Source organism: Leptodactylus fuscus, chromosome 7 (genome assembly GCF_031893055.1).
Source record: "Leptodactylus fuscus isolate aLepFus1 chromosome 7, aLepFus1.hap2, whole genome shotgun sequence".
NCBI classification, from domain to species: Eukaryota; Metazoa; Chordata; class Amphibia; order Anura; family Leptodactylidae; genus Leptodactylus; species Leptodactylus fuscus.
This window is the reverse complement of record NC_134271.1, coordinates 93,451,695-93,595,873: the sequence shown is the minus strand read 5'-3', so window position 1 is coordinate 93,595,873 and position 144,179 is coordinate 93,451,695. Positions and strand designations below refer to the sequence as shown.

The following is a 144,179-nucleotide window of genomic DNA, read 5'->3' as shown; positions in this document are numbered from 1 at the left end:
TACAATTGCACCACAAGATGACTGAATAGTTCAGAGAGAGAAGACATAGATACATATACATAAGATAAGCAGTGGCGTAATTAGCAATGGCGGGGCCCCGTGACGAACTTTTGACATGCCCCCGACCGACACCGAAGACCTCAACCGACCCCTCTTCTGCATTCTTGCGCGCTCTATTATGTGTCTTAGTGGCCCCTGCACACAGTATTATGTCCCTTAGTGGCCCCTGCACACAGTATTATGTGCCTTAGTGGTCCCTGCACACAGTATTATGTCCCATAGTGGCCCCTACACACAGTATTATGTCCCTTAGTGGCCCCTGCATACAGTATTATGTCCCTTAGTGGCCCCTGCATACAGTATTATGTCCCTTAGTGGCCCCTTCACAGAGTATTATGTCCCTTAGTGGCCCCTGCATACAGTATTATGTCCCTTAGTGGCCCCTGCACACAGTATTATGTGCCTTAGTGGCCCCTGCGCACACTATTATGTCCCTTAGTGGCTCCTGCATACAGTATTATGTCCCTTAGTGGCCCCTGCACACAGTATTATGTCCCTTAGTGGCCCCTGCACACAGTATTATGTCCCTTAGTGGCCCCTGCACACAGTATTATGTGCCTTAGTGGTCCCTGCACACAGTATTATGCCCCATAGTGGCCCCTGCACACAGTATTATGTCCCTTAGGGGTCCCTGCACACTGTATTATGTCCCTTAGTGGCCCCTGCACACAGTATTATGTCCCTCAGTGGCCCCTGCACACAGTATTATGTCCCTTAGTGGCCCCTGCATACAGTATTATGTCCCTTAGTGGCCCCTGCACACAGTATTATGTGCCTTAGTGGCCCCTGCACACACTATTATGTCCCTTAGTGGCCCCTGCACACAGTATTATGTCCCTTAGTGGCCCCTGCACACAGTATTATGTGCCTTAGTGGCCCCTGCACACAGTATTATGTGCCTTAGTGGTCCCTGCACACAGTATTATGTGCCTTAGTGGTCCCTGCACACAGTATTATGCCCCATAGTGGCCCCTGCACACAGTATTATGTCCCTTAGGGGTCCCTGCACACAGTATTATGTCCCTTAGTGGCCCCTGCATACAGTATTATGTGCCTTAGTGGTCCCTGCACACAGTATTATGCCCCATAGTGGCCCCTGCACACAGTATTATGTCCCTTAGGGGTCCCTGCACACAGTATTATGTCCCTTAGTGGCCCCTGCACACAGTATTATGTCCCTCAGTGGCCCCTGCACACAGTATTATGTCCCTCAGTGGTCCCTGCACACAGTATTGTGTCCCTTAGTGGCCCCTGCACACAGTATTATGTCCCTTAGTGGCCCCTGCACACAGTATTATGTCCTTCAGTGGCCCCTGCACACAGTATTATGTCCCTTAGTGGCCCCTGCACACAGTATTATGTCCTTCAGTGGCCCCTGCACACAGTATTATATCCCTTAGTGGTCCCTGCACACAGTATTGTACCCCATAGTGGCCCCTGCACACAGTATTATGCCCCACTCTAGACACCCCAGAGTATAATAATTGGAGACCCGGGGGAATAAAAACATAACAAACTACTGTTTTTTACCTGTCCCCTGGCTCCTATGCTGTCGGCCTTTTTCAATGGCGTCGGACCTCACATGACCCGGGACGTAGGCGGGGGTCATGCGACATCAGAGACGTCAGACAACTAGACCTGAGCTGAGGCCTGCCGGGATCTTGGAGAGGTAAGTAACAGTGTTTTTATGTTTCTTACCTCTCCCGGGCCTCCAATCATTATACTCGGGGGTCTGCAAAGACCCCCAAATATAATGATAGTCTTTGTGGGGCCCGCGGTGTCACTTACCGATCCCGGCCCAGCCAGGATGGGGAAAGTAAATAGGGCCCGTTATCAGCTCGAGTAACTCCAGCGGTAATGGCCTATAAAAAAAACAAAAAAAAACGCAGCGGTAGCGGCTGTCACCGGGCTCCCTAATGTTCCAGGCCCTGTGGCAGCTGCTACCCCGGTAGTTACGCCCCTGAAGAAAAGAATACGAGAATGATAGATAGATAGATAGATAGATAGATAGATGGATGTAGTATACGAGAAGGATAGATCAGTACATATGAGAAATGTATTATATGAATCAAATAAAAACTGACCTTATTGTGCAAATATTGGAAATTTAGATTATCGTGAGCACTGTTACAAAACTAATCTTCAAAGTGTTTTAATTTCACACAAGACAATTTTTTTTAATGACAACTTGCACAATGTGAATGCAACTTACCTCTACCTTATATATACTGATAAAGAAGAGCAGAGGCGTCCGTGTATTCTAGGGATATTATCTGCTGAACATTGCTCTTTCCGAGAACTCACCTCTGTTAACCTATTTTCAGTGAGATAATATTGATCAGTGAGGTATGTATGATGGAACTCTTCAATAGTTACACAATGTCTAGCAACTTTTATGCTGCTGAATTTTTACAGCAGGAAGCAATGTTCTTTCCAAAGCAATAAAAATGACATTGGTGCAGTACTGGCTATGACCAGCAGAGGGTTAAACTCCCATAAAATGTCATTTATACATTACAAAGGTCAGGATTGCACATACCCCATGATCAGACTGATGTAACCAATCAGGTGCTACATTTTGTTATCTACACTTACAAGATGGTGGCAGCAAATTTGTTGCTATGAGCAACTTCCGTGTTTCTGTTTGCGCTAGTTTAAGCCAATGCCCCCTCTCATGTAATTGAGTTTAATTGTTAGATGTCGGCCTAAACTCATCACCTCCTTTCATTCCAAGTACAATAAGGAGCAAACATGACCAAACAACATTCAAAGTGTCATTAACTTAATGAAAGGAGGAAAATGACGCACATTTGTGTTTCCACGGTTACCTGTATGAGGCGTACAGGACACAGGAAATTAAAGTGTCCTGTTATCACTGTCTGTTCTGTTCATAGATAGAAGCAAAGCAGCAGTAAGGAAATAACAAGCTGCTGAAATTGCCATAAAATATCAAAAGTCCATATTTTACTTCATTTTCTTAAAGGGCACCAGTCACAGTGGAGGGTGAAGTAAAGGATAAACTATGACAAAGAAGGAAGCGATAACAATATATTGCCCGTATAGAGTATTTAACAGTGTTATATCCTCTAGATGCAGAATCCAATTCAATGTGTAGGATCTGTTTCTTCATACATTTTATTCATCATGACAATGGCTAGCTCTGACGTCAACATTGAAACTTTTTTGTAAATTCCCCTATTCATTGTGCAGTGTCCATAAAACTGTTTGTTTTTCTTCAGATGTGTTGAACGACGCCATCTTTGACGAAGACCATGATGAGATGGTGATTGTGAAGGACATTGACATGTTTTCCATGTGTGAACATCATCTGGTTCCTTTCATTGGAAAGGTATAGCTGTAACCATTTCTTCATATAGTGTCCCTATAAAGTGCCCAGAGATTTACTTTTCTGAGTTCTATGATATAATTACTTTTTTTTTTTTCTTTTTTTTTTTTTTAAATGTAGATTGTGAGCCCATATAGGGATCACAATGTACATTTTTTTTTCCTATCAGTTTGTCTTTATAGAATGGGAGGAAATCCATGTAAACACGGGGAGAACATACAAACTCCTTGCAGATGTTGTTCCTTGCGGGATCCGAACCCAGGACTCCAGTGCTGCAAGGCTGCAGTGCTAACCACTGAGCCACCGTGTTGCCCCTGAATTATATCATATAATTCTGTCACTGCTAGGAGGAACTTATTGCACAGCACTTATTCTACGCTGAGCGGAATAATATAACCATATTGAGGAAGCTTACTGCTGGTAGCTAGCATGAAGCAGAAAGCAGACCTCTAAATACTATCAAATTATATACTAGAAAGCCACAGGCTTAAATCCAAAATGAAGGAATACACTGTGTGTTTTACCTAGTGTATGGCCTAAAGGTGTCGTATATGACACAGGGTATCTCTGTTTGATCCTCTGTGTACCTTCCTCCCTTGGGCCCTTTTTTTTTTTTTTGCCTGAAATGTTTTTTCTTACTAAACATTAATCTTATTCTGTTTAAGCATTTTCCAAGTGATTCCATTACTGTCCCAGCTCTCTATATGTGATCATGACTCTACAAGTCTACATTATCCCCCATCTCTGCTTCATTACAGGTGCACATAGGTTATCTACCAAACAAACAAGTACTGGGCCTCAGTAAACTGGCAAGGTGAGTTTGCGTCATGTGGTCATTGATTACTTTTTAGCCATTCAATCAACAAAAATGAACAAAAGTGACCAAGGGAGCAAAAAAAAAAAGAGAGAACACTGCACAGAAGGCTGCCAGGGCCACTGCTATAATGAACAATAATAATAATAATAATAATAATAATAAAAAAACTAATCTGAATTAGAAATAGTCGTAGCTATAATAAGAAAATAGAATAATAACAGCAGAAGAAGGGAGGGGAAAAAAGCAGCATAAAAAAATTTAAATAAAAAGTAGATATATTTACTGTATTGTATTAGTGAAGTGACTATTGATGCATACAGAAGCATTATTGTGTCCTCTGCGATTTGATTCTAAGGCTATTGCTGGACACCTCCTGCCTGGCCTGAAGAAGACACCCGCCTGGTGTCGAAACGCATAGCCGTTTTATGCCATTCTTCATGTCCTTGAAGCAACAAACAGAGCCAATTTATCTGAACCAACCACATTGTTTTATTTTTTTTATTTTCATGTTTATTACGGATTTTGCTGCCATTAGTGCTCTATTATTTCCCATTTTTTCTACTTTTCCTTTCTATTTTGCACCACCGCCCACTGTGTGGGACGGTGTCTGGGTAAGAGCTGCAATTGGCCTGGTGGGCTCCTGACGGGAGTCCATTATTTCCACCAGATGGGCCCCAGGTCACCATTTTTATATTTTTCTCAAAATAAAAAAGTATATATATTTACTGTATTGTATTAGTGAACAGACTATTGATGCATACAGAATCATTATTGTGTCCTCTGAACCATCTGAAGGCTTCCGTCCATACGAATTCTCTATTTCACAGGAATTATCGCAAAATTTTTACAATGGTTTCTAGAGGATTATTTGCTCTTTATCTCCTCCTCGCCTTCAACTCATGCAGTGTAGATTTTTTCCAATTAAATTTGACATTTAATGCCGCAGAGGCTTGCAGCAATAGGGCTAGGAGATACATTTAATAAGAAAAAGCAAAGACAAATCCCTTTTTACATGGAATGACTGACCTTAAAGGTGTACACTTTTGCAACTATTTTTTTAATCACTCCAGTACACCTAAAATAAATAAAGTGGCAATGCAAGCGTTCACGGAGAAAAAAATATAGTCCTACCATTTTGTGTATTACAGCTTCTATGCAAATCTATGTCTCTCTATGGTAACAGACTACAAACTATACCTGTAGTCTTATCCTGCAGCCATGTGTTACTCCTTTCCATTGTCATTTATTCCTTTTTTTTTACAGTAGTGATGTTCCAAAGGTTAACAACAACAAATTTGTATTTAAGTTACATAACTGTGGTTTGTATTCAGGATGCCATGTGGATGCAGGAAGGAAAATAATCTTAGAAGCCCCACTAGGGGTTTTACATTATTACAAATACATGGCTATCCAGAATCACTACCACACCTGTCCATGCGTTGTGTCTAATATTCATGCTATTGAGGCCCCACGTTGTGGAAACGCAGCTTTTTTTTGTTGCAGATTTTGTTGCGGTTTTTTGAGCCAAAGCCAAGAATGGCTACAAAAGGAATGGGGAATATATAGGAAACTCTTATATTTCTAACTCTAGTTCAATCCTCTCCTGGCTTTGGCTCAAAAAACTGCAACAAAAAACGCTGCGTTTCTGCAATGTGGGGCTGTAGCCTTAAAGTGAATAGGCTTCGCTGCAATACTGCAAATAACCTGTGGACAGGTGTTAACCCATACTTAGAAGAAAGCAGCCATGTTTCCTAATCTTGGACCATCTCTTACAGATGTCTCAGCAGCATAAAAATAATAATGTACGTAAATTGTCTTTGTTTTTCTTAAGGATTGTGGAGATTTACAGCAGAAGGCTACAAGGTAAGGAACCCACCACAGTGGATTCTGATTGTTTCTGACGTCTCTAATACTCTCCCAGCCTCTTACTCTTTGGTTCTAAAATTCAGAGGTCAGCAGACGGTACATACACAGTCAGATGGGCAGCGTCTTAGAAAGGTCATGATTACTTCCAGGTGCATTCTCTGTGCATTGTGCGGATGCAGCCATAAGAGTGCCCTTTATAGAGATAGTAATTGTTTTGACAACTGCACCCGACAACATGATCCGAGCAGTACCCAGGATGTAGCATATACTGAAGATAACAGATCAGACCTGACTTATAATATTAGAGTCCAGGTCAGATAAGCAGCTGCCGGGTGTTGGCTGGGAGACCTTGTGAGATCACTGACCCCTTGTTTTCCCGAGAACTGATTTTCTCTGTATAGACCCAGCAAAAGGTGGGGAGGCCTAAAGTAATTCTGTAACCTTTCTTAGCATGTTTTCTACTGTTTCATTTCTTCATATGTATAGCTGTGTTCCAAATTACCCCTATAGACAAAGAACTAAATGCTAAATTCTGTCTCCCTGCTACCACCACTAAGGGGTACATGGGAGTTCATAGAATGCTATCTTATGGAGTTCAATGAATAAAGATAGTTTTACAGGTTACACCTGCTTCATACAAAAAAAAAAGAAAACGTTTTTTCTTCTTACTAATACAAAGAGAACTAAAAATGCAGATGTGAATGTATCCTTAATTACATGCAAGTAGCCCCTAAAATCCCTGTACTGGTGGCTACAGGTAGTCAGCATGTTATCAGAGGACTTGAAGCCATGAAGCAGTAAAACAAAGATCCAAACAAAATATTTTAAGAAATCAATCAATATAGACTTTTGGATCTGTTTAGATAAAAAAGAAGAACTATGTACTTACTGATACTGTTGTTTGATATTTGCTGGTTATATACTCCTGTATATTTTTACTCTGCTGCGTCAGAGTCTCTGTTTGACTCCCCTTGTCCCTCCCCCCCTCGCCCTGCTCCCTCCCCCCCTCGCCCTGCTCCCTCCCTGCTGACTTGGACTGCTGGTCATGGACTCCCCCCGCCCACTTCCCCTCCCTCCTTTTTCCCCTCTCCCCCCTTGTGTTGTTTATAAAAATTTTGGAAAATCTTCACTAAACTTTAATGATAAAAAAAAAAAAAAAAAAAAGAAGAACTATAATCCAAAGGTTATCAATTGTATAGTCTTGGAAAACTTCTTTATTGATTGCTGTGTGAGAATTGGAGAAGGAAGGAAGTAACACAATTAGTTAGGCTAGCGCTGGGTTGGGAGAGCCGTACTGCTAAACCATTATAGACTATAACGGGGTCTGCCAAGTGTCCTTCGGGTTTCCACTGTATTTACGGTATATTGAAACAGACAGAGGATTTTTTTCTCTGGCGCAGATGTGAACCTAGCCTTAGTAAGAAACACAAGGAAGGAACACAACCTGTACTCCATCACCAGACTAGCGCTCTCTATGAGTTGGTGGGGGAAGTGAGACTCCATGGGCTTTGTATATGGGGGCTAGGAGCAGTTAAAAAGCTTCTTAAAGGAAAATATTCATAATAACATAGAAAACTGTATACCCAGAAATATCTCCTGCTTGTAGACAGAAACCTGACAGAGCCATTGTGAAGTTCTGATTGTTGAGTCACAGGATATACACCTAAGGCTGGGTTCACACCAGCGTCTGGACTCCGTTATCAGGTTTCCGACTTCTACATGCAGAAGACGGAAACCTGTCATGCCGAGTCCGGCCTGCTGAGCGTTTTGAGCTCTCGGCGGCAAAACCGTTTTTTTTTAACCGGACACAGAGTACTGCATGTCCGACTCTGTACGGTTTAAAAAAAATGGTTTTGCTATGGAGAGCATGACGGCCGGACACTTTTCAAACCCATTCAAATGAATGGGTTTGGAAAGATGCCAGCAGGTTTCCGTCTCCTGCCCTTGTTTTGTTTAGGAAACGGAAACCTGCAGAACGGAGTGCCGGGCGCAGATGTGAACGAGCCCTAAAGGAGACATTGGGATATATGTATAACAATAATAGTAAATGCAGAGACTCAATCACATTTTTTATGTTCTTTCCACAGTTCAAGAGCGCCTCACAAAACAAATTGCCATTGCAATAACAGAAGCCTTGCAGCCCGCCGGTGTGGGAGTTGTTGTTGAAGCCACGTACGTCAAATTTTCAGAGACATAAAAATATTATATTAAAAGGGAAAGGAGGGTCAAAATATAAGGTACAAGTTAGAGACAACCACAGGGTTTATAGAGGTAGCAGTCACACACACCAGCCCATGTGGAAGAGGGCATCGCCTTCCACATAAGTTGACAATTGGTATTATAAATGACATATGTGGCACCCATTACAGGCTTGTCTTTGGGGCCCAGGAGCAGTATGGTATACCTGCACATTGTATAGTATGAGTCAGACAAAGGGTAGAATAATATTTTCCAATAGCTACCAGCAGAACTGGGGTATAATATATAAGACACACCATGACCTTTACTGGCCACTTCTGACTACCTTTTATAAATGACATCCGGTCGTACAAGCAAGTGTTATCAGAACTTCTGTGAAATCTGCTTTATTGCCTAAATCTAAATTATAATATGTCTTCTTTTTTTTTAATCAGTCACATGTGCATGGTCATGAGGGGGGTTCAGAAGATGAACAGCAAGACAGTAACCAGCACCATGCTTGGCGTTTTTCGAGAGGACCCCAAAACCAGAGAAGAATTCTTGACCCTCATCAAAAGCTGATACTAGTGCCAAATAGAGAACTGCCCCTGCCTGAATCTGTTCATCAATGTCTATGTGTCTCCTTTTGTCGTCCAGTGTTCAACTGTGTGTAGGAAATCTGTGTTTTATGGTGACAGCTTGTGTGTCATATTTTATGGTACTCAGTGTTTACCTTTTTTTAGACATATCAAGAGTGGATTGGAAACATAGCAGCAAAGGGTGCAATTTTTTTTCCATTGACGTTTACATTTGGATTGGCGCCATTCAACAGCCCAAAACTACAACACAGGCCATCAAGGCGTGATAGGAATTGTAGTTTTACAACAGCTGGAGACCATGTTAAGAATTCTGATCACACCACCCATAATGAAGAACCTAAAGGCCATGTAAATGTCCTGCAGATCTGTTGCTAATCCTTGAATAAATAATTTAGCTAATAAACTACTGGAGGGTTACAGTGTAGCAATATTAATATAGTAGCAAGGATATAGTACTGTCAGTCTGCTTTTCCCTGTTGCTAGCACGGTGCCATTCCATCCTTGATCTCATAGAGACTGGTTGTTAGGGATTCATTGCCTAGCAATGACGTCTTTAGCTCAAGACAGAATTGTTACTAAGCTAAAAGCAGGTCTATGGTAGGAGGCTTGACAGGAGGACGTACTCCAGGCTTCTCTGCAGGAATATACATAGGTGTAGAAACACTTTAAACCTTGATTATGTTCCACAGATACTGCTAATATGAGGAACGGGTCGCCCATTTAAGAACCTCACCCAACAGTCTTGGGCCATAAGGAACTGCAAAGTATCTGAAGGACCGGGTTTAAAGTATTTTACATCATATTTGTTGACAATAGGATTTCTTGTCATTTTCTATATATTTCACCATAACACTATATTTTTATATCCATCTTTATCTCTTATGCACCTATTTTAATCATTTTAGTATTTATTTGCTTATCAGGCTATACATATATATTTATTTTGGAAAGACAGGAGCAGGAAATGAAATTTCTTCTTTGAGGCTACCTCCACTCTAGTGAAGGCCTATATAAGTAGGGTCACAGAGCCGACCCCTCCGTCTTGGCTTTGCATTTATGGGAGTATAGGAGGGAGCAAGACTATGTATTGAACTGCTAGGACTATCTACTTGTACTACTAGTATCTACTAAAACTACCAGTATTATAGGACCAGAGCAAAGAGTAAATTTAGCAATAACAAATTTGCTAATGGTCCTGTCTCAAAAGATAAACTTTCAGTCTAGATAGACTGACCATTAAATAGATTTTGTAATTTCAGAAAACACAGCATACATGAATAGTACAGACAATAATAAGAAAGATTGTATTATATCTCATCAGGCTATTTCTCTGCTCCCATCCCTGTGCTAAAATGACTCTGACTGTGAAAATCACTGCAATATCCATCTCAAGACAAACTGCAGGTTACTTGACCTAGATCTCACAGGACTATAGAAGTTTATGGAGCGATAAGGAGCGGGATTGAATAGTAACATCAATAAAGTTCAGTACTTCTCTATATATGTCTTGCAAGGCTGTTTCTGAGTGAGAGAGAAACAGTCATAGAGCAAAGTCTCATGTACTTACTGTACGCAGTGTATGGCAGCTATGCTCAACCCACCCGCTCAGAGAGAACTACAAACTCCAGATACAGCATTCAGAGGGTGAAACTGCTAAACACTGCAGACTATAAGTCATATAATAACCAGAAATCACATTACTCCTTGTGTACAAACACATTTTATCATATAAAGTCAAATGAAATGAGAGATAGGTTGTAAATTTTCCTGTCTATGACTAGTTTAATGGTCTACGTGACATCTATTAGATTTGTGCAGTTCATGTTTCCTTTACCACTTCTTTGGTGTCTTGCACTTTGATAACTAGAAGGAAGAACCTGTGACTTACTAATGGAAACTGGGAAAAAGCTAAAGATCTGTATGTGTGTATTTAGAAACGTCTGTACATTGTCTGCTATGTGCCTGTGGTCTACATAGATATCTGTGACTATATGTATCACATGTCTCTGTTGTCAATAACAACATTTTGGGACCAAATTATCTCACCCTGGGAGATATCTTGTATGTATCCAAAATACCCAGGCAGGAAATGACTGTGTATTACAATGTTAATGTCTATTTAAAGGGATAAAGAAGAAATGTCCATTTTTATAGTGGTATAATTTATATGAAATATGCCTATATTATGTGTTGCTGTAAGATATATAGCTATATTATAAGTGATCCTGTATGATGCAGATTCTGTTTATTTAGCTTTTCCTATTGTAATTTATATTTTATGTTTGGCACAATTAATAAAGCACAGATTCTATCAATGTTTTGTATTTTAACCCCATCTAGCTTCATTTCACGAAGCCATAACTTTTACGTCAACGTAGTTTGTTGTATTTCATACCCTAACAAAAATGATTTTTTTTTTTTACTGAAGATCTTTCTGTGTTTTTTTTAGACAAAACCAAGAATAGCTACAAAAGGAATGAGAAATATATACGAACATATACTTTTACCCTTTGCCCAATCCACTCCTGTCTTTGGCTCAAAAAGCTGCATTTCCACAATGTGGGGCCTCAACCTTATGAGACTTGGGATTCTTGTATATAATCATGGTCCACAGGAGTACACAGACATTATATAACCCCATATCAAAATTGAGCTGATGTAGTTGGGTGAATGGGTGGGTGATTTGGGTATAATAGTCCTTGGGGTTTCAGCTTCCCCCTCATTTGGTGGCAGGTGGTCACATATTGGGCAGCAATCTCGACAGTCGACGACTCTTCTTCCAGTAGGATGTAGAGTTTCCCCTTCTTATCAAATTAAATCAAATCAGGAGAGCTTTATTGGTAAGCCCGAATATACATTTGGCATTGCCAAAGCAGAGTGGTTGGTATGGTGGGAGTGGGGGTTGGGACGTATCAGGGTGGATGGGTGATTAGAGGGGCAGTAATGGGACATCCGCGGGTAGATGGGTGGTTAGAGGAGGTGGTAATGGGGTATAACAGTCCATGGGGTTTAATCTTCCCCTCAGTTGGTTGCAGGTGGACACGTATTGGGCAGCAATCTCTACAGTATACTCCTCTTCTCCCAGTAGGATATAGAGTTTCCTCTTCTCATCTGCAGATGCGAAATCTGGGATATGGGCAGAGTGTTTGGAAGTAGACGGCCCTCACAGCTGAGTATCTGGTGCAGTGTAGCAGGAAGTGGGCCTCGTCTTCTAGGGCCCCCTGATCACAGTGCTGGTACAGTCTGTCCTCCCTTGGCTTGTATGTCTGCCTGTGTCGCCCCGTCTTCATCTCCAGGTTGTGGGCGCTCAGTCTGTACCGACTCAGGGTCTGTCTGTGTTTGGGGTGACGTATTCTCTCCAGGTAGGTGGCCATAGTGTATTCCCTTTGCACTGACTGGTACACAGTGAGTTTTTTGGAGTTATTTATTGCGCTTCTCCATTACTTGATGTACCACTCTTTGTCGCTCTCAACTGCCCCTATTATTTGAGCATTGTCAGGGTATGTTGGGGGCTCTGGCTTGTCAGGTGGCTGATGCTTGGTTGGTGGGGTGCAGGGTTTGCTGAGGGCTCTGTGGCAAATATATATATATATATATATATATATATATATATACAGTCCTATGAAAAAGTTTGGGCACCCCTATTAATCTTAATCATTTTTAGTTCTAAATATTTTGGTATTTGCAACAGCCATTTCAGTTTGATATATCTAATAACTGATGGACACAGTAATATTTCAGGATTGAAATGAGGTTTATTGTACTAACAGAAAATGTGCAATATGCATTAAAGCAAAATTTGACCGGTGCAAAAGTATGGGCACCTCAACAGAAAAGTGACATTAATATTTAGTAGATCCTCCTTTTGCAAAGATAACAGCCTCTAGTCGCTTCCTGTAGCTTTTAATCAGTTCCTGGATCCTGGATAAAGGTATTTTGGACAAACAATTCAAGTTCAGTTAAGTTAGATGGTCGCCGAGCATGGACAGCCCGCTTCAAATCATCCCACAGATGTTCAATGATATTCAGGTCTGGGGACTGGGATGGCCATTCCAGAACATTGTAATTGTTCCTCTGCATGAATGCCTGAGGATTTGGAGCGGTGTTTTGGATCATTGTCTTGCTGAAATATCCATCCCCGGCGTAACTTCAACTTCGTCACTGATTCTTGAACATTATTCTCAAGAATCTGCTGATACTGAGTGGAATCCATGCGACTCTCAACTTTAACAAGATTCCCGATGCCGGCATTGGCCACACAGCCCCAAAGCATGATGGAACCTCCACCAAATTTTACAGTGGGTAGCATGTGTTTTTCTTGGAATGCTGTTTCTTTTTGGACGCCATGCATAACGCCTTTTTTTATAACCAAACAACTCAATTTTTGTTTCCAAAATGAAGCTGCCTTGTCCAAATGTGCTTTTTCATACCTCAGGCAACTCTATTTGTGGCGTACGTGCAGAAACGGCTTCTTTCTCATCACTCTCCCATACAGCTTCTATTTGTGCAAAGTGCGCTGTATAGTTGACTGATGCACAGTGACACCATCTGCAGCAAGATGATGCTGCAGCTCTTTGGAGGTGGTCTGTGGATTGTCCTTGACTGTTCTCACCATTCTTCTTCTCTGCCTTTCTGATATTTTTCTTGGCCTGCCACTTCTGGGCTTAACAAGAACTGTCCCTGTGGTCTTCCATTTCCTTACTATGTTCCTCACAGTGGAAACTGACAGGTTAAATCTCTGAGACAACTTTTTGTATCCTTCCCCTGAACAACTATGTTGAACAATCTTTGTTTTCAGATCATTTGAGAGCGGGCTGTCCATGCTCGGCGACCATCAAACTTAACTGAACTTGAATTATTTTGTAGAAAGAAATGGTCCAAAATACCTTCATCCAGGATCCAGGAACTGATTAAAAGCTACAGGAAGCGACTCGAGGCTGTTATCTTTGCAAAAGGAGGATGTACTAAATATTAATGTCACTTTTCTGTTGAGGTGCCCATATTTTTGCACCGGTCAAATTTTGGTTTAATGCATATTGCGCATTTTCTGTTAGTACAATAAACCTCATTTCAATCCTGAAATATTACTGTGTCCATCAGTTATTAGATATATCAAACTGAAATGGCTGTTGCAAACACCAAAATATTTAGAACTAAAAATGATTAAGATTAATAGGGGTGCCCAAACTTTTTCATAGGACTGTATATATACAGTATATATATGGTTTCTATAGCTCCATCCAAGTTAAATAAATATTTATATATATAGTGACAGGACCAGGGGCAAAGTGGTATTTGTTTCGTTTTTCCTGCACAACTTCTAATAAAACTGGTTGCAGACAGTTGCACCACATTTGGCTGGACTGGACTCTCATTTTTGTACCACAAAGTGCTCGTCTATCTGAGGAAACGACGATCCCTGAGCTAATCCTGCTACCAAATTTATATATATATATATATATATATATATATATATATATATATATATATATCTATCTATATCTCATGATGTTCACAGTGACAGGAAGGAGACAACGTCTCATCTCTGTCACCAGCTATGATCAGTTATCTGGACCTTTATGAGCTTCATCTTCAGCCATGCGTTACACCTGTCGCCATAGTTACTGCTTATGAATGAGCTGAATGTGAAAATAAGATTTGGAGGTTAGTAAATCAGATACATTGATATTGCCTTTTTTATGGCCCTTTAGATTGTGTGAAGGTAATGGGCGCCCTACTCTGTAAGGAAACTCTTAGCACCCAGGAGCATCCATTATATGTTTGCATTACATTCACAACCCAATGAAGGGAAGTTATTAAAGGGGTATTCCAATAACTCTTGTTCTGCAGCCTGAAGGCTCTGTACTCTCTTCACTTCCTGGATTTCTCGCACATTGGTGGGCGGGGTTTCACTTGCTCTGCTATCTGCTATGATCCACAGTATGACGCCGATGTGGAAACTGATGTAGCAGAGCTGGATTTGATTCAGCTTGCATTACATACAGAGGTAACGGACTCCTTATCTCAGCCCTTATCAGCCAAATTCAATTAAACAGGCTGATAAGTGGAAAAGCTGAAGATAGACAGCACAGTAATCCCGGACCTCTCACCTCCCCCTCCCCTATATAAGGAGCTCCATTGCTTGTCAGCCCCTCCCTCCCCCTTGAGAGCAGGCAGCTACCTCACTTGACAAATGAGCAGATAATCCCAAGGGCCAGTGTCAAAAATGAAGTGAATAAATTATGATAGCGGCCAAACAAAGCAGTTTTGATAAAGCAATGCATTTAGGAAAAGTCTTATAAACTAGCAGTAAACATAAACTAGAAGTATAGATAGGATCCTTGTTATGGGACAACCCCTTTAAGCCTTTTGTATCTTCTCCTTCAGGGTTCATGTTTATTTTGTGCTTAATTTCTTTACTTATACCCAAAGCGTGCCACTTTGCTTTTTCATCTATGTGAGGACCATAGGACCAAGCTGCAAAATACAGAGCAAGTCCTATTCCTTTCCTTTTTTGCAGAATGTATATTAGAATATATGTATATTCTAATGAAAAAGCACAGATGATACGTGGATATGATCTGTGTGTTGTCAGGTTTTTTTTATTATTTTTTTATGGACCCTATGGTCATGTACATGCAGTCTTATACTGTCACTCCCTTCATTATCAACACCTGGTTTTGGATTCAACGTTGCGCAGAAAAGCTGAATAGAACCTGATAGCGCTTAATAGAAGGAACAGAGTAACATCTAGGAGTCGCACTGCTGGAGAAGATGTGTGTTCTCCCGCTGTCTGACACACCAGAAATTTTACACAGTATTCCAGTTTGCTATTCCAGTTTGAACTTCAGTTTGGTATGCCAGTTTGGTATTCCAGTTTGGAATTCCAGTTTGGTGTTCCAGTTTGAACTTCAGTTTGGAATTCCAGTTTGAACTTCAGTTTGGTATTCCAGCTTGGTATTCTAGTTTGCGATTCCAGTTTAAACTACATTTTGCTATTCCAGTTTGGTATTCCAGTTTGAACTCCAGTTTGGTATTCCAGTCCAGTTTGAAATTCAGATTGGTATTCCAGTTTGGTGTTCCAGTTTGGTATTCCAGTTTGCAATTCCAGTTTGCTATTCCAGTTTGAACTCCAGCTTGGTATTTCAGCTTGCTATTCCAGTTTTTTATTCCAGTTTGGCATTACAGTTTGACCTTCAGTTTGGTATTCCAGTTTGTGATTCCAGTTTGAACTTCAGTTCTGTATTCCAGTTTGGGATTCCAGTTTGCACTTCAGTTTGCTATTCAAGTTTCAACTTCAGTTTGGTATTTCAGTTTGCTATTCCAGTTTGACCTTCAGCTTGTTATTCCAGTTTTCTATTCCAGTTTCAACTACAGTTTGGCATTCCTGTTTGGCAAACTGGACTTCAGTTTGGTATCCCAGTTTGCTATTCCAGTTTGACCTTCAGTTTGCTATTCCAGTTTGTGATTCCAATTTGCGATTCTAGTTTAAACTTCAGTTTGGTATTCACGTTTGGTGTTCCAGTTTGCTATTCCAGTTTGTTGTTCCAGTTTGAACTCCAGTTTGCTATTCCAGTTTGAACTCCAGTTTGGTATTCCAGTTTGCTATTCCAGTTTGAACTTCAGTTTGTTATTCCAGTTTGAACTTCAGTTTGGTATTCCAGTTTGGTATTCCAGTTTGCTATTCCAGTTTGAACTTCAGTTTGCTATTCCAGTTTGACCTTCAGTTTGGTATTCCAGTTTGCTATTTCAGTTTAAACTTCAGTTTGGTATTCACGTTTGGTGTTCCAGTTTGCTATTCCAGTTTGTTATTCCAGTTTGAACTCCAGTTTGGTATTCCAGTTTACCAAACTGAAATACCAAACTGAAGTTCAAACTGGAATAGCAAATTGGAATAGCAAACTGAAGTTCAAACTGGAATCGCAAACTGGAATACCAAACTGAAATACCAAACTGAAGGTCATAGTGGAATAGCAAACTTGAATTCAAAACTGGAATACCAAACTGGAATGCCAAACTGAAGTTCAAACTGGAATAGCAAACTGGAATAACAAACTGGAATACCAAACTGAAGTTCAAACTGGAATAACAAACAGGAATAGCAAACTGGAACACCAAACGTGAATACCAAACTGAAGTTTAAACTAGAATCGCAAACTGGAATAGCAAACTGAAGGTCAAACTGGAATAGCAAACTGGGATACCAAACTGAAGTCCAGTTTGCCAAACAGGAATGCCAAACTGAAGTTGAAACTGGAATAGAAAACTGGAATAACAAGCTGAAATACCAAACTGGAATTCCAAACTGAAGTTCAAACTGGAATCGCATACTGGAATCCCAAACTGAAGTTCAAACTGAAATAGCAAACTGGAATACAGAACTGAAGTTCAAACTGGAATCGCAAACTGGAATACCAAACTGAAGGTCAAAGTGGAATAGCAAACTTGAATTCCAAACTGGAATACCAAACTGAAATACCAAACTGAAGTTCAAACTGGAATAGTAAACTGGAATAGCAAACTGGAATACCAAACTGAAGTTCAAACTGAAATAGCAAACTGGAATCCCAAACTGAAGTTCAAACTGAAATAGCAAACTGGAATACAGAACTGAAGTTCAAACTGGAATCGCAAACTGGAATACCAAACTGGAATACCAAACTGAAGGTCAAAGTGGAATAGCAAACTTGAATTCCAAACTGGAATACCAAACTGAAGGTCAAAGTGGAATAGTAAACTTGAATTCCAAACTGGAATACCAAACTGAAATACCAAACTATGAATGAAGGGCCACATGTACTGCTATTATAATAAAGGGAAAATGGCCGACAACTGACTGTGTGCTGAACCCTGCTGCATGTCAGATGTAGCAGAGCTGACTGTTTGCTGAACCCTGCTACATCTCAGATGCAGCAGAGCTGACTGTGTGCTGAACACTGCTGCATATCAAATGCAGCAGAGCTGACTGTGTGCTGCACCCTGCTACACCTGAGATGCAGAAGAGCTGACTGTGTGCTGAACCCTGCTACATCTCAGATGCAGCAGAGCTGACTGTGTGCTGAGCCCTGCTGCATGTCAGATGTAGCAGAGCTGACTGTTTGCTGAACCCTGCTACATCTCAGATGCAGCAGAGCTGACTGTGTACTGAACCCTGCTGCATGTCAGATTCAGCAGAGCTGACTGTGCACTGAACCCTGCTGCATGTCAGATGCAGCAGAGCTGACTGTGTGCTGAACATTGCTACATCTCAGATGTAGCAGATTTGACTGTATGCTGAACCCTGCTACACCTGAGATGTAGAAGAGCTGACTGTGTGCTGAATACTGCTACATCTCAGATGTAGAAGAGCTTACTGTATGCTGAACCCTGCTACACCTGAGATGCAGCAGAGCTCGTCCTCACAGACGAGCCTCCCGAAGAACCAGCGTTGATTGGCCGAATGCTGTACATTGAATGGCATTCGGCCAATCAACGCTGGTCAATGCATTCCTATGGGAAAAAGTCAACTCTCGCATATCACAAGCTGACAGGGATCCCGACGAGATAGAGCCCCAAAGAGCTGTTTGCATAACATTCCCACCTAAATAAAGGTAATCTCTAGCTAACCCTGCCAGTACATCTATCCCTGTCTCACAGTCACATACTTCACACTCTCATATGACCCGAATCTGAAATCGACTATTTATATAAAGTGGAGGTCACCTGATTTAGCCAGCCAATTACTTTTTCTGATTTTTTTTCCGATACCTACGTTGTCGTAGTTCCTGTCCCACCTCCCCTGCACAGTTATTGGTGCAAAAAAAGCGCCCGGGAAGGTGGGAGGGGATACGAATTTTTAGTGCGTTTGCCTCGTGGTATTCGATTGTAATCGAATATCTCGAGCAGCCTGATATTCGATCGAATATCAATTCGATCAAACGCCGTTCGCTCATCTCTAGTAGCTTCCTGTCTTGTGCATACAACATGGTGTTCTGCAAATGTTCTCCAAAACTACAGTCCTATGAAAAAGTTTGGGCACCCCTATTAATCTTAATCATTTTTAGTTCTAAATATTTTGGTATTTGCAACAGCCATTTCAGTTTGATATATCTAATAACTGATGGACACAGTAATATTTCAGGATTGAAATGAGGTTTATTGTACTAACAGAAAATGTGCAATATGCATTAAACCAAAATTTGACCGATGCAAAAGTATGGGCACCTCAACAGAAAAGTGACATTAATATTTAGTAGATCCTCCTTTTGCAAAGATAACAGCCTCTAGTCGCTTCCTGTAGATTTTAATCAGTTCCTGGATCCTGGATAAAGGTATTTTGGACAAACAATTCAAGTTCAGTTAAGTTAGATGGTCGCCGAGCATGGACAGCCCGCTTCAAATCATCCCACAGATGTTCAATGATATTCAGGTCTGGGGACTGGGATGGCCATTCCAGAACATTGTAATTGTTCCTCTGCATGAATGCCTGAGGATTTGGAGCGGTGTTTTGGATCATTGTCTTGCTGAAATATCCATCTCCGGCGTAACTTCAACTTCGTCACTGATTCTTGAACATTATTCTCAAGAATCTGCTGATACTGAGTGGAATCCATGCGACCCTCAACTTTAACAAGATTCCCGATGCCGGCATTGGCCACACAGCCCCAAAGCATGATGGAACCTCCACCAAATTTTACAGTGGGTAGCATGTGTTTTTCTTGGAATGCTGTTTCTTTTTGGACGCCATGCATAACGCCTTTTTTTTTATAACCAAACAACTCAATTTTTGTTTCCAAAATGAAGCTGCCTTGTCCAAATGTGCTTTTGCATACCTCAGGCAACTCTATTTGTGGCGTACGTGCAGAAACGGCTTCTTTCTCATCACTCTCCCATACAGCTTCTCCTTGTGCAAAGTGCGCTGTATTGTTACCGATGCACAGTGACACCATCTGCAGTAAGATGATGCTGCAGCTCTTTGGAGGTGGTCTGTGGATTGTCCTTGACTGTTCTCACCATTCTTCTTCTCTGCCTTTCTGATATTTTTCTTGGCCTGCCACTTCTGGGCTTAACAAGAACTGTCCCTGTGGTCTTCCATTTCCTTACTATGTTCCTCACAGTGGAAACTGACAGGTTAAATCTCTGAGACAACGTTTTGTATCCTTCCCCTGAACAACTATGTTGAACAATCTTTGTTTTCAGATCATTTGAGAGCGGGCTGTCCATGTTCGGCGACCATCAAACTTAACTGAACTTGAATTGTTTTGTAGAAAGAAATGGTCCAAAATACCTTCATCCAGGATCCAGGAACTGATTAAAAGCTACAGGAAGCGACTAGAGGCTGTTATCTTTGCAAAAGGAGGATCTACTAAATATTAATGTCACTTTTCTGTTTAGGTGCCCATATTTTTGCACCGGTCAAATTTTGGTTTAATGCATATTGCGCATTTTCTGTTAGTACAATAAACCTCATTTCAATCCTGAAATATTACTGTGTCCATCAGTTATTAGATATATCAAACTGAAATGGCTGTTGCAAACACCAAAATATTTAGAACTAAAAATGATTAGGATTAATAGGGGTGCCCAAACTTTTTCATAGGACTGTAAGTACAACCAGCTGTGTGCTAAAAACTGAAGAACCCTGCTGCTACTCTGCCATCTAGTGACCATTGGTATAATAGCGGTCAAAATCTATAATGTCAAGATGATGTGGACAAAAATACTGGGACAAACCTCCTGGTCACTGAATTCAGAAGTTAGAGTGGCGTCACACAGTATACTGGATGTGGCTATAGTGTGTTGTCCCCGTTACTACGTTACCAGTAATGATATAAAGGTGAAATTAAATAGAGGTTTTAATTACAATGAAAGCATTGGCAGCCCTGCAACTGGACGCAGGTATTGCCTCTTCCAGTACATTGTATAGCACCACCTTTATATTCAGTCCCATAGCCACATCCATATAAAATCTATTACAGCTAATCTCCCATTTATTTTCATAAGAGCAAATCTCCAGTAATGCTGATCAGATATTGATGGCCTATGATACTAATAGGCTGTCAAAAGAACAACAAATCTTAGAAAATCCCTAAAATGCCCATGGATTTAAAACAGAATGCCATAAAAACTCCAATGCATGCAATTTGTCAGTGTCCCAATATTTCTGCCAAAAAGTGTATTAGGACGTGACTATAGTACTGTTCTATGTAGAAAAGAATCAATTGGGACTCTTCTGACACCAACAGGTGAAACTGCTATAGTGTAAACCAGGTGCTTGTTAAAGAATAATGTAGAGGTGGTCGTATATAGGGTTTAAGTTTATCCTATTAATATAGTTTGTGAGTTTGGATGTTTGTGGGTTTGTGTGTTTGGATGTTTGTTCCTCAATCACGCAAAACCCCGCTCCATCGATTTGGCTGAAATTTTCCACAAACATAGTTACTACACTGGATTGCGCAATAGGCTACTTTTCGTCACAATAGCGCACATACGTTTTTCCTAGGACCCCCACAAAACCCAAACTCACATCACTATCTCTGCAATCTCACACACTTTCAAGCATATCAAACCACAAAACTTCCTATTGCCCTCTACAGCCTAGCCCCTAACCCCACACAATCACATTTACACATACTTTAAGACTTTGCCCCTCACTTTAACGATACTGCAGGAGGCTGCTTCTTCCATGCTCCGGAGCAGCCATGTTTGCCGACCCTCCACCCCTTGCACGCTCCGCGACACCCTCCACCCAGCCACTCCACTGTGTTGCCAGGCGCATGTTACCCACCTACAGAACGTGTTCCTGCACGCCACCATTTTGCGCCTCCAACGTAGGCCACAGCACCCGACATACTGTCTCCAGCCAGCTACACTCCCCGACGGCACTGTGACCACCCTGCTGTTTCACCATCCATCCACGTTCCCAAGCTCGACACGCCACACTGGTAAACCTGGTAAACTTAAACCTGACTTCCGCCCTTGCCTACATACGCCATACTACTACTGCCCATGCTGGCTGGATTCTTATACCAAGCGCCCACCATACACGCCTCTGTCACTACTGGTGCTCAGTTAACTCTTTGCTGACATACGCCGTTGTACTACGGCGCATGCCGGCGGTTTCGCTATAGCGGCCGCCATAGCCCTCCCGTTGCCTAATATTCCATGCTCTTGGCAAGCCAGCATCATGTCCACGGTTGCTGGCCACAGCAATCGTGGACATGACCCTTTCAGCACCGTAATGTCCCCGATTTACCCTGTCCTACCACATACCTCTACGGCGCCTCCAGTCTATCCCCCACTGCGCATACCTCTCCTCCTCTTCATGTACAACACCTACACTCTGCTACCCTGCCGATGTCTGGTTGCTATAGCAGCTGGCAGGTCTCACATGCCTCCCTGTCAGCTCACTCCTGTCAGCCTTCTGCACGCTACGCCACCTAGCCTGCAATACCACTGCTGCTATTATGCAATGCATTGCAATGCATTACTATTGCAATGCATTGCATTACTCATCACACTCCCTGCTACCCCTCGGGGGTCTATTAAAATCTACAACTGAAAAAAAAAATCCAAATTCAACTCACCCCCCTTTCTCTAGAAGACATTAAAAAGGACTTACCATTTTTTTCGGACTATAACACGCCCTTTTTTACCCCCATATTTTGGGGGAAAAGAAGGGTGCGTGTTATAGTCCAAAAGTGGCCGCCAATACAGACCCCGCATCCGCTGTAATAGAAAGGCGGATGCTGAGGAGGGTTAGATGAAGGGCAGGAGCGTAGCCATGTCGCAGGCCCCGGTACATGTGCCTCCATCTAACCCTCCCCGCCATCCGCCTTTCTATTACAGCAGATGCCGGGTCTGTATTGGCGGCCCCTTGCCCCCAAAGTGTAAACTACCCCCGAACTTGAAAGGAGCCGAACTTGAAATACCTCTTTCCCAAAGACAGTATGTACAGTTTATAACAACACCGTAGAACAGCTGAAATACTAATTGGCTTCAACACAAAAGTCTCATGTATTCTCTGGATTACAGCAAAAACAAGATACACAGTTACATTTCATACGACATACAGTACCTTCTACACAGTACGAAAACCTTACCCGCGCCTGTATTTACCCACTTCTACAATCACTGCAGACGAAGTCGCGGGTACCTGCTAGTATGCCATATATGAGTCCTCTTACTTCCTTAGTGCAATTGCAGTCTATGTACATCCTTAAAGATGAGTTCTCACCTCTGCAGTTGCAGTTTTTGCAAAACTATAACTACGGCTGTCAAGGTATACTAGGACTTGCAGTTTCAGGTATAGAAGCGGGGGTTAGAGACCACTGCCATATAGTTATTCTCGTGCTTGGAAGTGGTTCAGCCATTACTGTTCCTGCTGCAGAAACACAGTCATAATACCACTGCCTTGCACTTACCTACACTTGCTTTTCGTACCTAAATCTTGTGAGTGATAACCAACATGAAGAGAATTCCGCTTTGATAATGCCATCTAGTGGTGAAACTGGCAAACAGCTGGGAAAAAGATTAAAAAAAACAACACAATGGTTATACAGAATACGATTATTATAAGAGTCAGGACAGTGGCCCAGTCCAAGATTTTTTGTTGCTGCATATATAGAAGCCAGTAACACATAATACCCATGCATAGCATGAATATCAATGAGTAGAGATTAAAAATTGCATAAAGTCCAAAAAATGGTGCCCAACTAAAATATTAAAAGGCGGTACCAATCCAGTGCCAGGTACCACCTCATAAAATGAAACACCAATGCAACATGTAAATGCAAGAAAAAAAAATACCAATACCTAGTATCCAAAATAAATAGCATCGAAGACAAACATATATTTGTCTCTCAAAGACTGCACCATGTAAGTGCTCTAGTGTGACATATTCTTGTTGACTCCCAGGTAAACTACAGTATATGGTGATGCGGATGGATCCTGGGTCCATAGCAGGTCACATGGCTAGATCCTGATTGATGTCAGTCCCTGAAATGGTGGGCCTGCATTAATGTTTCAAGGGTTAGGGTCCATTCACATGAAGGAAAATGGTGAGGAACTTGGTTTGGAATTTCAGCGCTGAAAAAAAAAGCCTCCCATTGACTTCAAAGGAACCCATTGAAGTCAATGGGAGGCTTTTTTTTTCAGCGCTGAAATTCCACACCAAATTCCTCACCATTTTCCTCCATGTGAATGGACCCTGCTGCGTTCACACAAAATTTTTTGGTCAGGAATTTGGACAGGAAAAATCCGCTTCAGGAAAATTCATGAGTTTTTTTTAAGTGTTTTTTTTGGCGTTTCTAACTGAAAAAAATCAATGCAAGACAATGGGAGGTGGAAAATCCGTCTGGCGTTTCTTAAGGCGCTAGCGTCTTTTCCACCTCCCATTGACTTGAATTGATTTCCTGAGGCAGAATTCGCCAGAAGAATGGACATGTTCATTCTTTTTTCCACTAGCGGAAAAACCGCTAGCGGATACGTGTCTGAATGAGCGGAGCGTAAACTCCGTGTGAAGGGGCCCTTAGGGAAGGGGCTGGAACTTGTCCTAAATATGCCTGAACATAGGTTCCCTAGAAATCCCTAATGGCATAACTCAGAGCCACACCTTTCCTAGGTGTTCTCTAAGGGAGCCTTCACACAGAGTTTACACTCCGCTCATTCAGACACGTAAACACTAGAGATGAGCGAGTACTGTTCGGATCAGCCGATCCGAACAGCACGCTTCATAGAAATGAATGGATGCATCTGGTACTTCCGCTTTGACGGCGGCCGGCCGCTTAACCCCCCGCCGGCTACGTCCATTCATTTCTATGCGAGCGTGCTGTTCGGAACGGCTGATCTGAACAGTACTCGCTCATCTCTAGTAAACACGTGTCAAAGTGACCGCTGTAAAACACAATCCCATAGACTTCAATCTGTGCCGCTATTATGTGCGCTACACATTGAAATCAAAGGGTTTAAAAGCCTCCTATTGATTTCAATGTGTAGCACGCGTAAAAGCAGCACACATTGAAGTCTATGGATTTGTGTTTTACAGCGGTCACTTTGACACGTGTTTAGGTGTCTGAATGAGCGGAGCGTAAACTCCATGTAAAGGCTCCCTAAGGCTGAGTTCACACAGGGTTTTTTGGGCCGGATTTTGATGCGGAATCCGCATCAGAATCCAGCTCAAAAAACCGCCTCCCATTGAAATCAATGGGTTCCTTTTTCCGCTAGCAGTTTGTTGCTGCTCCAGGAAAAAAAAGAAGCGACATGTTCTTTTTGCAACTGGATGCCGGTGCAGTGCAGTGCGGCACTCCGCTCTGGATTAGGCCCAAATGAATGGGCCTAGTTGGGAGGGAGTGTCTTCAGGTGGATGTCCGGCCGCCGAATCCGCCTGAAGACATTCGCTCCCAACTAGGCCCATTCATTTGGGCCTAATCCAGAGCGGAGTGCCACACTGCACCGGCATCCAGTTGCAGCTACCCATTTTTTTGGTCCGGAATCTGAGGCCGCCTCCTCGTCAAATTCCGGACCAAAAAACCCCATTCATAAGAGTGGCCTTCTGTATGCTAGTCTTAGGCTAAGTTCACACAGAGTTTTTTGTCAGGGTTTTGGCAGTAATCCGCCTCCAAACCCTGAACAAAAAAACGCCTCACCATTCAAAGTATACAAAACGCTTCTGAATCTTTACCGCTAGCGTTTTTTTCTGCTAGCAGCAAAAAAGAAGCAAGATGTCCATTCTTTTTGAAGCCGGGAGCGTTTTCCAGCTCAACGGCTTCAATGCAAGTTAATGTGAGCTGGTTTTTCCTGCTCGCGGATTTCTGAAGTGGAACCTGAAGCGTTTTTGGAACACCAAAGCGTATTTGATCAGGAAACGCCAGGCGTTTTTTTTTTTTAAACTAATTCATGACCACATCCCAAGAGAAAACGGATCAGGAAACTGCTCGAAAAATGCCTAAAAAAAAAAGCTTCAGGAAACGCTTCAAATGGCAAAAAACGCCTCAGGAAACGCTCACGCGTTTTACAGTCCGGTTTTGACAATGCCAAAACCCTAACCAAAAAACTCTGTGTGAACTTACCCTTATGTCTCTGGCTGGCACAAGGCGCCCCTGAAATTATTAGGAGGTTCCAGTCCTGTGCGCCAGAATTGAAATCAGGTATAATTCAATCCATCTTCGTGGTGTGCATTATAGCAAATCTGTCCAGCCAGGGTGTCCCTCACTTTTGTAAAAAATGAGTGACATGCAGAAGGAACAAGGAGGCGCATGAAAGGGCCATCATGTACCAAAGAAGTATCACAGCTACTGTACATAATAATAATAGCAGTTACACATGGAGGCCGATGACTTTAATGGGGTCTGTTGGATGTCTTTTTCTAGAGATTTTGCTGCTTTTTTTTGAGACATTGCCAGGAGTGGATTGAGCAGTAAGGTGAAGTATAGGATCTTCCTTTAAGAAATGGAAGGCCCATTTCTCTTTTTTTTTTTTTTTTTTTTTTTTTTAATGTAGATTGTGAGCCCCACATAGAGATCACAATGTACATTTTTTTTTCACTATCAGTATGTCTTTTGGAATATGGGATGGAAATCCATGCAAACACGGGGAGAACATACAAACTTCTTGCAGATGTTTTTTTTTTTCCCCCATGGTGGGATTTGAACACCAGGACTCCAGCGCTGCAAGGCTGCAGTGCTCACCACTGAGCCACCGTGTGGCCCCTCCCATCTCTCTTGTAGCCATTCCTGATCCAAAATCTGCAACAAAAAAAGCAGCTTTTCTGCAGTGTAGGGCCTGAGCCTTATTCTACTGTAGGTTCACACTGGTTTTCCGGTTTCCGTTCAAGGGGTCTGCTTGGGGACCCCCTGAACAGAAACCTAATCCATTTTAAAAAACAGTTACACGTGGAAACCCGCAGACCCCATAGATTATGATGGAGACCACTGGGGTTCCACCCAAAAAGGACGAAAAATGCAGAGAGAAAAGTGCTAGTGTGAATCCAGCCTTACATGGGTTAGTAAATTTCCTCCACTGTGTTTTAGAAGAAGCATGTGTCCACATCATTACATAGGTAACCGTAATATATATATATATATATATATATATATTTTAGAAGGACATTAAAAAAAAGATACTTCCAGTCAAGAAAACCACTCAGCGGGATGGAGAACAGACATCAGGTAATTTCGTTATCCTTAGAACAGACAAACGCAGACGCCATAATCTAATCTCCTTTCCGTGTCCTTTGTAAGACTGCTATGCCCAATGTCTGCCACATGCACTTTACAATATCATTGCCCAGATCACCTCACTTATTGGTTCAGAATTAGGCCTACACTAGTAAGAGATCTTAAAGAGCACTCCAGATTCTGCCGGATGACGTATGTGCTCCTTGGTACCCTGTCACCTGGACTATGGTACTGAAAGTGATACTACAGAGCAGGAGACATTGCCGGAAGGACTTTAAGAGGTTCTTTACAGGAAGAAGAGGTAAGTATGAAATTCCCTACACCTGAAGACAGTAGGGTGGTGATGAGGCCCCCTGGTTTAGGGGCCTAGTCCCAAGGGTGACCACTGTGACCCCTATAGATGTTTGTTCTGTCTTTGGCTGGAAGGCCCACAGTACAGTATATGACCCATTTTTGCCCCCACACAGTGTATGACCCAATTTGTTGCCCTCACGCAGTACATGGCCACCTTTTTTGGACCTCACAAGGTATATGGCCCCCTTTTTTGCCCTCACATAGTATATACAGTATATGTTACACACCTATCCACACTCCTGTCCAGTCCAGCCTCCATGTCCACTGCCACGGCACTGTAGCAGATGCTGAAGAACGCCGGGAAATTACGTCCTTCAGCGCCGTGACGTGGCAATGGAGGCTGGCCTGAGGAGCATGGATAGGTGAGTAAATTTGGCCGCTAACTTTTAGAATAATACAATAGATTGCAGAAGATTAAACAAGAATACTACCCCCAGTTCATGTCATGAAGAGCTGTCTGAGGTTTGGGTTTCTTCATTTTAGACAAGGCTCTTGATTTGGCCAATGGGCCTTGTATTTGACACCTGTGCTCTAGGTGATTTTTCAGTTAGAGGAGAAAAAAAGCCTACTGAAATCACTATGCAGAGGATGGGGCTGCTTCAGCGTTCCTAATACTTGAATAAGAGCAAAGATGTAAGCACTGCCTGTCCACTAGCGGCTTCCAGTACCTGGAGGCTGCTGCAATAGTTCATCTATGTTGGGTCTGGATGTCAGTCCTTGGTTCTAAGTCCTGAGAATAGGTCATCATTATGAAAACCCGGTTTGGGGACCTAAAAATGCCTTTAGGTCAGGGCTCCATGTCGTGATAACACAGCGTTTTACATTACCTGCAAAGCGCATGGGATTCTGGCTAATCCCATCCACACATTGCAGAAAAATTCTGCAGTGAAAATGCTGTGATCTCAAAAACACTAAAATTTTTGCAAATCACAGCATATCAATTATACCTAGGGAAAAGCTGGGGTTTTGCATATAGGTATAAAAGGCCATCTGTGGACTTTCTGTGAAAAACACTGCAAAATAAATGCCATGCATGTCTGCACGGTCTGTTGTTTGTTTGTTTTTTGTTTTGTTTTTGCAACGATTCACTGTGGGAAAAATGGTTTTGTTGTGGGAAAACCATTGTGGTTTTTGGAGTTAGTCAGGTGGGGATTGAAAAGAAAGATTTGAATAAGACCTTCCTGGGCTGGTGATGGTACTCCCTTTGATAGTCTATACATTACACCAGGACCCTAGCGCTGCAAGTCTGTAGTGCTAACCACTGAGCCACCCTGTGGCCCCTCCCATTTCTCTTGTAGCCATTCCTGGGTTTGGCTCTAAAAAGTACATCAAAATCTGCAACAATGTCATGATAAAAGTTTCTCCTGCCCGCTGTCACTATGCAAATGCCGGGAGGCAGCAGGGCCCGGACAGCAGGCAGCCCCTGCTTGGGTACAGTAGTAAAGGCAGCAATTGCTAGCTTTACTACTGTTAAAAGATGGACTGCTCGAGGGGGCAGCTCCTCTCCATCTTCAGGCAGCCCCTGCTTGGGTACAGTAGTAAAGGCAGCAATTGCTAGCTTTACTACTGTTAAAAGATGGACTGCTCGAGGGGGCAGCTCCTCTCCATCTTCAGGCAGCCCCCAGGACTGCAGTAAATAGGGCCCGTTACATGTTGGAGTTACACCAGCAGGTAACTGCCTATTTAAAAAAAATAAATAAATAAAAAAAAAAAAATCCGCAGCGGTAGCAGCTGTCGCCGGGCTCCCTAGAATCCTGGGCCCCGTGGCAGCTGCTACCACTGCTACCCCAGTAGTTACGCCCCTGGGGTGCTATAAAAATTCATAAGGCAATACAAAAGGTGGTCATTTGTATTGCATGTGGGCAAAAAAGGGTTTTGTTATTACTGGGGACAGAAAAGGGTATTATTAGATCACTATTTTAAAATGAGTTTTCTAGCCGTAAACTGATTTTTGATACTTGCAGCATCCCGGAGTGAGTTGCTATTTTTTTGTCTTTGTCCTTTGTACCTGCAGGTTGTCTTGGTATGTCCCATCTTATATGTTCTGTGTTACATGTAAATTGTTTTGCAACTTTCTCTGTAATTTCCCCCCTCTGCAGTTCAAATTTGTGCCTTGGTTCAGCCCTGGCCAATCACAGGGCATCGGGTGGGGTTGTGAAGAGACTCTAGTCTCCTGTGGCAGTTACAAAATCTCATTCTAGTGTCTGCAGTCTAGTGTGAGCAGCCAGTCTACACAAGTCATGCTGGTCTGTGCAGTGGGAGAACTCAGACAGGAGTCCATCAGACACCAGTTCAGCCCCTAGGAGGAATTCTTCTTGTCCCATGTTCATCTGGAGACAGCCCCTGAGACAGGGAGATAATTTGGTTCGTCTCTGAGAGATATCTGCCATCTGTGCCAGTAGGAGCAATAGAGGACCCTGACAGGAGTAATTTGTTTGAGTCTAGTTTCCAGGTACCCAGATCCCTATCAGGTTTCTTTGCCCCACTACAACCACTATCTACTGATGCTAGGAGTGGTATGAGAGGAGGAGTAGTGGAAGTGTATTTCTGCAGAGTCTGTGTTTTCCCTGGCCGTCCTATGACCAGGGCATTGGGAATTGAACTGTATCTGTAACCCATCTGCAAGCTGCTGGTCAAACTGTTGATGCTTTTAATAATGAGTTCATTTGTTTAACCTGCAACAATGGACTCCTGAGTTGTTGCCTGCATCACCATCAAGGGCCCTTCTGAACACCACCACACTGGCTCAGCTAGGAGAGGTCAGCGCCGCACCTTCCATGAGGCGACCTGAAGCGACTGCTTCAGGCGGTGCTATGTCAGGACCCCAGGGAGGGCAGCATTTTTGATTACCTAAGCTGGACTGGCTTATCACCGAGCGGTGGTTTGGGGAGGCCACTGGAGCAGCGCTGCTCCAGCAGCCTCCCCTCACGCTCAGGCAGAGAGCAGGTCCTCTCCGTGACTAAGCCCTGCCCGCTCCACCCCCTCCTGGGGGGGGGGGGGCTTTCTGTAGTTCGCCTCGGGCGGCAAAAGGGGAAGGTTCACCCCCCCACTTTTAGTTTCACCCAGGTACCCACTTTATCTAAAACCGGCCCTGGTTTTGTCACATACTGTCACTTTATCCTCACATCCTAATCCTACACACTTTCACTTCCACAAGTTGAGCAGGGATAAATCCCATCTCCTGACTACAGAACAACACATAACTATCTCTGAGCTGGTGGCTTACAGCCTAACTGATTGTACTAGCTCCGTCTCCTAGCTTCTCCTGACACTCTCTACTCCTACCTAGAATCTTCTAAACTCCAGCCTGAATCTGTTTCCATATATACTAAACCTGTGGGTGTAGATGTAGATGATGGTGTAATGATGGTAGCATTATTGGAAGTTCTAGCACTTCCTGAATAGGCGAGTCTTCAAGGTCATCTTGAAGCTTGTGATTGTGGGGGACAGTCTTATGTGTCATGGTAGTGAGTAGGTGGTTTTGGGAGGATTCGGAGATTATGCGTGGGTAGGTAGTGTGAGATTGGGTTAGAAATTGTGGATGATTTTATATGTCAGAGTTAACATTTTGAATTGATTTCTCCTTGGAGGTTCTTCCAAAGCAGTACTAGATGCAAAGGATGACAAATAGGAAGAAGAGTCATCCCCATTAGCAGACACAGCATCTGAGGCAAGTATAGAGTATGCTGCCTCGGCAAAAATACAAACACAGGAGACATCAAAGGAACACTAGTGACACACTGAGTACATCAGTTTTTAGTATCCCATAGGCTTCTATGAACGAGTCCGCTCAGCAAACACAGGACCTGCTCTATATTATGTGGCACAGACTCTTGGCCCACACACTGATCAGTGGAAGTCACAATTGTGTGCATGTGCCTATAGAAATTAATGGGTCAGTGTGCTATCTGGGGAAAAATACAGATGGCACACTGATCTTGCCCACAGTCATCTACAAGGGGCCTAAGAATGATGCCCAATGCGCCAGTCTTAATAAACTTCCCTTCATTGAGTGCCATCCAACAGAATATTGATGCAATTGAAGAGAACTGATTATAGTCCCTTCAATTATTGTTATGTTACTGTATTGAGGATTCTGGGTACACCATTGTGACTCAATAGGGGAGGGGGGATATGGTGGTTGATACCTGTATTTAACTGTAATACATTGTAACGATAGAAGCCATCCTCTTCATAGGAATCCCATGTGGGTGGAGACAGGGATTCCTCCTGTGTAATTATTTTTATATATGTAAGAGGAAATTACACCAATTTTTCTGCCACTACGACACTCCAGACCCTCCTCAGGAATGTATTTATTTTAGCAAAGACAATGCCTGTAAAGGAAGTTGAAAGTTTTTCATCAGCACAAGCCCAGAGGGTTGGCGATGAATCAAGTATGGGGTAATCGGGGAGAAAAGATTAGTAACTAGACAAATTCTTTCACTGTGATTCATCTTGCTGAATTTTTTGTAACCATTGGATAAAACTTACACTATGGAAAGTTTTATTAAGACAATAAAAAGCTGAACTTCCCCAGTGTCATGCTGGAAAACATTCCTCATTACAATCCAGTAACAGAGTGATGTGATGCCTGGGTGTAGTCAGTTCATATGGTTATTAATCATGTAACCCCTTTAAGGAAATTAATTTTATGACTTTAGTATTACTTATTTGTATAGTACAGTGTGCTCTATTATGGGACTTAGTTCCCAGGTCAGGAGCCTTATCGATTAGTAACAATTACAATGAGTCTTCAGTTCTAGAACACCCAGTTAGTCTGCTGGTAACATTATTTGAATATGCACGGTGTAACAACTTTCCCCTGTGGGGGCGCTGTAGGGAAAATAAACAGCATCCTACCAGGATCCCTCACAGATTACACCTGAAGTATGACTCATTGGGATCATGTTATTTATGGAGACAGTTCTAACTATAGGAAGTTATTGTACAAATGAACACCCCCTTTAAGATGTTTAGGTTTGTGAAATTGCTATAAATGTATTGAAGTTTCTTTGTCAGATCTAACTTATGGAAAAGTTGAAGCAGAGCCAATATGGCTGCCAATACAGCACCCATAGTGGTTATTAATTCATAACCAATGACCTCCAACCCATGACTTTCCATCTCAAAAAAACTTTCAGCATACCCATATAGCCTGTGCATATGCATTTTAGTATGCTATACATGTGGCAAACAAGAGATGTTATTGTAGAATCTCATCCTACTTTGCAAGATTTTGCAAAAGAGCAACTTTCGAATGGGTCTTGGGATCAAAAAGGGGCAGAGCAGATTTATTAAGACTTGCATGTCATAAAAGGGCATTTTCTGCAATCTTGCGAACATTTTCAGGGTGGAGTTTAAAAGGTCTCATAATTTGGGTGTTTTGCAGCAGTTTTCATTAGTTTTCTGTTCAGTCACTTAATGATAGCCAGAGGTTTTATATCCAGCTATTCTTCATGTGGAACAGAGGCCTCGATTTTCACAGGAAATTAAATATTGGGTAAGCTGGTCTGTGCCTGGGGCCCTATGAAATATTAACATGTGGATCTTAGAGGTAGCTTAATAAGTCAGACTCCACCCTAACAACCCCAGGTCAAAGAAGATTGAGAGGCAGCAAGGTATGAACCATGTTCTCCAACCAGTTCTGAAGAGTTCTACAAAATCTGGAGGATAAATACACAGAAATTTTAGGGTTCCAGCACTCACTGGTAAGCACATACATCCATACAATCTTCATTGGATTCAGCACACTAACTGTAGAAATCTGTATGCAATTAGTTCCCCCAAGTCTTGGATATGTGTGGCTAATATTCTATCATCTAAGGAGTTGTCTCACAAATGAACATTACCGTACTTTGTTAGATCAGTTTAAAAAAATTTATATATATATATATATATATATATATATATATATATATATATTTGTAACTGAAGAAATTGTTCCTGCGTCTAGGCACAGCTGTTAAATACTTTTTTTTATGGCGCCCCCTAGTGTTCTCTTGCTTCTGACACAGCATGTCCTTCTGAAGGCAGGTGGAGTGATACTACTTGTGCAAAAAAGCCAAATAAGAATCTTCAGCGCTGGGCACATTAGGTGGATGCTCAAAGCGGGGGCACCATAATAAGTATGTAACAAGACAATTTGGTCTGTCAGTTAGGCCACCACATGATTGTGTGATGTCAAAGACCGTGGTCAATCTAAATTGTCCATACGAACCCGACTTGGCATAGCTTCATATTTTTCTATTAAAAAGAAAATCTGTACTGTGTTTGTTTGATACTTTTAAAGAGGACCTTTCACCTCCTGGGGCACATGTGGTTTTATATACTGCTCGGCTTTCCCGTTCTGTGCCCCTGGTGAAGAGCTATCGGTGCCACTACCATAGCTCTTCATTGTCAGAAGGGCGTTTCTGACAGTCAGGAACGCCCTTCCTCACAGCAGCGTCTATTGCGCTGTACTGTGAGAGCGGTGAGGAACGTCTCCCTCCCCTCCTGGTAGTACTCGTTCATAGACTAGTACTGGGGAGGCGTTAATCACCGCTCAGAGTAAATCGCTGGGCGGTAAGCAACGCCCCCCTCTCCAAGTACAGCGCTATAGACACTACTGTAAGGAAGGACGTTCCTTACTGACAAACACCCTTCTGACAGTAAAGAGGTATGGTACTGGCACCAATAGCTCTTCACCCGGGGCACAGAACATGAAAGCCTTTTTAGCGGTGTATTACACCGCATGTGCCCCAGGTGGTGAAAGGTTCTCTTTAATCCATGTTTATAGATTTGTCCCTAAAAGTGCTTTGACATTACCATTTCCGCTGACCTCCCCCCTTGAAATAAAAGCACAAACACACCGCAGTGTTACAAAACCTTGTATTAATCATCTCCCTTCACTTCCAATAGAATGCTGATATGAAATATAGCAGTGATCTGTAATAACATGGGAGGAAACGAGTAATAAATACATTGTAGCAAGTTGAAATAACATGGGCATTTTCACCGTTCACAACATCTGAAAACTGTACACTAGCAAAGAACAGCATTTTTTTTTTCCAAACATCTCATTTTTTTTTCTTCTTATATCTTGTAAGATTAAATACATGTAACAAACGTGCTAATTTCATAAAAGACAAAACGTTTAAAAAATATGCATTGCATGGCAACATTTAACTAGCCAAAAATATTTTTGTGCACTAATTTTATACAGGCAGGAGGGGCGGGGGGTTTGAGACAAAAAACAAACAAAAAAAAGCTTGCATGCATTTACAACAGAGGTATGCCTGGATTTAGCATGCAAAAATATATATTTTATTTTTTTAATTTTTTTTTTTTTTTTATGAGGAGGCTTAGAATATACATAAATACACACAATTTATATTAATACGGGAGGAAGAATTCTGCTCAATACTATTAACAATCCTATTTTTCTCTTTATTCCTCCCAGAGGAATTTACACATACATCCGTTAACCTGCAGGCTGTCCGGAGAGGCCGCTAATGCAACGCCATGCGGGCCTTTCAGGCAACCAAAGGGTTACGTAAAGAAATACAAAAAAATAAAACTCACTTTGCAATCTGTAATGATTTATATAAAATTAACTTTAGTGTTACTACAGCTGTGTGCAAATTTATAATTTTTGCATGATTATACGTAGGCACATTCAAAGGAAAAGCCTTAGTTGGGTTCACCGCAGCATGATTATCACACTAGCGAACGCTGCCGCTGTCCTCCATGTTGGCAGAGCTTGTAGACGGATGCTCTTCTGTAGCACACAAGCAAATAAGGCTGCACTTGGTCAGTGCCACAAGGCCGCTGAAGGTCAGGAGGCCATAGCCTATTTTGATGCCAGCTCTGCTGGCTATATTGGCAATTTCATATTTTCCAGAGCGCTGGCTGCCATTATACATAAGTGTTGGCAGTCACTTTACGCCTTGTATTAGTGGCACTGAAGCCTATAATTTTGTTAGGCACCAGTGCCTCACAAATAAACATCAATAGGCCTGACCCACACAATGATCACCTCTTCTCTGTGCAGAAAAGGTTTGCTCTTGAACCTCACTCCAGATCCAGTCATGTTCTACAGACTTGCACCAAAGGTAGTCAAATTTTGAGTGTTTCCAGAGCACCCTCTAAGGGCATTTAGGATGTGCAAAAACCATTGGTCACTGAACTTGTACTTTCTGAATAACTGCAGGTCTACAGATTAAGGTACCTTGACAATCAAAGATTGCAATGACGGATTACAGGGGTAGGTGTTATATAGTGAGTGCACAATGCAGCCTTTACACCATTCAAGGCCCGACAAAGACACTTTTGAGAACACCAAGATTACTCACTCTCTATTCTGGAATGAAATGTTATGTATATATTTGTATATAGACAGCTCTAGACAGCTATTTGGTATGGATAATGGAACCAAAGCACTTTCTGAATTCCTTCCCAGGACTAAGGAAATAATAAAAATAAAATTAAGAGGCATTTTAAGGCACACTAACCCCATGGTTATAGCTTCCCCATCAAAAGTCTCCTAAATAGTTCTCTCTCAATATATTGATTATATATGTATAAAATAAAAAGTCAAAGATAAACTGTATTTACGCATAGGCTAAACTCACACAGGGCTATTGCCATTGACTTTACCATAACATAAAAATTGTGTATCTGATCACTCCCTGCTGGCATGTATGTGAATAGGTTGAAGACTGGTCTTTTCAGAAAGGTTACAATATATGATAACACTTTGAGGTTAGTGGCCCACATATATTATATATATATATATCCGTGTAGAGGAGGAGTACTGGAGGAGTAAATTTATATGGTAGGGGGTTCACCAAGGATTAAACACTGAAGACCTACCCACCAATGTCTAATCTGTGTGAACGCTGCATACATACACTTGGCAGTCGTGACTAGCCATGTAACCAGGTTTTTTCCCCATAATTCCCTCATCACTCAATTTTTTTTTACAAAGTTTTAATATTTGTGGTCATAGCCTATTGAATAGGATACTGGAGCCTTCCCAAGCAGCAGCTTCTAAGATAGCACTGAAATGAGTAGTAAAATTCCTTGGCATTCTGGTTTGGCTTAAATATATTGTTCTACAACATATTCAGAGACCTACATAAAGTAAACTAGTTGTGTAAAAAAAAATCTCACAATAATCACAACAATACACAGTGGAAGAACAGCAAAGTTTAACAAAAAATACCACCAATGCTGTGAAGGCCACTAGGGGGCAGTTATTTTAATTCCTGCAGGTAATTTATTCCCTAGCAGCCAAGGTATAATACTATTAGAACAATACTGTAGTGTATATATAGCACTTGTGTAGTCAGCTTTGCATTAAGAGAAAAAAAAAAACTAAACAAAAAAAACAGTGCATTTGCCTCGAGACCCTTTACAAAACACATGAAGTCAAAAATGCTGAGCCGGACAACAATAGAAGCAGCAACATCTAAAAAATTTTTTGGTACATCTGAGAACACTTTTCTTTGTTTTATAAACCACTATGGATAAAAAGCACCAGAGATAAGGCAAAACATTTCCTATAAGGTATCTAAAAATAGCCAGCAGAGATGAATATACCACTATGCACAGCTAAGCTTGGTTTTTTTTTTTTTTTCTTTTAAACCAGTTACAAAAAAATAAATAAAAAAAAAATAAAAAAAATTATAATCCTTGATAGGGACAAGAAAGAAAGGCACTGCCACTTTAAATAGAACTCTAAAGCCTCCAGAACACTTACATTATAAATAAGTCACAACTTTTTTTGTCTTTGTAAACCTGCAGTCAATACAGGACCTCTGGGAACGAAAATATAATCACCATTTCGCTACTAGCAAAATGAATAGATCAGAAATGACATGTGTATTGTAGTAATATAGATATAGATATATATAATTTTTATATATATTTTTGTTAACACTGACCAGAGGGAAAAAAAACCCCACAAACATATCTACAAAAAATATTCATAGATTTTATATTTAAGAAAAACAAAACAACTATATGGTAAGTTAATATGGTTACCAGCCATAGGAAAATATGTGAGAACAAAAAATTGTTGCTGTTCAAGAATAGGAAAACATTGCAGCTTTCTTTTAAAAACAGTGCCACACCTGTCCACAGGTTCTGTGTGGTATTACGGCTCAAGTCAATTAATCTCAATAAAGCCAAGATGTAATGCCAGGCACAACCCAAAGACATGTTCCTTGTAAGTTCCAGAAAGATAAACAGCTATGCTTTTAATTTCTGGACAACCTATTTAAGGCTGAAGCCCCACGTTGCGGAAACGCATCTTTTTAGTTGCAGATTTTTTTTATTTTTTTTTTTATTAAGCAAAAGCCAGGAGTGGGTTGAGCAGAAGGTAGAGTTATAACAGCTTCATACAAGTTTCCCATTCCTTTGGTAGCCACTCCTAGGTTTGGCTGAAAAAAAAAACAAAAACACAAAATCTGCAACAAAAGAAGATGAGTTTCCGCAAAGTGGGACCTCAGCCTAAGTAACATTGCTATGATCCCTGACCCCATGCTGGTCACAAACAGGAAGGGCAACAACACATGAGAACTATATTCCCATTAGAGGATCTCAGAGAAGGTTAAACACTGTTCTTCTGACCTTTCTCTATGTAGCAGAAATACCTGAATTTGGCCCAATATTCCTCTTGCAAAATCCATGCTGATGAGAGTTTTTGGGGATTGAAAATCTGAAACAAAAATAGCTGCAATTCCACAACGTGGGGCCTCAACCTTAAAGGGGTAGACATCTCTGATGCAAGGCTGGCTCTAGGTATGTGACCCTTGAATGACTCAATTTACCCTACTCTTGGTTGGACAAGGTAGGACCAGGTTTAATAAAAATAAACACAGGCCCACCAGTCCTAACATATGTACAGTCAGAACAGGAACACAGGCAATGTCCTACATAAATTGGATGTACACCAAAATCAATACAATTGTGTAAACCTAGGCATTCATAAGAAAAGCCCCGCTCACTTTTTTCTTTGGGGGAGGAGGGTTACTTTGCTTTAACGATTCATCGGGTTGCCTATTTATGTATAATCCGTGGTTCCTACAAATTTAATTTTAACTAAAACTGACGGATATAATATGGATGGATCAAAGTCAGATGGGAAAAAAGGTATCAATGAGAAAGGACACAGCAAACTCTTGGGCACCAGACATCAAACATGGCAAAATGTTCTCCTAAATTAAAGCCCTACTAGTTGGAAATCTGTCTTAAATCTGGAGCGTAAAGGGGTAAAAAACAAAGCAAACCCACTATAATAAAGGCCCCATAGCACAGGTAAATTACCTATGAGTACAGGAGAGGAGGTAGGGGGCAGTGCGACCTAAGGATCAGAAGCTGGTTCCAGTCACGTGACCTGGGGGTCAGAGGCAAGCTTGAACCCTTGGGTCCATCATGAAGAACCTGACGGATACTGCAAAGAAAGTTTTAGTCCCCAGACAACCCCCGTTAAACTAACTTCATTGGTCAGCATAAACAGGTCAAATACGTGGAAAACAAAAAGTGTTGCATAGCAAGGCATCACATACAATATTCAAAAGGAGACCACCATATCCTAACCAAATTTACCTAAAAACTGTAGCCTCAGACTACACAGTCCCCTTAAAAAAACAAAACACTGTGCACCAGAAACAACTTGCTCTACGACAGAAAGGACCTATATAGAAGCGGTCACCACCCCCATTCCTTTGCTTTAACCAAAGCATTAGGAGTCTAATATGGTCTAAATGGGAAGCAGACCTTTAAAAAAAAAAATTAAAAATTAAAATTCTACTGTAGCCACACCATTCTGTAATCTCTGAGATAACGGGTCAAATCTAGGAAATATGCAATTGATTTATAAAAAACAAAAAACTCCCAATTGCTCACATGGACACGTAACCTGTTACTTGCCATATTTTATTTTTCATAGCTTTTAATATTCTAAGTATATTTAGTTCTAAATCTTTTGTGAGAATGGTTTTCCTCCTATTCTTTTTTTCTAATAGGATCCAGTCCCAATTTTTGTCCAAACAAAATGAAAATTAAAACACAGACTCAAAATAGGGCCAACTAGAAATCTGCATCCTTTAGTTTCTGCGATTTCTGTCAGCCAGGTCTCATGAACAGGCAATGGAATAGCAGCCGCATCATTTCCTAGAGAGTCAGAAGCCGCTGATTTTGAGATAATGTGCTGAACTTTTTGACTAGAGAAAATTAAAAAACAGCGGACCCATATACCTTCTGATCAATGTATTGGCAGGAGTCCGACACATTACGTATCAGTGCAGTATGAATCCATAAGAAAACGCCCATAGCTATGGGCCCATGGTGCGCCATCTTGGGCCTTCAATTTCAAGGCTTCTTTCCTCATCAATGCAATGTAAATTGGTGAGAAAAATGCATGCCATTACAAGCACTGGTTGTTTGAGGAGAATATGGTGCCTCACAGAAGCACCATATGATTACATACAGGTCCATGGTGTCGACCTATAGCTACCAGTTATTTATCCATTGAAATGGGTAATGACCATTTGTTCCAATATCCTTACCACATTTCCACAGCATCAATGTAATGCTCAATACAGAGACTTCTAATATTGTATGTTTTCAGAGGGAAGGGACCACCATGGTCTGTGGATTTTCTTACACATCACTACCTTATTAGCAGGTCTACTGCAGCAAATGTTGCCAATTCTTTTTTCTTTAGAGTACGTACTTTGTACTATGTTTTGCCTCTGGCAAATATATGTAGAAAGCTCCATAAGCAGCACTAAAGTTCCATCAGCAGCAAATCTTTTACACTACTAACACCTGTATATTGCAATATTCATTGTTGCCTATGCACGCCTCCAAAACTATACACCTCCTAGAGTGGCAGTGGATGGGAATGCCCAGCAACAAGTCTTTTTGGAGACAAAAGACTAAAAAAACAAAAACAAACCTATAACAACCCCAAAACTTCTTCACTTTTCCCTCATCACTTTCCATTCACATTCCATGACTTTCAATAAACATCTTAAGAACGCCCCATGTTTTAACCCTTGCGATAATGATTGGCACTGTAAAGTTGCTCATAGCTAGAGCTTGGCCAATTTTGAGACTCTCTCAAGTTAGGTCTAGTTCACATTTGCGTTCAGTAATCAGTTTGGGTAGTTCGCATGGGACCCCCCTCCTTCCCCGAATGGAGTACCGAACACATTGACAAGCGATGAGCAGTGAAAGCACACGGACCCCATAGACTATAATGGGGTCCGTGTGTTTTCCACATGGTCTCTGCACGAGTCATGCAGACAGGAAAGTAGATTGTGAAGTACTTTTCTGTCTGCATGGTCCGTGTGGAAAGCACACGGACCCCATTATAGTCTATAGGTCCATGTGCTTTCACTGCTCACCGCTTGCCAATGGGTTCGGTATTCCGATCAGGGAGGAGGTCCCCATACGGACTCCCCGAACGGATTACTGAATACAGATGTGAGCCGGGCCTTACCAAAAAATGCCTAATTTCTTTAGATATTATACATTATTTGGATGAATGATTCAGACGTCAGACCAATTTGTCCTCCGCTGAATAACCTGTTGTACCACATTGGGTAGACTTTCTGTAATATCTATGGGGAGCTTTGTAAAGGTCTGGCTGAATAGCACAGGGGATCCTTAAAACCAAGAGGTCAGAATCAAAACTCCTTGAGGACACTTTCTATTTCCATAAGAACATTTTGGCTCTTACATAATGCAAACCGGTTGCTATTAAATGGGGAAGGAAAAAAAGCTAAAATAAAATCCACAACATTTAAGATACAGAAGGCATACCTGAAGAAACTATGTACCCTTAATAATTATTTTTATGTAAACATGAGTTTTGTTTTCTTTTTGTAGCTAAGGGGGAAAACAAATTCCAAATACTGTAAATGTATTGATAAAAATGTAACACCGAGCAATAACCTCCCCTTTCTTCTATCATTTGGTCACATGTACAAACCCCTGACAAAGGGGCCAGACATGTATTGTCCAGTGGCAGCAAATCTTCATGCTGATCACATTTCGCGAGTTTCCCGCTCAGAACACGAAGCTTTTCATTCAGGAAACCGATCACACGTAAAAAGTTAGAATTTTTTTTTTTGTCTTCAGAAAGTAACAAAATAACCATTTTTCTCCTTGCAAGCTCAGCTTATGCTTCCATCCCTCAGTCTTCCATTCTTTATACAATGAGATAAAAATAAAAAAAGGCAAAAATGTGTTTGGCGCATCTAGGGAAGAAGAGAGTCAGCAAATCCCAACACTGGACCAGCAGTTCCGTGTGCTACGCCCAGCGCTGCCACGAAGTACCATTTCGCATTAGATAGTGGATGTTTTGTCTACGCCATCTGCAGAGAAACAAAAAATGTATTGAGGGGATTGAAGGGTGAATGACAATTCTCATTAACCTCATCATTACCATAGTGTATTTGGCAGATAAGTAGACAAACAAAAAAAACAAAACTTCATATAGCAGCACATGCATGCAGTCCTCTGTACTGCGGTTTATAGCAGTTATAAAGAAGAAAAATCTGCAACTCCATAGACATCAAGGAAATGCAAAGTCACCTGTAGCCTGCACTGGCAGGGAAGGAGGTAGAGTCCCTAATATTTACAAGGTCATGAAGGCCCCCCCAGGGCATGTGCCTCCTGTATTCTCCCCACCATCCACATATAGGCAGATAATCATACAACCATAAATCAGTCGAACTTTCTTTTAATGAGAAAATGGAAATTGAAGGTCATTGTTAATAGGTTTCTAGACTATGGAAAGTCTGAGATAAAAAATACTTCTGATCCACAACGGTTTTTTTGTATTTTTTTTACATCACTAATAGAGATAGGGATTTTAGTCTTTGCTCCTTATATCAATCCCTCGATCTGCCTAAGATACGCTCACCACTAACTGCAGGAAACTATAGGACATGCAGTTGATCTCAGTCTGGAAACTGCTCAAGATTCACAAAATAACTCCTCAGCAATGGCAGGAACTTGGGCACGTCTCCCTCCTGCAGCTCCAGCCCCGCACAGTCACATAGTGTACAGACATGTTGTTTTGCTGTTACACCAGATTCTGCTTTGCAATAACCTCACATACCTCAGCCCACCGCAAAACTGACTTTGGCAGCTGCAGACTGACATTCTATCATAGGACTGCCTGAACCTGAGCTTTCCTGCTGCAGGACTCCAAACAGCAGACTCCTCTGTAGTCTAAGTGGTGATTTCATTGGACAGATTTACAAAGCAAAGCCAGAAAATAGACATTTTGTACATGTATTACGTCTCTCAGACATTCCACTTCCAGGCTGTCTCCTCCCTGGGTATTTTTAGCTGAGCTATATTTGAAATGCTTACCACTCAGAGCATGCTCAGTCATACTTAGACACAGCGATTCCAGCCGGTTATTGATATCTGGCTCTGTTGCTGGTACCTGAAAATCTGGGAAGGAGAATTTGGTGTTAAACATAAATAAATAGAATTAAAAATGCAAAGACTATTACAACCAGTCAGATTCTGTCACATGATTGGACCCTCGTGGACGAGGAATTAGTTATTACAAGCTTGTACCACTGATCTCTAAAAATAAAACCAAACAGGTGCATTATTAAATCATTAAGGCAAGGGCATTAAAGGTGGGGAATATAGATGCAGCAGAGCTGAACTTGTCATTCAACTCAATAGTAGAAAATAGCAAGTGGTTTTTCCCAGTTTCTAATTTTATAAATTTGATATCAATAGAATATTGTGAATAGGTCAAAATCCCCATTAGGCTGTTAAGAGTGGCCAAAAGCACACATCAAGCCTGGTGACTGTATAAACCTATTAGACACATTTAGGAAGGCTGCACAATACTTTTTGTTGTTTATGTTATTGTATTGTATTGTATTATGTTTGTGTTATTGTATTTTTAAATATTTTTAGTATTTGGCAGCGTTCACACTACCGTCAGTGTCCGACAGCTAGTGTCCGCTGCTAATGTCCGTTCAAAATCTTGAGCGGACATTAGCTGTGTCCGTGACATTTTGCATTGATTTAAATGGACATCGGGTGCGTTCTTTTACAGTCTGTGTCTGTCCTTAACTGAACGTTCCCAAAGATGTCCGACTTTTCAAGCGGACAGCAAAAACCTACAAGTCGGGTTTTGTTGTCTGCTTGAGAATTCGGAGATCTTAAGGAACGGACAGTTAAAGGGGTTGTCCCATCACAAGGATCCTATCTATAATGCTTGTTAATGTGAACGTAAGACTTTTCCTAAATACATTGCTTCAGCAAAACTGCTTTGTTTGTCCACTATATCACTTTATTCATTTTTTTTGTGGCCACAGCCCTGACCTAGCTGCTCATGAGTCAAGTGATGTATCAGCCTGCTCTCAGGGGAGGAGGGGCTAAGTGCACAGGAGCGAGCCTGGAGGGGGGGAGGGGGGTAGTTTACCCTTTGGGGGAAGGGGCCGCCAATGCAGGGTTAGACGCCGGCACAGGTGAAGCCAGCAACATCGCTATGCTTCTGCCCTGCATGAAGCAAGCAGCGGCAGAAGCGATGCCGTTATTCCGCTCTGCTCTGGGGTCACATATGCAAAGCCAAGCGGCGAGATGCCGCCGGCCCTGCGTGCACGCTCATACACCAGTCTAGCCTTCACAATGCGAATACAGACCCGGCACCCTGTCGAGTCTGTATTTGCATTGTGAAGGCTAGACTGGTCTATGAGTGCGCATGCAGGGCCGGCGGCATCTCGCCGCTTGGCTTTGCATTTGTGACCCCGCCCACCAATGACGAAACAAAGCCGGAAGACAGAAGATTTCAAAGAAACGAAGACTGGTGAGTATGCGACGTGGGAATACCCCTTTAAGGACAGACACGGACTGTAAAAGAACGCACCTGATGTCCATTTAAATCAATGCAAAATATCACGGACACAGCTAGTATCTGATCCTAATGTCCGCACAAGATTTTGAACGGACATTAGCAGCAGACACTACCTGTCGGAAACCGACGGTAGTGTGAACGCCCCCTTAGTATTTTTTAGTATTTTTGGTATTTTTAGTGACTTTTGCAAGGAAGAAAAATAAAAAGTTAGACTCCATCTACATGGAAAAAGAAAAGGAAAAAAAAAGCCAGTAAAACTATGTAGGCACACATAAGGCAACACAAATAAAATAGTCACGAACACTGTCCTTTCACAACCTCACCCTTCAGTCAATAAACCTCCTCAGTACATAAACGGGATCAGTTTTCCATCAGCCACCACTAGACCTACTACATACAATTATATGTCATTTATAATAAACCAGAATGCAGGAAGCTCCATATCTCCTCTCATAAGGTCTACACCCCCCCTTTCCTCCAATTGCATTGAGTCTCACTTCCATATTTCTAACAACTGATTTTTCAAGGAAATGTTGCCTCTGTTAGACTATCTAAAAGGTATGATAGTGCATTGCAGAGGACTCTATGCTGAGCACTGAGGTTGGTTTGATATGGAGATTTCTGGTGACATTTCTTTTACATTGAAGATGGCATGCTTACCTGGCTGTTGAAACATGAGCATGGTCTGTGGAGAGGTGTGGACAGGCAGTGAGCGTGTTCTTTGCACAGAGCTGTGAGACCGACTTGGCATACTGTTGCTTCCACCAGGGTTGGCGAACCACAGATTCTATTAAGTAAACCAAGAATGAATCAATACTTATTCTATTCATTACTTCTTGTGTTAACACTAATGCCAGTCAGTCTGGGATAGATTGTGGAAGGTGAACGTAGTACAGTACGTGGTTAGGAACATGTAGTATGTGCCCTGCCCTTGGCGTATTTGTGGCAGCATCAGATTCGTCCCATTGAAGCACATCACAATCAGATTCTCAAGCTTGAAATGGCTGATAACTGAAAACAACAGACTGTATATAGATATAGTTTTATGCAAGCCATACTAGGGACAGGGAACTCATGCGAGAGCCCAATTCTGCGTAACATGTTGGCGATAGAGATAGTGAAGAGTATAGAAGTAACTGTATCTTCTTGTTTTACACTCTATATAGCCAGACCCTTTAATGCTGATTCTCAACTTTCCAGGCAGCACTTCTGAACCAATGTCGACCCCAGAAAGATTTAATATAAGCCCTCTCTTCCTCCACATCTGTAGCTATAAACGGGGCCTTTGGCTAAATAGGTTTTCTTAAAGGGCCAACATTAATCGTTGTCACTATTTAAGGACAAACTCTATACTTCCCATGTAAATGTACATTTTTTTTTTCACCAGAGCTGGGTTTTCTGAGCAGGACTACACCTGGTCTGCTCCTGGTTTCACATCTTAAAATCTCCTCACAGCCCCTTTGGTACCCCTCTGCAGGGAACACAGGAAATGCCTGCAGTCTGTTCTCACTACTTTTTTTTTAAAATTTCTTTAAAAGGATCCAGACGTGGAAAAAATAGAACATGGTTAAGTAATCATGTGTACGGAGGGACAGATCCTACTTATTGTATTCCCGGTGTCACAGGGTTTGTAATTTCGGTTCCAAAACACCACAATATCCACTGATGTCACAAGCCAGGCCAAATGCTCATAGATCCTATACTGTTACTAAAAGATATCTGCAACAGACCATGGTGTGATAAGATATAGTCTAGACAACCCTGTTTACATATACTTCAAAGCAAGGCATGGAAACAGGCAAAGCTTGAGGTGGCTCCTACAACCAAAATACAGCAGTATTATAAATGCTACAAAGCAGGCAGTTTACAGGTAAGTAACGGGTTATACCCAAGCAACTAAATCTGTTCCGCGCTCACTCAGAAGAGAATGAAACAATAAATTGATTAAGGTGGTGAGTACTTTATTTGCAGTTAGATAACGCGTTTTAGAGCAATAGAGTGCACCAACCTGTCTCCCTTGCTTCAACATTGCAGGATTGTTGGACGTTGTTCGCTGTGTTGCCCCTAGGAGGTTGCTTGGACCCAGCAAACCAAGCCGTGAGCTGGGAAGGTTCCGGGATGGAATCTGGAACTGCCGAGGGTTTCTTCTTGCTATTCCTGCTCCCACAGATCCAGCTGTGGGCAAAGAGTTGGACTGTCCAAACCCTCGACTGCCAATGAAGACATCAACGCTAGTCCTGTTAATTGTGACATTTAGAAATTTAGTAACTAAACTCAAAAGTAAACAGAAAAATCATATAAAACTATAATATAGCTTTACAGAATTTTCATGATTCGAAGCTAGAGATATAACAGGTTATCTTGATGGAGACTTGTACTGTTGCTCAATTCATCTTGAGCATTCTGTTTCTTGCAAATAAAGCAAGGACCTGAGAGCTACTATCACAGCAGTACTGTATAAAGGAGAGGGAATGATGGTACAGGAATAGCAGCCTTTAGCCATTGTGTAACAGACAGGTAGATAAAGGCAACATGGTCGCTTCCTTTAAGGAACAATGTTACACCTGTCTACAGGTTGTTTGTGAGGACATATGTGAGCAGTTTCTAGAAGAAATCAGGAATTGCTTTTAGCACCTCTCAGAGTAGGTGAGCAGTGTGCAGCGTAATGTAATTCCCCTTTAAGACAATCGAGGAAGATTTATATTCCCAATGTCTATGCTATGCAGCTGAAATTTCAATGCCTTGCTGCTGCAGCTACGAGATGAGGAAATCCCTCATCCCTTCCTAAACTAATACATCAATGTCATAGATTTTAATTGAAGTGATCAAGGCAAAAGTGATTGAGATTATTTCTGCACAAAACTTCATAATATCTGGCCTGCAGATCGCGGTCAGCCCTGTAATGTATGCACAGGAATTTTTACTGCAAAGAAGAAAAAAAACAAACCATAGCCTGCAGACAGAGATGGGTTTCCCAACAAGCTGATGAAATGCAGTCACTAAGGTAACTAGCACACGGGGGGATCTGAACCCAACCTACTTTCTCTGCTGCCGGTACCCAGCAACATCCAAGAGGGTTTTCCGTGGAAAAGACCTGTATAGCTTCTGTACTTGCTGTTTCCATGACAACAGTCTCTTCTTCTGTGTCTCCGTAAAGGCCTGTGCAAATACATCATTTTATAGAAGACGAGAACCGCAACAGAATAACACACACAATGCAAGGAAAGCCCCCCTCCACCTATTTTTGCAGCCCATAAAATTCCTAAAATGCAATAGGTGTTTGTAATATGTGCTACAAGTACATTTTGCTCTGTTCAGACAAATCATTACTACAGGCGTAGCAGGGTCATGTTTGTCATAGTAATATCAAGTATGATTTATCTATTCAAGACAAGAGACAAATCTAATGCTGTAGCCACATGCATAAATGTCACTAATGGTGGCACAAAACCAAAAAAAGGGTAGAGACTTGCACCAGAGTTTTTCGGGCATCAGCAGGCATATACAGTATTCTCGACTAAATGTCATCAGATTATAGGGGCATTTTGAGGTGCAGCCTATATATTGTGGCATAGGATGAGAAATTTGAATGAGTATACTATAAAAAAAAAAAAAAAATTATATATATATATATATATATATATATATATATATATATATATTATATATATATATATTTATAAAAATATATCGTTTAATGACCAAATTTACAGAATAATAATTTACAAGGCTCCCCTGCTTATCCCTTTCATCTTCTCTACCAAAGGTGCATCTTAAACGTCACTTACTTCATGAATAAGGCATTTGTCAATCAGCTGTAAGTACGAGCTGATGTTTTCTTCATCCGGTCTGGACACCAGGAGCTGAGTACAGACTAACAGAACAGGAAAATAAATGGTGACAAATCAGAGAAAGAATTGTATCACAATTGCATCTTACATCAGGACCAGTCTGTAAACATAATTTTTCAAGCAAAAAGTCTAATGTTTTACTATTTTAAGTATAAATGGTAATTTTCCCCCATATACTTAGCGAGATGTGTTAAGGATAGGATTACTGCAGGGACTGTGCAGTAGTTACTACTGAATGTAGTGGGTCTATGCTCACATGCTTTATCTGTTGTACACCTCAGATTTATTACTTACCTTTCCCCATCACCCTTGTGAATTGTCCTGGAAGATCCCCTTCGGGTAAAGGGATACCCCCACTCTCTCCCTCAAGGTTGCCCATATGGTGCTGTTGAATTCCACCAGAGGCAGAGTCTTTGTTTTCTGATCCTTGACTCTCAGTGCCTAATAATGAAGCCTGAGAGTCCGGCTCCCGACTGTGGTCTTCCGCAGTGGAGTTTTGTGCGGAGTATGCTTTGATGGGTGTAAGAATCATCTGGTGCAGCTCCTGAAGAGGACCCCGCAGATTTCCTCCTTCTAGGATGTCCTGTTCAATGTAAGATACAAGTAATATTATATTTTAACACCTCTATTTCCTTAACTTGTACTGCAGAATCCAAACCCAGGGATCAGCTCCGACTGTGATCTAGCAGGGATTCCTGCCCATTACCTAACTCTTACCCTTTCCAACGATTTCAGGAGAATGTGCCGCTCTTTCAGCTTCTGGATACTAATGACTATTTTGTGCCTTGCACCTTTTGTGACATTCTGAAAGGAGATAAAAAGAAATGTATAAAACTCTAAAAAGTATGTAAAATGTAATCAAGAATCATACAAAAAAACTAAACAATGCTAAAAGTGGCTGCTTGGCAAAAAAAATACACAGGTAAGTAGCTCAGTTGTCCACTGTATACTTTTAAGTCATATGACTGTAACACATGGGTTTATATGCAAGTCTAGATTCACATCTCATCTCAAAAACAACACCACAAAAAATAAAAAGCATATTCTCCCATTGGTCACCATGAACAGTCATGCCGATAGACAGGTGAAGGATTCAGTGACTGTTCACATTGCCCTTGTGGTTGAACATAGGTATGACATAGCTTGGCTAACTCTAGCTGTTGATGTAAGACTTGCACAATGTGATGTACTGTTTAAGGAGTGTCTGGCTGATGTAAGTCATCGTGCGTTTGGTCTTTGGGAAGTTTCCGGAGGTCGGATCTTTAATGTCTTTTAATAGGCGGAACAGAGTTGTGCCTGAGAGTCTTCCACAGCGCAACCCACAGACATCAGTGGTTGTCAAAAGGGGCAGGCTATTTTAGGCATGCTACCATGTTGTGGAGGAGGTGAATTTTGGGCAGCTCTCTGGAGAGTAGCGGCTTGCTGCTCGGAGGGCTGCCTTTGTGACTTGGTTAGCTTGTGGCAAAGAGACATTAGCAGCCATGACTCGGCAGCTTGTCCCTGGAATCGAGGCACTAGTTAGAATCAGATCCTGCTTAAAGGAAATACCCATTGCAGAAGGCAGGCATTGCATCATCATGCCATTGGAAGTGCAGAGTCTGTTACTGAGGGTGCAGAGAACTGCGAGTTACTGCTGACAAAGTGTTGTACAGAGTCATCCTTAGGCCAAAATGGCAATTACTAGAAATAGAACGAGCTCTTTTTGATGGGCCATTCACACAGTCCATCAAAACAGATATGCGAGTAGCCTTAAAGATGTTCAGTGTTTGTGTTAATAAAAGCTTAAATGATCATTTAGGACTGCTGACTGGCACCATTTCACTGATTTTTTTGCACACTTGAATATTTGTTTGTATGACAATGTCTAGGCCAGGTGATTATTACAGTGTTACTATCCTTTAGAGAAGGCCAAGTACATCTTACCAATTATTTCAACACACAAACCCAGCCAGAAGCCATCACAGGCAGTTCTACATAAATTCACATTACTTTTAAAATATAAAGAAGTGATATCCAACCAGTGTCCCTCCATCTCCTGCAAACCTATACCTCCTAGCATGCTTCAACATGTATTACATAGACCGCCATTTATTTAAATGACTGACATACCAATGCAATGTTTCCCTTGCAGCAGCCTACAGAAACCCCTAGTAGAGTGGATTCCTGGAAGTTTCTCAAAGGGGCTTCCCAAAAGTTGCATACTGATGACGTATCTTATGGATAGCTCTGATCAGTGTGAGTCAGACACCAGGGAGCCCACAGCTCAATAAAAGGGGTTGGCCACTGTCAGACCAATATTGAGAGACAAATATTATTTGCATAATAAAAAGTTTTATGATTTTCCAATATACAGTACTTTCTGTAGCAATTCCTCATGGTTTATAGATCTCTGCTTGCTGTCACTCATTCTGCTACTTCTAGTGGATAAAATTCTGACCATGGTCATGTGATGTACAGTCCATGATAATGTGACGAGCTCATTAGCAGGTAGATGTGGCTATAATGAGCTGTGCACCTGAGTCCATCACATGACCATGGTCAGAGCTTTATCCACTAGCGATAAGCAGAATGAATGACAGCAGAGATCTAGAAAACCGTGAAGAATGGATACAGAAAGAATATTGGAAACTGTACAACTTTTTATTATACAAACAATATCATTGGTCTCAATATTTGTCTGAAAGTGGCCAACCCCTTTAATATAAAAAAAAACAAAAAAAAAAAACTTTATGCTGGTTATAGCTGATCACTGAGTTTGCTTTGGTTGTAGAAGGGCTTGTCTTTATGAGAAAGTCCTTTCAAGTGTAAGAGTTGTGACACACACATCGCAGCCACACATGGTCAGAACCCCTATCAATGGCAATAGCCAATGGACACAGTTTTCTGTACATGCAGATGCCACAAGGAGGTTCATTACATGTGATGACAACCTTATTCTCAAATCAGAAACAAAGCTAATACAGAAGAACAAATAAAAATCTAAATTGTACCTGTGCCTCCAGCTGACACTCATTGAGGGACATCATTTCCTCATAGGTCATCTGCGAAAACAGGGCTGCGTACTTGTGCAAACGAAGACTTTTGAGCCATGCAGGTACATCTGAAAGACAAGCGGTAATTCTTTTGCCTTGCCGAACAACAGTTCTTACTCTCTTACTTGAACTAAAGTGCTATTCACATCTGCATAAGGAGCCTCACTACTATTATATAGGTCCCAATTATAAGGAACCCTATTACAAGGGTCCATTGGGTATTACTGGTGTCAGTAATGTGACAAATCCAACACAGCATTGTGGCTGCTGTCATACAATGTATCAATATGATAGCGCATGATGGGCCGCTTTGACTTATAATGGGGTCTGTTATGTCTAATGGGGTATCCATTGTTTTTTTGTTTTTTGTTTTTTTATGTACATTTTTTTTCTCCTATCAGTATGTCTTTATAGAATGGGAGGAAATCCACGCAAACACAGGGAGAACATACAAACTCCTTGCAGCTGTTGTTACTGTCGGGATTTGAACCCAGGACTCCAGCGCTGCAAGGCTGCAGTGCTAACCACTGAGCCACCGTGCTGCCCCTGAGGTATCCATTGTTTTGGCAAAAAAAAACCAAAAAAAAAAACACGTTTTGTTCTGAAATGTGATGTAACCTATAAACAGAGCTTCCTGAAGCAGATGTGAACACAGCCCAAGTTAGTTATACAAAAACAGAATAACCAAAATACTGTAATAAAACTGAAATATAAATATAATATACATACACAAATATGTATTAATCCTTTATATTTATTCTATTATTTACGTAGTGAATGTCTTCATTTCTGAAAGTAGTACCATCACATTTTACAGTGCATATCCGTTAATATATACCTAAGGAATATGACCTAAATATAGACTGACTGAAATGTGCAAATTATGGTCTAATATGTGACAACTCTGCCACAAAGTGAATGGCATGTTCTATCCAGTTAATGCATGTCTGGGGCCTGGAGTAGGCCCTCAGGGTGTGAAAACCTGTGTGCCTACAGGGTTCAGGCATGTGAATTCTGCTTTTTGAAATTCAGAAATATCAGAGAAGACATTCATAGTATGTGGAAGATGGAAGATGTTTGTCATATAGCATACACAAAAAAATAATAATCCTTAAAAGCAATAAAATAGGAGTTAAAAAAAAAAAAAAAAAAAAAAAAAGGCCACCAGCCAATTAATATGGTATAGTGTTGTTACTATGTAGCTATTTATTCAGCAGATGTCCTCATGTGCCTCTCTCCGCCTGTGCTAGCTTCCAGCATTCTGGAAACGTTCAATAAGAATAAATGTACCACTTGCAGCTAGAACCCATTAGTTTAATTTTCAGATTGCATACGGCACAACTTCACCCAGCTGCCAGGGTATTTTTCACAGCAAACATAACTCCTCCTAAAACCCTTTACCCCATGTCTACTCACAGCCCAGGTCATTCAGGGGACATGAAATTTTGCAGCTGTCAATAACAAATAACTGAGCCCCAACAAGTGCGCTTCTCAGATAAAAAGCATGGATCAAGGATGCAATATACATCCAAGGCTAGAGCTAGACAAATATCTGTGTGTGGTGTGGGGGGCACTTGGCATGACTTGAGTCGCATGATACAAATTTTGTGCAATTCAGGTCTTGACCTGTTCAGGGGAAAACGCACCTGGTTCTCAATAATGCATGCAATGGCTCGGGCAAATTGCAAAAGACGACAACTTACTACAGCTTAGACTACAGTTGCCCATAAAAAAAAAAAATGACTAGCCGCCACATTTTCCAAACCATAGTGTGCCCTATCCCTGGGACTTTATAGGTGTTTTACTATGCCCCACTCTGCATTAAAATTCATCTCCTGTATCAATAGCTCAGCTCATGCTGAATTACTTTTACCCCATGCTTTACACTGCAATTCATCTCATCCAAATTTGGTCAGATAAAGCTGCTCCACTCTAAGTCTTGCTATGAGGCTATACGATTATGTGATGCAACCTTGAATAGAATCTTTAGCTACAGTTCAATGAGATGAAACCTTTCAAAATCAATTCTGCAGAAAACCTCAAATCACCAACATGAGCACCCCCTTCTCCTTTAGAATATCCTACAACACTCACCTTTCATACCACTTCCTTCATCCTGGAATGTATTACGCGCAGAAGAGGGGTCTTCTAAGTGCTCACTCCCACCACTCCCCGAAGATGCTACACTGCTTTGTGGAGACAGGGGGGCATGATCAGACGAAACACCCTGGGATCCTCGAGCTCTTAAATCTTCATGAGACATCCACCCATGTCCTAGTGGCTGGTTTGGCACATTCATGGGCGGAGTGAGGGACACAGATCTTTTCAAGGGGCTATGGTGTGTCTGGCCTGAGAGAACTGAAAAATAAGGAACAATACGAATACAATTTTAGCCAAAAGGTGCAAACCTCTTATAAATTCAACACATTCTGCTCCAATTTGGGAATAAACCTTGTGAAGTAAACACCAGGCATCTAATAGTCAGAAAAATCTGACAATGAAGAATTTGATCTTGACACAGAACTGTATGATAATTTGGAATTTCACAAGATGAAAAAGCAAAGCAATATCAGGAAGGGTATAGAATTATATATTGGTATTGTAATACCAAACACAGCCCATGGACAGGAGTGAACGATATATTCCCTTCACTAGTTCTGAACAACCTGTTTAAGGCTAAGCCTGAGTACAGACGGGGGTTTTTGGTCCAGAATTTGACACGTAGGTCGCCTCAGATTTTGGACCAAAAAACTGCTAGCCACGCCTGGATGCTGGGGCAGTGCACTGGTTTCCAGTCACAGCATTCTGCTCTGGATTAGACCCAGATGAATGGGCCTAGTTGGGAGGGAGGTGTCGCGAGGCAAATGTCCACGGCTGAATCAGCTGCGGAATCCGCCTGAAGAGCGAGCAAGTCAATTGTTTTTCCCCCGCGAGCGGGAACAAACCGCTCTCGGAAAAAAGAAATGACCGGCACTTCTTGATTTCAATGGGAGGCGTTCTTTTGGTTAGGATTTTGACGTAGATTCTGCATCAAAATCCTGACCAAAAAACCCTGTGTGGACTCAGCCTAAGGCCGAAACACAGCTTTTCTGTTGCAGAATTTTTTTTGTTTTTTTGAGCCAAAGCCAAGAATGGCTTAAAAAAAGAATGAGAAATATATAGGAAGTTCTTATATTTCTACCTTTTGCTCAATCCACTCCGCAACAACAACAACAAAAAAAAAAGCGCAGCATTTCCTCAACATGGGGCCTTGGCCTAAAACAGCATGACGCTGGGTTCACACCTGCGTTCATGTCTCCGTTCTATGGTTTCCGTCTTCTGCATGGCAGAAGACGGAAACCATAGACCGGGTCCGGCCGTGAGCGGCGGTGAGCGTTTTAGGCTCTCCGCCGCGAAACCGGATTTTTTTTATCCGGACACAGAGTAGTGCATGTCCGACTCTGTGTCCGGATTATAAAACCCGGTTTCGCGGCGGAGAGCGCAAAACGCTCACTGCCGGACAGCTTTCTCACCCATTCAAATGAATGGGTGAGAAAGTCTCCTGCAGGCTTCCGTCTCCTGCATCTGTTTTATGCAGGAAATGGAAACCTGCAATAAGGACAGTGAACGCAGATGTGAACGAGCCCTGACTGGTTTTAACCTTATGTTTTTTTTTTTTTAATATACCTTGCTACAATCATTCTAGAATTCAGAATATTTAATAATCTAACACCTATTTAGTAGCCATAAATGTTATCCTATGAAACAACCCCACAGACAAGAATACAAACATAATAGATAATTTTTTAAAAAATAGTCTCAAAACGATTGGCAAATTTTTAAACTAAAGACTCACAATAGAACCTGCCAATTCTTCAATTATTAGTCTTATAGATTCTCAATGTTGTGAAGGACGCATGAGCGGAGAGTCTAACAATATGCTTGATGCTTAGTGACGGACTGTGGCAGGATTTTCTGTGGTCTCGGAGGAAGTCTCTACAATTACTAAGAGTGACAGTTTAATGGACTTCTAGCCGTACAAGCGAAAGTTAGAAAGTAGCAGCCGCTTGTGGTCAGGATCTTCTGTTAAGAGATACCCTAATTTGTAGAGAGATCCTGGCACAGGAGACAAGAAAATTAAGACAAGGCCAAGGGGAATCCTTCCATGTAGGACTGTCACCATGATTTAGCCCATGTTACATCTATATACATACAGTCCTATGAAAAAGTTTGGGCACCCCTATTAATCTTAATCATTTTTAGTTCTAAATATTTTGGTATTTGCAACAGCCATTTCAGTTTGATATATCTAATAACTGATGGACACAGTAATATTTCAGGATTGAAATGAGGTTTATTGTACTAACAGAAAATGTGCAATATGCATTAAAGCAAAATTTGACCGGTGCGAAAGTATGGGCACCTCAACAGAAAAGTGACATTAATATTTAGTAGATCCTCCTTTTGCAAAGATAACAGCCTCTAGTCGCTTCCTGTAGCTTTTAATCAGATCCTGGATAAAGGTATTTTGGACAAACAATTCAAGTTCAGTTTAGTTAGATGGTCGCCGAGCATGGACAGCCCGCTTCAAATCATCCCACAGATGTTCAATGATATTCAGGTCTGGGGACTGGGATGGCCATTCCAGAACATTGTCATTGTTCCTCTGCATGAATGCCTGAGGATTTGGAGCCGTGTTTTGGATCATTGTCTTGCTGAAATATCCATCCCCGGCGTAACTTCAACTTCGTCACTGATTCTTGAACATTATTCTCAAGAATCTGCTGATACTGAGTGGAATCCATGCGACCCTCAACTTTAACAAGATTCCCGATGCCAGCATTGGCCACACAGCCCCAAAGCATGATGGAACCTCCACCAAATTTAACAGTGGGTAGCATGTGTTTTTCTTGGAATGCTGTTTCTTTTTGGACGCCATGCATAACGCCTTTTTTTATAACCAAACAACTCAATTTTTGTTTCCAAAATGAAGCTGCCTTGTCCAAATGTGCTTTTTCATACCTCAGGCAACTCTATTTGTGGCGTACGTGCAGAAACGGCTTCTTTCTCATCACTCTCCCATACAGCTTCTATTTGTGCAAAGTGCGCTGTATAGTTGACCGATGCACAGTGACACCATCTGCAGCAAGATGATGCTGCAGCTCTTTGGAGGTGGTCTGTGGATTGTCCTTGACTGTTCTCACCATTCTTCTTCTCTGCCTTTCTGATATTTTTCTTGGCCTGCCACTTCTGGGCTTAACAAGAACTGTCCCTGTGGTCTTCCATTTCCTTACTATGTTCCTCACAGTGGAAACTGACAGGTTAAATCTCTGAGACAACTTTTTGTATGCTTCCCCTGAACAACTATGTTGAACAATCTTTGTTTTCAGATCATTTGAGAGTTGTTTTGAGTAGCCCATGATGCCACTCTTCAGAGGAGATTCAAATAGGAGAACAACTTGCAATTGGCCACCTTAAATACCTTTTCTTATGATTGGATACATCTGGTTATGAAGGTCAAAGCTCACTGAGGTTACAAAACCAATTTTGTGCTTCAGTAAGTCAGTAAAAAGTAGTTAGGGGAATTCAAATCAATAAAATGATAAGGGTGCCCATACTTTCGCACCGGTCAAATTTTGGTTTAATGCATATTGCACATTTTCTGTTAGTACAATAAACCTCATTTCAATCCTGAAATATTACTGTGTCCATCAGTTATTAGATATATCAAACTGAAATGGCTGTTGCAAACATCAAAATATTTAGAACAAAAAATGATTAAGATTAATAGGGGTGCCCAAACTTTTTCATAGGACTGTATATAGTTAATTAGTAGGCGCTATTGGCCTGCTGATAAATCCAGTATTAATGGACATCAGCAACGTGCTGGATTAGCAGTATAGACATGTATGATAGACACAGTATAGACACAATTAGAACTGGTCCTTCCTGCTCAGATTCTGGCTTTTTAGCAAGTAAAATTCCATATTATATTGCAGTTTTGCTCTCAATTATCAGATTTTCTGGATTATCGTATTAAAGTAATTTGACTGTATACACGCAGTGTGCTTTACTGTGAGGTAAAGAGATTTCTTAACCTTAACCACTTAGTCCGCAGACTAAGAGCAGGCACAGGCAGTACCTAAAGCAACCTGTGTGCATGGACAGACAGAAAGGATGAAGACAACACCCTGAACTCTCAGCATCTGCTTTACTATTGAAGTGCATACTATTACATAGCGGGAAATTCTGATCATTAGATTTAACTACATGTTAAGAGTCTTCAACCATTTCTGTCCCGTCTGTCATCTGTTGCCATCCATGTCTATGTGACAATACAGGGACTATTCCAGTGTCATAACACTCGTGTCATGCACCTTCCTGTGAAGAGCGTCTTCATGTTAAGGGTAAGTTCACACGGAGATTTTTGGTCAGGATTTTGAGGCCATATCCAAAAAAAAAAGACGGCTCCCACTGAAATCAATGGTAGCCGCTCAGGTCTTTTTCCAGGAGCCGTTTCTTCCGGCTCCTGGAAAAAGAAGCGAGATGTTCATTTTTCAGGCTGTCTCGCCTCACAATTTGGCCTGAAGACACTCCCTCCTTCAGACTAGGCCCATTCATTGGGCCTAATCCGGAGCGGAGTGCGCGGCTAGATTCCGGTGCAGTGCACCAGCTTACAGTCGCGGCTACCCGGCTTTTGTTCCGGAACCTGAGGCGGCCTCAGCCTCAGGTTCCATCTGAACTTACCCTAAGGCCATTCCACAGTGTTGGCTCACTGGCTCACAGCTAGACAGAATTGCAGTTTAGGAAACAAGACACCCAATAGTGGTGTCCACCTGAGGACAATGAATGGCAGACTACACCGCACACCATACCCCGCTATCCTGGAGTTGTAGAGTTGGAGACTACCTCTCTAGGAGCTGTAATGGCAGCCGTAGTGGATGAAACTTGCTTTAGAGAAGCCAGGAAACATGTCTATGAATGAAATGTACAGCTCAGCCTGATCTCAACAACTGGTATAAGACTAGACCTCCAGTAAGTGTAGGCCATGGAATAGATAGCTGCACACCACTCATTCCAAGGCCGCACTGGCTGCATTTTCACATTCACAGCTAAGACACCTGTTCGATTACTTGCTGAATCTGATCTACAGCGCTCCAGAAATACATATACAGTGCATGATCTATAAGGATATTTAACACAGATGCTCGCTGGCTTAAAACTAAATGGCTTCCTTTTTTTTTGCAAACCACACATCTGTACGACCAATGTATCTTAGAAAAAAGATCTGCAGGAAGGATTGGGTTCAAGTTACTTAAAGAGACAGTCTCATCTCAGCCTTTCTTGCATCTCTGGCTGCCTGAGGTGATCAGGCGTGACGGAAACAGCGAAACATGGCTATTCTACACTGTCCTTGTAACCTCCATAGACGTAAACAAGGGTTACAGCATAGCACAGCTGCTATAGGCCATCCTGTAACTCTGGGCCTAGTCATCAGGACTTACAGCAACATACTCTCATCTGAGCAAAGACTGGTTATCATGGGAACACCCCTTTAAACAACAAAGAAACGCAATAATGAAATAAGGGGCCCTGCAAGGTCCAGCAGAAAACAGTCCCATTGAGAGCCACTTGCCAATGGGGTCTATTATTTCTAGGACTATATTATATTAAATGATACTCTAAGTACCATGCAAGAATAAGAGCAAAGGTTACAATGTAGGTGTGTAGCTGTTCTGTATAGATGGACACTGGGCCCTCAGAGTCATTTCCTCCAAAGTCTATCCATCCTGACTGGTTAACTCTACTTTAGGATAAAGCCTCACATAGAAAAACTGCTAAAAAAAAAGGTGCAGTTTTTCTCTGCAGATTTTCTTCCCTTATTAAGCCTATAGGAAAAATGTGAGTGTTTCCAAAGGTATAATTCAACAAAGGAGTTTTTGAATTAGCAGCTTTCCCGTGGATGGGATTAGCCAGAATATCATTTACTTTGCAGGTATTGTGTTTCCACAGCGGCAAAAACGCCGTATTTCCGAAATGTGGGGCTTTAGGCTAAAGGGGATTTCTCATGAGCATAATTTAAATGTGCAGACAATTAAAAGCTAAACATTTGTGCAACTATAAGTAGATTAACAGTTTTAAAGCGGTTTAAACATTACGTTAGCAACCTTCGTGGCAACAGACCCTCTCAATGGATACGACCATGAATACAGGAATTTTCTATGGTCTGGGACCATCAGAAACTCAGTCATGATTTCTTTACTGTGGTAGGGTTATCAGGCCGGAATATTACATGCGCGAGAAGAGAACCCGGCCACATTAAGAAAATCATGACTGGGTTTCTGACAAGTGCCAGACCATAGCAAATTCTTGCATTCACGGTTGCATCAGTCAGATAAAGACTGTTACCACCAAGATGGGGAGAGAAAATCTTAAACATCTTTTGCAAATAAAAGTAATTTAAACTTTCAATTGTCTACAATGTAACATTTTGCTATGTTCATGGGAAAATCCCTTATAAGTCATCAGAAGTAATCATTATGTTTGGCCTATGATATACTGGTATTCCAGACAAAGGAGGGGGTGCGGCAAATACTTTGCTGCTTTATGACTAGAGATGAGCGAACACTAAAATGTTCGAGGTTCGAAATTCGATTCGAACAGCCGCTCACTGTTCGAGTGTTCGAATGGGTTTCGAACCCCATTATAGTCTATGGGGAACATAAACTCGTTAAGGGGGAAACCCAAATTCGTGTCTGGAGGGTCACCAAGTCCACTATGACACCCCAGGAAATGATACCAACACCCTGGAATGACACTGGGACAGCAGGGGAAGCATGTCTGGGGGCATAAAAGTCACTTTATTTCATGGAAATCCCTGTCAGTTTGCGATTTTCGCAAGCTAACTTTTCCCCATAGAAATGCATTGGCCAGTGCTGATTGGCCAGAGTACGGAACTCGACCAATCAACGCTGGCTCTGCTGGAGGAGGCGGAGTCTAAGATCGCTCCACACCAGTCTCCATTCAGGTCCGACCTTAGACTCCGCCTCCTCCGGCAGAGCCAGCGCTGACTGGCCGAAGGCTGGCCAATGCATTCCTATGCGAATGCAGACTTAGCAGTGCTGAGTCAGTTTTGCTCAACTACACATCTGATGCACACTCGGCACTGCTACATCAGATGTAGCAATCTGATGTAGCAGAGCCGAGGGTGCACTAGAACCCCTGTGCAAACTCAGTTCACGCTAATAGAATGCATTGGCCAGCGCTGATTGGCCAATGCATTCTATTAGCCCGATGAAGTAGAGCTGAATGTGTGTGCTAAGCACACACATTCAGCACTGCTTCATCAAGCCAATACAATGCATTAGCCAGTGCTGATTGGCCAGAGTACGGAATTCGGCCAATCAGCGCTGGCTCTGCTGGAGGAGGCGGAGTCTAAGGTCGGACCTGAATGGAGACTGGTGTGGAGCGATCTTAGACTCCGCCTCCTCCAGCAGAGCCAGCGCTGATTGGCCGAATTCCGTACTCTGGCCAATCAGCACTGGCTAATGCATTGTATTGGCGTGATGAAGCAGTGCTGAATGTGTGTGCTTAGCACACACATTCAGCTCTACTTCATCGGGCTAATAGAATGCATTGGCCAATCAGCGCTGGCCAATGCATTCTATTAGCGTGAACTGAGTTTGCACAGGGGTTCTAGTGCACCCTCGGCTCTGCTACATCAGATTGCTACATCTGATGTAGCAGTGCCGAGTGTGCATCAGATGTGTAGTTGAGCAAAACTGACTCAGCACTGCTAAGTCTCTGCATTCGCATAGGAATGCATTGGCCAGCCTTCGGCCAATCAGCGCTGGCTCTGCCGGAGGAGGCGGAGTCTAAGGTCGGACCTGAATGGAGACTGGTGTGGAGCGATCTTAGACTCCGCCTCCTCCAGCAGAGCCAGCGCTGATTGGTCGAGTTCCGTACTCTGGCCAATCAGCGCTGGCCAATGCATTCTATTAGCCCGATGAAGTAGAGCTGAATGTGTGTGCTTAGCACACACATTCAGCTCTACTTCATCAGGCTAATAGAATACATTGGCCAATCAGCGCTGGCCAATGCATTCTATTAGCTTGATGAAGCAGAGTGTGCACAAGGGTTCAAGCGCACCCTCGGCTCTGATGTAGCAGAGCTGAGGGTGCACAAGGGTTCAAGTGCACCCTCGGCTCTCCTACATCAGAGCCGAGGGTGCGCTTGAACCCTTGTGCAGCCTCGGCTCTGCTACATCAGAGCCGAGGGTGCGCTTGAACCCTTGTGCACACTCTGCTTCATCAAGCTAATAGAATGCATTGGCCAGCACTGATTGGCCAGAGTACGGAATTCGGCCAATCAGCGCTGGCCAATGCATCCCTATGGGAAAAAGTTTATCTCACAAAAATCACAATTACACACCCGATAGAGCCCCAAAAAGTTATTTTTAATAACATTCCCCCCTAAATAAAGGTTATCCGTAGCTATCCCTGCCTGTACAGCTATCCCTGTCTCATAGTCACAAAGTTCACATTCTCATATGACCCGGATTTGAAATCCACTATTCGTCTAAAATGGAGGTCACCTGATTTCGGCAGCCAATGACTTTTTCCAATTTTTTTCAATGCCCCCAGTGTCGTAGTTCCTGTCCCACCTCCCCTGCGCTGTTATTGGTGCAAAAAAGGCGCCAGGGAAGGTGGGAGGGGAATCGAATTTTGGCGCACTTTACCACGTGGTGTTCGATTCGATTCGAACATGGCGAACACCCTGATATCCGATCGAACATGTGTTCGATAGAACACTGTTCGCTCATCTCTATTTATGACTAACTTTGGTTGGCTGTATCGGTCAGTAGCTATGTCTAAGTATTTGAAAACGCCAGCATCATGAGAAAGCAAAACAAGCAAAATTCACCCAGGCAGAGGGGATAAAATCCATTGAACAATCCAATACAGTTATCAAGAGCGCAATAAACGGTTCTAGGCGTCCTAATTAAATCTACGCTTGAAATATGGAGCCAAAGCAGAGCGTAATTCCAGTTACTGGGGAGGTGAGACAGTGCAAGCTTCTCAGGAGCTTAATGGAAACCTTTATTTACGATATGTCGCTCGCCTTTATTTTCATCTGTACACAGTTCACTGAATTTGAAAGCGGAGTTTTTAATGCCAGACTCAAACTGCATCAATCACTCGGGAACAGTCGCTGAAGCTCATCAGCCCGTCCAAGCCTGCAGGAAGATGTCACTGTATATACTAGCCAAACCAGAACTTTATCTTCAATTCATTTCATTACGCCTGTGTTTATCATACTTTTATCACATTCATTTTCAGGCAGCTGGGCTGCACCAAATATATTGTTGCCATGTTAGTGCCATCTACAGGTTGTACACAGGTACTACACTCTATTAAATTAAATGGTTGAATGTTATAATTATTCAATATGGCAGTAATCTCTAACTTGTGACTGTCTAGTTAGTTTTTTTTTTTAATTTGGGTAACATAGGCTCACTAAAAAGGAGCTAATTCTGAGGGCTCTTCTCCAACCTGTTCAGAACATGTCCATTTATAAAATTGAGTCATGTAATGACTCCAAATAAATGTATGAATTGTGGGTTCAAAAATTATCCCTTGGCACATGGATCTTTCTTCTGTTCTGACCTTTCAACCCCAGTATTGTGTCAGAGCCTAGGCCCACCAAATGATTCATTGACACTCTGGTGGGCCAATCCAACCTGATCTCAATCTTTTGTACAACTACAAATCCCAGCATGTCCTGATAGCCATCGAGGCATGCTGGATATGCCATTATATAAAATATTGAGGGGCTGCAAAAGTCATGTTGGTTAAATGTTATTTTACCACTGCAGTCAACTCAACACACCAGTGGGGAGAACCACAAATTTTTAAGAATCCTGACCAACCCCATTTAAAGGGTACCCTCTTATTGGTCCTTACAGAGAAAAAAAAAAAAATCTGCCAATTGTCTGTTCCGTGTAAACCTAAGTGTTGCCATGGTAATAGACTACAATGAAACATTATGTAGACTGATCCTACATAAAGTTTTTGTGGAGCTTAGAAAATGGTTCTAAAAACATTGGTTTATCCATTAAGAATTTCCAAATAAGCAGTAGCAAGTGACTTACTTGTGCTTGTATTTGTTCCAATAGCATTGATGGTTGTAGAGACAGAGGAAGAGGGGTAGAGGGGCAAATGTCCATTCTCACAGCTCACATTCTTATCCTGCCAGTTGGAGGAACTGACACAGATCCCGGAGTCACGAGAATTCGGCCAGCCGTTCAATTTATCATCCGAGTTCTGTCTTTGGTGGTAGTAATGCATTTGCCCATAATCCAAAGAGTCTGATCGACACCGTCCCTGGGTACCAAAGTTCCCCGACGTACGGTCCTCTAAGTGATTGAGCCACATTGCCAAAGCACTCCTGTCATCCAGTGATGTGGCTGGGTGTATCAAGGCGTACGACAACAACTGACGGCTCTCTTCTATGTGCTGGTTGTGTTCAATCGAATGAGCCAATAGTTTCGGCAGTAACTTCATGTACTCCACCTTTGCGTCCATGTTCCCAGGCTTTAGTAAAGGCAGGTGGGTTAAAAGCTGAGAGATCACGGTGTCCTTGGATTCCTGTTGCCACTGGTTAATGATTGCTAAAAGAGAACAGGAAAATATAAAAATCAGCCAACTTTAAAGTAACATTTTTCAGTATTTGGAAATATATCTTAAAATGAATAGACTTTGTTTGAACATTTTTTTCCAATACAGTATAAAAATATATTCTATATGCACATGCAACTAAATCAACTCACATATAAGAGGCTAATAAATCTATACTATATTTTATGCTGTTCTATATATAATGGCGCTATGGATAAGACTTGATGCACATGAACATGCACATCTAGGGGGCCATGGGAAGATGGTACAGATAGTATATGGATCATTTCCAAGTGCCTTGTCTTAAGTTTTACCCTGGGTTTATGGCCCCATGATAATACACAGGTGTGTGAGTGGGGCCATAAGAAAAAAAATAAAAATTGTCTGTCTTAGCTATTAAAAAATGCAAAAAGTACATATTATTTTGACTTGTCTCCATGCACACTAGACTCTTAGAATCTAACGGTCAGCATCCTGTTGCAGAGTTGCCAAGGATCCCAAACTTGCCAAGACAGTCTTAAGTTTTTGGAAACAAAGTCAGTAAATTTGGGTTCGTCTCGTTCTGAAAAGGGGGCGTAACTTATAAAACCTCCACCTAAAAGTCTAATGTTGGAACTTAAATGTTGGCAAGTAATTTTGTGACTGTATATATAGAATAGAAAAATTTCCAGCAAGCAACACCAAAGCACCAAATTGAAATAGATGTGAAGGTAAAAGCAATTTCCTAATTCCATCATCATGCAACAGAGTTATTAATATATGCATAGAGTATGATAACTGCTCTCTGGTCATTATAAGTAGTGCTGATGATCACACGGAATATCCTAGCATGGACTAGAACAGGGTAATCTGCCATCATTAGATCAAGAGAAACCGCTTACAAGCCTCTTTACTGAATTTTGCAACAATTTATATCTACAAAAGTGAAGATGTAACATAGGGCCATAACTGTTTAGGGGTCTAAAAATCTCAGCCTTATGTAATCTTGCGTTACGATGCCAGCTGTGGTATTATTTATAAGCTATAAAGCTTTATTATTTGAGACCTGAATAGCAGTATTTTTTTTGCCACTGTACTGGACTGGTAGCTTTTCACCATATGCAATTTCAAAGACACTATATGGTAGCATATGAACATTATATAGTACTGTGAACTGTATGATATACCTTTAGGCACAACATGGTATCATGATCGGCGTATTATATTTCATATCATTCTTACATAAAAAATAAAAGTGTAAACCCCTTACATTTGCCTAGTAGTTTTCACACTTTGATTTATCCCTTTGCATAAGGAATCCTGAGCTGTTACATGGAGGAGGGCAGAAAATTCACATATAACTAAAGGAAGAAGCTACATTTACCAATCAGAAATAAATCCCCAAAAAATCTGCAGAGTGCAGAGTAAGGCTTTCTTTTGTGGTGATCCTTAGAAATACTAAAATGTTTGGATATGATCACAACAGACGTTTTCCGGGATAAATATTGACGTATCAAACAAATACAACATGTCAAGTGAACACCCACAATGCTGGCTCCAAAATAGCTGGAGCGGACAGATGGCAATATAATCAACAAAGACTGGTGTAACACACAGACAAATCTGGAACGGTTAAAAGATGCAACAATTAGGAGGAGACAACGATTCCAAGACCTTCTGCCTGTAAACAGCGCATAGGAGACAATGTAATGCTGCTACTTTGTATGGAGTTCGAGTCGAATCTTTGTAGATACCAATTCAGCAACAACTGCAGTAAAGCAGATTTATCCAAACTGGTAGAATGTGTGTCTCAACGCACATAGTGAGGCTTCATTTCTTAAATCACCTGTAGAACTTGAGAAAAAGGTTATCAATCGTCCATAAATTTACAAACTAGCCATAGAAATACGTGAGCCTTTTCACCAGATGAGGTTGCTACAGAATGAATGAAGAGGTTGTTTGACTCTTATGGCGTTTCCACAACTCCAATGTACTCAAATAGAAAATCACACCATATGGTCTAGGACAGTGGATCTCAACCTGCAGTACGGATACCTCTGGGGGTACATACGGCTATGCCCAGTAGTACCGTAAGTGCTACAATCAGAGGCGCTACATCACATAATGGAAGTTTGTGGGATTCGCTACCCATAAACTACTATCATACCCACAAAGCATCATAATGCCATGTGGCCCACATGACCGCCAAGGCTCAATCACAGGCCTCAGATGCCCCACATGTTACTCAGGAGGCAAGAAGAGACTGAAGAGGTCATACTAGCGCTGGAGCTGAGGGAAGGAGAGTAACACTACTCTATGTTTACTCACCTCCTCATTATACTATGAGGATCTGAAGAGACCCTAAAGTATAATAGTAGTTCCTTGGTGGCATTACATAAAAAAATATAAATAAAGGCTTCGTTAGGAACTTACATTAATATTTATAAGTGATCACTACTTTGGGGGTACTTGGTTGGGACGTTTTCTCACCAGGGGGTACTTCACTTGAAGAGGATGCAAACCACTGGTATGGGACCCCACTTACATCACATCTGAATATTTCAGTATATTAGATATATGACAAATATAAGATTCAAATGTGATGTGAACCGACTGAGGGCCTTACTATACAGAGCTAAACATGGCCCCACGACAAGAAAAATAAAGTCGCCATTATCACCATAGTATCCTCAATGTTTTGGCATTCTGGATGGCGAAATGTATAAACAGTTGTAAATTTAACAAAAATCTGTGTTATTCTCATCAGTGGGAGGACCTTCCATCCAAAAATACTACCTTTCACGTGTACCCATGTGACAGGCCTATCAATGTCTCTGTCGTATGACTGAGCTCTTAGTTTAGCAAGGGGCTGTCTCCTCAAAGTGCAATAACCCCTTCTAAATTAGATTCTTCAATTTGACTTGGCTGCAGAGAGTCTCTCAGAGCTAAATGGAGGATTTTTTTTTAGAGCATAATACTTCTCTTTTAACCTGCCAATTCAAATCTGAGCAAAAAAATGCAACTTCCAGATTTTCTGTTTTTCTGGTGAGCTCAGGATGGAAAAACACCCACAGACGACAACAAAAACAAGGAAAAGTAGACAAAACTGAGTGACATTCAGTGGAAAACCTCAGTGAGTCACTGGTGAACAAGGCAGGTTTTAATGTGAATCAGCTTAATATGGTAGCGGCGCAAACACATCAGGTTTTCAGAGGTTTACCAAAATTCCGCAGACACATCGGTGTTACTGTTATAGCCCTGGCTATGAGCAGCAGCTAACCAATAAACTTCTCCAACTATATCAATGTAGTAAACTTTCTAGATAGTTTTTTACTAATTGAATTAACCAGATAGGTTTATTTTCCTTTATCATACTGACCAACTATTAAACACTATTAATAAAACTGCCCGCTGACCTCTATGGGAAGAGCATAGCTATAGGACATGCAGCGGTAGAAGGCCCTGAACCATGAGGTCCCTCCGCCACATAAAATATACCACTATTCTAAACACCAAAAGGTAATTAGGGACCCCATTTCAGATTTTGCATTGGGGCCTGGTAGCTTCAAGTTACACCTCTGCTTATGGGAGATTGTTTTGCTCATGCTTTGTGTGAACTGTGCAGACTAGAGATGAGCGAACACTGTTCGGATCAGCCGATCCGAACAGCACGCTCCCATAGAAATGAATGGAAGCACCTGTGACGCCGGCTGGCCGCCGGCAAAGTCAGCGTCACAGGTGCTTCCATTCATTTCTATGGGAGCGTGCTGTTCGGATCGGCTGATCCGAACAGTGTTCACTCATCTCTAGTGCAGACGTCACTGTATAGGAAGGGAGGAGGTGGTAAACTGTCCCCATCATCCATTATAAATATGTTAAATCTTGTTTTATCCATATAAAGGAGTAAGACTATTTTCACTCTCCCTTCTCATGTCTGATAAAGGGGATAGGACATAATTTACTGATCGGGCATCCGAAAACTGGAACGCCCACCAATCGAGAAGTTGAAATGCCACTCCATTCATGCTCTACAGCATATAGAAGTAGCCGAGCTCAGGGTCATGATGGTCCAGACAGGGGTAACTATATATAATTGGCTCACACCAGTTATGAGGTCACATAGAGGCATAATGTGAAGATCCTGGGCTCCAATGCAAAATCTGTATCAGGCTCTTCAATTGTAACTCTTAGGTTATAGTACTGGTCCCCTCATGTTGAGATGAGCCACCTTATGAGCCCTGTAAGATTCACTTACTGTGAAACACATACACATTACAAATCCCTGTGTCTGAAAGTACCCGGTCTACTGAATATAGGGAATCTGCAGTGCTCCTGTTCTGTCAGGAAGAGGTTAATAGAAACACTGCAGATACCCTATATTCAGCCAGACTGAATTCCAAGTGTGTGTGTGTGTGTGGGGGGGACCCAGTCCTCAAGCTCAGGGAAGGGGCAGACAGACAACCAAGACACCCCCCCACCTTCCCCATCACCCAGCAACTACTGTACCCAAAAATGCCGACCATTTTAATTTTTGGAATTTTCCAGTAGCTGCTGCATTTCCCCCCATCGGCTTATACTCGAGTCAAAGTTTTCCCAGTTTTTTTTGTGGTAAAATTAGGAGCCTCGGCTTATATTCGGGTCGGCTTATACTCGAGCATATACAGTATATGCTTAATCTCTTTTGGGTAAAAAATATGCAAATTTATTCTCCAGGATGTAATTAGGAGAACAGTGCCTCTGTATGCTGCCCTCTAGGGGCAGCCCCTTAACATCATGCATGACTCCGTTAATAAGCCTACCGACATGATGCGGGGTTTATTGCCAAATTAGTATTTCTATTCCAAAAGGAACAGATTCCCTAGTGGGCAGCATACAGAGGCACTGTTCTCCTGATTACATCCTGGAGAATAGATTTGCATATTTTTTACCAAGAATCCCTAGCGGAGCAGGAATGACTTATAAGTCTCCGTACGCCTATGTAGGCACACACTCTCCCTAATGTATATGATTATCCCCTGACCCTAATCTCTTTTGCTGAAGAAAAAAATTAAAATATGGGAAATGCAATGGAAAATGTGCTGTAAACTTCCGAATGAAAACAAATTGGCCAATGAGGGTCCATTTACTGAATGCAGCAGGGCATCCGGCATACTGCCAATGCAGGGCAAAGCCGGCCTTTCCGGTCATTGCAATCCTGCCCATACTGATATGATCTTATTGGTGGGGCATCCTGTGGATATAGTTTTAAAGGGCTGTATTAACAATGGAATAGAAACTCTTCCTAGAAAATTCTAAGATGACATATAGCAAAATACAGCTCGAAAACATTGTGGAGAAAAAAAAAAAACCACAGTGGAAACCGTGAAACTAAAATGCAGCAAAACCACTTGTATTTTTTATAGCTTTTTTCCCCATTATTGCCCCATCCGCCATCCATGTAAATCTATGGGGAAAGCATAGCATTTCTACAGGTGACATTAAAAATGTTGTGTTTTTCAAAAAAGCAAAACATTTTGAAATTGAAGCTTTTCCACAGGATTTTTTTCCTTAATGTGTGGATGAGATTAATCAAAGCTTCACTCACTTTGCTGGGACAGTAAAACGCATTTCCACAATGGCTAAAAACACTGCATTTCAGTCTGTGATCTCATCTGTCTGATGATCTAGAACTTTAAGACATCTGATAGAAGCAAAATACTTGAAGACTGCACCTGTAAGTTATGTACCTAATGGGACCCTCTATTAAGCCTATCCCCTCTTGGCTCTCTAAAGGAAGGGTTAAGAAGTCAGTAAAAACTCCAAGTTGTAAGTGCGCGTTGTTGTAACACCCAGCCGCCTCTAAGCCTTCTACATGTCAGACATAGTGAGGATCGCACATTCCTCTCCTCCAAATCTTTGGACTTGATCCTGCAGAGAAGATATTTTTGGTACGCCCATCATGCGCCTGCTAAATCAAGAGATACAGCCATGCTTTCCTCATCCAATTACAAGGATATGCTTTGCTCTTGGGTTAAATGTAGTTCAATAAGAGAAATAAAGTGTTTCAGCATTATGAAAATTACGCCCCTCAGCCTCCCATAGTAAACTCATTGAAAGCATACATTTTTTTGAGACACAATAATTCGTCATTGAGTGGGCTATTGAATGTTGAAATGGGGCAATGGAAACGCAAAAAAGGACTTCCTCATCCGGAAAAAGAAGCGACTACAGTGCAGAAGAAATGGTGTACACTGAGGAGCAACTTTCCCACAGCACTCAGCAGACATCCGTGGTCAGGGGTCAGAGAAGTATGACTACTTACTGCTCTGCCCAGCTTTCTCCCTGCACACGGTCAGCGGACAGGATAACACACAGCGGCAGGAACAGAGGAGCACTTAGCTGACATAAGTTCAAAGGTCGAAGCACTTAGACCTGTCTGTAAGCTATACAATAACTCCACGCAACTACAAAACACTATTACCTTCAATATTCAGGAAGCCGGAAGATCCTCAGAAACAGACCATTTACTGTAATTGTCCTGTAATTTTAGGTCAGAAATCAGAAGTGTAAAACATGGTCACAACAGGAAGCATCACAGCCTGTCACAACACAAAATCCTACTAAATGCATTCCTGCGGACATCATTATCACAGATTGCTTTTGTAGACTGATATAAAGCCTCGATCAAGCCTTAGATTACATTCTGCACTGAATGTAAATGAGTGGAGAGAGCATGGGCTACGCATCTGTACAAAGCTTCAATGACTTTCTAACAAACTAATGACAGCTAAATAGGGTCTTCTGTCTATAACAAGAGGTGAAGAGCCCTAGATCATAAAAGGTGGCAAAAACACCGCTGCAGAACAGGAATGGTTTAGTCTATATTACGTCCCCACCTGGCCCTACAAACACTATTGTGGCCCTATGAAACACTGGATTCCCTTCCATTACATGTTTGTAAACTATTAAACCCCCTCCTCCTATTCCCAGCCTTGCTGAACAGAGCCACGATCAACTTCAACCCCATGTCAGGAGATGGTGAATATTTGGAAAACCTCAAAATGTTTTTTTTTTTTTCTTCATCCATTCTTTCCTCAGAACAAATGAATGTTTGAAGCAACATTTTCCACTGGTAACAACATCCGTGGAAAAGACGGAATGAAAGTTGAAATGGTAATTTATTTTCAGCCTCTATTCTCTGGAGTATTACATAGAAATCACCGCCTCTAGTATCTCACAGAGTAAGAATGTGCTGGCACACCACACAAGCTGGACTTAAGAATGCAGAGTTTCCGTACAGCCTCACAGGATCCCAAATGACGCTGGTCAGCCACATTCTTTCAATTCTAGATCACAATTCCACTTTTAATGAAGATACAACGGAAATGGATTGGAAATGTCGGCATTCGGGGACAGGCCGTGTCAAGTGCAGGCAACATTTGTTGATTTTACACATTTTTAGACAATGCGGTCTTATAATTAAAAATAATCTGGGGCAGAACTTATAGTAATGGTCAGGACATAAAAGTGTGCGATCGATATATATATATATATGCAAATTTATGGTCAACCACCTCAACTGTAAGTGTTAAAGGGGGGGGGGTGCACAGAAGGGTTAAGGGTTTTCCACTTGCATCATATACTAAAACCTATTCTTGTAGATGACCGCTGCCTGTAACAAAGGGGTGATCGTGTACAGCAACGGATGGTTCTGGAAATATTGCTAAGCAACATCCTATAGCAATGTTCAACAGTGGATGCTGCGTTGCTACAGCAACCAAATGCTACTTCTTCTGCAGGCAAGTACACAGGTCCCTGTGAGCAAAAATTGTCAGACGGTGACCCACAAACTGAAAGTGACAAGTCCAGATAACTTACAACAGCTTCAGTAAGAATATAGGAGAAATCAGGAAATAAAAGAAAAATTCCTGGAAGAAGATTATGGTCTTTGGACACAGCTGCAGATGACTGACTCCAGGACAGGGGTAGGGAACCTTCGGCTCTCCAGCTGCTGTGAAACTACAACTTCCAACATGCTCCATTCACTCCATTCCATTCCAAGAACAGCAGAGAAAGTATGCATGCTGGGAGTTGTAGTTTTGCAACAGCTGGAGAGCCAAAAGTTGCCTACCCCTGCTCCAGGAGGTACCAGCTACCTACAGGGTTGCAGAAATAGTCACATGTGGGTCCTGGTGCTCCATGTCACACTGTAGGCTCTTCTACCACATACAGATACCAGTATAATAAATACCACATGAGGCCCAAGAGCTTCAATTCGCCTCAGACTGCACCCTCAAAAAAAAATAAAAGTGGAATCCTGCACAAGAGCATTTCCATTTTTATCTAGAAACTAGGGATGGGCCATAGCTACAGCTGTTAATGAAATATATTTCCCATGATTCATCAGGACATTTGTAGTCCTGCTAAGTCAACGGCAGCTTGGGCTATACTTATTCCATTAGGAGATAGATAGATAGATAGATAGATAGATAGATAGATAGACAAACACAAACTGTCATGGTGCAGAGGTAGCAGTCACACCCAAGCCCCAAAGTCCCTTTTTCTCATAAGTGGACACCACCGCACTTACACTACACCTGGTAGGTTGGGGCACTTTGTCTTCCCCAAATGCCTAAGGTTAACTTCCCTTCAAAAATATTGACTGAATATAAAATATTCAATCACTGGCTTTCTAAGAATTTTTACCGCTTCTGACTGACCATGGCTATCAGCCACTTATGAAGGATTTGGAGTCAGAATCGGAGAAAAATACAGAAGTTAGAATCAGCGGTTTGGCCAACTGACTCCATAGCTCTGTCTGCACATGGGCAAATATGGTCCTTAAAATTCAGACTGTATATTGCCTCCATTTCCTGGGCTGAATTTTGACACATACAATTTGGATTTTCTGGACTATATATGCCGGTGTGCAGAAAAGCCTCATAGTGACGGTTTATCTATTCTGCAGGTCTAGTCTGAGCATGCCGTTTGTAAGAACAGGAGTCATGCCCATCAGCTCCTGTGAGCTCCAGGTTACTGTTGTTGCTTATGAAGGGAGCTGCAGTGCTGGCTTCATACTGCATTAGTTGGGGTGGATTTTGAGGCATCTTCTGCCTTATAATGTGCTCCAAAAATAAACCAAATCTGCCTCTCATTGTTTTTAATTGGAGATCGTAACCAAAGCTTCTGAAAATAAACAGGAGCACGATCAATGAATGCAAACTACAGCATTATAACACCTGGTTTTCACCAAGGGAAAAAAAAGGCAGTCATATTTGAACATCTTGCAAAAAAAAAAAACCCCAACCTAATGGTTATGCCCCTGCTTTGTATTGCTACAAGATCAGTTCCAGTATATATTAGTTGTCAGGTGGTTCTCTCACCACCACCTGCTGTGCACAAGGAGAATGTACCTTGGCGGGGGCCTAAATCGTCTTGGTGTAGTCGGGGGGCCACAGTTACAAAGGTTTTGTAAGAAATCTGATTAACATCTTGATAATTCTGCACAACCTTTTTAATATAATGGAGGCCGATTCTCCCAGAACAGAGGACAACTTTTTCAACTCAGTAGTTTTTTCCTTGCTACCTACAGACATGTGACACGCAGCATACCTAGCTTTAAAAATAAACTGCATTAACCAGCTAAAGTAAATAACTATTTATAGTGCGCTCATTCAGGTTATGGATTGCCTACCAACACATTTCTATGCAGCTGTAGGATACTGCTTCACAATTAACTCAAGAGTTCAGCCCCATGTTCCTTAAGGGTACGTTCACACAGCTGTATTCTGTTCAGTATTTTGCATCAGTATTTTTAACCACAAACATCTGCAAACTTGTGCAATATATACATATAAAATATATCAATCACTTCAATGTGTAAAGAAAAGATTCTAAAGCGTTTTAAAGGAGTATCACATCACTTTTGTTAAAGCATTACTTTATAAAATCAGCATCTTAAAAATACCCATTTCCCACTGAAAGTGGTTTATCTGCCAGATGCGCATTGTAAAGCATTGTGTGTACATAGCCAAACTGTACAAGCCCTACGGATGGTAGCACTCTTCATGGTTTTCCCTGTATTGTGTAATGACCCTCTCCATAGGTTATCATGCTTGAGCACACCCATATAGATTCTCGGTCTTTATGGATGAGCCAAGTATAGGCAGAATACATAGATATCAAGGAATGCAACTCATCCGTAGCAGCTGCTACATTGTTGAGCATTTATAAGAACACACTGCTGCCCATACAGTGTGGATGTTTAAAATCACAACTTGTGGACTGAATCCTTAAAATGGGATGTGCACTTTGGGCAAGTCCTGCTCTATTGGGGAATATTCAGATAAGCGAGTAATGTTCCCTGCCAAGAATGATATTTTGCACAGGCAAACTTATCTGTATACAGTTTTACATCTACTCACTTACCCACTTTATTTTCAGAAAAAGTGTTAAATACGTATGTAGCAAAGTTCTTGTAGTGTCCTGCCCCTGCATCCAAAAACAGAGGTCAAGTCTGGTTGGTTCCTCTTAGTACCTGGAACACCAAAGGCTTAGCTACTGGGGGTGCAGAGGTAGAAATCACTACTGGGCTCTGGAGTCTGAGGGTACCAACAAGCCTTTCCATAATATAAGACACCACCTCTATTTTACCATATGCCAACTGGAGGCCCCATTACAGATGTTGCACTGGGGTCCATGAGTTAAGTTACACTTGAGTTAGCCACCCCACCTTCCTTCATCACATCCCTGACAATTTGGGATGTAGGTGTTTGACGTTAGTCCGATAGCTACCACAACGGTACTAAAAGACTCCAAAAATATGTGTGAATGTGTGTGTGTGTGTATGTATATATATATATATATATATATATATATATATATATATATATATATATATATATACACACACACACACACACACACACACACACACACACACACACACACACACACACACACACACACACACACATACACACTGTATAGTGACCACTGTAGCATTTTCAATTGGGGCCCAGGAGCTTATTAGGTCTATCCCAACTAGGATCAAAGTTAATGACAGCAGACCGAGCCTACTAATGCAATAAACAATAGGGAACACCCTTATTGCCCTACGGTTGGCTTTGGGCATGGTGAGCTGCTCCTGCAACTGAGCTTTCTTTTGATTTCTTGAACAGCAGCAGCTCGTGGGTCAAGTTCAAGTTTTACAACCCATTGTGTCAGCATGGCTGTGCGTAGTAAACAAGGACTGCGCTGCCACCTTGTTATAAACAATCATAAAAAATGATTTCCGGATAGGTTTGCCTTGTTCTCCAAGTGTAGTTTACATTCATTCCTTTCTGTTTCTTGCAACCAGATTAAGTAGTACAGTAGTCTTCCTGTTCTGGCTAGTTTGTTCTAGGTTTAAGCTTTCACGTACCACAAAAGGTTATGTGCAGGCAATGGAATTTTCTTCTACTTTTCCTTCAAAGACCACTACTTACAAATTTACTTTTATCCCCACAAACAAAAAGTTATCAAAAATCATGCTACTATAAATCATTGTAGATATAAGTTAACAGTGAACTATCCCCAAAACTACCACTACATCATCACAAATTACCAAATTCTAATGTGCCCTCTCAAATTATTATTATTTTTTAAACTTTCCAGAAAGTGGAAAAAAATGTCATAATGAGATAACCATATGGGTTTTCCTTCTCCAAGTTATTCAATTCAATTCATTACATTACATGCAATCTTGATATGGTTACATGAGCAAAACGCCAATATAATATACAGTACATACTGGAAATGGTGGCTTATGGTGAAGAGCAAACTACTTCCCTCCTGTTGTACCAGGTTCTACCACCCAGAACAGAAAGGTATAATGTTTGCTACCAGCCAATTACATTTCCCTTACCCTTTGAATAACTCTAAACCCCTCAGTTTCATAACAATCGGGCATAGCTGACCAGTCCATAGGCCAGTTTCACATAAAACAAATGGACAGTACAGTGGCTCAGTAGTCAGAACTGCTGCCATGCAGCATTAGAGATTGTATGCTTGCTGTATTTGAGTGGGTTTCCTTTACTCTAGTTTACTCCCACACTCCTAAGACATACCGAGAGGAAATTCGGACTGTGAGCCATACTGGGGACTGTGAGTGATGGCAAAGAGCTTGGGTTACTCCTTTGCTACCAATGCTCAAGAAAATGGAGGCCTGTCCACCTAATAGCAAAATGAGAAGGACCAACAAAAACCCCTAAGGGCCTTAAAGCAGCTAGATGTCTGCTATATGGCATATACTCAAGATCACCCAAGTTCTTCTTGCATAAGGCAAAACACTGCTTGGTATTCACCCTTTTTAGTAATATAATTTAATGCTGCTTCTGTCTTGCACAAATATCATGCAAATTAACATCTGGGAGAATATTTGGAAATCCTGCCCTTAGAAGTATCTTTGGACGGAGTACAACATCCACAGAGCATACCTGTGTAGCAATGAAAAGCTAGGAGACCATTCAATGTCTGCCTACTACCTGGAACAGTCACCTCCGCAGAGATGAACTTGTTTTTCCAAAGAGGAAGGGGAGATAGATTTCCGCTGTTCTTCATCCACATAAAGAGCGCAGTTTTCCTGGTTCCTCACATGGAAAAACAACCTTCACCAGCAGTGGTACTAGCTCCTTACACTTTCCATAGGGAAAAATTAGATACTACTGTAATATATTGTACTTTTGTAACACCCATTTTATACTTACGCAAATTCATTTTGATAGTTAGTGAACATTACAACTTAAAAACCCTACACACTTTTTTTTAATGCCCCAACGCCTCTAAAATCACAAAAATGTAGCAAACTTGTAAACAGTCTTGTTTCAAATAATTTTACAGTTTTGTGTATAAAGAGTCTATGCAGACCCATGCATCTCCAAGGCTATAGACTACAAACTCATACACTCTGTAGTTTCATTCTGCACTCATACCATCTTAGATTCCCTATATCTCACAAATGGCTTCATTTACACTAGCATATGAAAACAACACAAAGTACATTCTATGGATAAACACTCCTCTGTTGACTTGAGGTTTTCTTGGTTTTTCAATGAATCACCAATTTTTCACTCAAAATTCAAGATCTTCATTCTACTAATCAGTGGAGGTCTCTAGTGAGGCGATGCATGGGTGGAGCTATACTCGGCACAGGTGGAGCTATACTCGGCACAGGTGGAGCTATACTCGGCACAGGTGGAGCTATACTCGGCACAGGTGGAGCTATACTCGGCACCAATTATAATAAATCTATAAAATATAGCACCTATCCTGGATAATTCTAGTAGTCCCGGACAACCTTTGTAATTCCAAAGCTAACCAAAGATCTGTGAAGAAATGTTTTTGAAGTAAAAAGTACTTGTAAAGAAAGAAAGCATGTGATCTACACATATCAAAGAAAATTGTGACTATAACAATCCAGCTTGAAGGAAGAGGTCAGTTGAGAATTCTATGGCAGGACTCCAGTGGTCTATTTTAATAATATTACCTATGTGTAACCAGTCATGTGCTTCGGACACACATTTCTACTTTCCTATCAAGTTCATCAACTTACAAAATGCCCATCCAGCAAGGACATGTGAAAGTCTCTCCGTGACCTAGCCAAAAATACAGCCGGGAATAAAAGCTATGAATGGGAAAATAAACCCTTCATTTCATTTCCAGTCTTGTTCAGTTATTTATGAATACAGCATATGTTTGTTTAGTTCCTTAAAAGGGGATGCTCACTTTTTAACTTTTACAATCAGCACTAAGATTTCCTATTTGAAAAGCTGTTGAAAATCTGCAAATAGGCAAGGAGTAGGCAACAACCTATAGTGCCGCCTCACAAGTACTAGGTCACAGTTTTAACCCCTTAAGGACGCAGGGTACTTTGGGACTTAAGGCTCAGACCCTGTTTTTCAAATATGACGTCTTTTACTTTATGTGAGGATAGCTTCATAATGCATTTACCTATCCAGGTGATTCCAAGATTATTTTTTCGTGACACATTGTAGTTTATGTTGGTGGTAAATTTTGGTCATTATACTTTGCGTTTGTTTGTTAAAAAAAACGGACAATGTACTGAAAATTTCATAAAATTATCAATTTTGAAAGTTTCTGTTATTCTTGTGAAAACACAGACAGTCCTATCACACAAAATTCTTCCTAATTAACATTTCCCATATGTCTACTTTATATTGGCATTGTTTCTTCAATGTCCTTTTACTTTTCTAGGAAGTTAGAAGGCTTGTAACTTTAGTAGCAAATTGTCAGATTTTCAAGAAAATGTCAAGATTTTGTATTCTAGGGACCTATTTAGTTGTGTGACTTTGAGGGGCCTATATAATAGAAAAGACCCATAAATGACCCCATTTTTGAAACGGTAGTCTTCAAACTATTCAAAATTGTATATAGGAACTTTATTAACCCTTTAGGTGTTCCACAGGAATTAATTCAAAATGAAGGTGAAATTTCCAAAAGTCACTTTTTTATGCACATTTTCCATTTCAAACCACATTTTTCCGTAACAATTAAGTGGTTAACAGCAAAACATACCATAATATTTATTTCTGTGATTCTGCAGTTTGTAGAAATATCCCATATGTGGCCCTACTGTGCAACGTGACTCCATACGTGTCCTCAGAAATCAAAGAGCACCTTTTGGGATTTCGGGCAGCAATTTCATTAGGATGGTTTTAGACAGAACATCTCTGCTCAAACCAGTGGAAAGGGATAAAACGGCAGATATGCGAATTATCGCAACATTCGATTCTGCAAATCGAGAAGTGGTGGATGTTTTAAAAAACACTTTGGAAATTCTGAAATCAGACCCAGACATTGGTCCCCAGATTAATGACTATCCGCTTGTCACATATAGGAGGGGTCCTAACCTTAAGGACAGATTGGTGAAGAGTCATCTAGCACCCCTTGTAAATGATAACTGGCTAGGGAGGCATGCTCAGGGTCTGGTGGGGACTTTTTCCTGCGGATCCTGTCGGGCATGCGCATCAATCGTACCTGGCAAGACCTTTAAGAGTAATTCGACAAATATGGAATATACTAATAAAAATTTCATAAATTGTAAGACACGAGGAGTTATTTATCTGGCCAGCTGCTCCGCCTGCGGAACGCAATATGTGGGTAAAACCATTCGCGAGTTCCGCAGAAGGATTCGTGAGCACATAAATGATATCTCTAGAGGTGAAGACACCCCTTTGGCACGTCATATGTGAGAAACACGGTGGAGATGTGTCCATTGTAAAATTCCAGGGAGTGGAACTGGTCCATCCATCTCCTCGGGGGGGAGATTTTGATAAAAAGCTCCTGCAGCGGGAGGCTAGATGGACCTTTACGTTAAAGACTGTGAAACCGTGGGGTCTTAATGATGGCATCTCGTTTGCCTGTTTTATTTAAACTTGGGTTCAGTTTACCATTTCCATATGTGGGATTTTGTTTGGTGATTTACTCTATCTACTACCTTTTAAGATCTTGGATGGTGGTGTAGGGTGGTAATAGTTATGGTTACAGCTATGGTAGTATGGTTCTATAGTTCTTGGTAGGGGTTATGCATGAGGTGTAGTCATCTGTTTTCCCTGTGCAGTATCCCCGTGTAGCTGGTACCAGGATGCTGTGCTGAGTGAGTCCCCCTCTGGGAGGGGATCCCAGTGTTCTGTCATATAGTCATGGTGTTTTATATATTCATCAGGTCATATACTCACCTGTATAGACATTTCCTTTGTAACAATTGTGTATTTGAACTGCAGGGGGGCGGAGTTGGGGAGTTATTATGAATGGTCTTTCTGGCAGTTCTCCTCTAGCTGATGTCATTGAATGTGCAGGGAGCTCGGGGCGGAGTCGGCCGTATTGAGTAAGGACACACCTCCGGCTTCTGAGTGGTGCTCGCCTGCACATGTGCAGTAAAGACACAACGTCACATGCCGGCCGTCAGAACTATGGGTCTGGTTTGCACACGCTGATTGGTTATAGCGTCTGCTAGGGGGTGTGGCTTTGCACATTTAAACTCAGCATTCTCCCGCGCCCCCCTATGGCTAAACATCAATGCCATGGGGGAAAAGGGAGTCATATCATAAGACGCTAATGTGATTTAGACAGTGGTCAGTTAATCTCCTGTGCACAACAAAAGCCTCTGATGATTCATGCTGACAGGCAGAGTGTTAGTATGTTGAAACGCCGCGTCAGGCTAAGTTTAAGATTATCTCGGCTATTGTTTTAGCCCTAAAGCAGGCAAGGGGAATTGAGCTGCCTGAGCTGCATGTGATTTATCAGCAGCAGAGCAGCTTTACCAGCAGCAGAGCAGCTCTACCCGGATAACTACCTTAGCTTTTGATAGGTGTTACTATCCGGTTACTCTGTATACCAGCCTGCTAACAAGTCCTCTTTTGTAGGCATTCTATTGCACAGCAGAGAGCTTCAGTGTTTTAACAAAATGAATTATTAACTGTAGCTCCAGCTTATGGGAAGGAAAAATCTATAGCAGTGGAGTTATTTGCCAGCCAGTACTCTATAGATAACAAAGGCATCTATAGCACACGTTTTTCCAGCCCTGCTCTTTAACCCATTATCCACAACAAAGATAAGAAGTGTAACACTAGTGGGGTAAATAAACGATTGTGGAGGACGGTGTGTCCCACTCCCCCACAGGCTAGGTGGTTGCACATTATCATTACCTTTGTTAATTTTGGGGTATTTTATACCACATTTTTGTTATGTTGTCTTGTACTAAGTATAGCTTTTAATACATATCAATAAAAGTGAAATTTTAAATACGTCCCTGATAGTTACCTACCTATCTCCCATTTTTGTTTATTAATTGGGCACGTAGCATTGGTTATCTCTAATTTTTGGTTTTTAGATACCATGTTGCATTTACAGAGCCCTAGAAGTACCACAATAGTGGGAAACCTCCAAAAGTGACCCCATTTTGGAAACTGCACCCGTCAAAGAATTTATCAGAGGGTGTAGTGAGTATTAGTATCCCAGAAGTGACTGCACAGCGGATGGTGAAGAGGTAATATGTAAGCGGTGCGGAGGACATTGGGAGCACCAAATTCCCTACTATGTCAAAATAGCTCCTATGATTGGGGGGGGGGGTCGCTTTGGGGGTCTCTTCTATTGTTTTTTCTCTTGTAAGCTGCAAAACTGGTCTGTACCCTGACATACGCCCGCACCACTTATATATTCCCCTTCTGACGCATTTGGCGATTTTGGGTTTTTTTTGTCTTCACGTTATTCAAGCTATATTTTTTTTATTTGTCCTATTAGTGTACTTGAACCAGCAATACTCTGATTGCTGGTCCAGTACTATAGCCTGCAATACACGTGTATTGCAGGCTATATAGGAAGTGTGTCTCTGCAGACGCAGACACACACTTCCGGGCATCACGGCAGGACAGCAAGGATCCAAGCAGGTAAGTGGGGGTCCTAGCAGCCCGGGGTCACTAACCAGATCCCGGGCTGCATAAAATTCATCAGGGCACCCCCGATCTCGCCGCGGGGGGTGCCCCGGGGGGGGGGTGGGTGATGTGACCGAAAACGCTTTCGATTTCTCGGACATGTGTCCGCGGCATCGGGAGGGTTAATACCGCCGATCGGAGCGGAGCTCCAACCGGCAATTCACTGGGGCAGCTCGTCCAGGCCCTCGGCTGTGTAATGCAGCCGAGTGCCGGGTGTAATGGTGCAGGCACAGCTTCTGTGCCGGCGCCATTACTGGTCAGTAATAGTACTGACCTGAGCGCGAACGTGCTACTTGCCAGGACGTACTATTACTGACCAGAGCGTTAAGGGGTTAAAGAGAAAAAAAATCTGATCAAAAAACAACAAAATTGGTATGTGAAGTGATGTTAACCATATGATGTACTAGGAAACTATAATATACTTTTTGGATCTATATTCTATATTTATTTACATATTTCTACAGACGCACACACGTGATGGAATAGAAAGAAAATCCCATATGTGTTTGTTTGTACTTGGAAGCGTTCAATCATTTGTACAATACAAATACCTGGCCAACAGTTACAGGGTAGCAATGTCACCATATAAAGAACAGATTGCTGCGGCAGCCACCACCAGATAACAGTACCTCTGTTAGCAGCATTTCAACTGACAGAGGAGCTCTAAGTTCTGCAAGGAGTGTAAGACTGATCCTAACGTTACATACTGTATTTGTTAATGGCTGTCCATATAAAAACTATTGGCAAAACCCTAAAGCCTGTTTGTGGATCAGCGATTGGGGCACCAAACATCCCCCCGAGCCAGACAAAGGCAGTTATCTACCACTTGACACCAGGTACTAAAGAGCCCATTAAAAGGCCGTCTTTACTCCATTGAGAGTGCTAGCAGATTTGACAAAGAATAGTGCCTTCTTTCAGAGCATCAGAAACCACAACTTAATGGACCAGAGTGTAGGCCTATGGGGTCCAGTCAGACATCGGTTGTGCAATGGAAAACATTACTTGAATGAACAGAACCTTCTCATTCACTTTGTGAAGAGGGAACCTGTCAGGGCAGTTTGGGACACAATCACTCGCAGGTCTTATGGATCTTGGATTTAGTGTCTTAAATAGCCCTATTATGCAACCCACAGCATTATTACAGATTTAAAAAAAAATAAATACATTTCCCATTTTGGCCACCTTAGCTACAAAGTGAACACAGTGGGTCTTGGGCACAGGCGCAGATAGGAAGTACATTTCAGCTTTCTTTAACAGCAGCACAAGCGCCAGGAGCATCAGAGAAGAGTCCAATGAGAATCATCGGACTCATCTCTAAGGCTGGATTCACATCTGCGATTGCATCAAGACCGGGGATTCCATTCCACAGTGCGCTTGAAAGATCCGGAGAGAAAAGTTCTGCTTGTTTTTATTCAGTCAAAAACCCAGTGAACGCCATTATATTCTATAGGGTCCACAGGTAACTATTTAACTGGATTGGGTTTCTGTTTTTCAAGTCCCCAAGTGGACCTTAAGAAACCCGAGCGCAGGTGTGAACCTAGCGCAAGTGGGTTTTTTGGACACTAAACCCCCAGTCCATGCAGGTTGTTTATTGTCCTAAATAATGCAATTTCCAAAACCACCAGCGCAAGGTGGGCATGGGATTTGCATGAATCCCATCCACTTTGCAGATACTGTAAAACGCTGCGATTTTTTCTGCGGCGTTTCTGGCCTGAGGGGCCCTGGCCTGACAGGTTTCTACTACACAGGTCAATAATCAGTGTATAACAATACAATGTGTCGATCTGCATTTGCTTAGATCCATTTACATTGAGTGATTGCATGCACCTAAATGATCGAGGAGATGGAAGATCTGCACGTTGTGCAAAAGATGTAGGTTAGTCAAAAAGTAAGTTTGGGAGGTTTTTTTTTATTTTATTTTTTTAGGTCAGCTGATTTACACAGTTGAATGAACATTCATGAGAAGTCTGGCTCCCCATAGACTTCTATAGACAATAGTCATCTGATTTATATGACCTGTAGGCCTTCTCAGGATGGATAAGGCCATGATTTTAACCATTATAGTGATTGTAGCAGAGGGAGGGGAGCAGGGACTGATAAAAGCAGTAGTAGTGGTAAAATATCTCACACAGAAACGCAAGTTTATAACGAAGTATTACAAAATAGGTTTCTGATAATCACCTTTACTATTCACTTAAGCAAAGTTTATTGAAATGATAACTTCTATAGTAAAGTTAAAGAATAGTAAATGTGGCAGGTCCAATATCTGCACTATAAAGAGAATTGTTAGATTCACAAACACATTGAACAAGTGACAAAAAAACACGGTTTGTATGTGCAAATCAAAATATCGAATAAAATCGCATAACCCGAGTGAGCTAGGGTTTAGATCCAATTCATAGAAATTTTTTCTAGAATAACTTAGAGATAAAGGGGATGCTAAAATCTGCAGAGTTTCAGTCCTGTGTGTCCTAAAGACTGAAATAAATTTATACTTTTAGGCTAAGGACCCACAGGACGTCACACGGCAATAAAACGCTGCAGATATAAAGCCACGGCAATGCATCGCAGTTCTTCCTGCAGCGCTTTAAAGAAAGTTCGCGGAGTTTTTCTCTGCTGATTTTCTGCTACAACTATACCTATCTATAGGGAAACTGCCGGCATTTACGTAGGTATAACTAACATGCTGCGATTTCCAAAACCACAGCGGCTTTGGAAATCGTGGCGTGTCCACATGGCGGTTTTTATATACTGTAAAACACTGCAATTTTTCCCGTGGTGTTTCCGCCCTGGGCAAGTCGCTGAGTTTCTGTCCCGTGGTGCCCCAGCCTTAAAAGGAGCAGTGTACAGGTTAGTGCACTCACAAAGTACAAATGGATCATTTTACCAGCTTTAAAGAGGCAATTCTTCCATAGATTCTGAGAAGCAGAAGCTGGAACAAAAGAAATAATATAAAACACAGTCAGCTTGGCCACCCCTGTCACATGCAAGTCCCCACAGTTTGCTCCATCTCAGGGTTGGCTGCTCTGGATCAGTACTTGTGCACTTCTCTCATGAAGGAAGGGTGTGTTTGTTTTTGTATTTTCTTTGCTGAGTAAAGCGCTCCTTCAGAACTCGCCAGACACTGGATACAAAGCGGTTCTGTTCTCTTTAAGCAGCTTTCTACATGAATATTTCCTTTCACCAGTTCTGGTGAGCACAGGGAAAACTACAGAGGAGACAAGATAAATTCCTTACAACTTACATTTCTGAGGAAACAGAACTTTAAATCAGCAATATGGAAATTTTTTAAAGATCCAAATAATTTTTTTTACCCTTTTTCCACCTAAATAATGTCAGCAGTAATGTAACATTCCCACCAATCTGATACTGAATGACCTTTTCTGAGGAAAAAGGCCCCCCGGCTCAGAAAACTTGTAGGACGAGGTTTGCAGGAGTTTAGTTGCAATTCTGCAGCATTCTACACTGGAGAGGTTGAAAACTGGCCGAACCAGCAACAATAAATGGACATTCTGCAGGCCACTTTGTGCTTTTTTTTCTGCAATGTGTTCATGGGATTTGACTAAACCATTTCTGGTATAGGAGCCATTGTCAACAACACACTTGAGATAACAGTTTTTTGATAATCTTAAATATATAATGACTTAACCTTTAACAGAGAACCCAGACCCCTCAGATTTGCTGAACCAAAACTGGGTCATCATAAGGTTCAAATATTCACCACTTCCGGACATGCCACATACTATATACCTCCTGGCAGCTGCAGAAGCGGGAAGCCGGCTGTTACTACAGCTGGAACTCCTCTATATAAGGCAGGGCTGGTTTATTACCATCCCTGCATACACAGAGCTCAATGAGGGCTGTATACACAGCTATGGGTGCAGTGGTTAATACAAATGTCTGAACATAATATAAAATAAATAAATAAATATTGAGAGAGGGGTGTCATCCCCCATTTCACAGAGGGGGGGGTATGGCATTGAAAAGCTGATCTCATTTGTACTACAGTGCTTTTTGTGTACTGGAGAAAGTCAAGTGGTAAAGTGCTGGAGCTGGACTCATACAGTGAATCATTTCCTCTTGGACGTAGGAACTGTGCTTTACTAAAACAAACTACAGATTAAGCCCTTGTTTGGTTTATGAATGAGCTCGCTGAAATTACAAACCTGCACACGGATGCACCATGACAAATACGAAACCATAGCATGTTTCACTTCTCTACAGTTTTTTTTCCCTCTCATAAGACCCTCCCTTTATATTGCGGTCTTCATTCAGAAAACTAAATCTAAAGAACAGTTGTCTGCTATAGAAATGAACATGTTAAACAATAGTATCCTTTATGACGGCATTTCCTCCCTGGAGAGAGCATCTACAATGTAATCTTCAGCTGTCGTGACATGTTGGGTGAGGGTCCACATAGCCAGCAAAAAGAAAATGGACTTAAATGCTTATAGGTTCATACTAGGAGTTACTTTCTGGGGTCACACCACTTAAGTACAAAATTGAAAGCACCCTATAAAATTAGAAAAAGCTGCTGCATAGTTGTAGGTTAGATTTTTATTTTTTCTTAATATAAAGTTGCACCTTGTCCTGTAAAAATTCTGCCTCCCCTCAATTGCAAGGTAAGAGAGATAAGAACAGGTCTTGGACGCTCGTCTATATGAAGAAGCTTACTGTTTCTGCATAGAAAATGGAAATTCTAGAGGAGATCCTGCAGACAAATGGGCCTATTGCCCTATCCAATTTTCTCGTAGTAGACAAACCTGGAGACTCACACCACACAGAAAAATGAAGCTTGGCCAACAAGAATGACAGCAGGGGGCAGAGTCCTTTTGCTACAGCCAAGAACCCTTCTTTTAGGGACTGTGGAGATTCCTTTGGTCAAACTATTACCAATCATACATATATAACATATCCACCTAAACAAAAGTGATAGGAAGCCAACTTACCCAAATTACTAGTTCCCAATGTTAGAAGCAAAAGTACTAGGTCACGGTCAAAAGATGGAGTCAAAAACAAGCCAAAATCAAAAATTCAGAGAGTAACAAAACACTGTAGCAGTATACCACTGCAGGAGCCATCAAACTAGGAACCTATGCTGCTCAGGCTTCAACTGGACCGCAAAGCTGCCTTAAATACGTTTCAGTAAGCCAATATGGAATGCTTCACAGTCAGTGCAGGGTGCTGGTGGCAGCAAGAATAACCCAGCGACAATAACCACTGAAAGAAGTAGTACCCATTATTTTGCTGATACCTTTTTTTCCCCCCATGCTTGGACTTTGGCTGGTTTATATGCAGTGCATGAAAGGTCGTTGGAAACAATGTATTTTACCTGTAAAATTCATCCTGGGGGTCCAACTCTAAAACTGCATGCAAATATCACCTGACACTTGCTCACAAATTCCTAAAGGGTTGCCAACATAAATGTATTTTTCAGTAGTAGCTTACTGTCTAGCTCTTAACCTGAGTGTTTGTGTCCTGGGGTCCTATCAGTACTCTGCTCTCTGGCTAGTGCCTTGAAATAGCACCGTTTTAGCTCTATGAGCTAGGAATATGCACCCGCACAAAAATACATAGATGCTTCAAGATGACTGGTGATTGGACCCATTCATGTGATTAAGAAGAGGTGACCCACAGATGTATTGGATGTAATCTCAGCCTCCCAGAGTGTCTATAATATGTAAAAAACTGGATATTTTCTTCAATATTCTTCCCAGTATAATATACTGACACTTAGTTGAGATGCTGCTGTACAATAAGTATCTGTATGAATCACAATGAGTGTACTGTGCCATGCCAGGGCCAGCTGGAGGAACACCTGGATCAGGGGCCAACTAGGGATTCGCTTGTTCACCCATGGACCAGTCCGAGACAGTAGTAATACTGAACAGGGCTACCCACTTTGAGGTGGCATTTTGTAAGCCATGCCCTGTTTTCAGATCAGGACTGCCTGAATTTGCAAGGCTGTTGCCAAAAATTAGGGACTGTTCTAGTAAATTTGGGGTAGATGCCAACTATGGACAGGAAAGGGTTAAGATTAAAAGGCAATACTGTGCATTCTGGAGAGGGAGGGCTCTGAAGTTCACACAGTAGAGCAGTGTAGTTGAGACTATGACAACAAAACCCTATCCCCTCTCCATTAAGATCTTTACTTCTAAGGCAGATTTTCTAACAGGCAAGTTAGATGCAATGGAGAAATCCATCAGCACAGAGGAAAAAGTAATTTGCACTTTTGATGGTGATCGCTTTGACCATCAAGTTAGTTAAACAACCATGACTCTAAAGCTCCTCGGACCAAATAGAAAAATCTATAAAATCTATAACAGGTTCCACAACTATTACCTACTACTGTCAATCGACCATATGAAATGGCTGGTTTGTTAGGTGTGCCACTTCAAATATGGCAAAAAATAAATTATATATATATATATATATATACACACACATATATACACACACACATATATATATATATATATATATATATATATGCTAGAGACCTGACTAGGCCAATGACATCACTGTATTTTAAAGAACAATTGGTGCTATGGTTATGAACATTTGTTGAACATCATCAAAACTGAATTAAATAGCATTTTTTTCTATTTTAAGGGGAAAAAAATGTAAAGAATCCCACTGGGTGTGTCAACTTAGACATTCCTTTTCAGGAATTTCCCCAAAGCATCAACCTCCTGTATATATTTAAATTTATGAATTCCCAAACCAAACTATTGACCAATCTAAAAAAGGTAGTTTTTTTTTTTACCTCTTTTAAATAAAAGTCCCGTGGCAATAAGGCAATCGCAAAGGGTTGTCCTGGTGGGATTGTCAATAGTAGAGAATGCTTTTAAAAAATAGGAAATTTATTATTCTTCTGCTGCCTTTTTCAACCCACTGTATTATGAGTGCAGCACCTTATAGAGAGCCATTCATGTCCTCCGAGATAGGTGGTATTATATACTACTAGAAAACTTACAACTTTACCGGTATGTGTCAAGGTGCACTCGCTAATTTCGGCACAGATATCCTTCCACTGTCAGAAGTCATTGCTGGGCTGTGAGAAACGTACCCTCCCACCCCCATAATACTCATAGCTTTGTACTGTCAGAGGGTGTAATCCTCATCTAAGAGGACTTGAAAGCTACCCTTTTAAAGGGGCTCTATCAATGGGAAAAGTCATTTTTAACTAATCACATCCTTGCATAGGCTTTAGAAAGTCTATTCCACACCTACCTTTTGTATGTAAATTGCCTCAGCGGTTTTTGAATAAGTCCATTTTTATTCATATGCTAATTAGACTGGGTGTATGATGCATCGTGCACCCTCTTTGCTATTGTTTCCTATGGGTGTATACAGCAAAGGCTGCTGCTGCTGATGACTCAGCATCCTGTTTGCACACACACATAGGAGATAATAGAGAGACAGTACTGCTGGAAACTTCCTGTGCTAACTGGAAGCTCATTAGCATATGAATAAAAACGGACATATTCAAAAACCACTGAGGCAATTTACATACAAAAGGTAGGTGTGGAATAGCATTTCTAAATGCTATGCAAGGATGTGATTAGTTAAAAATGACTTTTCCCAATGATAGAGCCCCTTTAAGGTGACCAAAATTAAAGGGATTTTCCCATATCACCGTTTCAGCTTTGCCTGCAGTCTCTTCTTCCCCCACTCCCAGCTTGCTGAAGGACACTATGAGGTATCACAATACTTATGCAGATAAAATAATATACAGATGCTTGTACAGAGCAGACTCTTATCTGTGCATTCACATACAGAGATAACAGAGTTAACTTGATCAGCAAGGATTGCCCTGCTGGCACTAAGTGATGTCACTTGTCCTACCTCACAGGTCCATGGTTATAGCAAAGCTGTGTAAACAATGGGAGGAATAAGTTCACATAGCAGGCAAAACAAAGCAGCATTTCCAAAGCAATATATTTAGGAAAACTCTTCAATTTACATAAGCTACCAGTATAGAAAGGATCGTTGAGATGAGACAACCCCTTTAACCCTTATTATACACAATTTTAAACCTGCCATTAGATCAAGTAGTGCTATAAGGATTTGTGTTCAGACATCTTTCAGCTGAATTTACAAGGCAAACTTTGCTATGCCAATCTGAAATAGAGATGGGAAAAAAAACCTGGCATAGAATTGATTGAATGTGCCTCCAAACAGTTCATCATCACACAGGGAAATACAATGTGAGGATCCTTCTAATAATGACGCTTGTGCTATTTAAAAAGACAGCTCTAATCCATGTTAAAGGTTTCTTTCCCAAAGGGTATTGGGATAATCCTTGTCCTTTCTAAAAAGGGGTGTGTTGTGACCATTAGCCCTGACAGATAACATTGACATCAATTTCCTGGCATAAATGACTAGGAGTAGATTTCATTCTAGCTGCAGGGTCTGTCAGATGTGCTGAATTTATGACAAGGCATGCACTTCTGGCAGTGAAGGGAATATCAAGATAATCCAGTGGAAGGCAAACTCAACATCTCTTTTATAGTAGAAATCTAGGACCTATAACCTCTATTATATTTTTCAGTAAAGGCATGCACATTATCTGCTGTTGGGTGGGGGGCATAAACGTAAATTCATTGTAGACTTCAGCTTACTTTGCTTTTATGTGTATGAATACCATTACAGTAGCCTACCTGAGATCCAAGCGGAGAGATTTGGGTTGCTGCTGGACTAAAGTTGATCAAGCAGATTTTTCAAGGCCAAAATGGCCCATTTCAGAAATTTCAGGTAACCGATGGCAGACTTTATTCTGCCAGATAGCAGTCATGCTGGATATTTTTGACCATGACTGATAACCCAGCCACAATACAGACATCAGCTGGATTTGTGTCAAGTCCAAGACCGTAGAAGGTTCCTGCATTCATGGTCGTACCCAACCAAGACTAAAGATAGTAGCCACTAAGATGGTTAGAGAAAAATCTTTAACATGCTGCAAAAGACTAATTTATATTCACAAAAATGTTTAATTTTTAATGGTCTACACTTCTAAATATGGTTATGGTCATGGGAATACACCTTTAAAGGCTTCCGGCAAGCCATACTGTATCTCACCTGTAGCACTGCATTACACTCACATTGCAAGGCAAGATTACTGGGAAAGTTTCAACTTCAATGAATGAACGCGTTAAATATATTGTGACAGATGAGCTATTAATGCTGATGGCTAGATACCGATGTCTATATACTGTTACTGACTGGCAGTCCCTCTATTATACATTATAAAACCGTATTTGAACCAGTGTACTGTATACTTTATGGCAGTCACATCCCAGGGCAAGGCTTCATTGATGAGAATGTAGTGCAGATAAGAAAAATACAACCAAAATAGTACGGGCTGTATATGTGGCATTCTGCAGAAACTGATAATTCTATGTGAAAACCACAGCCGTCACAAGGATCAAGGGCCTAGTGCAGCATTGACAAAAATAGCTTTATTCCATTGTGACACGCAAGGCAGAGTATACTCCAGCAAACAGAAGCAACAGATTATAAAACGCTTAAACAATGTCTGCAATGCAGAAAGCCTAGGAAAAGCAGCTCTAATAGCCCAAACAATGCAAAGGGAAGGAAGAATGATCAAAAGGATAAATAGAAGCCACTGCTTTAAATGGAAACAGATAAATTACCAGCCTACCCAAACTATTTATAGCCAGGAAAAAATAGAACACTGACCTTGTCACGCTTTATAAGAGGCTATTACAGAAATGGCTTGATAACTGGGGTATATTCAGGCTGACTCCTGTACAAATATTGGGATGGGAGGATAGACAAATTTTGTTAAAAGTAGGAAAGGATATTGAACTGCTAGCCGTGGGCATGAGACCTTTTTACCTGCCAAGGGAACTATCACATGTTATTGTACTAGCTGCCTATGTCCCCCCCTCTGCTAAAGCTGACGCTGCCTGTGAAGTCCTCCATGCTGTTGTGAGTGAGCTGCAATCATCTCACCCCCATGCTCTGCTCCTAGTGTCTGGAGACTTCAACCATGTCTCAGCATCCACTCTACCAGGCTTCACACAGTATGTAACCTGCCATACAAGAGACAACAAGACGCTGGACTTGCTCTTTGCCAATGTAAGGGATGCATATAACTCATCTGCCCTACCACCTCTAGGCAGATCAGATCACAACCTGGTACATCTGCGACCCACATACATTCCACTGGTGCGCAGAGAACCGGCGGTTACCCGTACCGTGAAGATTTGGTCAGAGGGAAGTGTCGAGTCTCTAAGGGACTGCTTTGATATAACTTTATGGGAAGTGTTTCAAGACTCATTTCCAGAGGACATTGAGGGACTCACACATTGCATAACGGACTACATTAATTTCTGTGTGGACAGCACGGTACCAACTAGGAAGGTGAGGTGTTTCTCCAATAACAAACCATGGATTAACTCTGAGATTAAAACTCTCCTCAAGCAAAAAAAGAGAATTTTTAGGTCTGGGGACAAAGATGGCCTGGGGGCGGTTCAGAAACAGCTGAGACAATTGATCAGGGAAGGGAAAGCCAACTACAGACGGAAGATGGAGCTACAGATGGGGGAGGGTAGAATCTCTGAGGTGTGGGACAGCCTTAAGGCAATTTCAGGACACAAGGAAAAGACAAGGCACCGAACAGTAGGGGACAGGAAGTGGCTTAACGAGCTTAATCTATTCTTCAATAGATTCGACTCCAAGCAAATGCTCCCTCCACCAGCATGTCAGCTAACCGCCCTCCCCTCACACACCAAGACCCAACCCCCACCGACCTGCGGTCAACTGCAATCTGACTATCTGATCCTGCAGGAGTCTCAGGTGTGTAAGGAAATGAAGAATATTAGAGCGAACAAAGCGGGGGGACCTGATGGTATAAGCGCAAGAGTTCTTAAAATGTGCAGTGACCAGCTGTGTGGTATTATAACGCACATGTACAATATGAGCCTGAAGCTGGGGGTGGTACCTCAACTGTGGAAAACATCCTGCGTGGTACCAGTCCCAAAGAAACCCAACCCGATGGGCTACAATGACTACCGACCTGTAGCACTGACATCACACCTAATGAAGGTCCTAGAGAGACTGGTCCTGACACACCTACGCCCCCTAGTGAGCTCCGCTCTGGACCCCCTCCAGTTTGCCTACCGGCCAGGCATTGGGGTAGATGACGCCATCATCCACCTTCTTCACAGAGCTCTCTCTCACCTGGAGAAACCCGGGAACACTGTGAGAATAATGTTCTTTGATTTCTCCAGTGCGTTCAACACCATTCAGCCAGGGCTACTGAGGGAGAAGCTGAACCTTGGTGGTGTGGACCATCACCTGTCCAACTGGATCCTAGACTACCTGACAAACCGCCCTCAGTATGTGAGAGCCCAGGACTGTGTGTCTGACACTGTGATCTGTAGTACGGGGGCACCTCAAGGTACAGTTCTTGCCCCATTCCTCTTCACACTGTACACTGCTGACTTCAGGCACAACTCATCCAGCTGTTACTTACAGAAGTACTCCGATGACTCTGCTATAGTCGGCCTCATCACTGATGGCGATGATAGGGAATACAGAGACTTAAACCGGGATTTTGTTGAATGGTGCCAGCAGAACCAGCTCAGGATTAATGCTGGGAAGACCAAGGAGATGGTGGTGGACTTTAGTAAACGGAGAGGTGCTCCGACCCCGGTGGAGATCCAAGGAACATGTATTGAGATAGTCAGGACCTATAAGTACCTGGGCGTGCTCCTCAACAATAAACTAGACTGGGCTGATCACCTGGAGGCGCTGCACAGAAAGGGCCACAGCAGACTCTACCTGCTCAGGAGGCTGAGGGCCTTCGGAGTCCAGGGGACACTTCTTAGGGCCTTCTTCAACTCTGTGGTTGCCTCAGCCATCTTTTTCGGTGTGGCCTGCTGGGGAAGCAGTATATCAACCAGGGACAGAAATAGACTTGACAGGCTGATCAGGAGGGCCAGCTCTGTCCTGGGGAGCCCCTTGGACCCAGTACAGGTGGTGGGTGACAGAAGGATACTGTCTGTGGTGACCTCCATGCGGGGGAACAAATCCCACCCCATGTATGGGACCCTGATGGGACTTGGCAGCACTGTAAGCGACCGTCTGCTTCACCCCAAGTGTGAGAAGGAGCGCTATCGCAGGTCCTTCCTTCCAACCGCGACCAGGCTGTATAATCTACATCAGACCAAACGAAGAGCTCTCCGCACAGAGAACTAATGATTATGAGGATGACCATGAGGTCTTCCTCTTTCTCTTCTGTTTTTCCTTAGCTGCCATGGACTCCTAGTATATCTTCTCTTCTCAGCTTATCTGTGTCTACGTCTGTAACATATTACTCTGTATTATCCTGTATCTGTATTACTATGCTGCTGTAACACGCTGAAATTTCCCCAAGGTGGGACTATTAAAGGATTATCTTATCTTATCTTAAAAAAAAAAAAAGCTACAGGAATTTAAAAAAAACAGAATTGCACACCCCCAGACCTTGGAAAAATCATTACAGAATACCAGTGCGTCTCGGCTGAACGTGGTATCATAGTGGTTCCTGATCACTGCTAGCAGTCAGGCCCAAGGTCAACATCAGCATCAAGGCCCACTAGAAGAGGGAGGGCCCAAGGCTGCTCTCTGCTCTCCGCTCTCCATGGTTCATTCTAGAGCACAGGTGTCAAACAAGGCCTGCGGCCTTGTGTTTTATAGCCCACGTGGAGGGAGGGCACAATACTACGCTGGTGGGGTGCCATGCTACTTTGTATGCACAGGCCACAAAGCAGACCGGAGAAGGCACTCTGCAATGTCAGGCCACTGTGAACAGAGGACCTCTATCTTGACACCATGCCAGCCAGAATATCTGGTGCTGAAGTGCGTGCAGCGGTGACTCATCGGCAGTCTGAATGGTACAGGGGGCAAAGCATAAATTTAAAGGGGCTCCATCAGCAATATTATGCTGACAGAGCCCCACATATGCTTGAATAGCCTTTAAAAAGGCTATTCATGCACCGCTAAAGTTATATTAAACTACCCCCCCCCCCCAGTTTTAAAATAAAACCCTAAAAAAGAATGTTAATCTTATCTATTGTGCACGCTGTCATCTTCAGCCATGCCTCCTCTTCCAGCAATGTCCTCGGGTCCCGTCTTCCTCCGGCGCTCGCGAACTACCATTGACAAAAAAATGTTGTGGGTACATGCGCAGTAGCATGCTGCTACTACTACTGCTCATGCACCTGCGCCATTTTTTATCAATGGCAGTTCGCGAGCGCCGGAGGAAGACGGGACCCGAGGACATCACTGGAAGAGGAGGCGTGGCTGAAGAAGATGTCGGACCCTGAATGCCCGCCCACGATAGATAAGATTAACATATTCTATTTTAGGGTTTTATTTTAAAACAGGGGAGGGTAGTTTAATATAACTTTAGCGGTGCCTGAATAGCCTTTTTAAAGTCTATTCCCACATATATGGGGTTCTATCAGCATAATTAGAAGATATAGGGGGATGTGGCACTATGGATGGATCTGTGGGACAGCATGATAATTTTATATTGTATGTTGTTGTGGATGAGCAACCAATGTCACGACTGACAAGGTAGATACATATGGGTGCCGGTTTGACAGAAAAAGGAGCCATGCAGCTGCATTCAGGGCAGACTGTAGAAGGGAGAGTTTAGTAAGACGAGGCCCAATTAGAAGAGAATTGCCATAGTGAAGAGGAGAGAGAATCAGAGCGACAATGAAGTTTTTGAGGTGCAGGTAACAAGAGTGTGAAAGGGTCTGAATATGTGGGGTGAAGGCGAGATGTGAGTCAAATACAACAGACAGCGGGCATGCTGCCTTGGTGTAATAGTAAGACTGCAGACAGGAATGGAGACATCAGGGTGAGGTTGATTCATATATGGAGGAACACAAGAAGAACAGTTTCTGAAAGATCCAGTTTAAGATAAAGAGAAGACATAATGTTAGAGACAGGGAGACAGTCACTGGTCTTCTGTAGTTGTGCACGGGTTATGTCATGGGATGAGGTACTCTATATTGTTGGGTATCATCAGCATAAAGATGGTATTGAAAGCCAAATCTGATGATGGTTTGTCCAATTAGAGCTGTGTACAGAGAGAAGAAGGGGGTCAGGACGGAGCAAGCCCCGAGTAACCCCAACAGCAAGAAGAGGAAAAGAAAAAGCACCAGAGAATGATGTGGAAAAAAAAACTAATAAAGAGAGCGGTGTCACTGAAGCCAACAGAGCGGAGTATAGTAAGGAGTGGATGGTCTACAGTGTCAATTGCTCCTGAGAGATCCAGAAAAATAAGCAGTGAATAGCTCCCTTTACATATAGCCAAAAGAAGATCATTGGAGACTTTTGTGAGGGCCGTTTCTGTAGAGTGTAGCGCATGTACACAGGATTGTAAGGGGTCGAGAAGAGAGTTAGCGAGATAGCGGTTTTTAGCGAGGGAGGGTTTTTCAGTAGTGGGGTTATGACAGCATGTTTGAAGGAGGAGGGAAAGATTCTAGTTAAGCGGTTAAAAATTTTAGTAAGATGAATTATAACAGTAGGGGATGCAATAGGATCATTTGTGCAGTAGTAGGGCGAGAATAAGAAAGATGTTGGGAGACTTCTTGGGAATCAAATAATGAAAGTTTACAATAAGGCGCAAGGGAGGAAAGGGGACTGATACTGCTATTTCCTGGTAGATATTGTCAATTTTGCCTTTGAAGTACGTGGCCAGTTCTTGAGCACTGAGGTCTGTGACTGGTACCTGTGACGTTGGTGTAAGGAGGGAGTAAGTGAAAGGTATTACAGCCTACTTGTAAACAATCAGTTGCCACAGCAGTCACATGCCATACTAAGGCACCATAGCTATTATTACAAAGCAGTGATGCCAATAGAAAGGCAGGGGAAGGAAGAGTGGAGACTGGTTTGTTCTCTCTCTCCAATATATTCATTATGTACACCAGTAGTAGGCTAGGTATAAGAAGAGGTATTATGGTGGGGCAAGAGTGATATGAAGCTGCACAATATTAAGATTATAACCAGATAACGTAAACCCTTATGCTGACACTACAGAGATGTGATCCTTGGTATCTGCACATCTCCAGGTCTCCTAAAGTTCAGGAATAGCCTGTAGGTGTATATTTCTAATGTAGCATATATTAGAGAAGGCAGCTAGAGGCGACTGAATGGTTAAGATTTTTCTTGTTATTGCATGCAACACATCAGTAAATACTCAAATGATTATGAAACGGTTTTGCTCCACTTTGGTCCCGAAAAACAAAAACAAATAAAAAACACTTCCTAATTAGGAAGCCGTTTTTTGACTTTAGGCATTTTCTGGAGCAGTTTTTGGTAAAAACTGCTTCAGAAAACGCGAGGCGGTTTTCCCCTCCCCTAAAGTGAATGGACTGTAAAAAAAAAAAAAAAAAAAAAGCTAGGTGTTTTCGGTCACTTTTTTTTTTTGCAAAAATCCATGTCCCACAGTGGCCCCAACAGTGTTAGCGGCAAATATGGAAAAAAATTGGGGTACACCTCCCACAAAAGTATTATTATACTCTGGTCAGGCACAAGGGGAGGTAACAAAAATAAAAAAAAACAGTGGCACTCACTTTTCCTGGGCTCCACCGCGACAGCTTTTTTTTTTTTTTTTTCCGGTCCTCTTCAATGAGGTCACAGACGCAAGTTACACCAGTGTCATCATGCATTGCGATGCTAACCTAACATGTAACATTGCTACAGTGGAACAGAGAGGTGAGTAACACTGGTTTTTATGTTCTCACCTCCCCTGGGCCTCCGATAATTACTCCTGAGGAGACCCTAGAGTACAATTATAGCGGTATGTGTTGGGATACGACCAAATACTCTTGCCGTGGGCCCACGGCCTTACTTACAGATCTTTGTTGTGGCTTATGCCTCCATTTCTCCTTCTTCCCTCCAGGGGGCCACAGCGACAGGATATGACATGCATGGGGCCTGCTGGAGGGCAGCAGGGGAAGTGGAGGTGCCCATGAGCAGGAACAGGGATTGGTAAGTAAATAGGGCCCATTGCCTGTTGGGGGTTACTCCAGCAGGTAATGGCCCCCTTTTTTTTTTTTTTTTTTTTTTTTTTTTTTAAGTGGGGCACAGCAGTACTTACGCCACTGCCTTTAATGTATAATGCCTAGTGGTTGTATATACACCCCAGCTTTCAATGTCAATAGTGGCCAAACCTTGCATCACATCTCGTCAAAATGTCTAGTGGCCAATCTGATCTTGATCAATTGCTGCAAGCATACATACCATAAGGGTGTATGAGGCAGTTCTGTCCCTAACTTGTCCCATGTCCTTTTAAAAACCTGGATAGAACTCCCCTATCTTGCGCATATCAATTATTTTTCCATTCATACCATGCTGTCTCACACTGCCATTGGCTAAAGGATATACCACAACTGTGCGCTATCCATGCAGGATTGCAGATATGTGAATAAGGGAGGACAAAATTCAATGTGATTGTGTGAAACATAAAGAGGGGATGTGGTATGTAAAAAAGGAGAGGGTCCTAAAATATTCAATTAGCCATTTATCATAATAGGCAAAATATTCCATTAATGGTGATTTTGATTTAGGTCATAGCCAGCCAGCCCTGGGCATATCCCTTTAAGTCGTAGCAGTGAACAAACTTTAAATAATTCTACTTTCATCCCTTTTCTAAATCTGCTTGCAACAGTGCACCTACAGATCAATGTATGCATGACTCAGCCTATCCCCCATAGATTATGAGTCAACAACAGATGAAAATAAATTACACCATCAAAAACCCTGCGTAACAGTAAAAGAGCCAGTAGCGGCATAGATTACTTCACGTTGTGATCCTTTATAAGAAAACCTTTAGTGAGAATACTGTATGAACTACTGACGCTCGAGCCTGAACAGGATATCCTAGAATGAGAATATATATTTTATACAGATTACTGTATAGTACTGTACTGTATAGTCGTGGCCATGAGTTTTGAAACTGACAAATCTTGGTTTTTACATGGTTTGCAGCTTTGGTGTTTTTTAGATTTTGTAGTTTTTCTGTTTACTGAATACAGTTATAAGATTTTTTTATAGAAAGATACATTAAGTTTATGCACAGACTCAATATTAGGGTTTACTCTTATTTTTCAAGACTTCTGCAGTTTACCCTGGTTGTACAGGATATGAGCTTCTGGGCCTAATCCTGACTGATAGCAATACTGTATCAGTGCTTGGAGTTCATCACAATTTGTATTTTTATTGGTTTACTTGCTTTTTGAAGCTGGACCACATGTTCTCAATGGGATTGAGATCTGGGGAGTTTCCTGGCCATAGACTCAAAAGGTCAAGGTTTTGTTCACCGAGCCACTTTGTTATCATTTTGCCTTATGACATGGTTCCCAAATCATACTGGAAAAGGTATTGTTCATCAGATTGCTTCTGGATCATTTGGAGATGTTACTTTTGGATTAAGTTTAGATATCATTCCTTATTAATGGCAATTTCCTAAGGATAAGTTGTGAGTGAGCTCTTTCCCCTGGATGAAAATCAACGCTACACAGGATTAATAGCAGTGCTTACCGTTTCTTCTCTATACTTTCTGGTGCCCCAAAAAAAGTCTGAACGGGGCCATTCTTGGCTTTGGCTTAAAAAAAAACACAACAAAATCTGCAACAAAAAAGCTGTGTTTCCACAACATGGGGTCTTAGCTTTATCCCAAGCCTCTGTAGTCCAATGCTTGTAGTTTCTGCAAAATGCCAGTCTGTCCTTGACAATTTTCTTACAGAAAAGAAACCTCTAAGAACGATTGTCCAGACAAGAAAAAAAGAAAAAGTGAGCGTTACCATGAGTCCTGTGTCATGCCAAAACTAAATCATGGAGACACCATCCCATTGAAGTCAATGGGAGGCTTTTTTCAAAGCGCTGAATCTGAGGTGGATTCCACACCAAATTCAGCACCATTTTCTTCCATGTGAATGCACCCTTAGACATACAAGAAACTGCGGTTGAACTTTGCTGTACTTGACGCTATTAGGATGCTCAGCAACCAAGTGTGAGGAGTGGTCCAGTGGCAGTAGTTTCCTTGTACAAGTGTGTATCTAGGTAAGGGAGACCAATGTGAGCTAAATTTTATAAACTAGTTTTCGGGTAAATCCTGGGTTCCAACTAGAGAGTAACACTAACACTCTGCATGATGGGTGGCAGTAACAGTTGGAACGGAACTTGAGACATGAAAGGTGTGGAAAAGGCTTTTTATAGGAGACTTTCCACCTGGCATGACTACAAGGTATAAGGCTGTAGCATCAAAGGCTGTACCTTGAGCTGCTCAAAAAAAAAACATTGCCTGCTGCACAGTTGATGGGTGAAAATAAGTCTGTCCATTTACAAGAATCATTGCGCTTTCCAGAAAATACTAGGTCAAAGAAGGCTAATGAATTAGCAATATTTATAAGGGGGGTTATCCAGAGAAATTAAACTTTACTGGTGGCAAGAGTAGTCATACCAAAAACAAGAAGAGCCATACTCACCTCTCCTCATTCCCCTGTTACAGAGGAGCGGTTCCAGTTCTCCTTTGTGGTCCATGTTAATGGCGCTGCTGGAAGACATCACTAACTCCACCTTGAACCAATCACAATTGCCTGTGACTGGCCAAAGTTAGAGTTGATGACACCATCCCACAGTGCCAGGAATAGCAAAGAGGGAAGAGTATGGAAGCATTTGTTTTCTTATGACAGTGTCACAGGGGAATATTTACTTTCTATGGATAAAACCTTTAAAGGGGTTGTACCAAGTTATCCTACATCAATAGGATAGGGGACAGCTTCATCAGAGGGGCTTTGATTGCTGGGACTGCCACTGATCCCAACCACAGGGCTCCGGTTCTGAGAGTTCTGCTTTCATCCTGTGAGTGGGAGGCAGAGTATGCACCTTGTCGCTTCATTCATGCTCTATGGGAGTGCCAGAGATGGAGCACAGAGATCAGCCATCTCTAGTATTTGTATATATAATAAATGGAGTGGCAGAGCATTTCCCATGCTATCATGATGAGAACCAGAGCCCTGTTCTCAGGATTATTGGGAACCCCAGTGGCCGAGTCCCTACCAATCATGCCCCCCTCCCCCACCTATAATCCTATTGATAGGGGATAACTGTATAACATTGGAAACCCCTTTAAAAAGAAAATGGCACAAAATCAGTAGCGAAGAGAGTCATCAAAATCAGAGCAAAGTATGCAAATCCCTGATAAAATTCTTCATCATTGCAACATACCAACAAGATGCATGCCCATAAGCAGTATAAAAGCACACTTAGACGGCCCATTGGGAGTGAGCACTTAGCCACAGCCTCCCATCTAAGGCCGTTATTGTGGGATGTGGTTTCTACCACTTTACATAATTTCTAATTCGATCTACATATCACAACTTGTATGAAAATAAAAATGTAACATTAAGAAAGACACAAAAAAAAAAAAAAAAAAGATATGCAGAGATCACTGCAGCAACATCAGCTTTATAAGCTGGTAGGTTTCAACAGGTTACTGGGCAAATACAGTGATGCAACAAAGAAAAACATGTTATACTGTGTATACATGGCCATTTACACATGACATAGATCAGACAGAGGACATGAACCTCACGTTCTCCTACACTGCTATGTATATAGATAAGCACCAAATTCCCTTTAATGAGTGGGCACAAGGATTTGTCAATCAATGGCAAAGATTGCTATCCTCAGGCCCCATTGCAGACAGATAGTCCAAGCAGAGCAAAAGATTAAGGAAAGTGCTGCAGGAAAGTGACTTGGACTATAGGAAAGCTTCCTGAAAGGTGCAACGAATTATCCACTTTTATTCACATTTATCTGGTATTCCAGTTTCAGCAAGAGATGGTTGATACCCTAAAGTGGCAATGGCTGCCATATTGTTAAGGATGTACATTTAAAGTTTTTTAATGCAGTTTTGGAAGCTGAAACATTGTGAGGATTGATAAGGAGAAGAAGACACAGTGCCCTTTCAACCTTATACAGAACAGTATACTTATTTTTCTTTATATAGTTTAGCTACAATGCTTTTACATTGACAAATATAAAATAACTGCACAAAAGAATTTTCTGGGCTACATGGTCGATCCCCATCAATCAACCTTCACGATTTGTCAGAGAGACCCTCTGGGGAAGGGCAGGGAGGGGGGGGGGGTTTAAGACAGTGGATCATCTGTAGAAACTATAAGAGAATAGTTATATATATATATATATATATATATATATATATATATATATATATATATATATATATATATATATATATATATATATTCTAAAAAAGCTCACTCACATAAGGGCCTGGATTAAAACAGTATTCTACTTGTTCCACTGCATCAAGTATATTTAGAAGTTGAGAATGCACTGACCTCAGGAAAACCAACTGGGCTCCAATACAGCTGCGTCAGCTGACAGTAGTATGATGGTGCAACCTTCATGAACAGTCCCTTGCAGAAGCTAGGCCATCTAAAAACTCATATACTCTTGATGTCAAAAAAGTTATTAACATTTTAACACAGTTGTTGCCATGTAATAATACAGACTGGCTAGAAATATTTTATCATTCACATCCAATACAACCTTGCCATACTGGTAATGAAAAACAAAAAAAAAACAAACAAACAAAATGATATTACTAGATTTTAGATCTCCTACATAGAGCCACCAGTATGCCCAGAGCTTCTGACCTTTTTTAACTGGCAGGAAAAACAGCTGCCAATTCTTGCAGTGTCTAATAGGAAACAGCTGGAATAAGCCCCTGCATTCTTCTCTCTGTGCAAACACTGGGAGCAGCATTGAATATGGTGCTGCAGCCAGGCCTGAGGAATTTTACCTATTACAGTAGAACACAAATCCACTCTTCTACACACTGCGTTTCATAAGGTGTGGTGAACATATAGACCACAATGCAAATCCTTCTGCCTTTACCCCTGAGTATGTGTATAAATTAATGCAAACTAAAAAATTCTAATAATCCCCTCTACACCCAAGAAAATGTTTGATTTAGACGATAGAAAAATCCACTGCTAGCCACATGAATCCAGCTGAGCAGCGACCAGGTTAAACACATGGCAGAAAATAAATTGCACAGCAAATTAATTATCCGCTCATGCTGCATGTTACTTAAAATGAAACTAGCTACCTTGCCAAAAAGCCTACAAAATCCAGACTCTACGTGATCTGACTGAGTTATTCTAGAAGAAACTGCAAGAGAGCAAGAAAAAAAAAAAAAAAAAAAGTCAATCATTCATTCTAGTACAGTTCAAGTATATAAAAAGGAGTACAATAATGAAAAGGACAACGAAAAACAATGGCGCACAAAGGAAGGAAGATCGTCATGGCCTCACACAAATACAGCGGCAGCATTGCCACAATGTCAATGCTCCTTGGTTATTTTCACTACGTGTTTGCAATATGGAAATCATATACTTGTAAGACAGAGCGGTGGATCAAAACTAGTGTAAAAAAAATAGTGGAGCAATTGTCCATAGCAACCAATTTAGTTGAATGCATTATCTACACACTCTCTAAAAATATAAACATTCTTGGGTAACCCCCATTTTGTGGTTAGTCCAGCTCGTAATTCACTAGCCATTAAAGGGAATCGGTTACATTGAACATACAATCTGATTTGTTGACAGTATGGTGTATGTAGTGCAGGAGGAACAGAACAATCAGGTTTTTTTGTAATTTATTTTTTAAATTCCTGTTGGTTTTGGCCTTAATAGTCCAGTGGGTGGTTTTACCCAATGTTTGGCAGCCTCTGTGCCAATAAAGATGGCTATAGTGCCACCCACTGGACTACTAGGCACAGAAGAGCAAGGATGTAAGTAACCAGCTACCATGTTATACTGAATTTTTTCCCTTAAACTATACATTTATCAACACAGCGCCGCCGCCTCCCCCTCCTCTATACCAGGCTGCTGGAATATGCGACAGTATGTTCAAGGTGAAACGTTCCTTTTAATGGTCAGTTATTTATGATCCAGACTGATAAATGAATAAGTCCTCAAAAGGGAACTAACCGTGATGCCCATGTTAGCACAACATGGGGATGACAACAACACATGCCCATCATCAGCTCAGCTGCTCCAGCTCGGATACCACATTCATGGAGAGTTTCCCTTTAATATACAATGGGCAAACCACTTTGGTTCTCCATATTACCAACCTACAGTGCTGTCCACTATTATTGTGGCTATACACAGTCAATGTGGTCTTTTCTGATTCCACCATGATAACTAATGCAAATAGTCATTATCAGACAGAATCACATATGTGCATCTACTGAGAAAAATTCTTCACATAGTAGGATCAGCTAGGAACCACAAGGAACCCCAGAAGAAGATGGACAATCACATTACTGTAGGCTTTAGAAACTGTATGGACCACCCTTTCATTGTACAATACCACCAAAAAGTATCCAAGCAAATTTCTAAGCACATTGGCCACATGGCCCCTGAGGCTTATCCACCCCAACTGCAATCTTTAAAATATTATCATATGAAGAAAATAGATGTTATTCTAGAAACAAATTTAAAGTTCTCCCTGCCTCCTCCCCCCAACATCACTGTAGACTATTTTCCTGGGTTGCAAGTGCTCAATTCTATGATTAATATTATTTCATACCAGAGTGAGCCATAACCATCCGATTCTGACCACAGGTGGATATACAGATTTAATAATAGTCAAGCGATTTAGGCTGTGTCCCACCGAAATAAATGGGAAAAGTTGCACCAGTATAAAGTCATACCAAAGTTACAGTCTGCTGCTAATAGGCCATAAGCTTGTGCTTCGGTGACATTGGCTGTGCTGCAGAAAAAAAAGTTATATAGACCTGGCATTTATTTTCCATCATTATGTAAAGGGATTGGCAGTGGCTTTGATAATAGATGGGCTTCACCCATTTCATGAAGAAAAGCACGTATCTACAGAGAGGTGTGAAGTACCCAATTATAGCACATATGGCCAGATTGCATAACATTATACGCTGCATTTCCTAAATCAAAACTTACCGGGATTGTTGGCTTCCCCTTCAAGTATGTGCAGTTCTGTACAGTCTACCAAGGAATGCTCCAAGCAGATCTGTAAGAATCTGGCTTGGGTCCTGCTAACCCTTTTCAACAGAGAGAGCAGTGCAACAGTTTGTTCGCATTCATTCCAGCCTTTAAACCAACCAGATAGCATTCCAACTTGATCCCGAAACATCATGATGAGAGGAAGATTTACAGGATCCGCAGAGAAGTTTGGAGATGTAAAATGAAAAACTGGTAAAATGGAGAATTTTTTTTTTGGAAAAAAAAAAAAAAATTGTAATATTTCTTATACACGGATGGCTCTATCACTGAATGTAAATAATGTTGGTACAAGTTAATCTATAGTTGTATTATCCACTTCAGGCATACTTGTTTTCTGGTTTTGCTGGTGTCCTGGGTAGTGTTTTTCCAGATCTGACGTCCCTTTGGGTTCTCTCTCGGACTCTTCCACACCCGCATTCCAAGTCAATGTTCACAACTGTGAAAATAAGACACTGATGTGACACATACTCTGCAAGAAAACCTGTGACTCAATGCAATCCAAACCTCGCTACACTACAGTCGACTCGAAGATCAGACCGGGGAATGTTTCAAGTTAAAGTACTCTATTCATTTTCCTCAAGAGTTAACATCTGCAGTCCAACAAACCGCTACTTTCTGCCATGTCCAAGACCTTAACCCCTGACAGAGGAGGGCGAGAGCTCACAATGGTTTCATACAACCTCAAAACGAGCTGAAAATCTATCTTTTCCTATTTGGTGCAGTGATTAAATCAAATTTAACTATTTACTCACCAAGGCAGAGTATTTAACAGCATCTGCATCAAGCATCATCAGATATTTCACACTAACCAGTCAAATTCCCTCCAATGACAGATCCCCTAAGCCTCCAGCATCCATCCGCAAGCAATTTTGTAGCAAAAAACGGAACCAACTGTTGTATGGAATTTAGTGAATGGGTTAATCTACGCATCACCCCTGTCCTGATCGACGGTCAGTGATAAATGGACTACCGTTATATTAATGCAGTAAAAAATAAATAAAAATACCCCTGGGTGACTGCAAAAACGGGGGGAAAAGTTGATTTCCTGTGTCAGGGCAACCCTGCATGTATTCATAGGTGTCAGTCAATGAGGTATCAGACAGCAGCGCAACAGATTACACTACAGCATGAAATATAGACATCTCAGCTGTGAGCTTCACATGGCTTGCGGACTATACGGAGAAATATACAGATATTACAGCTCTATGGCTAGAGGATATAGATTCTGGAATACACAACATCAGATCTGCAGTAAATTGGGGAAGTCACCATCACACCATCCAGTAGCCAGGATTGCAGATCTCCATTCTCTCCCCACACAAGTGATACAGCAGACTACATACACACTGGATATAATCTAGCAGTTTCCTATGGAACTCAACACATCATGTAGCCCAGTAATAGAGTGTTGCAGCTTCCCATAGATGAGTGGGGGTCTCCCTGGCCAGTCACCTCCCCCTCCCCAGCACCTACCTGCACCAAGTGCATTGCACCAGGGATCCTGTGCTGGAGCTAGAGGTGCTGTTGCTCTCCCTCCGTGGGCTTTGCCATGTTGACTTGCAGGCTCTGTGCTCCCTCCCTCACTTGCAGAGACTGTGAGGCTGGGAAGCGCCAGCCCAGGCTTCCCACATGCTAATAATTAACATAAACCATTACGTCATGGGCTCGGCACTGAGAAGAGGGAGGAGGGGGAGAGGCACCAAAATAGAGAAGGGATCACTTGGGAGGAGCGGGGCGCATTCCTTGTGCAGCCGCCGCTGCTGCTGCTGCTGTCAGGCTTTTGGGAGGGGAGACCGCAGAGGACAGTGGGTGGGGTGGGCTGAGGGCAAGCTGAGTGTGCCTGTGAGTGTGTCAGTGTGTGCAAATGTCTCCCCCCCCACACACACCATTATTTAACACTTTTTTGCACACTACTCTTTCAGTGTCCTTCATACATGACACGTTTATCTCCTAGTGTATTCATAGTAATGCCCATTCTCTGTGGCATGACACAAACATGGCACCACATCACAACAACCTGTATTTACCTCAGGATGGCACAAAAGTTGCTTATGTTGCAATTTTTAGTCACTGCTGCGTGTCACTTTGCGAATCATTGACAACGTGGGGCAGAATTGTCCATCACCAGACCTACATTCATGGATGATTCAGTAGCATCAGAAATCACTCCCACCCCATAGGCCGGAATGGTGGCAAAACAGTGGCCACTCATTTGGAAACCTCAAACCTTTGTGACCACAAAGCTCTTAAAGGGAATGTCCAGAGACTTCTACTTAAAGAGAACATTTCACTACTTCCACCAATTCTTGTTCCTAGCGTCTGTTAATAGGTGCTGCCTCACTGATTCCAGCTCAGTTGGAATTTTCTCTCTACTCTCCACCATTCCTGAGCAAGAAGCGCAGTTAGTTTTGATGCCTGATGTGCTATTTAACCTCTATACTGTCAGAAGGGCAGTGTCAGGCAGGGGGTGTGAGTCAAAGCTCCAATCACAGGTAGCCAGTGTCAGAGCTCAGAATCACACCCCTTGTCTGCTGCCTGACACTGCCCTCCTGACAATACAGAGCCTGAATAGCATATCAGACATCAAAACTTACAGCACTGATTGCTCATGAATGGCGAGGTCTAGAGAAAAAAATCCAATTGTTCCAGAATCAGTGGAGCAGCAGCTAGACTTGGAGGTGATGAAAGGCCCTTTTAAATTTTGACCAGAGCTTTCTTCATGCAGGACTTGAGGGACTGGGCAGGTTCTGATCTTGAGTCACTTGATTGAAACCAGTCCCCCTCCCAGAACTCATCATACTGAGGAATTCACAGAGAGTTAGTTTAATGTCTCCTGGCTCAAACAGTGTTTTCCACTTGTGAATCGGTGCCTCCGTTAGCAAGATATCACTGTTTATGTCAATATGCAAATTAGCTCTTTGGATCAATCAGGGTGTTGCCATTGGTCCATAGAGGTAAGTGGCAATACTCCAACGAGCTTATTTGCATTTTGCCAATAACAGCGATATCTTGGTAACCTGGGCACCATTTCAGAAGGAGAAAACACCATTTGATATAGGCGACCCTAACCTATCTGCGGGTTCATGGTAATTGACTCCCTTTAAGGCTAAGACCCCACGCTGCGGAAACGCAGCTTTTTTTGTTGCAGATTTTGCTGCGGTTTTTTGAGCCAAAGTCAAGAATGGCTACAAAAGGAATGGGAAATATATAGAAAGTTCTTATACTTCTACCTACTGCTCACTCCACTCCTGGCTTTGGCTCAAAAACCGCTTACAAAATCTGCAACAAAAAAGCTGCGTTTACACAACATGGGGCTTTAGCCTAAGTATATGTATTTCAATAGGAGATGTTAAAAGAACACCAGTCAAAATTAGTGTTATGCCAAGTGTGAGGAAGTGTGCCTAAGTGCTTAAGAAAAGGTTCATGAGACCCAAAAGAGGCTCCCAGTGTCATACACTGTCCTCCTCAGGCCCCGCACTAGGTAGACAACAGGTATCAGTTTTGTCAACAGTGTTTCCTTTATATTGAAAGATGGTTTCCCGCCTCAGACATTTATGGCATATCCATGGGATATGTAATAATTGTAGATAGAAGGGCCACTTCTGGGACCTGCATCTATATTAAGGTCAGGATTGGGCACCCCCATTCTGAGGCTTCTTTATATAGAGAAGTGGTTGATCCTGTGCAATTCTCTCCATTTCTATAGGAGTTACAAAAACAGATGAAAAAAGTATGTGAAGCCATTTTCAGAACTATAACAGTAAACAGACTCCCATATCTAAGAGACAGTAATGGCGTATCCTGTGGAGGCTGAAAACCCATCATAACTGTTTCTGCTCACATCTGAGAATATATGCCATTGTATCAGAGGCAAAATAATCTGGATGATAAAGCAGAAATAAATGTATTTCCTTTCCTGGACTCCAGAATGATTCAGATATGGGTCATGGCTTCTGTATCAACAAAGAAACACAACAGTTCCTAAAGGATCCTGTTGACTTTAAAAGGTTAATCCTAGGAATCCTTTTCATTCCAAAAGTCCAGAAAAATGGTTAATAATCATGTGGAATGTTTCTAGCATAAAAATACCTTTTTTTTCTTCTATGTTTTCCGTTTGCTACTGCTAATCTGTTCTGTTTGGATACGGCTCTGGATAGTATCAGTCTACTTCCCCCTCTGGCAGATGTCAGTATGGTCCATTCTTACTTGCAGAAGAAGACCTCACAGCTATACGGCCATGCTGCTGCAAAGACTCTTCCCTCTTCCTTGACTAGCAGGGCAGAAAGCTATTTCTATTGGCTGCCCTGCAGTGAATGGTGAATGCAGAGAAAAGCAGTGGAGACGATGAGTGAGCATGTGTGGCCATCAGCACTACCTTCATAGGTGGGAATGCACAATGTTGTACCACAGTTGTGCCATGCTATGTGACTAAATGTGATAATGCTTCACTGGATCCTTATTTTTTTAATAGAATGTTAATGGAAAATATTGGTTATTTTTCATGATCTAAGAATACATTTAAGGTCGAGGCTGAAACGCCACGGCAAAAACGCTGTGGCAAAAAAACACTGTGTTTTTCATTACCCTACAAAGTGGCTAATCCCATCCACACATTGCAGAAAAAGGCTGCTTGCATTTTTTCAAAATCGCAGCATGTCAACTATACCTACAGACAGTGGCGTAACTAGGAATGGCGGGGCCCCGTGGCGAACTTTAGACATGGCCCCCCCCCCCAACCGACACCGACGCCGAAGACCTCGACCGACCCCCTCCTCCACACTCTATTATGTCCCTTAGTAAGCCCTGCACACAGTATTATGTCCATTAGTGGCCCCTGCACACAGTATTATCCCCCATAGTGGCCCCATGCACACAGTATTATGTCCAGGATCGGCAAGTAAATAGGGCCCGTAACGGTCAATTTAAAAAAATAAAACAAAAACGCAGCGGTAGCGGCTGTCACCGGGCCCCCTAATGGCCCGGGCCCTGTGGCAGCCGCCTCAGCTGCCTCTATGGTAGTCACGCCCCTGCCTACAGATACGCTGTCATTTTCCATATTGATATAATTAGGGCAGAAAGTTTTTTCCGCGTGCATTTTATTTTACTGTGCATCTCACTACGTGGGACCTTACACTAAAAATAGGCCATCAATATCAGAATGGTCAAGAATCTATCACCCAGCACCCCTACTGATCAGCTGATACACAGAGATTGAAGCAGACAGGTCCATTTTCTGTGTAGTCACCAGACTAGACTGCTGCAGATCAGATCCCATTCACTTAGCAGTGAATAGAAGCTAAGCTGCAGTGACTCAGTTCAGCAACTACACAGAGAACATGGCTGTCTGCACCCCGCTCCATTCTCTGTGTATCAGCTACTGAAAACAGTTGATCATGGAGGAGGAGAGCAGTGTTAGGTGATAGACTTCCTCCAATCTGATGTTGTATCCTTAGAATAAGTCACCAAATTTTTAGCCCAAAACACTTTTGAAATCACCTTTTTATTATATTATTCATAGGACATTGTTTTAAAAATTTGTAGTTTCCCTTTAACAAAAAAAAGTTCAAAGAAACAGGAATGGATCCAGAAAAGTTTATTAAATGCGGAAATAAAGTTAGAAAACCAAATACAGGATATTATCACATGAGTGAATTCTATAATGTCAGCAGGATTGTATTTCACAATATACACAATGGTTTACATCAGGGCTGCACTAAATATAGAATACTGAATAATACACTGTCTTAAAGAGAAACACTATCACAAATTATGATGATTCATCATTTAGACCCCCTATCTTTGGCTCACGAGCTGAGAAATACAGATCCCAGCATGCCTTGTCACCAAAGGGGTAGAGATCACTTTCAGCACCCAAATAAGTTTGGACAGCTGCCTAACAACAGGCACCCCTGGCAGTAGATGACGCTGATTGATCCCTACGCTGTTGCGGGGACTGATCACACAGTAATAACCAGGAGTATATGTAATTCTATTGGAAACAAGTGTGCCTAGTAGTAACTTTCACAATCATTCACAACAACAGCATCTTGACTATGGGGATCTCTTTGCTGAGGGTCATCCCTTTGTAGAGCTGTCCTTCTGTTGCCCTGTATCATACTATGGTTGACAATGGGGGCTGGAGGATTATTAAAAAGAGTATTTTAGGCATTATGGTGTATTCAGAAGATATGCTATAGAAGCCACAGACTTTCAAGAGAGTCCCCATTTGTATGCTTCTTTGTCAATGCATTTTCCATACACTTCAGTGGAGAGCTACCTGCTCACCTGTTTTTTCATCTTTAATGGTGAGGGCCACAACCACCTCTCCATTGAAGTTGATGGAGAATGTCAAATGGGGGTCTACAGACCTTTATTTTAATGGTAAGATGCACACAGCTGTGTGCTTCCCGACGGCCGTGAATTAAAGGTATGGGTGACGCACTGTGGTTACGTGGATATCACCCACGTGACGCCCGTGCACCGGCCATGCTTCCACAGCCCCTTTTATGAAATGAATAGGAACCACAGAAGCAGGGACGCAACATAGGACAGGAATAGGACCTGTTCTATATTTTTCAGCCCACACAAAAGACTGTGTAATTCATGGTCATGTGTACGGGCCCATAGAAATGAATGGGTCAGTGTGCTATCCAGGAAAAACACACTGATCACGGCCACAGTTGTCTACAAGAGGCCTAAGTAAGAGCCCTAATGAAGAGACCACCATCTATCAGGCATTTAGGGCATTCAGCAGATATGGAATAAATGCTGAAGATGGTCACACTTTGCAGCAGTTCTCTGCCGTGGCTAATAAGGATGAAGAGGGGGTCTCTTCTAATAATGAAAATCCCATATAATGTTATATTTTAGTGTAATTATAAGATATTCTAATGACATCTGATCCCAGCCTCACAGAAGCAACCAAAACTTGACAATAGTATAAGGGATTTTTGGACCAGAATGTGCCTAAGCTAGGTGTAGTTGTGGTTGACTATGATAGAGAGGCCAAAAGGCAGTGTGAAGTCTCAGGCAGATTTGTGTCTAAATATAGAATGTAGCAGCCTATATTGGACGTTTAGAGAGGAAAGAGGGACCATGAATAGACTCAGAAAGGAAGGCCGGGCACACAGTCTCATCACGAAATTTAAGTCCTTCACACGTCCTCTCCTGGCTTTGTATTTAGTCCTTTCTGCAAAAGTTGGCTGCCACCTTTATGCCTCTGATAGGAGTTGGCACCCAGCTTTCCCAGGATCCTGAATGGAACATCTACCTAGTTAGGCAGTAGCATAGATGCCATAGTAACTTTTCCTATACTGCCTATATAAGGACACTATTAATAACATTTGCTAATTAATATAAAAATTATACCAAAGGGGTAAGAAATGCAACCAACTCTCATTCTGCTGCTGGCTATTCCTTCTGACTCTCTTTAACATGCATGCTTAACCCTTAAGTACTATCATGGTGTCTATCATAATGATATGTGTAGGATAGTGGTGTATGATAGATACCATGATAGTACTTAAGGGTTAATCACATTTTCTGTAGGTAGAGAGGAGTAAGTATACATCATGGTATGGAGGGTACTGTGAAAACAGACAAAAATAGAGCATGAGCTATATTTTGATGGACCATCAAAATATCGGTTGAGTGACTGGCTGCATTCACATTCACATTGATGCGACTGTGTGACAGCTATTAGAAGAAAATGTCCGTCACACGGCCAATTCTGACATTCATGTGAATATAGTGTAAGCTTTTGCCAGGCTCCTATGGTAGTGGGTTATCTCTCCTTAAAACAAAGTAGTGGGCATGTTGAATGCAACATGCTTGATGCTGTTTTCTCCTGACATCTGCAGTTTGGGGGAATGGGAAAGCGCCTCATATTGTAGACATTAGATGGTTGGCTGGTCCTGCTGAAACCTACTTGCTCAGTTTTTAATAAGATTTTGTTCATGTGAATAGCCCCCATTCACATACATGAATACTAATGCGGCCGTGTGATGGCGAATGAAGAACTGGAGTTTGATTCTGATGTTCATGTGAATACTGGGTTAGGCCTTATTCACACGTCAATGTTATGATCAATAATTAATGATTGTGAGCTTCTACCAGGAATGAAGACTACATACAGGTAAGGTGTAATGGAAAGATTTGCACCTATTCTGTGTTTTTGACCCACTCCTGGTTTTGGCTCACAATTATTGACCAAAGTGCTGTGTGAATAAGGCTTTGAAAGGTTCTGAGCAGTGGACTCCAAAACTGAGGTTATTAAAAAGGGGTGTTTTGATGTAACAACCCCATTGACTCAACTCCAGTAACAGAACAGATTTGTGCTTAGCAAGAGCTTTACTATCTAGAGTTCTAGTGACAGATTACTTGCTCCTGCACTAGACCTCCGAGACAGCTGGGTGACAGGCTGTAACAGTGATATTTTGTTTGTCACCCAGCTTTTCTACAAACAGATAAAACTTATTTTATGGAGATGCGATCCCCAAGAAACCAATAGCTCTGTGCACAATTGTTTTTATAAACATTCACATTTCTGTGTAGAAATATGATATTGAGCTGTGCAGCTGAAATTCATTTTACTCGTTGTGAGTCTTTCCAAGTGGAGCAATGAAGGAAAACGCCCCAGACCCACAATAACCTTTCTCCAGAGGGGCTGAAACCAGCGACCTGTGACTCTTCAGCTGAAACTACAATCAACGATGAAAACTATCATTGCATGCTGGGACTTGTAGTTCTCACTCTACATAGGTTTGTTCTTCCAGCAACATATTACTATATGAGGAAAACAAGTGTAGAACTTTCCAGTAAATTAATAGCTGGATTAAACAAACAATACAAAAATGTGACTCGGGGGATCCCAGGGACGGGGCGGGGGGCAGAGACAGCTGGCCACTTCCTCGCTGCTGTACTGATCACAACCTATGACGTCAGTGGAACAGGCTCTTGGAACTAGTCTGCATTCCAAATACCAACCTGTTCCACTGGTGTGTTCCTCAATCAGACTTTTCCACAAGCCATATATTGCAGAAAAAGGATATCCACTATTTATTCCAGATGACATGACTGATTTAGACCTATAAAAGGAGTGAAGTCTGTGTGGAAAACAGCAGTGACCTTGTCGCGTTGGTGCAAAAAATGTAATTCTTTGTCAATGTATAAGATAGGGAATCCCACTAAGAACACACTTGTTTAAAGTTTTTTTTCTAGTGTTTTATAAACTATGAATTGGATAGATTATAAATCACAGATTGTGGGGGTATGACCACTGGAACTACTGTTAACCCCATGAATGGAGTCATCTTTGTCCTGACTTTGTTCTTTATTGAAGGTACGCAGGGTCGGACTGGCCCACCGGTGTACCGGTGAATCCCCCGGTAGGCCCCAGGCCCCGACTGTTAAATCCTCATTTTACTAATGCAGATACATTGGTCGGGGCCCCCAATCGAGCACCTGACCAATGCATCTGCATTTGCCTCAGAACACAGGGGCCTCCATTAGCTGATGCTGCACATAGTGTCCTCCCGATATATAGGGAAAGTATATGACACGTGTGCAGCTTCAGCCTCAGCTATAATGGCAGCTCGTACTCCTCTCACTGACCTGCTGCTCTCCTGTGAGGACCTGCTGTGCTGCCCGCACTTCCTGCTTCCCTCCCCCTCCCCTCACAGTGAGTCGTCTCTCACATCGGATCGTGTGGGGAAGACAGGAGCCGTCTTATGTAATGCTGTGCTCTTCTGGAAAATGTAAGTATATCATTTTGGTAAAATCTGTCTATGTAATATGTATATATGTGTACATTTGTGTACTGTATGTGTGTTGTATATTGTGTGAGTACTGTATCTTTGTATACAGGTATGTATACTGTATACAGGTATGTATACAGTATACTACAATAATGTTTATGGGTGAGTGTATGTATGTATATATGTGAGTATATATAGTATTCATACATTCATATAAGTATACAGTCCTATGAAAAAGTTTGGGCACCCCTATTAATCTTAATCATTTTTTGTTCTAAATATTTTGGTGTTTGCAACAGCCATTTCAGTTTGATATATCTAATAACTGATGGACACAGTAATATTTCAGGATTGAAATGAGGTTTATTGTACTAACAGAAAATATGCAATATGCATTAAACCAAAATTTGACCGGTGCAAAAGTATGGGCACCCTTATCATTTTATTGATTTGAATTCCCCTAACTACTTTTTACTGACTTACTGAAGCACAAAATTGGTTTTGTAACCTCAGTGAGCTTTGAACTTCATAGCCAGATGTATCCAATCATAAGAAAAGGTATTTAAGGTGGCCAATTGCAAGTTGATCTCCTATTTGAATCTCCTCTGAAGAGTGGCATCATGGGCTACTCAAAACAACTCTCAAATGATCTGAAAACAAAGATTGTTCAACATAGTTGTTCAGGGGAAGGATACAAAAAGTTGTCTCAGAGATTTAACCTGTCAGTTTCCACTGTGAGGAACATAGTAAGGAAATGGAAGACCACAGGGACAGTTCTTGTTAAGCCCAGAAGTGGCAGGCCAAGAAAAATATCAGAAAGGCAGAGAAGAAGAATGGTGAGAACAGTCAAGGACAATCCACAGACCACCTCCAAAGAGCTGCAGCATCATCTTGCTGCAGATGGTGTCACTGTGCATCGGTCAACTATACAGCGCACTTTGCACAAATAGAAGCTGTATGGGAGAGTGATGAAAAAGAAGCCGTTTCTGCACGTACGCCACAAATAGAGTTGCCTGAGGTATGAAAAAGCACATTTGAACAAGGCAGCTTCATTTTGGAAACAAAAATTGAGTTGTTTGGTTATAAAAAAAGGCGTTATGCATGGCGTCCAAAAAGAAACAGCATTCCAAGAAAAACACATGCTACCCACTGTAAAATTTGGTGGAGGTTCCATCATGCTTTAGGGCTGTGTGGCCAATGCCGGCATCGGGAATCTTGTTAAAGTTGAGAGTCGCATGGATTCCACTCAGTATCAGCAGATTCTTGAGAATAATGTTCAAGAATCAGTGACGAAGTTGAAGTTACGCCGGGGATGGATATTTCAGCAAGACAATGATCCAAAACACCGCTCCAAATCCTCAGGCATTCATGCAGAGGAACAATTACAATGTTCTGGAATGGCCATCCCAGTCCCCAGACCTGAATATCATTGAACATCTGTGGGATGATTTGAAGCGGGCTGTCCATGCTCGGCGACCATCTAACTTAACTGAACTTGAATTGTTTGTCCAAAATACCTTTATCCAGGATCCAGGAACTGATTAAAAGCTACAGGAAGCGACTAGAGGCTGTTATCTTTGCAAAAGGAGGATCTACTAAATATTAATGTCACTTTTCTGTTGAGGTGCCCATACTTTTGCACCGGTCAAATTTTGGTTTAATGCATATTGCACATTTTCTGTTAGTACAATAAACCTCATTTCAATCCTGAAATATTACTGTGTCCATCAGTTATTAGATATATCAAACTGAAATGGCTGTTATAAACACCAAAATATTTAGAACTAAAAATGATTAAGATTAATAGGGGTGTCCAAACGTTTTCATAGGACTGTATATATGACATATATGATATCAGGGGCGTAACTACCATAGAGGCAGCGGAGGCGGCTGCCACAGGGCCCGGGCCATTAGGGGGCCTGGTGACAGCCGCTACCGCTGCGTTTTTTTTTTTTAATAGGCTGTTACGGGCCCTATTCACTTGCCGATCCTGGCTGGGCTGGGATCGGTAAGTGACACTGCGGGTCCCACAAATACCATCATTATACTCGGGGGTCTTTGCAGACCCCCGAGTATAATGATCGGCGGACCGGGAGAGGTAAGGGAACATAACAAACAGTGTTACTTACCTCTCCACGATCCTACCAGGCATCCTTTCTGACGTCTCTGACGTCACATGAACCCGGCCTGCGTCCCAGGTCATGTGACGTCTGACGTCATTTCAGAAGGACGGCAGCGGAGAAGACCGCGTAGGAGCCGGAGACAGGTAAGAAACAGTAATTTTTTATGTTTTTATTCCCCCGGGTCTCCGATTATTATACTCTGGGGTCTGAAAAGACCCCAGAGTATAATAATTGTTTATGGGTGTCCACAGTGGGACATAATACTGTGTGCAGGGGCCACTATGGGGCATAATACTGTGTGCAGGGGCCACTATGGGGGATGATACTGTGTACAGGGGCCACTATGGGGGATAATACTGTGTGCAGGGGCCACTATGAGGCATAATACTGTGTGCTGGGGCCAGTAAGGGACATAAAACTGTGTGCAGGGGGCCACTATGGGGGATAATACTGTGTGCAGGGGCCAGTAAGGGACATAATACTGTGTGCAGGGGCCAGTAAGGGACATAATACTGTGTGCAGGGGCCACTATGGAGCATAATACTGTGTGCAGGGGCCACTATGGGACATAATACTGAGTGCAGGGGCCACTATGAGGGATAATACTGTGTGCAGGGGCCAATAAGGGACATAATACTGTGTGCAGGGGCCACTAAGGGACATAATACTGTGTGCAGGGGCCACTATGGGACATAATACTGTGTGCAGGGGCCACTATGGGGCATAATACTGTGTGCAGGGGCCACTATGGGACATAATACTGAGTGCAGGGGCCACTATGGGCTATAATACTGTGTGCAGGGGACACTTTTGGGGATGATACTTTGTGCAGGGGCCAGTAAGGGACATAATACAGTGTGCAGGGGCCACTAAGGGACATAATACTGTGTTCAGGGGCCACTATGGGGGATAATACTGTGTGCAGGGGCCACTATGGGGGATAATACTGTGTGTAGGGGCCACTATGGGGGATAATACTGTGTGCAGGGGCCACTATGGGGGATAATACTGTGTGCAGGGGCCACTAAGGGTCATAATACTGTGTGCAGGGGCCATTATAGGGGAAAATACTGTGTGCCCCCATAGATTAGATTTCCGCGCGGTCTCTGTATGGAACATGTGGACAGGAAAGTAGATCATGAAGTACTTTTCTGTCCGCATGTTCCGTGTGGACACCGCACGGAAAGCACACGGACTCCATTTTAATCTATGGGGTCCATGTGCTTTCACAGCACACCGCTTGCTAATGCGTTCAGTAGTCTGTTCGGGGGCCACCATGCGGACTCCCCAAATGGATTACTGAACGCAGATGTGAACCAGGCCTGAGTGTGTAGGTATATAGTGTGTGCAATCCCATCCACACATTGCAGAAAAATACATGCAGTAGAGGTGTAAAAATAAAAAAAAATAAAAAAGTATACTCACCTGTCCCCAGCACCCTGTTGTCCCCCGCCTGTGTCTGTTCGGTCTCACGGTCTCATTTCTGGAAATTCTTTACCTGACTAGTCTCAGCGATCACATGAGGTGCAGGACTCCCAGCAAGGAGGCACCAGTACGAGACTGAATGGACACTGGCAGTGCACAACGGAGTAACGGGGACAGATGAGTATGCTTTTTTATTTATTTGTTTTTTATTTTACACTTCCCATCCGGAACATGAGTTGCTCCAATTCCTGGACAACCACATTAAGAGCTAGTTCACACGGGGAAGTTGGCAGCGGATTTTGAGGTGGAATCCGCCTCAAAATCCGCTGCCAAAAATGACTCCCAATGACTTCAATGGGAGCTGCTCGCTTCTTTTTTCCGCTAGCTAGTAGCGGAAAAAAGAAGCGAGCTGCCCTATCTTGCCGCAGATTCCGTGGCTGAATCAATCTCAGCATCTGCGGCACGAGGCTCCAGCCCATTCATTTGGGTCTAATCCGGAGCAGAATGCCACGACGGGATGCCTGGCATCTGCGACAGAATGTTCACACGCAGAGTTCATGTATCTCTGTGTGAACTAGCTCTAAAGGATTTATTCATCTTTCTAATATTGATGGTCTGTCCTTAGGATAAGCCATCAATATTACATCTACGATGATACAACAGCCAGGACCTCTGCAGATCAGCCTTTTCCAGGACCGAGCAGCTATAGGTAATAGTAGCATTTATAAGAGCCATGCTGTTCACTTGCCATACAAGGTGTAGCAATACATTTAGGTAGTGCACATGGTATAGTGGGTGAGCAGCATGGCTCCCGACATATTATTACCTTTAAACGTCGTGTTTTGGTACCGCTGATCTGCAGGGTCCTGGGGGTGGGCCCCTAGAAACAATTCCACTGGTGGGCCCTAGACACCCCAGTCCGACCCTGAAGGTACGGAGTCTGATGACTGCTTTCACTGCAACACCCCACTACCCATATTGTGAGGTGCAGGCATCTGTGCAGTCTATTATTGTTCAGAGGAAGCGAGTACCTTGTGACTACATTATTTTCTTCATCTCACAGACAGGCACAAGGACAACGACAACACCTGTCTATGAAGACTACCTAAAACAGCTCCTTATATCCCAGCTTCTTAGACCTCTGTGTGATACTGGGGTTAACACAGTCAGCAAAGGGGGACTAAGATATTAGACAATAAACCCCTACATTACGAGACCCATTTCCATTCTGCATGCAGCATTATATTTCTTAGCGTCTTTCTTATATGTAGCTTCTTCTCATCAAAGGTGCAAAATATTGAATAGAAAAAATATTACTATTATTATTGTAATGTATTAACAACTACAAAAGAAACATTATAATTGTCAACTAAGACAAGACACAACATCATAAAGCATGGTAGAAGGAATGATCTTCATAGCTTGCTCACAATGTCACACATTGACAGTATTTTATCTACATAACTCGCTCCTTTTAACTTGGCCGAGCACAAATGTAGTAGATTAAACCCTACTTGGGCATCACAGTGTGCCCTGTGTGGCAGCTCTGGAGTATCTGACCACGTGATGCTCGGATGACTCACTGCAAGTTCATTCAAAAAAAAAAAAAAAAAAAAAAGCATGAATGGATTTTGCGGCTTTAGAGACAATGTAAAAAGTGCCGGCAGCAGAATACAGTCAAGATTTTGGCATTTTTAGAGACAGACTATACGTGTCACATAACATATCAGTGTTTGTGGTAGGTTACATAAACAGTTGTAAGAATACATAAAGTACATGATCTTTATGCAGCTTATGCAGTACGCTATGGACAATCTATTTTGTTTAAAAGGGTCCCCCAGCTATAATGTTATCACTACAGGGGCATTTTAACATTACCATAAATCCTGGCGGGCCATATGATGATTGTGGACCCCCCACTGGGAAAAGGTTTTCAGTGCCTTTTAATTTGACTGGTTATGAACTGAATTCATTGGAATGTTCATGTTCAACCAATTCCAAATGTTAGGTTGGGTTTATACATTGTACATGAAATGTGTACAACATGCAACTGGGATACAGACCAAACCAGGGATCAGATGAGTGGAGCTAAAGACACTTTTATTTTAATGGTGATGGGGTACAGAAGGGGTTTTTTCCCTGTAAGACCAGTAGGCTATCTTGTTCTCCCAGGAGTAGGCACACTTTACACATTCTGATGCTGACTTCTTGCTTATAGGAAGAATAGTTGCAGCCCTGCGTATATTTCCAGATACATGTAAAATGCTACTGTCACCGCAGGCCAGTTCTAAGTGACACATACTTGTTACTGCTAGTGAGACGTCTGGTTGGCCATGGGTTCCACAGGAGCCTTGGGCCCTGGACGAACAACCAAATAAGGGAACTCTGCAGCATATGTTTAATTTCCTTTTGGGCTCCCACAGGTGAGACGAAGCATTACACAGTTCCTATTAAAATCAGTGAGCTGTGTAATGCACCGATGTGCCAGGTCCTAGAGAATAAGGGCCCCTCTTTGTAGTCACTCTCTGCTTTAGATAATAGATAAGGTGGGGAGCCATCTATAAAATCCAAAATTCTTAATAAGATGTTTGAAAATATTTTAAACAGGACCTATCACCACCTCCAACAAGTCCAGTCTTACATCATTTATGTATAATCAATTTTATTAATGGCTTTTCAATAACAAAAAGTACAAGCAAAATAGAGAAATCAAGAAGCAAGGCCCACAGGCCGCATACAATAAAGGCAGGCGAGGGGGGGGGGGGGGCGGGGAACCCCCCCCCCTTCCCCCGCCAGCACATCAATAAAGCATATACACTTCACTAAGGCAAAGTGAAAAAGGAACCAGGTCGGGGGAAGACAGTCCCAGGGAGACTGCCACAAAAGAAGAGGGGAGAAATACCAAACAAAAAGAGGACATACGAGGAAATCAGACTACGAAGACGAACATAGACAATCTGACAAGAAGTAAAAAGGGGAGACCAGGAGGAGGGTGGGGGAGAAAACCAAATAGAAGGAGAAGATGAGGGGCATCTGAGCCCTAGCTTAGGAGAAAGATGAGGAGAAGTCAGAAGACTCCTGGAACAGCACCCAAGGCCACCAGAGGCGCTCAAACGTGGAAGGGTCGGGAGAGTCCTCCGCAACCAGGGCTTCCATCCTCCGGATAAGGAGAAGCTCCTGAAGGAATTCGAGCATGGAAGGCGGAGTAGAGCTGCGCCAATGGCCCCCGAATGATGGCCCTGGCGGCCGTGAGAAAATGCCCCAGGAGGTCCTTCTTGATCTCTGACAACTTACCAGGAATGACCGATAAAAGAGCTAACTGAGGTGAGGCGGCGACAGAGCGCCCGCACACCCTGGAATATAAGGAGAAAACCGCATTCCAGAAAGGCCGAAGGACATCACAGTCCCACCAAATGTGGAGCATAGTGCCCCTTTCAGTACCACAGCGCCAACACCGATCAGATACAGCAGGGAAGATCCTGTGGAGGAGGGCAGGGCACCTATACCATCGGGTTAGGATCTTGAAGCTCCTCTCCTGCGCACTGCAGGGCAAAGCTAGCTTGTGGGACAGGAGAAAAGATTTATCCCAGTCAGCAGGCGGCAGGCTCAACGAGAGGCCAGTGTTCCAAGCAGCCACATAGGAGGGAAGCTCCGGGGTGGCATCATTAAGGAGGGAGTCTGCGTGCTGGGGGGGGGGACTGGGCACGCGAGGGCTGACTCCAAAGCCAAAAGAGGTGAAAAGAGCCGGGGCTGAAGGGCAAACTTCCTTAGAAAGGAGGAAAGCTGGCCATGCTCAAACCAAAACAAGTGTAGATCAGGATGGGAAATGCACAAGTGAGCAAAAGGAGGAGCGGAGAGTCCCCAGCAACCTGTCAAAGATGAATGTCATCCCCCTTATTCCAGCAAAGAAATCCACCCTTGGAGCAACCCGGAGGGAACATGGGATTGTCAAAGAGGGGAGTCAGGGGGCCCGGAACTAGGGCCAGACATCCACTAGAGCACACCAGATCCCAGACCTTCAGGAAATGTGAAGAGAGAATGTAATGGTCTGGAGATTTAGGGCGGAAATGTGGCAGGATCCAGGGCAAGGAGGGGAGCGAAGGTGAAATCAAGTCTGCCTCGATAGAGACCCACTGCCTATCGCCACACCGAAAGCGCCAGTCAAACAAGCGAAGCAGAACCGAGGAGGGATAGTACAACCAAACGTCCGGAAGACCCGCGCCTCCTCTATACTTGCATCTAGTAAGAGTACGATAGTTAAGCCTGTTCTGCGAAGCACCCCACATGAATTTCCCAAATAACGACTGAACCCAGGCTAGGAAGCCACGTGGCAGTGGGACAGGAAGGGCCTGAAACAGGTATAAAAACCATGGTAGGACGTCCATTTTAAGAACGTGAATACACCCAAACTAGGAAAGGGACCAAGCGCCATATGAGCGCAGGTCAGAGGTGACCCTATCAAGGAGCAGCAGGTAGTTAAGTCGGAAAAGGTGAGAGGGTTCGGAGGGAAATTGTATTTCCAGGTACTTGAAAGAGGTGGGCTGCCAATGAAACGGAAAGGTACTTGCGAGAAGGTCAGATTCTCCAGAGGGGAGCGAGACATTAAGAGCTTCGCTCTTGGAGAGATTCACTTTAAAATTACTGAGGAAGCCGAAATGAGAAAACTTGCGCAGAATGGCAGGAAACGACACCCGCGGCTGAGTAATGTACAGCAAGAGATCGACCACATATAACGCTGCCTTTACCGTACGGGAGCCCATCTGTAGACCATGAATCTCTGGGCAGTGCCGAATCGCCACCGCCAAGTGCTCCATAACCATGGCATAGAGCAGCGGCGATAGCGGGCAGCCCTGGCGGGTGCCGTTCCGAACCGGAAAAGGGTCAGAAAGGACCCCGTTGGCCTGAACACGCACCGACACATCGCCGTAGAGGGTGAGGACCTTACCCAAAAAGCTAGGGCCTACACCCACCTGAGAGAGGGTCTCCCGATGGAACCCTCAGTGCACCCGGTCAAACGTCGACCGAGAGCAAGCACAGAGGCGAATTAGTGGAGCGGGCCACCGAAACAGCCAAAACAGTCTTACACACATTGTCCCGTGCCTCACGGCCAGGAATGAAGCCAACCTGGTCGCTATGGACCAATGCAGGCATAAGGGGGGAGAGACGAATCGCCAATAACTTGGCGAATATCTTAATGTCAATGTTAATCAACGAGATCGGGCGATAACTTGCTGGGCAAACAGGATCCTTACCAGGCTCAGGAAGCACGGTGATCAGAGCGGAAAGAGACTGTGAAGCAAACGGGGATGAATCGTCCACACTATTGAAGACCCACGTCATTACTGGGGAAAGAGAATCACTGAAGCACTTATAGAAATGTGAGGTGAAGCCATCCGAACCCGGGGCTTTGCCCGGGGGAGAAGACTGAATGGCAAGGGAGACTTCCACAATAGAGAAAGGAGCCTCGAGGGCAGCCCTACCAACAATCGAGAGACACGGAAGAGCGGTGTCAGTGACATATCGACGGATTTTATCTCGGAGAGTTGACGGAGCCAAATCAGCATAATGACCACAGATGTTGTACAGGTCATTATAAAAGGAGCGGAACTCAGCGGCTATATCAGTGGGATTATGCACCAAGCGACCCGACCCGTTCCGCAACCAGGGGATGTAGGCGGGGGTGTCGCGCGGGTCAAGTCGGCGTGCCAAGGAGCGACCACATTTATTAGCGAACTCGTAGTAATGCTTTTTAACGCGGTCTCTAGAGCGCAGGTACATCTCATCAAGGAAGGAGCGGAGCTCCTCCCGAGCATTGATAAGCTCAGTGAAGGTCTCACAGGATCTGGTGTGTTTATGGGATAACTCCAGCGAGTGGATCACTTTCAGACGATCAGAAACCCAGGCGGCTCGCTCTCTCTTTAGGTGTGAGCCATGTTGAATCAGGACCCCTCTAAACACACACTTTAAGGCTTCCCACTGTAGGGGAAGGGGGGTAGGGTCGTGGGCATGATTGAGAAGGAAGTCCCCGCTGGCCGCATCGATGGCTGCCTTGCAGGTAGCATCCTTTAGCAGGCTCTCATTCAGTCTCCACGTGAACTGCCGGCGGGTCATGCCAGGGATCTCCAGGGAGAGGTAAACAGGTGCGTGGTCTGACCAAAGAATCGAGTCGATGCAGACATCAGGGATCCAAGAAAGGGCATGATGGCTAGTCAAGAAAAAGTCAATATGTCTATATGAATTATGGGCAGGGGAATTGTAGGTATAATCCCTACCCTGAGGGTGGAGAATACGCCAGATGTCCACCAGCTGAGAGTTATGAAGGGCAGACATTAGACGGTGCAGTTGCAAGGGGGCATGAGGGGGGTGAGAGGTAGAGGAGTCAACCAGAGGGTCCAAAACAAAATTGAAATCACCACCCAGAACGACCACACCCTCACAAAAGTCTGCCAGCCTGCTGACTAAGGACCGGCAAAACGCCAGTTGGCCCTGGTTAGGGAAATAACAACCAGTGATGGTGAGGGTATCCGTAAGGGTGAGGGTAGAGGGAGCAGACACCGGCTTGACGGCGCCTGCAGCAACACCGCACAATGGCGGAACACAGTCAGCGGTGAAAGGACCCATCCCAGGAGTGGTTATCTAAGGGGTCCCAGATTCTTAAAGGGCAGGAGGTGACAGCTGGGGTGCAAGGAAGGAGGGGACGGACACGCCAATCAGGGAGCACTGCGGAGAACCCCCAGGGCTGTCTGTGATGCCTGTCAGGAAGCCTGGTGCCAGGAGGAGCAGTCAGAGGGGTGCAGGGGCCTGAGGCCAGGGCCAGGTGATGAGGCCGGGGGAAGCCATGAGGGGGGAAGGCTAGCAGGGGACCGACCAGGTCTACCTCTGTCTTGGAGAAATTGCTGGAGAAAGTCCTGTATGGGTCTAGTGATGGGGGACGCTGGAGGAGCTGCAGGTGAGGACGGCAGAGATGGCCATGCAGTGTCTGAGCCCTCCACAGGCAGGAGGTAGGACGGAGGGGAGCAGCAGCCAGCATCCTCTGACAGAAACGGTTCCTGAGGGCTGGGAGTGGAGAACGAGTCCCCGGACATCGCTGGAGGCGGTTCCAAGGTTCCCGGAGAGGTGCACGGTGCTGGAGTGCTGGGGGTAGCCTGGAGGGCAGCCGCGCTGTGAGATGTCTGAGTGGCGGTGGGCGCCATTTTAAAAGAGGCAGCAGGGGCAGCAGCAGAGGCCCGTGATACCCAGAGGCCCGCTCGATAGACGGGTCGCAGGAGACCCCAGGAAGGGTTGAAGAGGAGCGCTACGTGGTCCTGCATGCCTTGCCCATAGTGCGGTAGGTACAGGTATGCTGGTCAACGGTATTTCGGCAGTTTACCCGAGGCCAGGGACAGAGCAGAGGCAATGTGCCTCTTCACTCCGCCATGGCCAAGCCACGCCCCCTTTACATCATTTAATAGGTGCCGCTGCCCTGATTCTGGCACAGTTTAAATTTTTTCTCTAGTCCTGAACAATCAATGCTGTTAGTTTTGGTGTATGATCTGCTATTTAGGCTCTCTACTGTCAGTAGGGCTGTGTCAGGCAGGATCAGACAAGGGGTGTGATTCTGAGCTCCGACACTGGATGCCTCTGATTGAAGCTCTGAATCACACCCCCTGCCTGACACTGCCCTTCTGACATTACAGAGCTTAAATAACAAATCAAGCACCAAAACTAAATGCTCTTGTTACTTGGAAATTGTGGGGGCTAGAGACAGAATTTCGACTGTGCTAGAATTAGTGGAGTGGTGACTATTAACAGATGCTAAGAACTAGAATTGGTGGAGGTGGTGAAAGGTCCACTTTAAACCTTTAAGGTTTATTCACATGAGAGGGAAAAACTTTTTTCTATGTCTATGGGTCTATTCTATTCACATTTTTTATGACTGAACATTTTTGAAGGCTGTCAAAATAACTGACATGCCTTACCATTGTCCATTTTGACTGGCATAAGAAGAGCCATGTGAATAGACCCATAGTCATTCATGGGTTTTTAAAGTGGCAATGTTACTGCCATTTGAAAAATGGCCATCACACGACATAATGTCACACATCAATAAGCCCTCTCAATGGGCTTCAATGTACCAAAACATCATTTTTTCATCTGAAAAACAGCACTCTTATGTGAATAAGGCCTTAAGCTAATTTGCATTTAGTGTATTCACACTACTATTCATATGGCACTGATGGTGTAACTATGTGTTACATCCATTATAGAGGATGTCGTAATGCTGGAAGCTTCTCTAGACTCTGGCATTTGATCAGGAAAAAAATAGTTTTAAATGATGTGTTTCTTGGTTAAAATGCTGGAACTGAGCAGAATCATATGGTGGTCGTACAGCACAACTAATGAACAATAAGCATCTGCCATGACGGTCACATGCAGTACTTTTGGATAAACATGAATGAAGCCTCATGCACATTGTTATATGGTCATACGTTGTCTAATTTTTCTAGTTTGTATACCATATTCCTTTCATGCAACTGTACTCTTAACTAATAAAATGTTGGTTACTAGTAGCCACCACTAGAAGGAGATCAATTACCCCCATTCCTGAACTCCTTTATATTTTGCTTGATATTCCTAGCAGTTTTACTCATTTGCTTGCTTATTTTTCTTCAAGATGTAATAAAAGTTACATTACTATGTGTGGCCCAAGCTGGAATCTATTTATTTATTTTGCTTGTCTTGTATAGTACCATCATATTCTGCAGCGCTTTACAGACATTGTCAGTCACTGTCCCATACAGTGCCTCCGATCCTGATGAGTATGTGTTTGAAATGTGGGAGGAAACCCACGCAAACAAAGTGAGACCAGACAAAATACTTGAAGATGTAGTCTTTGGTCAGATTTGAACCTACAGTAAGAGTACAGCACGGCATAGGTTTAGTGGTAACCACTGAACCACCTTGTGGATGATGCCAGTGGCAAAAAAAAGGTATATGGCGGCAGAGCGATCATTGACCTCTGCCCTCTCCATAAGATACAGACGCTGACAGGTATAAATGAGTATGGAGATGGGTCCCCAGATATTGGTAAAACTTCTTTATAAACTTAACAGCAGTAGGCTGAGCGTTCCACTCTAAGACCTGCTACAGTGGCCAAGCATGAATCTGTCTGGTAGTGCACATTATCATTCTGAGCAAAGGCCTGATAATAGGGACATATACTGTACTCAATCTGCTTTTTATCTATTGTAAAAAAAAAAAAAAGAAAAGCTCATCCACTTTCTGCAAGAGTTCATGTTTTAAACAGGACCTTTCACGTTCTCAGGCACACGCAGTTTTATATACCCCGGGGCAAGAGTTATCGGTGCCATTACTGATACCTCTTCCATGTCAGAAGGGCGTTTCTGACAGTCTAATGAGGAACGCCCCTCCTGACAGTAGTGTCCATATCGCTATATGATCAGAGGCGGCATTCCTTACCACCCAGCCATGTCGCTGAGCAGTGAGGAATGCCCCTCCTGACTGTATTCGTTCATAGAATAGTACTGGGGGGGGTGCGTTTCTCACCGCTCAGCGTCCTGGCTGGGTGGTAAGGAACGCCCCCTCTGACAGTATAGCACTACACACAGAACTGTCAGGAGGGGTGTTCCCAGCTAGACTGTCAGGAACGCTCTTCTGACAGTGAAGAACTATCGGTATCTGCACCAATAGCTCTTTCCCCAGGGCACATAACGGGAAAGCCGACAGTGCGCTGAATTCAGCCTCCCATTGACTTCAATGGGTTCCTTTTTCTACTAGCAGAAAAAGGAACCCATTGAAGTCAAAGGGAGGCATTTTTTTCAGCGCTGAAATTCCACACCAAATTCCTCACCATTTTCCTCCGTGTGAATGCACCTTTAGGCCAGGGCCCCACAGGTTGGAAACGCTGCGATTTGCCTGCGGCGGAAACGCCACAGGAAAATTCGCTGCATTTTACATTAACTGCGAAGTGGATGGGATTCTTGTGAATCTCATGCCCACTTTGTGGTAAAAACTGCAACGCGGACACGCTGCGATTTCCAAAACCCGCACAGTTTTGGAAATTGCAGCATGTCTATGCTATCTACGGAAATGCCGTCTCCTTCCCCGTAGATATAATTGTAACAGAAAATCTGTGGAGGAAAACTCAGCAAACTTTCTGTTTAAAGCGCTGTGGGAGGAACTGTGATGCGTTCCTGCTGCCGTTTTTCCTGCAGCACTTTATAGCTACAGGTACCTGCAATGTGGATGGTATTCTGACTAATCCCATCCACACAGAAAAAAATCTGCATCAGAAAAGTTGCTTTTTCAAAATCAAGCATGTCAATTATCCCTGTGGAAATGCTGAATGTGTGCTGCAGATTGGTGGGGATCTCAGGGGTCGGACACTAACCAATCATACACTCATTGTTTATTTTAAGCATAGGCCTTCAATGTATCAGTCCCAGAAAATCCCTTTAGGCCCCATGCACACAGGGAAATCTGGTCCATTCAATGGCCGAATTACCAGTCCGAACCCAGTCTGGAGACCAGGACTCCTTAATTCACAGTGATAAATGATATGATATGATGCTGAGAGTCCCTAGGAGTTTTTGGAACAGATTCTCCTACGTCCATGGGTTCCTAGAAGTCTGTAATATTTTGGACAATGTCCACATTGCAGTACATTTTCTTCATACAATACAGTAAGTATTTTAATTAAGTAAATACATATCATACATACCGATCATATATATCATACATAATGTTCTTCTATGTGACTATGGTCACCTTTAGTTTCAGTTGAACTAGCACAAAGTATCTACACCCAGAGGCAACCAGCGGGCAGTAGCCCCTTCAGCAGCCAAATAGTTACTGAGCAGAGACTGTAGGAATGTGGTGTCTGTAATATGAACCCAAGCTTTCAACTGGGAACACTTCCTTTGTTTCTTCCCCTTTCTCTATGCATGTACGCCTAGTAATGAATGAAAGCCTTTATGTACTAAGTATTTACTCCTTTTACCAGCTACATAGGAAAATATTTGTGCATCTCATATGTGATTTTATGCGCCGCTAGTTTGGTTGAGATTTGGATTGATCGGATTTATTTGCATGACATTTAAATAACAATTATTTTTGTTATTCATGCATAATATGAACAATTTAACATAATGTTCTACAGTGAGATTTTCCGGGCGGATTCCATACTCAGTGAAACTTTCATGGTAATTCTGTTGTCATTTTCCCTTGTTTTTTAATATACTATATACTATATTAGTGTATAAAAATAAGATACATGATCTGAAATATTATCAAGGACACAGAAATGTTGGCCAATCTGAATATTAATGCAGGCTTAAATGGGGAGAGGCTAGACTGCTGATAGACTGGTGGATAAAGATATACCTAGCAAACAGTTTGTCTAAAATTTCGCAGAACCCTTGTATGTTTATTATTATATGTTTGTTCTTTTCAAGAAAGGATTGGTAGGCCTGTTGACACATTGTTGACAGTCAGTCTGTCTAATGCACGTTGCACACGACCGTGCAGTGAATGAACGGCACGGGTGGCACACGAGGGAAACACAGATGTCATTTGTGTGCTGCTCGTGCATTGATCGTGCTTCCGTGGCCCCTTTCACGCATTATATAGAAGCCACAGAAGCAGGACCGCAAAATCCGACAGGAATAGGGCTTGTAATTTACGAGAAATGAATGGGTCAGTGTGCTATCCAGGAAAAATCACGATAGCACACTTTCCATTCATACGGTCGTGTGCAAGAGGCTATGAGCATGTTCACACAGGGGTTTTTGCAGGCAAAAAAATGCCTCTTATTTATATGAATGGTAGTCAGCTAGAGGAAAAAAAGCAACATAACCTATCTTCAGGCCGGGGCTCCATGGGTCGGAAACGCCACTGATTTGCCCGCGGCAGAAACGCCACTGGAAAAATAGAGGTGTTTTACAGTATCTGCAAAGTGGATGGGATTCTTGCAAACCCCATGCCCAATTTGTGAGAAAAACCACGGCACAGACACGCCGTGGTTTCCAAAACCGGCACCGGCACGGTTTTGGAAATCGCAGCATGTCAATTATACCTTCGGAAACGCCGGTGGTTTCCCCATAGGTATAATCATAACAGAAAGTCCACAGAGGAAAACTCTGTGAACTTTCTTTTTAAAGCGCTGCGGGAAGAACCGCGATGTGTTGCTGCTGCGTTTTTTTTTCCACAGTGCTTTATAGCTGCAGGTCGTCCTGTGGGGACTTAGCTTAAGGTGGATTCCGCCTTAAAAAATGCATTTTTTAAACACTTTTTTTATGCATTTTTTAAAAAGGAATTTTCCAGGTCCATAATGTGTTCTGGAGCAAAACATGACAAAATCCGCATCATGTAAAAAAAAGGCATCAAAAAATAATTTCCTAATTCCTGAAACTTTATGTGAACATACCCTAACATTGCCTGACACTGATTTATAAAGTGTGAAAAAGCTGATTGAGAGAGGAATGACTGCATGACTGTTGGCAGAATGGTTGTTAGGGATACATATACACTAACTAGCAAAACATCCATTTTAAGATGACTCAGTACAGATTTCTATATTGTTCTACAGTAGAGGTGGTAATTTTAGAAAATTCTGAGTAATAATTGTGACTGAGATGGGCAATGGAATGACTGCGGACTAGTTGCTAAGGTCACACCATTCTGTATTAGATTCCTCAGTTGTGAACTTTAGTTGAGGTGTGGACTGTAAGGGAATGTTCACATTTTAATAAGAGTCGTGCGCCTGAACTGTAATCTATACAACCCATAGCTGGTGTAGATTTCAGGTATCACTTACACCAGCAAACTGGTGTAAATGATAACAAATCTGATGGAGCAAGGGGCTTTAAGGAAAATGGTGGGTCCAGTACTGAATAGTAAAAAGTAGAAAGTTTGTTCCAAGTGATGATAGTGAGATGACTGCGGAGAAGTGCTCTCTACAGAACAGGAAGTCTCAGTCGTTTATGAGGATGCTTAAAAATAAATAAATAATGGATAGATAATGACATGAAAAATTTGAATAATAGGAAGATGAGACTCATGGACTATCAAACCCCCCACCCACCACCCAAAAGACCACTAAGCCCCCCATCACCCGTCTACCCCATACTCACCAATACCCACACGCCCCAAACAAGAACAACGAGACCCTAAGGACACTCAAACCCCCAACCCACGAACCCCGTACCCACCCACCACCACCAGCCCCACCCTCCTTATTGCTTTGGCAACACCAAATGTCTTATTCTTTGGTAACACTAATAAAGAACATTTGTATTTGTATGATTCCTAAAAAATCAGTTTAGCATAAAAACTTGATTTAAACATGCTGCGATATGTAGCAAGACAATTAGCAATAGTCAGACCATGATTATCTTCAATTGCTGTAATAATCGGATTAATAAAAAAAAAAAAAAAAAAAGAACTTGCCCAATCAGTAACAATTTTGACTATGCCTTATGAAAACCTATTGATTATTCATATTGGTAACTGGTGGTCTTTTGTTGGTGGCTTTGTCCTTTTCAAGTAAATTAATGGTTGCCCATTGGTACTTTGGATGATGTCAAATTTTTCAATTTGCCCTCAAATGACCAGAAACTATCTCTCTACTTGGACTTAAAAATCTGGCTGTATGAAGACAACATCAGCATGTGGGTGTAGGTGTAACTAGCTGACTCGAAAATACGGAGGCTTGAAGTTATTCACTTGTTTGGGCTACATTAGCAAAACAGAAACCGCCTGCATACCTGGGCATTTAGCAATTAAGTCAAGTGACCACACAGAAGGCTCCGCCACGGCCATAGTTGACAGCCAGGTTTTCCAGGCTATGTGGGTGGCTGATCAGGCATCTTACTACATGGTCAGAGCTTCTGAAATGTGATGTATTCCTTATTGGTAGATACAATAATACATAAAAACAGGCACTGGTCTTGAGGGCTTTTGGCGGCGTCTGTTTTGGTCCTTGGGCTTTCAGTGGATGTCCTTTATTTAATTACATGACCTTTTACAGATTTCGCTGCTGCAGGTTATATTCTGCCTTGCTCTGGAAATTGCTCTAAGAAAAATGTATTTAGTTTTTTATTATCTTATGTGTTATGTTTCTGCTCAGAGGTTCCACTTGGTAACCCCCTAAACAGAAACCTAATCCGCTTAAAAAAAAACGGTTACCCGCGTTAGTGTGTGGTCCCCATAGACTATAATGGGCTAGGCCGGTTTTCTGCCGGAAAACAGCAAAAAATGCGGAGAGAAAAGCAAGCGCTGCTTGCAGGACTTTTCTCTCCGCATTTTTAAAGCAGAATGAGTAACGGAATCCGCAGGCAGAGACCGGATGCAAATGTGAACCGAGCCTTATATAGTTGTACTTTATTAGATCCAGAATAGACAATAGTGAATCATTAGATCCAGAATAGACAATAGTGAAACTACAGAGCTGTGTTCTCCAATAAGAGGCTCTTTAGTTGTTGCAAATGGCTGTCAGTTTTGACAATGTGGTTATTTAAATGGGTTGTCCCAACATAATAATGTAATATCTATCTGCAGTGCTATGACACTGATGAAGATAGCAGAGCACTATTCTTGGTTATCAGTATAATAATTAATAAAGTCACTTTCTCTATGGACAGCCTATCCCTCACGCTGTATCTCCCTTGTATATAGGAATATCTTTCTCTGTGGCAGATCAGTGCTATCTGCAGGCTTTGCCTCATAACATTTTTATGTTAATTTTCTAGATTCTTCTATTAAGAAGAATAACAGCCTTTGTTTTGATGCCACTGGCAGGGGTAGAGGTGACAGTTACACATTACTCTGTAATGGTCTTACTCTCCTAATCTGCATAGTAATGAATGAATACATTGATTACTGTTGAGACATCTCTGGATGATGCTGAACACACTGTACAGGGTAAATTCATTCTCCATACTCCCTCTAGTGGTCCATTGTGGAACTGCAGAGCACTAGTCAAGATTACCAACCACAGATATAAAATTTAAAACTAAAATCAGTCTCATTGCATTTTTCCTACAGGAGAATATGGTACTTTATAGAGGTAGTCTTCATAAGACAACCCCTGCCCACATAAGCCAGCACTAAGAGTACCCCTGTTCTTGAGGACTTAGACTATCCATGTAATAAACTGAATGTTTTCCATGTAATATTACACTTCCCTTGCAATGACCATTATAAACATGCAGGTTACTAATATAACCAATGTAACTGTAGTACCCAGTTGTTGGGTATTCCAACAACAAACATTTAACACCCTGGTGCCCCCTTCCCAATATTGTGTAACAGCAGTGAGGAGTTGAAGTGGTGGAGTATCAAGCATGTGCCATTTCAATTAATGCAAACACTATGGGAGTCGTGGAAACAACTGAGCACTGCAAGTGCAGTTTGCACATTTAGAGTAAGGGGAGTTTCACGTATAATGTCACAGCAATTTAGGACTTTAGGTAAGTAGAACTGTGTAGGTCTGGGCACTGCAGCTATGATACAGACAATAAAATATGGCCATATTATGTCCTAGGGGGTCTAACCCCTGAGTCCATCATCAGCATTCCCAGGACCAGGTAAGTAAATTAATACTCTCGGCTCGACCCCTTTAACTAGCAAATTGAGACAGTACTCAGCTCGATACATTTCATTGTTTCTTTTCAGTGATCTGTGTAGAATTTCATATTCTACTGACTATAACTTCTGACATCTCTATGATGTCATAAGTGTTTTATTTAAAATGAAATACACTGTAATGTTAGGTTCACACTTGCGCCAGGTACTCCATTGTTCTAGTCCATCGGAGAACCCGAATGATGGAGAGCCCATCTGCTAAAAGAGCGCAAACCCCATAGACATAATGGGGTTTGCCGGGTTTCCAATGTTTTTATACTAAAACCGGCAGAAAGAACTATCCTCCATGCAGGACTCTTCACTTTGCCAGTTTTCGGTGGAATCCAGCCTAAGTTGAAATTCCCATAATTTCTATAATAAAATATACCAGATTTCTATCAAATTGAAGCTAAACAATACACTTATACTAAAAAACACAACTAGATGAATCCAAAGAGGATGCTTCTTATATGTAAAATATATGCCTGTGCAAATTGTCTGCATGAATCCGGATTACAAATGCACAGCTGTTATATTTCTCCTCTCTGGAGCTGGCACAAGTGTGAACCAAATGCTGACATGGTATGGAACCCTCTGCAGAATAAAGACCCCTATTCATCTCTGTGGTTTACAAAGGCATTAGGAAGTCAGATCATACCCAGAAGTAACTCAGGTCAGCTAATATTATGTCCTGAGCCTTGTCCTTCTAATATACCACAAATCATAGAGTGGCTATAGGGCTAATACCACTAGTCTGAGGTCCACTAGCTGACACAAGAGTGTAGGCAGACATTTGCCAGAGCAGAACCAGCTGGACTTCTGCAGCTTTCTACTATACTTTGAGTGAGATTTAGTAATCTTGCTAATACTGCTTGCACCCAGATGATGTAAAATGCACCAACATTTGGCATGTAATGACAATATGAAGTGTTAGGCTGAGGCCCCACGTTGCGGAGACGCTGCTTCTTTTGTTGCAGAAAGGGAAATATATAAAAAAAGCTCAAAAACTTCTACCTTTTGCTGAATCCACTGCTGGCTTTGGCTCAAAAAAAACGCTGCAAAATCTGTAACAAAAAAACCTGCATTTCCGCAATGTGGGGCCTTAGCCTTAGACACATTTTTAAAGCAAATGCACCACAAATAATAGTTCAGTCTGCCTGTTTCTATTTTCTATCTCAAAGATTTTTGTTGCAAAGTAAGGCAACCAATAGGTGGTGTTATGTTAGACAAAGGTACCCATATGGTTATGGGTTCTTTCTGATTCTCTCTCAATAGCAGATGACAGAGAAGAAAAGGATAGGGCATTTGTATCTGGCTGCTCAATCCTTTACTTTAAGGGGAAAATTCTGCTGTCAAACATGTCTATCAGTGGCATTCTCCCATCTCCTATTCAGTACACGTACTCAGTGAAGTTGGGAATGAGCTACATGACTTGTATGCACAGCTTACAGGGGTTTTCCAATGTCAACTTCCTCCGCTCAACCCCCCATAAAAAAAAAAATATTGGCACAAGCTCAGTCTTATTGCTTGCTAAAAAGCCCCCCACATGCCTCTTACATTTTTTTCCGGGCTGCAAATGTTTCCAGGAAGGCCTGGCTGTGTGCCCGGTTTGTTTACATCTGGGACTTCCGGCTCAGGTAACCCACAAAACCAGAATGCATTGCTCTGGCTCAGAGACCTTTCTGGCTCATGCACAGCGGAGACAAACTCTGGCATGTGCAACAGAGACAATTTTGAGTCTTTGTCCGATACACCGCCTCCTTGACCCTAATGACACTGTTCTCCTCATTGTGCATGCATCAGAGAAGAGAACAGTGGGACATTTGTGACATCACTGTTCCCCTCACAGCCGAAAGAGAGCTCTGTGGGGTAAGAGAACCTCAGTAGAAACTTGAAACTCAAGTAGCCACAGGTGACGTGACCACTTCTGACCATGGGGGATAATAGGTAAAACAAACCTATTAGGAACTGTTAGAGCAGAGGATATATATGTAATATATAAAATGGACATGGAGTGTAGGTGTAATATATAAAATGGACAATGTTCCCAGGAAATCCATTTAAGAGAGGATAGTAAATAGGTTTGATTGTGTTTAAATTGCTCAACATTTTCAGTTTCTGCTGGCTATCAGTAAATGGTGCACTCTTGTTATGAGTTCGTCAATACATTTTACTTGCAACCATATAATGTAACAAACTATCAGAACAAGGGAGATATTTGATATTTAGATGCTACAACAAGATATTTAGATGCTATAACTGTCAGCTTCGAGAAGTGCTAGATGCAGATATTTAGACTTGGCCCTATTCACTGCGCGAAGGTAAACTGCTTGAAAATTGTGAAACATGAAGTATTTTAAGACATTGCAGACATTTTCAATGATAATACTTCATTAAAGGCAACACTGTCCCAAACCATGGTCCCATCATATTGTCTTTCTTAGCTGACCTAACTTACTGGTTACCTCATTGTTCTGTTTCGACTCTTTGATTAGAACTTGTACCTGCCAAACTTTCTCCTGCCTATCCCTGTGTGTGTTCTATAGAAATCTGTGGTCTATAGTCTCACTTTGGCTAAGCAACATGTTGAGTTTATTATATGCATGTATTCACTTTTATTCTGGTGTCTGTATATCCTGTTTGGTAGTCCTGAGTTCTGTTTCCATGCATACAGTTCAGTTGTTGAAGGGCCCCTTCACACGGCGTATACACGTGTCCGAGTGCGGCGCTTCAAAACAGAGCCCATTTATTTCAATGGGAAGCGCGCGTATATGCCGATATACGTGCACTTCCCATTGAAATCAATGGGCTCTGTTTTGAAGCGCCGCGCTTGGACACGTGTATATGTGTCTAAATGAGTGGCACACTTACGCCGTGTGAAGGGGCCCCTTGTCTGGCTTGTTTTTATGCTTGTTCTGTTGTGTTTGTTTTCAATCCTGTCTGGCCCTAGGCTTTCTGCAATATACTTCTGCTACCTTGATTCTTGTGTTACCCGGGCTTCTATTTTCAGTCTGTTTGTTGATCTGTCCGTCCTGCTTTTAGTCTCATTACACGTTGTATTCAGTTTCTGTTGCACTTTGCACCACAATTCTGTCTTCTTGGTCAACTGCTACCAAACTGGGACCACCTCAAGAAGCTGCAGCCTTGTGGATTTGTAATGTCCCGGTACTGCTCGTCCCATTCTCTTTAATAGTCCTTGCAGAACGAGATGGTATGGACATTTGCATATAAGGTAAAGAGTTTTCCTCCCCCTTCATTCCTTCTATATATTACCAGAGCCAGCACACAGGGGGTCTATTAATGTGCCATCTTGTGGATGTTTTTGTGAACTACACCTGCCTATACTTTGCCATTGTAATTTGAGTGGTCAGTGTAAAGGAGTGTCCAGTATGATCAGGTGACCTTCAGGACCCATCAAGCTCCCTTGACTGGCCTGGGGGAGGAGGAGTTACAGCCCCCTCTAGGGGGGTTGGGGACCTTTTGTCTGGTCTCTTTTGTGTGGAGCTACAAGTCTAAGACATGGGGAGCTAGCAGCACATGGAGAGCTGAAAATGGCAGCCAAGTCTGAGAGCACTTCCAACAGAGATGGCTTTTCCTCTGTACTCAAGATCTCAAGATTCTCCTCAGAGTGTTTTCCTCTGAAGCTCTAAGCCTACAAGCACTAAAGCTACGGACCTGCTTATCCATACATCTGGGAACCTCACATGTATCTCTCTATTCAAGTAAGTCTTTGGGACAAATCTATATTTAAGAAGCCCATAGATAGTCTGGCAGAATTAGAGGGTCTCCCGCTCCAGACAAATTGTATTCGCTCATCTACATACGTGTACCCAGTTTGTTGAGGACTAACCCCCTGGATACAGGCCATCTTTACAAGTATATACAAGTTTAACTACCCAAGCAACTACTACCGTATTTTTCGGACTATAAGACGCACTTTTTTCACCCCAAATTTGGGGGGAAAAGAAGGGTGCGTCTTATAGTCCGAATGTGGCCGCCTGGCATCCGCTGTAATAGAGAGGCGGAAGCCGGCAAGTGATAGACGCCATTACAGGTGCCGGGGCCTGCGACATCGCTGCGCTCCTCTGCCCTGCATGAAGCCAGCAGCGGGAGGAGTGATGCTGCTATTCCGCTCCTCCATCTCCCCGCCGCTGGCTTCATGCAGGGCAGGGCAGCGATGTCTCAGGCCCCAGCGTCTATCCCTCCCAGGCATCCGCCTCTCTAGTACAGCGGATGCCGGGTCAGTATCGGTGGCCCCTTCTCCCCCGGGGCCGGTCCCCACCGGCCCCGTACCTGTAAAGTTGCAGGCCGGCTCCTGCGCGACGATATCGCAGGAGCCGACCTGTTCGGGTGACAGCCGGGAGCCTAATGAGGCTCCCAGGCCTGTCACTGCTGTATTAGTATTGCGGCTGGTCTCTATGACCAGCCGTAATACTAATAGACAGAATGTCCCATAGACGGCAATACAGTTGTATTGCCGTCTATGGGACTTGCAATCAAGCGACCGCAGGTTCAAGCCCCCGGGGGGAATCAAATAGTAAAAAAAAAAAAAAAAAAAAAAAAAAAGCTTTAAAAATATATAATAAAAATATGAAATAAATAAAAGTTCTAAATCACCTCCTGTCCCTAGAATATATATATAAAAGTAGAAAATCATATATCATAAACCACCGGTTTTTTTTTCAATAAAAGGTGATCTAAGAAATAGATATTCCCCAAAATGGTATAACTAAAAAGTACTTCTGGCCCCGCAAAAAAAAAACACTCTATGCATCCCCGTACAGCTGCAGGGTCACCTGTCAATGTGGCCTTGCAGCTGTTGCAAAACTACAACTCCCATATATTAAATATTTTACCAGTTTTTGCTTCAAAATTTTTTTTCCCTATTTTCCTCCTCTAAAAGGTGCGTCTTATAGTCCGAAAAATAATGTAATTAAACTATCCAAAGCATTCCTGCTCCAAACTCTATCACCTGCTCAATCGGACACTGCCTACAAAGATCGCTGTATTGTATGTGAAGAATTACTCCATATGTACATTTGTATTATCTTGTCCTACAAGTAAAAGAGCAACGGCTACCCCCGAGACCTGGTTGTCTGTTGTCATTGTCAGATATCACGTGGGGGTGGGTAGTCGGGGACATCAAAAAGGAGATTTTGTGCACATTTCGGACCCAGGGACCCCCTGAAAGCCGGCCACATCTGATATATTACCCGTGATACCAGCCCTGGCCCTCCTGAGTGTTACAGATTCCCTGCAGGACAGTCTGAACATTTGAAGATCAGCTGGAACAGCAACCATACCACTTTCTCAAATGCTGTATCTACCACCATTGTTTAAAAAATTTCAAGAAGTGGAGGCCAGTAGTCTGTGACTGTGTTACTTTAAATGGTACTAGGGCAATGCACTATACAAGTAAAATTACGTTTTAGCGTTACCGTTTCATAACATAATCTCATTTCTGAATGACCCACATACCTGCCAAGTAAACCCCTAACCCTGGTGACATATAGTTTAGAGTACAAGGCAGTCCTGTGTCTTAAGAGAAAACCAAATTGCTGGGTTAATTTACAATAATTTCACTTTTGAATAGTTTCAATGATCACATAAAGCAGCTCAATATCTTCATAGACAGCTGAGTGGAAAATCCCAGGAGGCTGAAACAGGGCTTGCTGTTCGATCATCTACTTAAGTATATTTAATTACTTTCAGTAAGTTATGGTCAATCATCTGAAGCATCGAGGCTTAGACAAGAGATATGCTGTATGCACACAGGAGCTATTATCTATAGTGACCCATAACATCTTGACAAGCGGTCAGGAGTTTACTTCACTCTTCTTCCGTCAATAAGTTGTTCAAAGAGGTGGAGCTTTGTGCCACTTATTAGGCCAGGGCTACACTGCAACTTTTTGCCGCCATGCTATTGGTTGATTTTAACTACTGAATGACAGCTGAAGACAAGATTGTATACATTTCAATGCATTTATATGGACTGAGGCTGTAGCTCAAGAGTTAAAACCAATTAAATTGCTCAGTTTCAGCAAACAAATGTTATTGTGCGAATAATGAGACATTATACAATTTTTCAGTATACTTTCTGTATCAATTCCCAGTTTTCTAGATCTCTGCTTGCTGTCATTTGTTTAGATGCACAGGTGCACAACTCGTTACAAGACAGATCTCTGATTGCTGAACTGTAACGAGCTGTGCAACTGTGTGTCCATCACATGACCATGGACTGATTTTTATTCACTGAAAGTAAACAACGAATGACAGCAAGCAGAGATCTAGAAAATGTGAAGAATATATACAGAAAGTATATTGGGAAACTGTATAACTTTTCATTACCTAAACTATAACATTTATTTAAGTAAACTAAACAACCTCTTTAATAGCATTATAAAAAGTTACAGTGTATATGTGGCCTACTATGTAGAATTCACTTCTTTAAATAAGTACTCACCTAAGGGTGCATTCACCTACAGTATAAACACCCATTATTGTAGTTTCCCTCCTGGGCCCAAGAGCTTCATATTAAGCCTTTACTTACAGTAATGATGTGTGATTCCCCTTTGGTACCTACCTGCATAGTAATTATGATCTCCTCAATGTCCTCATTAAAAGAGTATTCTTATCTTAAGGATTCCCATTTATACTGCTAGCTTATGTAAATTCTATTGTTTTCTTAAATGCATTGCTTTAGTAATGCTGCTTTGTTTGCCTGCTATGTGAAATTATTCCTCCCATTTACACATTGTTTCCATGGAGCATGGCCTATGTGATAAGCAGGACGGATGACGTGTCATTGCTCTCTGGAAGGGCTGAGTGCTCTGACTGTTATCTACAGCTCTGCCTGCAGGAAAATCAGTTTAGCTAATTGCACTTTGCTGATTAAGGCTCCAAGAGAAGGGTCTGTTAATCCTCTATGTAAAGAAGCATGGTAAGTGTTCTATACAAACCTGTGTAAAGTAATATACATTTACTGTGCACATTATTTGATTTGCATTTATATTAGACTAGCTTCTGCCCGCAACTTCATCTGCGGGTTGTTGGAGTGGATGATCCGCCTATATTCAGCAAATTGCTGCCGTCGATGGTTTGCCTGCTCCGGCGTTTTGGCAGCTCTTAAGCTGTCCTGCTGCTGAACCTGTTCCTCGCAGCATGACTGTGATTGTTGGGGCATCTCAGGCGTTTCGGCAAATCTCAATCTGGCCTGCCGCTGAACTTGTTCCTCGCGCTGTGCCCGTGATTGTTCTGGCATCTCAGCAACTCGCTGGGAAGCCATATAATGAGCGTGTTGTTGGCGTTGATGATCCAGAGCTCTGGCAACTCTCAATCTGGCCTGCCGCTGAACTCGTTCCTCGCACCGTGCCTGTAATTGTTCCAGCATCTCAGCAGCTCGCTGGAATGCCATATAATGAGAGTGTTGTTGGCATCGATAATCTCCCTAAGCTCCAGTTGAGGAGAACTCTGTGACTTCTGGCTATCTTCATAGCTCTCGTTGTTTGCGACAAATTAGATTCTCTTTTTCCAGGAATGTTTAAAATTGACAAACTGCCAATTTGGATTAAAGGTGTTTGCCCATGTCTTTTTGTCAGTAGTGCCTGGAGCAGATCAGATAATATGCAAATGTGTGTACACTGAGGGTTAGCATGTGTTTACACAGAGAGATAACAGCCTTGGCTTTCTCAGAAGCTGAGATAAGAGCAGTGTAATATAGTATGTGAACAAAAATTCATAATAGTCGTGAAGCCATGTCATTTACCGGGATAAAAAGTAGCCTATATTTTAATCGAGGTTACAATCTATTTGTGTGCCGAATTCCATTCAAATCCGTTCAGCCATCTTTGCGTGATTGAGGAACAAACACACAAACTTTCACATTAATTATATTAGTAGAATTTTATGTAATAATAATAATAAATAATGTTTCTTGGTAAAAGCAGTGTCTATATTGTGATAATTCATAGTGTCCATAGTGTTCATCGAACACTCAAAGCAGCCTCCCCCCAGCTTGTTGTACAATACAGGAAGTGAGAAGAAGAAACAACTGGCAAAGCTGCTGAAACTGGGAGATGGGAAAACCCCCTTAAACATGTAGCCTTAGTAATTCCCCATACAGAGTATTAACAGCAAAGGCCCAAGGTCATAAAAAAGAACGTATCAATTGCAACTGAGAATAAGCAATCCAAAATTGGTGGAAGCCTGGGGTACTTTAACGCATTCATGTGCTGCAAACACTGAAGGAAGAATGTGCTGCAATTAGGAGTCAGTGGTATGCACTATGCATGCTGCCTTACACAGCACTGTGGCAGGGAGACAATGAGTAAAGTTTATTATGCTGGTCTATAGGTTAATGCCTAGTGGCAATATATTAAATCAGTTGCTCGGTGGCATAAATTTATTTAGAAAAGAATAAAATTGGAATAACCAAAATAAAATAACCAATAATTGCTCACTGATCCTCCTTGCCTCGTACCATGTTCCTGCTGGTCTCTACTTCCTTATCCTTTGTCGACCAGCAGGAAATGGCTGATGTGGACACTGCTCACCACAAACATATGTTGTTTTACAAACCCTTATGGCTGAGGCCACATGTTGCGGAACGCTCTGTTCTTACTTGTCGATTTTGCTTTTTAAGCCAAAACCTGGTTTTGGTTACAAAAACAAAAATAAAAACACTGTAGAAACTGTATAAAAAATGGAGACATTCTGCAATGTATAGCCTCAGCCTTAAAGGGTTATTTCAGTCTTGAGGGAGTTAGGTGTTTGAAACCGTCATAGGTACAGTTGTTACTCCCAATATATATCTAACCCTCCCATTGAATCAGTAGAGTGTGCATCTCATATTGTGAGTTTTCAAGTTTTATCTATTTTTGCAATTACTATTGTCTTCTAATGGAATAGAGTGTTTATTTCCCCCTCCATGAATCCCATAAGTACAACCCTTGGTGTTGTGACTTGGGAGCAGTTATTCCCATCTTGACTTCTGTTATCTTTGTGCGTAATTCGAATGATTACTGCATTTTAGAACATGCAAGAGAAAGCTGCTGGCCTGAGCTGTATATCACACAGGATAAAGCCAGCTACCAACTTGTCACTGAAACCAGGAAGTGGAGGGGAGAGGCAACCGGAGAGCAGGTGAAACTCTTAGACAGGAACCCCCCCCTTAAGGTCTTTCCAGTTCTTCAGCCTCTGCATGTAAACTAAGTAACAAGCAGAGATTTTACTAGGTAGTTGCGGGACTTTTTATTGTTACACTGAAAAAAATAGATAGTAAAGGTAGTTTCTGCTTTAACAAAAAAAAGCTCAAATAACAGAAGGATATAATTACATTTCACTGAATAAATAAACAAGTGCAAAGTAGCCTGGTTTTCGTTTTTTAGATCTGTTTAGATTTAGAATGGCAAGAAAGCTACATTAAGTTACATCATTAGTAATCTTTAAGTATGGCATCATGCTTTAAGCACGGGGAATGTATTACTTGTATCTGTCCTTACACACAGGAGTTTACAATCGAACATATAAAATACAGCTTCATGCACACTGTATGGCAGTGGGTTTCCATCTGGTATAGAACTATAATGCATAGCATGCTATAGGCAGGAGAGCTTGATGTAGTAAATAGCTGCTGTAAAGAAACATAATTGGATAAACAACTCCTGGGCTTAGTTAAAACTGATAAAATCCATCTACAACATGGAAAGAATAAAATATTCTAAAATCATAACAAATAAATAGTCATTAATACAGTAACACTGCTATGCCCTTAAGATGCTGCTGCACAAAGTTTTCCTTACTCCATACCTAATTGGACAATCACTCATAGAAGGATGAAATCTTGTGAATATTAGAAATTTTCTGTGCAATTGTTTCTTAACATATCTTTATTGTGGGCAGAAAGTTGTTATACAGAGAGCCACATCCCCTGCATACAAAAACGATAAAATTCAAGTTGTCTTGAGCCACCACTAGGGGGTGCTTAGCAGCATAGTGAATTGTCTTTTATATAAACTACTGTATATACTCGAGTATAAGCCGAGTTTTTCAGCACCGTTTTTGTGCTGAAAAAGTGCGCCTCGGCTTATACTCGCGTCAATACGATAAATGAAAATGTCACATGACTGGTCCGCAGCGAAAGACATCTGTGGGAGGTCGCAACGTCTCTGCCTTGGAAACATCTTAAGGCGGCCCTGGAGACAGCGCTGCCTCACCACTCACCTATCGGCAGCAGCACTGCTCCAGCGGCCTCCCACAGATGTCTTTCACTGCGGACCAGTTCAATTACCACTCAAGTCAAATTAGTAATTGACTTGACCGTATTGACTCGGCTGCAGCAGGCCTCCGCTCTAGTCCTGGTCCCCTCCCCCGGCGTGTGTCAATGACGTCTTACTGTGCCTCAGCACAGGCGGCGTCATCACGCCCCCTACGCTGAGACGCAGGAGCAGCCGCAGGAGAAGACGAGCAGCTGTGGGAGAAGATGAGCAGTGGCGGAAGAAGACGAGCAGCCGCGGGAGCAGCAACGGGAGGTTGGTAAGTATGAGAACTTAATGTTTGTTTGTTTTATAATAGGCCGCTACCTGCTGGAGTATTCCCAGTAGGTATCGGCCTATTTAGCAACCTCCCCGGACCTGCTCACTGCCGCCCCCACTTCACCTTATACTATAGGTCGCGGAGGCCAGCAGTGAGTAGGCCCGAGCCCCCAGCCGTGATCCCACTGCCGCTATTATTATACTTTTCAGCCCCCGAGCATAATAATTGGAGCCCCAGGGGAGGTGAGAGAAAATAATAAACAGTTTTTCTCACCTCTCCGGGATCCGATGTTAATTCTAGCCAGCTTCGGGCCTATATGGTAATATCCCAGACGTCACATGGTCTGGGATATTACCATATAGGCCCAA

At 42.3% G+C, this 144,179-nt stretch overlaps 2 protein-coding genes across 3 annotated transcripts in view; one reads left to right on the top strand and one right to left on the bottom strand.

Moving 5' to 3' along the window:
* The window catches only part of GCH1 (GTP cyclohydrolase 1), a 20,537-nt gene extending 9,373 nt beyond the window's left edge, over nt 1–11,164 (top strand). The window contains exons 3-7 of the mRNA XM_075282551.1: nt 3,300–3,409; nt 4,165–4,220; nt 6,055–6,086; nt 8,177–8,261; nt 8,723–11,164. Of these exons, the coding sequence (XP_075138652.1) occupies nt 3,300–3,409; nt 4,165–4,220; nt 6,055–6,086; nt 8,177–8,261; nt 8,723–8,849 (410 nt within the window). The 3' untranslated portion in view covers nt 8,850–11,164. The remainder of the gene's footprint in view (nt 1–3,299; nt 3,410–4,164; nt 4,221–6,054; nt 6,087–8,176; nt 8,262–8,722) is intronic.
* Nucleotides 11,165–34,231: 23,067 nt separating this feature from the next.
* SAMD4A (sterile alpha motif domain containing 4A) lies at nt 34,232–105,986 on the bottom strand. 2 transcript variants are annotated; one of them, XM_075282524.1, is made up of 13 exons: nt 105,828–105,986; nt 104,292–104,790; nt 63,274–63,792; nt 53,238–53,501; nt 51,102–51,211; nt 48,829–48,915; nt 48,406–48,694; nt 48,049–48,134; nt 47,301–47,419; nt 46,269–46,497; nt 44,921–45,047; nt 42,751–42,834; nt 34,232–41,744 (listed from the first exon to the last, which is right to left on the bottom strand). In XM_075282524.1, exons 2-13 carry the CDS (start codon nt 104,485–104,487, stop codon nt 41,716–41,718), a joined length of 2,139 nt encoding a protein of 712 aa, XP_075138625.1. In that variant the 5' UTR covers nt 104,488–104,790; nt 105,828–105,986; the 3' UTR covers nt 34,232–41,715. The 2 variants fall into 2 exon arrangements, with proteins under 2 accessions (XP_075138625.1, XP_075138626.1); XM_075282525.1 differs by lacking the exon at nt 53,238–53,501.
* Between the last annotated feature and the right edge of the window lie 38,193 nt (nt 105,987–144,179).

Bases quoted from the DNA above. Each gene is read 5' to 3' on its own strand.
- SAMD4A (XM_075282524.1), bottom strand. From the start codon at position 104,487: ATGATGTTTCGGGATCAAGTTGGAATGCTATCTGGTTGGTTTAAAGGC. The intron at 63,793-104,291 runs GTAAGTTTTGAT...GTTCTCTTTTAG, and splicing joins AGGGGAAGCCAACAATCCCG to CAATCATTAACCAGTGGCAA. The intron at 47,420-48,048 runs GTAAGTGACGTT...GTATTTGCACAG, and splicing joins ACAAATGCCTTATTCATGAA to GCCTTTACGGAGACACAGAA.